Raw genomic sequence first — 123525 nt, 5'->3', positions numbered from 1 at the left:
CCTATGAGGAAAGTTCAGTGTTTACATGCAGAGAGTGGATACACTGCATGGCAGTGTGGCACAGTATGCAGCACTGCCCCAGGAAGCACCTTTAGCAGCCATCTGAGGAGTGGCCAGTAGAGTTATACCTAGGCTGTAATGTAAACATTGCATTTTTTCTGAAAAGACAGTGCTTACAGCAAAAAATGCCTGAAGGGAATGATTCTACTCACCAGAACAAATACAATAAGCTAAAGTTGTTCTGGTGACTATAGTGTCCCTTTAATGTAAATGGGAATCTATGAAAGGCTCTATTTCGCATGCACACTTTTTTTTTTAATCACTTGAATGATAATTTACTTAACATGATATCACAGCTACTTGTATAGATATCCGTTTTTTTCTTCTCATCCTGGAAGAACCAGGATGGACTGAGAGCTCTCTAGCCAATTCCTAGATTTATGATGGCTAAGCTTAGCATTGTAAAGATTTGACAAATACAAAGATCTGGGATAACATGTTTTTCATGAAATAAAGCCCATAGATTTGTTGCAACAGATGTAATTTCAGAGGTGAGTAATTTATATTTAAAAATGTTAATGTATTATCTTAATAATGCTTTAAAAAAAAAAAAAAGCTGCTGTTAAATCCACCTAGGTGTGTATCCTTTACTGAATATGTTTTGCAGGTTTTTAGTATGATAACATACTTAAGAAAGCTTTAGCTTACATTTAAAATAGTACACATCTATTCCTTTTTTATTTTACTAAAATAATTTTAAGAAACGGAAAATATTCTTTTGTAATTTGGCACACACAAGACTGCTGGCTTTTTGTCTAACTTATGGTTTCCGTGTATATTTATTTTATTTAAAAGGATTGTTTCAATAAAAGCTAGTATTTTTACTCTACTCTGTAGTAGCACTTTTCCCTGATTGGTGGATATACAGTTTCAATAGCAAGACAATTATAACTGATAACTTATAAATGATAACTTTCTATGGATTTGATTCTCTCATTCTCACATTTAAGCACTGGCAATATGGCAGTGGACACAAAGATTGTACGACTCATTCTTAAATTCTAAAAGTGACCATTTATCAAGTGTATTACCATATATAACAAAATGCATTGTACAACACCTTCATTAGACTCATCCCTGTGTCAGAGGTTTGTTCATTGCCCTGGAGAAGGTAATGCCCCTCCATTGGAAACATACCAATATAGTATGGGGGCCCACTGATATATGGTATATATCTTTTAGCTGTAGCGGTACTTACCCTTTCCAGGGGCCGGCCAGGGTCCTCTGTTCAAGCCGCACGACTCATCCGACAGCTGCAACAGGAAGGCAGGCAGTGACCGCGAGAAGCGGTCACGTGTCCCGCCAGACTCTAAGAGCATGCCGCAGGTCTCGGGCGCGCTCTTAAAGGGACAGTGGGAGCCTAAATTGGCAAAGGCCTCCCATTGGTCCCTGTCATGCCACACTCCCCATACACTTACCTTTTGGGGGCGTGGATGTGACAGGGACCAATCAAAATAGATGTTTAGGCATATATACTCACCTTTTTCCCTTAGTTCCTTGCCCTATTGTGGTTTCTGTTTCAGTTCCCTTTAGCGCTTGTTGTGTTCAGTTGTGTTCCTTTGTACTTGACCTTGGCTTTGTTTCTGACTACGTTTTCTCGTTATCCTTATCTGTTCTGTTTGCCGGCTTGCTGTTTACTGTGTACCAGACCCCGGCTAGTCCTAGTTTACGCTGTCTCTTTGTGCCCTTGACCTCGGATCGTTCCTGACTTTGTACTCCTCTCATATACGTCGAGTCCGGCCATTCTAAGGTCCAGTAGACATATCTTCCCTCTGTGTTGTGTTCTGTTGAGTTGAATCCTGCGTGTTGGGGTATATTTTCATTACATTAGCAGACTCTGGGTAACCTGACTGGTTACCTCCACTCTTTTCCCTCTCAGCCAGACTGGAAACTTTGCGTGATTAAGCTCCTTTTTCCCCACTAACTAGACAAGACATAGTTCTGGGAGTCATCTGGTTTATTCAGGCACAACATGCTCATTTTATACACAGACCCCCACATTTTATACACATAAATATAGCAAGCCACTCCCTGGCATCCCTGTGTCTGTGAGATAATTGGAAAACTCAATTATCTCAGTTACAGGGAGACATATACAATATAACTACAATCCTCCAAAAGTAACCCTAACATCGACAGGAACTCCACAAGTGTCCTATCCCCAGATAGCCCGGGTCTTAGCGCTCGAGTTTGCCAAATAGTGCTCAGATCCGTTTGGTAGAATAGAATCGCCACCGGGGTAAAGTTATTACCAGCCGGCCACGAGGTTGAAGCCCAAAACAGTTCCATAGAAATTGGTGTAACAGCCGGTCTCCGTTCGGGTGTTCCTGTATGAACAACGTCAAAAGTATTCCCTTGCTTTCAGGGAGCAAATGCTCCCCCTGGTTGATAGTCTTGTTCTCCTGAAGACCTGGGGGCGGGTTTGCCGTGTAGAGCATGGGCTTATATAAGAGGGACGGGCCTTAACATACTGAAGATGGTCCTGAGAAATTCTAAGCTGAGGACGCTGGATGACCTTTTGGGTGATGGTGCCCCATCACAAATGCAAATGTTCCACTACACCCAACTACAACACTTCTACCGCGACATCCATAACAACACTGCCTTTCACCATAACTTGTCCTGATTCGAGGATCTCTGCAATCACCAAAGTGAACTGCCCAAAGATATTTTAAAACTATATCAACACCTCCGAGTGGGGGGCCTGACTAACAAGATGACATTTAAACAGCAGTGGGAAGAATTAACAGAAAAATCTTTCTCGGAAGCCCAGTGGGAAAAGATCTTAAATCTGCACCAGCTCTATAAGCTCTCGATATCATGAGGTTAACTATAAATTATTACCCGTTTGGTACACGACACCTACTCTCCTGCACAGGATCTTTCCTGTGGTACCTGCACAGGATCTTTCCTATGCTGGAGATGCAATACGTCTGAAGGCACAGTGAAACATCTACATCTGTGGAGGAACTGCACTCGTATACAACTGTTCTGGGAAGAGGTTACAGCCAAGATCACAGAAATCTTGGGAGATGACACACCTCTTGGCATTGACCATATACTGCTACACTCTATGCCACTTCCAATCAGCAAATATAAGAAGTCAATACTTCAACACCTCCTCAATGCCGCAAAAGCTCTGATACCTACACTATGGAAGCAAACCACGTTCCGGTCATTAGAACAATTGATGGAGAGCGTAGAGGACACGAACGACAAACATGTTGAGCGGTGGCAGTCCTGGATAGTGTTTCTGGCAGAAAGAGACGGTCGGAGGGCGAGTTGAGCGGCAGTACATGGGGAGCAGGGGGGTCGTGCCCCAATAACCATGCTATGTACCACATCTCCCCAACCTCCTGTTGTGCCCATTCTACCTGTACTTTCTTTATACCTTATTCCTTATCTTCTGTCTAGGACTATACTGATTAACTATCACTGGATTTCTCACAATACCTGCTACTCATAACAAAGTGTAATGGTAGATTGACAGGAAGGAGGGACCCTAACTGACTGAGGTGATCACATCTCCAAGAAACATAGCTGGGAGAGGGTGGCGAGGGATGAGGTGGGGGAGAAGGACTGCTCTGCGGGGTATCACACTGTTTGACCCAGACACACTTTCGCACTGAATATGAGATGGCAGATGAGACTCTTTACACAGATGAGAATCTTGCATGAGATGGCACCCAGACTCTTTACTTATACTCGTATCTGTAGTGGACACTTAAATAGTTTGATTTCTCAATATTCCGGTCCTGCATGTTGCCTCAGCCTTACCACAATTCTCCCTGTCAATACTTTCCATGTAGTTGGGATGTAGGTCACACATTTGACATCAGATCAACTCTCTCGAACGTTCATATGGCATACACTAAACGGTTTAAAATTTTTACTATATTATTATTTCATGACGATTGTTATGCGATGAACATTAATGTTATTTAAGCGTCCCGCACTGGTTATACAATACCGATGTTTCTTGTGATTTTTGCGGGAGTGATGGGGACCTGCAAGTCCTCCTGAATATCCCTTTCTGTAACCTTTTTCTGACAAATACTTCAATTAAAAAAAAAAGTATATTTCCTTAAAACAAAAACAAATATGTGTTTTACACTGTGAATGCTTGCCTTCCCAAAATCATGGTATTATGGTTGATGTCCATTTCATTAAAACTTGATTGTTTAAAGGAACACTCCAAGCTTCTACAGTTTGCTGTTGTGGTTTTGGCGCCAAGAATGCCCTTTTGTAAGTCAAACAATTTTTTAATGGTTGTAGGGATAAGGTAAGGAGAGCTAACGGAAGTTCATGCATAGAAACTTCCATATTTTTGGCATTTGTAGTGAAGACCGCTCACAAGGCACTCAGAGCCTGGCAATGTTTACAGTGTGTGGAATGTTCCAAGTCTTGCAGCCAAACCCTTATGCAGAGTCTGTGTCACAAACAATAGCATACATAAGTTTGCACTCAGGACTCGGCTACCAAGTCTTGCAGACAAAGTCCTATGTAGATATAGCATTTCTGGAAGATCTACTCAATACTACCTGTCCTACTTATTTTATTAATCTATTTATTTTTTAATTGCTTTCCTATCTGCCTCCCTCACCTAGAGTATTACTGTTTCATTGAAAACTATTGTACCTTCCATACGAGCCAACTCTTGCTTTGTTAAATATTTATTTTTGTTAGTGTTAATATTGCTGTTTGATCAAATGCCAGACTCTCTCTTACAACCTGTGTCCCAAACCACCGCATACATAAGCTTGCACTTAGGACTCAGATACACCAAATCTTGCAGCCAAAGCCTTATGCAGAGGTAGCATTTCTGGAAGATCAATTCCTACCCACCCCCGGGGTATTCACTTTGCAGATAGTACTAATTACCTGTTCTTCCAAACATGCCCATTATGTCTATTAACCTTTCCTTACCTGCTCAATTCCCACACTGTATGTATTTTAACTCTTCACCCTTCCAGTCTCACCTATGGTTTTAATTGCCCATCTAATCTCCTTATCTATGATAGAAACTCCCTATTCTTTTTTTTATTATTATTTTTGCTGTACAGAGTAAAAATACAGACAGACTTGAGTTACCAAAACATAGGCATGTGGCATACAAAATATATGCACAAGTTTGTATTATGACATAAACATGCTGAGCATAACTGCCTAGGATTGTGTCAAACATTAACTAATGTATATGAGTAGACATGGTAGTAATTAGCAAACTTAGAATATACAGTCCTAAACAGCTCTATTGACATATGAGGGATGTCTTAAACAAATTGCAACAGACAGTAGTGTAGTGACCATTGGGTCTAGCTAATGTGAAGTATTTATAAAAAGAAAGGGAAATACCTATCTAATTCAAGCAGGTAACATTTTTAAATCCTATCACAATAAACTCAGCAGACTGTGGTGAGACTTGCATCAGGAGGCAGTCAGCCTATTTCCGCTATAGGGATTGGTGGGGAACCCTAACTCACAGACAGGACACAACAGACAGAATTGCAATACCGGTCCTTAGAATGGCCGGGTTGTGCAAAAGGATAGTCAAAGTACAAGCCAAGATCAAAGGGAAATAGAAAGACTGAATACGAGGAGACAAGCCGAGGTCAGGGAGCAGAGAAGACAGAGTAAACGTAAGACAAGACAAGAATCGGTAACCAGAATATCCAGACAAAGTACAATGCACTATGAGCTAAGTAAAGACCACAGCAGGGCACTGAGGCAAGGGGGAGGTTAGCTTATAAAAACACAGGGTTTATCTGATTGGCTAACCTCCAATTAGTGTTAATCACAACACGTGGGAGGTGTTTCTTCCCTCTCTTATGATCTCTGAGGTCATCACTGGGTCCGGCACACAGATAAGGAAATTGTCTTGGAGCGTGCAGCGTCAGAAACACTGTCAGTCTGGGGAGCAGCGGTAGGAATAGCCGCAAGCCGTAGACAGGTACCGGAAGATGCCGCTTGCGGTGATGGGGTAAGCAAGGATGCCACGAGCGGTGCGGGGGCAGGGGACCTGACAATACCACAGCCCCACATAGCAGTGATGTCCAGGCTTATGGCTGAAGACGTCAGCTGTATTTCCTGATTCTTCAGTTGCTTCCCCCTAGGCACTTCAACAGGTCCCTCATGCTTGCCCTGGGGTCAAGCAGCTTCAGTGTTTGCCAGGAAACAGCGTCCCTTATAGCACGCCAATGCTGCCTCCACTGTCTCAGGCGTGTTGGGCCTTAATAAAGGCTGCTGAATAATCCACTTTGCATCAGGACAATCCAGAAGGAGCTGCCACAATCTCAGGGACAGGTGAGGTGTGCTTGCTCCTCAACCTTTGCCAGAATGCGTCAAACATAACCCTTAATTCAGCAGGAACATGATTTCTCTTTTCCTCCAGCAACTCTCAGCCAACGTAAGTTCTCAACTCTCATCCATCCCTGCATTCTCCTGTCCCTCTCTGGCTATTTCCTAATATAACGTTACCCTCACCTCTGCCCTGGACACTACAGCCCCGCTCCAAACATAAACCTCAAGGAGGACATTCCTCCAACTGTGGCACACTAAGTCATTGCGCTACCTGCAGAGATGCTCTCGTTCAGCTGAATACTGCTGGAGGAAGTCTCGCACCTTGTCAGACTTTGTCCATTATAAATTCATCTTTACTTCATTCAGCGCTGCTTTCATCCTTACTAATCAATCATACTTTTTCTCCTCAGTTCATGCTTCCACAATCCAAGGTATCTTTTTGATACCTTTAGCTCTCTTCACCCTGCTCTGCCCACCCCCCAAAACTAACCTTTTAGCCGATAGCCGTGTGTGCTATTTTACAGACTAGAAAAAAACAGTTTAAAAAAGAATTCTCACCCCCTCACTCCTCTCTCTCTCTCAACTGCACTTGGACCATGTCTTTTCTACCGTTCATGCCTTTCCCCCTGCGACTGAACAGGAGGTGGCTGCGCTTCTCCTTTCCTCACGCCCCACCACTTGTCCGCTTGGCCCTATCCCATCTCACCCTATCGGATCTCTCCACTGGTGGCATCCTTAATGCATATATTCAACGCCTCTCTTTTTTTTTTTTTTGCATTGTCCCTGCTCTCTTTAAACATGCTACTGCTGTACCCATACTAAAAATGCCACCTCTTTACCCATCTTCCCTTTCTAACTATTAGCCCATATCCCTACTCCCTTTTTTCTCAAAGCTTCTAGAATAGTGATGTCGCGAACATAAAATTTTCCGTTCGCAAACGCGAACTTCCGCAAATGTTCACGAACGGGTGAACCGGGCGAACCGCCATAGACTTCAATAGGCAGGCAAATTTTAAAACCCACAGGGACTCTTTCTGGCCACAATAGTGATGGAAAAGTTGTTTCAAGGGGACTAACACATGGACTGTGGCATGCCGGAGGGGGATCCATGGCAAAACTCCCATGGAAAATTACATAGTTGATGCAGAGTCTGGTTTTAATCCATAAAGGGCATAAATCACCTAACATTCCTAAATTGTTTGTAATAACGTGCTTTAAAACATCAGGTACGATGTTGTATCGATCAGGTAGTGTAAGGGTTACGCCCGCTTCACAGTGACAGACCAAACTCCCCGTTTAACGCACCGCAAACAACCGCAAACAGTCCATTTGCACAACCGCAAACTCCCCATTTGCACAAGGTTGGATACTGATCGATGGTTCGATATTCTGAGCCCTCTCTGATTTACTGTACACGACTATTCGATATTCCCACAAATTATAAATAGCATTTTATGTTTGTTTGAGACCACCTTAAAAATATTGGATATCGCTAAAAATCATGATCACTATATACTTTCTCTACAAACCTCTAAAATGAACCAAACTACTCATCAATCCGCTATACCACTTTATCCCACCTAGAACTAGTGCCCAGTTAAAATACTTGACTCTTACTTACCCACACTCAGTCATGCCACACACATTTCACCACTACTCTCACTGAATCCCTCTGACTATGGCTAAATTCATCTTCTACATCAGAACACTACTCCTAAGATTGGGTTGCATCCATGTCTCGGGTCTTTCATTTAGAATAGGGGCAGCTTCGGTCTCCTTCAACAGTGACACTCCAGTGCATCTTATTAAAAGATTGGGCAGATGGAAATCCTCAGTCTACAACCGATATATTCCTCATCCCGAGAAAGAAATGAAGAAAGCTTTTAAAAGTTTGGCTTTGTAAATTTGATGCAATAAGTGTGTTTTTCTTTAATACCTTTTCACCCTCTTTGCATGAACCCGATTTACATATATTACTAATATGTTTCTGAACATATATATTATATTATTCACTCACTCACTCATTCTCTGGGCCGGCCTAAGACATCATGCTGCCTAGGTCCAACGATAAATGACTATGGGGGATAATGTATAATAAACACAGGTTACTGGCTATGGGAGGATAATGTATAATAAACACAGGTTACTGGCTATGGTGGGGGATAATGTATAATAAGCACAGGTTACTGGCTATGGGAGGATAATGTGTAATAAACACAGGTTACTGGCTATGGTAGGGATAATGTATAATAAACACAGGTTACTGGCTATGGGGGGGATAATGTATAATAAGCACAGGTTACTGGCTATGGGGGATAATGTATAATAAACACAGGTTACTGGCTATGGGAGGAATAATGTATAATAAACACAGGTTACTGGCTATGGGAGGAATAATGTATAATAAACACAGGTTACTGGCTATGGGAGGAATAATGTATAATAAACACAGGTTACTGGCTTTGGGAGGGATAATGTATAATAAACACAGGTTACTGGCTATGGGAGGAATAATGTATAATAAACACAGGTTACTGGCTATGGGAGGAATAATGTATAATAAACACAGGTTACTGGCTATGGGGGGATAATGTATAATAAGCACAGGTTACTGGCTATGGGAGGATAATGTGTAATAAACACAGGTTACTGGCTATGGTAGGGATAATGTATAATAAACACAGGTTACTGGCTATGGGGAGGATAATGTATAATAAGCACAGGTTACTGGCTATGGGAGGATAATGTATAATAAACACAGGTTACTGGCTATGGGGGGATAATGTATAATAAACACAGGTTACTGGCTATGGGAGGAATAATGTATAATAAACACAGGTTACTGGCAAAGGGAGGAATAATGTATAATAAACACAGGTTACTGGCTATGGGAGGAATAATGTATAATAAACACAGGTTACTGGCTATGGAGGGATAATGTATAATAAACACAGGTTACTGGCTATGGGGGGGATAATGTATAATAAACACAGGTTACTGGCTATGGGAGGATAATGTATAATAAACACAGGTTACTGGCTATGGGAGGATAATGTATAATAAACACAGGTTATTGGCTATGGAGGGATAATGTATAATAAACACAGGTTACTGGCTATGGGGGGGATAATGTTTAATAAACACAGGTTACTGGCTATGGGGGGATAATGTATAAAACACAGGTTATTGGCTATGGAGGGATAATGTATAATAAACACAGGTTACTGGCTATGGGGGGATAATGTATAATAAACACAGGTTACTGGCTATGGGGGGATAATTTATAATAAACACAGGTTACTGGCTATTGGGAGGATAATGTATAATAAACACGGGTTACTGGCTATGGGGGGATAATGTATAATAAGCACAGGTTACTGGCTATGGGGGGGATAATGTATAATAAGCACAGGTTACTGGCTATGGGAGGATAATGTATAATAAACACAGGTTACTGGCTATGGAGGGATAATGTATAATAAACACAGGTTACTGGCTATGGGAGGGATAATGTATAATAAACACAGGTTACTGGCTATGGGGGGGGATAATGTATAATAAACACAGGTTACTGGCTATGGGGGGATAATGTATAAAACACAGGTTATTGGCTATGGAGGGATAATGTATAATAAACACAGGTTACTGGCTATGGGGGGGATAATGTTTAATAAACACAGGTTACTGGCTATGGGGGGATAATGTATAAAACACAGGTTACTGGCTATGGGGGGATAATGTATAAAACACAGGTTATTGGCTATGGAGGGATAATGTATAATAAACACAGGTTACTGGCTACAAGTACAAGTGTACTTTCGAAGGGTCTCTCGTTTGTGCCAGTTCCGGCATTTAACAAATTCATGTGGGTCAAAGATCTACACTTGTTTGTTAGAAAACTAGCCTTGTGCAAATACCATCAAATTAGAACTGACAAAAGGATAAAAGATTTGGGCCTTCTTGATAAAGACTATGATTGCCTTATGACCTTAATATCTCTCCTAGATGAGAGTGATACAAATATCACCTCATATCAAACAAATATAAAACCCCAGAGCCGATTCACACCTAATCTAGGGAGCTTCAAAAATATTGAATTATTTCTGGAGTAAGTTAAATTTGCAATTGAGAACATCAATCATAAGGATTTGAACTTTTTTCCTAATATGAATTTGACAAAATCTGAGAACAAAGCCCTCCAATCTTTGAAATTGGATACTACAATCACGATTAAACCAGCTGACAAAGGAGGGAACATAGTCATCTTGGATTCATCTAACTATGTAAAAATGACCCTCAAATTTCTCGAGGATAGGGATACATATCACCTCCTTAAAACAGACCCTACCAATGTATTCCTAGATTATTACAAACTCATTTTGGATAGGGGCCGCAGTGAAGGGGTGCTATCCAGGGATGAATATGAGTTCATCCTCAATAAATATCCTAGGATAGCTACCTTCTACTGCCTGCCCAAAGTCCACAAAAGTCAGATTAACCCTCCTGGACGTCCCATAGTTTCTGGTGTTGATAATCTTACCCAAAATGGTAGTATCTACTTGGACAAGGTTCTCCGTCTCTTTGTGGAATCTCTACCCTCCTTTATTCAGGACACCAAGCAAACTTTAGTCCGTCTATCAAGCCTATTAGTACCTGAATCAGTGGCACTTTGCAGTCTTGATGTTGAAGCATTATATTCATCCATACCACATGAGGGGGGTATCCAACATGTTAAATTCTATTTGGACAAAAGGAGTTCCGATCTTAACGACCATTCCAAGTTTGTCTTGGAACTACTTGAGTTCATCCTTTGCCACAACTACTTCCTCTTCAATGAGAAATTTTACCATCAGGTACAAGGCACTGCGATGGGGACAGCTTGTGCCCCATCGTATGCCAACCTTCATTTAGGTTGGTGGGAGGAAGTAGTTGTGGCCTCTGATGATGTTTTTTCACCATACAGGCCCTTTATCTATCACTGGGCCCGTTATATTGATGATATTTTGATTCTTTGGACAGGCAGTAGAGAACTCTTTGATAAATTTGTATTTCTACTTAACATCATGAGTTTAATCTACATTTTACCTCGGAATTTGGGGGCAATACACTTAACTTCTTGGATCTTACAATCACTGTTAGTAACAATTCTATCACTACTACTTTGTACAAAAAGCCTACATCATCCAACAGTCTCCTTCGCTGGGAGAGCTTTCATCCTCAATCCCTTAAACGTGGCATTCCGACTGGACAATACCTTAGAGCCCGTAGGAACTGTAGTGATATTGAAGATTTTAAGCTTCAAGCTAACACACTTCGACAACAGTTTAGAATGAAGGGCTATCCCAACAAATGCCTCAAAAAAGCCTACAGGAGGGCTCTAGAGGCAGACAGAGGCACTTTACTATCTTCGAAACAACCTGAAACCTCCATCAAACCTCAAGCCCCATGTATGATAGCTACATACGATTCAGGCTGGGAGGCTGTCAAGGCTGAGATTCAAAAATTCTGGCCATTTCTGTTGGATGATATTCATCTTAAAAGGTTTTGGGGTCCAAGAGTGGATATGACCGCACGCAGAGGTAAAAACCTTAGAAACCTTTTAGTTCCAAGCCATTTTTATCGCCCACCTATACGTACCTGGTTACATACTCCCACGGTGGGTTCCTATCAATGTGGCCACTGTGTCGCGTGTAAATACATCAAACGTGATTCCAAGACCATCATGGTGTCACGGTAATATACCCCAACACGCAGGAATAGTTCAATAGTCAAGAGACAAGAAACCAGGGTTCGTCTTACCGGACCTTAGAATGGCCGGACTAGGACGAGAGAAAGACAGAGTCAGAACAAGCCGAGGTCAAGGGAACTGAGAGACAGCGTAACGTAGAACAAGCCGAGGACTGGTACACAGAGGACAAAACAGCGGATAAGCAAGCAAGGATAAGGAGAGAGCGGAGTCAGGAACAAAGCCAAGGTCAAGCACCAAAAAACCAACTGAACGATACAAGCACTAAAGGGAACTGGACAGAAACCACGATAGGGCAAGGAGCAAGGGAAACAGGTGAGTATAAATACCCTAAAGTTCACTTTGATTGGCCCCTGTCATATCCACGCCCCCAAAACGTTAGTGTATGGGGAACGTGGCATGACAGGGGCCAATGGGAGACTGATTCTAATTTAGTCTCCCACTGTCCCTTTAAGAGCGCGCCCGAGACGCGCGGCGCGCTCTTAGTGTCGGGCGGGACACGTGACCGCTTCTCGCGGTCACTGCCCGCCTGACTGATCTTATCGTTGGCTGAGCCGCGCGCGGCTCGTGCAGGAGCAGGGCCGCGCGCGGCGAGAAGAGAGGACCCCGGCCGGCCCCTGGAGAGGGTAAGTACCGCTACACATGGATAGTGATGGGAATAAGACCTTCAGGATCAAATCCTTTTTTAATTGCAATACAGCTGGCATTGTCTACCTTCTAACAGGCACCTGTAAGCTGCAATATGTAGGGAAAACTTTTAGACCCTTCAAGGAGCGCATTAAGGAGCATGTTAGATCTCCCAAACTGCCCACTGATACCCCTATAGGTCGTCATTTAAAAGAATACCATGCGGGTAATCCACAAGGACTTCGGTTCTGTGGACTTGAACTGGTGCGCAAGGACAAATGCAGGGGCAATTATGATAGATTCTTGAGACAAAGGGAAAGCCTTTGGATTTATCAACTTAGAACTCTTCAACCAAAAGGCCTCAATGAAGGCTTTTCCTTTGCTCCTTTTATTTAAAGTGTTTAAGTGTTTACTATAATTATTACCATCAGTTTATCTAGTACTCCTCCCTATTATTATCTCTTGCTCTCTTTTTGTGAATCTATGCATTCACTCTACAGGCTATGAAGCATTGTAGTACCATTTTTTCTGTCCTGCTTTATCCATCTATTAAGATTACCTTTTTTCACCACTAGTGGAGCATTCTCCAATTTGCTATCTAATCTGTTGTGTCAACACAGTTATTTCTAACTAAATAAACTCTTTATGAATTAATATTTACTCCCCCTCTTGTTATGTGGAGGTTACTTCAATTCTAACTTATCTATTGGGGCATATCTTTACATGTCCCCATTTTCATCCTATTCATGCATTTTAATTCCGAACCCCCTATATGTTCACCTCTTTGACCCAGGCTATCATACTCATTATCCCATGGAGTGGCACTGCTAGGGTTAATTTACCCTTATTTTTTGTTTGTTAGCTTGGAAACAGTTAAAGATATTATATGTGCCTCACTGCAAGATCGAACAGTGCGACAACTATATATCTCATATCACCGTTTATTCAGCCGACACTGTTTGGGCGTTTGTTACAATGTGTATTATACTTCTTTCTAATTATTTTTAGTGCCATGTCGTCTTTATTTCCACTCAACCGATATATCTATACTGTGTATATCGCAACTGTATTTTAACCAGGCTGTAATGTGTGCGGTTAACTTGCGAGGGTTAATTTTGCTCTAAATTATTTCGAGCCCCGCAGTTCCCCGCCCTCCATTTTACGAAGCCCAATGATCTGGTGATTATAACTGACATCAGGTCTAAGGGCGGAGTATGAAGCAGGTTTAAAAAGAGGCGCCATTCATTCCACAAATTGCTCTTGATAAAGGCGACTTGTTCTCGCCGAAACGCGTTGGGCATTTATTTAAGCGGTTGATTTTAACCTAGGATAATTTTTGGCTTTTTGACTGTCCTACCTTACTTTATGGAGGGATAAGATTCCAGCTATTTCTTCTATGCTAGGGACTCCTTCCCCCAAATCTCCTATAGTATCATAGGCTTTTGGTCACACTTATATTGCGGGCTAGCTGGATTGTTGTTTCAGTTCTTAACGTTACAGCTGTTTCTGCCATTCATATATTTGGTGCACTTACTCTCTTTCTTGCATTTAAGGGCTTTGAGTTTTACCCTTTTTTTGATCATAGAATTTAAAACTATTATTTGGCAACTTTGCTACATATGCACTCATAGTTATTTCTGTGTATCTCGGATTAGTCAATATCTTACTCCATTAGGTCCTATTTTATTTATTTATGTTTGTTTGTTTATTTTTTTGAGCTCCTCCCGCACGAGGGAATATTAAAGAGTTTTTTTGTTTTCACTGTCTGCGCTCCACTTGTACATTTATAATTGCAGAGTAGTTTCCTACTAAGATACCAGGTCTTTTTGGGAGGCATATTGTTTATATTTGCCACCCATTAGTCCACTTTTTCTTTATAATAAACACAGGTTACTGGCTATGAGAGGGATAATGTTTAATAAACACAGGTTACTGGCTATTGGGGGGGGGGGTTAATGTATAATAAACACAGGTTACTGGCTATGGGGGGATAATGTATAATAAACACAGGTTACTGGCTATGGGGGGATAATGTATAAAACACAGGTTACTGGCTATGGGGGATAATGTATAATAAACACAGGTTACTGGCTATGGAGGATAATGTATAATAAACACACACACACAAAAAAAAAATGCAGCTGCAGAATTAATCTAAATTGTATGCTGTCTGGGAGGGAAAGTCTGCTGCTGATTGGCTGGAATGTGTCTGCTGACTGTGAGGTACAGGGTCAAAGTTTACTCAATGATGACGAATAGGGGGCAGACGGAACATCGCATATGTTCGCCATCCGTGGCGAACGCGAACATGCGATGTTCGCCGGGAACTATTCGCCAGTGAACCGTTCGGAACATCACTATTCTAGAATGATTTGTCTTTTCTCGTTTGGCTTGCTTTCTCAATTCCAACTGCCTCCTTGACCTTCTTCAATCTGGCTTCGGCCCCCTCCACTCTATTGAGACTGCTCTGATTAAAGTAACAAATAATCTGATCACGGCTAAATCCAAAGGCCACTACTCTATACTAATTCTTCTTGACCTCTCTGCTGCCTTTGACACTGTTGATCATGTCCTCCTTTTCCAAACTCTTCAATCCCTTGATCTCTGTGTCCATCCGTGGTTCTCCTGCTATCCCTCCCAATGTTCATTCAGTGTCTCCTTTTCTAATGACACTTCTTACCCTGGTCCTGTCTGGGTTGGAGTCCGCCAAGGCTCTGTTCTTGGTCCCCTTATGTTTTCTTTTAATACTGCATCTTTTAGAAAACTTAATAATTCCTTTGGATTCCACTACCATCTGCATGCCGACGACACCCAGATATAGCTCTTCTCCCCTGATCTCTCCCCTGCTATCCTAGAACGCGACACTGGTTGTCTTTCTTCCGTATCTGGTTGGATGTCCTCCTGCTTTCTGAAATTCAATCTCTCTAAAATGGAGCTTCTTATTTTTCCTCCTCATAATCCTCTTTCGCTCTCTATGCAGGCTGACGGTACCCCATCCTGGCAAGTTCACTGTCTTGGTTTTATTTTGACCTCATTTTTGCGTCTCACGTACAGGCTGTTTCTAAAACCTGTCTATCCACCTTAAAATATTGCCCGCAACTGAAAATCATTGACTGATTACATCTCCTCTTATTCTATACCATGGACCATCCAACACAGCCCCAATACTGTGCTAGCCAATACAGACATACTCAAACTGAATAGATTGTGTATTAATTACAGACACTGTGCTAATGCTATCTTAATGACATACCAATGTTCAGTTATTGCATACTTGCCCCTTGATCTAAACTGATTTAGTTTTAATTATAGTTTGGTTTGTTTTATGTGGCAATGGATGTGATCCATTACCACAGCTTTACCTCTGTAACCTGAGCACAACACATGACCACCCCACTGGAAAGTTAATGCTCTACAACACTGTACAAATAAGCACTTGTTACTTGGCTATTACATGTAAAGACTTGATGCATTCTGTAACCTTAGCTTCATTGTTATACAATGTTACTTTATACTGACTGTATTTTAATGTATGCCTTTTGTACCGAGATATTAAAAACCTTATTTACTTAAAGAATTTTTAAAATTGCCATTTTCTTACGCGAGATACTGCTAAGATCTTGTTCATGCTCTAGGATTTTTTTCAATTTGGTTACTGTAATGCTCTCCTAATTTGTCTCAGCTACATCCGTATTCGCTAGAGTCTGTAATGAATGCTGCCACAAGGCTGATTTTTCTTTCCTGTCACGCTCTTCTCGTGCCTTGCCCCTCTGTCAACCCTTACATTGGCTTCCTGTGTCCTATAGGAGTCAATTAAAAATACTAACCCTTACATATACAGCTCTAAACAACTGTAGCCTATTATATTTCTTTACTAATTCATAGGTAAGCCCCTTCTCAGTCTCTCCACTCTTCAGTTGACTTTCTCCTGTCCGCTGCCAGTAACCCCACCTGCTAACTTGTGCATGCAGGACTTCTCTCGGGCGCCTCTATTCCTTTGGAACAGCCTGCCTACCCACATTAGATTTTCCCCTAGTCTTAAATAATTGAAGAAGTCCTTCAAAACCCATCTCTTCAGAAACGCATATGGCTTCCCAGAGTAATATTTCACAAACCTGTTTTTTGCTCTCTACTAAAGAGATTTATTATTGATTTCTACTATTTTCTTTTTCAGTATTGGCATTACTTTCTATTGTTTATAAAATGTTTCTTTTGATAATTTTTTACCTTATCAGTTTACCCCCCCTGGTCCCTTTAAATCCTTTAACCCCTTAAGGACACATGACATGTGTGACATATCATGATTCCCTTTTATTCCAGAAGTTTGGTCCTTAAGGGGTTAAGGGGCTCAGGGAGTTTTTTTTAGATATTCTGTTTCATTTTTTATTTCATTTTATTTATTTTCCCTGGTGGTTATTTTTCCACTCTGCGCTGCGTCTTGATTTCGCACCCTTTATATATTGCACTTATATAACATTTTGTATCTTATTTAGTGTTACATTTTCCCCTTTTATAATATTGTAAAGCGTTACGGAATAAGTAAATATACATATAAATGCCTAAAATGATAATAATATTAATAATCAATTATCAATTCACTCGTCCTCAATTACATTTAACCCCTTAAGGACACATGACATGTGTGACATGTCATGATTCCCTTTTATTCCAGACGTTTGGTGCTTAAGGGGTTCAAGTCTGGTAATCTAGGTAAATAAATACACCCACAGAGCAACATTAATTACTGCTTCATAAATGTGTATTGGAAAACTTCATTTTATTAAGACACAGAGGGCTCCTATTATGCTTCACACTTTCTTTATTTCCCTTAGCAGTAAAGAAATATAACAATTAAAATATCATAAATCATTGGTACTTTTAGCCGTTTGTTATTTTTCATTATGTTTTCTGTTTCCTGCGAATGGTCATTCAGTACTTTTAGACGTTGGGTTTCGCTTATACTCCGGTCAGTCACCGTGTTCAGCCCTGATTCACGAATTGCTCACATGCGCAATTCAGTACTTTTAGTAGTTTGTTTATTCTACCATTACAATAACAGATTTTGACTTATATTCGTTAATTTGCGTACAATCAAACTGATAAACACCAGCATTCTTCCAACAGATAGGCAGATTCTGGGTCGCTAGAGGCATTAGAGGAGCTCTTTCTGGATGATGACCCTATGGTAAGTGTCTACACTCCACTTTCTTCCCTTCTTGTAGTGGGGGAGGCAGACTTGTGCATTTTTCTCATGTGTGGTCACATTTGACGTGAGATGCTTGGGTTCTTCAAGCTGTGACAGGTTACTACATAGATTTTGTATCACACCCGGTCCAAAACTCCCCTCCCAGAGAGATTGTTTTTTTTCCCATCAAGATACCGTCCTTGTATCCAAGGAGATACAACGAGAACTGATACACAAACAAGCCATCATAGAGATTCTGATCCATACCCTGGGTTATGTCAGCAATCTCTTCCTAGTCCCCAAAAAAGGTTGAGGAGAGAAGTCATGAACTTAAAACAATTGAACTGTTATGTGTCCTATCACCATTTCAAGATAAAAGGCGTACATTGTCTACGTGACTTACTCCAACCAGCGGACTGGATGGCCAAACTAGGCTCAGAGGACGCTTACCTCACGGTCCCTATAGTAGATCAACATCAAAATGTTCTCCAGTTTATGTGGCAAGGACTGAAATGGAGACTCAGGTGCCTCCCGTTCAGCATTTTGTAGGCCCTGTGGTGTTTCACCAAGATCATGAAACCCATGGTTCCTCTGCTTAGTAGTCGAGGAGTTCGGCCTATCATCTATCTGTACAATATACTTATTCTAGCTCAGTCAACCAGCCTTCTCCACACACACCTGAAGTGGACTTTGATATTATTACAATCAATTGGGAAAAATTCATCATGACATATCAAATTTCAGGGATTAGTAGTTGATTCAACTCTTCAGACTCTACATGTACCGGCATCAAAGCTGCTAAATATCAAAAAGGAAATCAGGCACATATTGGCTGTTCCCCAGCTCTCCCTCAAGCACCTGACACAAGTCATTGGGCTCCTAGTGGCTTAAATACAAGCCATATTCCCAGGTCCTCTACATTACCAGGCACTTCGACGGCTACAAGCCTCTTACCTCAGAGGCGGGGCATCATACGAAGACATGGTGACATTAGATAAAGTAGCAAAAGATGTGCTTTTTTGGTGGCTTCTCCGCATGGTAGCCTGGAATGGACGCCCTATATTTGAAACATCCCCAGACTTGATCACCACAGGAGGCAGAGGATCAGACCTAGAATCGACACTACATATCCATTGCCTAGAACTTCTGCCCGGATCTTTTGCTGTGCACAGCCTATCTCCAACTCATTCTCAATGCACAGCTCTACTGAAGATGGACAATGTTTCAGCAGTCAGATACAGTTGCAAGAAAAAGTATGTGAACCATTTGGAATGATATGGATTTCTGCTCAAATTGGTCATAAAATGTGATCTGATCATCATCTAAGTCACAACAATAGACAATCACAAGAGAACAAAAGTGGAAACCACCCAGAGTATGTATAGTGAACAAAATACAAAAGGACAACCTGAGATAGGTCAAATATCCTCAAATGGAATCTGTGTAAAAATAGAAAGCACTTTCATAGCGTAAAAAAGTTAATCCAAGTAGTGTTTAAAGTGAGATAGAAATACACTCACAAACAAACGAATATTCAGGCCTTTCACCCTCTCAGGGGTAGTGTGATGAGTAAAGAAGTCCTCCAACACGATATATGTGGATGTAAAAAATGCAATATAGTGAAGTTTGTTATAAATATATAAATTCACATTTATTCATTGCACTTACAAATTAGCAGCATAAAACAGGCATCTCTCCATACATATATGGAACTCCTGGTGATGATAATCGAGTATCCACAGTCCAGAGACAGGGAGAAGATACAGCATTCAAATACAAATAAAAATAAATAAAAACAAATATAAGTTCGTAGAAGTAGAGTTATCCAACGCGTTTCGTCCTATTTGGATTTCGGACCAAAAAAGAAAAGCTAGCTCTAACCACACTTACAGAAAATCACAATTTGGTTATAAAAGAAGCTGACAAGGGAGGGGGGATTGTTATTATGAATAAAACTTATTATTTACAGGAAGCCTATAATATCTTACATGACGTTAACACTTATCAAATTTTAGACAAAAATCCTTCTTCTGAATTTTTGGCAGAATTACATACATTATTGACCACTGGTTTAAATAATAACATTATAAACCAGGATGAGTTCAAATACATCTTTAATCCAAATTGCAAAGTGGCAGTTTTTTATTTTTTGCCAAAAATTCACAAGAATACCCAAAAACCCCCAGGACGTCCCATCATAAGTGGAATCAATTCCTTGTCATGCAAATTATCAGAATATGTGGATTTATTTTTACAGCCGTATGTCCCATTACATGATACTTTTATTAAAGACACCAGGCATATTCTGCAAGATTTGCAATCTATGGAGTGGAAGTCCTCCTACATTCTAGCGACAGCAGACATCACAGCCCTATACTCTAACATACCCCACGTGAAAGGTATTACTTGCATTCAAGATGCCCTTAGATCTCCACAAGTTTTAGAGGATGCCCAGATTGAGTTTCTGGTGAGCTGTATTCAGTTCGTACTCGCCAAAAACTTCTTCTGGTTCAATGGTCAGTTTTTTCTTCAGCGGTGTGGCGTCGCCATGGGAACAAAATTCGCCCCCAGTTTTGCCAACTTGTATGTGTCCCATTGGGAGCACCAACACATCAAGTTGGCGGACCCTGGTGGGGGTGGTTTGGTCCTGTGGCGGCGCTTCATCGATGATGTCCTGATTATCTGGGATGGGTCCACAGAAGACCTTGATTTATTTTTGGGTCAAGTAAATGACAATGAATATAATTTAAAATTCACTTCGATATCCAGTAACTCCAGTATTAATTTCTTGGATTTAACTATATATGTAGAACACAATAAATTAAAAACCAAGACGTATTTTAAACCCACAGACTGTAATACAGCCATCGATAACTCCAGTACTCATTATCCTCCATGGCTCTCTAACATTCCTAAGAGCCAATTCACCCGACTCAGAAGGAACTGCACAGACGACCATATGTTCCTAGAACAGTCTAAGATTGTACAACAAAGATACACTGACAAAGGGTATAATGTGAAAAAAATGGAGACATCGAAATCTGAAATACTAAATTTTGACAGATCATTGTTACTGACTAACAAAAGTGAAGAGGGTCTGGAATTATTAACAGCTGAGCAAAAAATAAAAAATAGATTCAGATGGAAAAATAAAAATAAGGAGAAAAGTGATAATATAGATAAGGGAAAAAATAACAGCAATAAAATTAGCAAATTTGAATTTGCGTTTGTTACTCAATATAATTCCCAAGCTAGACAGGTAGAAAAAATCCTCAGGAAGCACTGGTACATCTTAAAGAGAGATGAGATCTTAAAAGATGTGTTACCAGACTTTCCCACAGTAATTTACAAAAAATCCAGCAATTTAAAAAACAAATTGGCACCCAGTCTATTACCTATCACTCCTTCTTACAATAACCTTTTCAAGACCCAAGTACAAGGGTTTTACAGCTGTGGCCATTGTTCTACTTGCACACACCTCAAAAGGAAAATCCAAGATTTCACTGGCACATACACGAAAAAAACATATAAAATAAAAAACTATATCCACTGTTCTTCTACTTTTTTAATCTATTTATTGCAATGTGGCTGTGGTGCCCAATATGTCGGACGTACATCCAGAAAGTTACACACCAGAACATTGGAACACCATAACAACATACGCAAAAATAAAATTGACCATAGTGTACCAAGACACTGCAATTCCTGCCCCTCATTCACCTGGAACACTCTGCAGGTTTATGGAATAGACTCGGTCCAACTAGGATGGAGAGGGGGTGATAAACTACAGGAATTAATTAGGAAGGAGGCCTGGTGGATTTTTAATCTAAATACCTTGAATATGGGGCTCAACCAAGAAATAGATCTACAGGGTCTCATCTAATCATCTTCTAAAAGGTTCTCTTTGCTGTCATAGTCTCTGTAATTGGATGCCTTGGTTTTTCTTTGTTTACACATGTATATATAACCTATATGTAAGTGTATAATAATAATTTTGTTATTATATTATTATATTTTTATATATATATTCTTTTTTATATATATATTCTTTTATATATATAATTTTTATATTTTAAAGGAATTTTTTTGACCCCTTACTATGGTTCAATTTATCAATTCATTTATAGGAAGCTCTTTAATCAATTCAATCGACACCTATAGTTCCATATAATATAATATATGATGGGTACACATGACCCTTCAACTAAGTTTAACTCCTTTCAACTTGTATAGTCTTTATTTTTATACTTAAATTTTAATTTTATTTTTATCCCTTATTACAGTTCTATTTCCCAACTCATTTGTAGGAAGTTCTTTAACTTACTAATTGACACTTACAGTTCCATACACATCAATAAAATAAAATATATTATGGGTATATATGACCCTTTAATTAAGTCTAACTCTCTATTTTCACGCATAATAAGTTTATAATTTAATATTTTATAATTTAATATTTCTGCACACCAATCTCTTATAAATGGGGCTACATGCCCTTAATTTGATCCATATTAATTGGATTTTAATCCCTTTCTTTTCTATAAATTTACACTTGCATATGGTTGTGTGTATATATATGTATAATTTACATTATGGAGTTAATTTTGTGCCTATGTACAGATATGTGTATTCATACTAGGATGTGGAGACATATCTAAAGTATTTGCTGTAATTTTATTGGGAATTCTCCCACTCTATAAAAATCTGTAGCAAAACATGATCGGTTTTGTTCTCAGGCGTTTTTCGCCTTTCTATGCCTTTTGTCCCCTGCAGGCAATGGTCTTTTCAGTTGACGCATGCGCGATTTTCACGCGCATGCGCACTACAACCCGGAACTGTTTTACAAGCTCTCTGCACTCCACGCTGGATTTCCGCGTTCCACAGTGAAACGCATGTTTGTTCACATGTGTATCGGATTAAGAAGAGGTTGCTGATGGGTATAAAAACCCGTAGAAGTGGATCCACAACTATCCCTGAAGAAGTCCGAAATCCAAATAGGACGAAACGCGTTGGATAACTCTACTTCTACGAACTTATATTTGTTTTTATTTATTTTTATTTGTATTTGAATGCTGTATCTTCTCCCTGTCTCTGGACTGTGGATACTCGATTATCATCACCAGGAGTTCCATATATGTATGGAGAGATGCCTGTTTTATGCTGCTAATTTGTAAGTGCAATGAATAAATGTGAATTTATATATTTATAACAAACTTCACTATATTGCATTTTTTACATCCACATATATCGTGTTGGAGGACTTCTTTACTCATCACACTACCCCTGAGAGGGTGAAAGGCCTGAATATTCGTTTGTTTGTGAGTGTATTTCTATCTCACTTTAAACACTACTTGGATTAACTTTTTTACGCTATGAAAGTGCTTTCTATTTTTACACAGATTCCATTTGAGGATATTTGACCTATCTCAGGTTGTCCTTTTGTATTTTGTTCACTATACATACTCTGGGTGGTTTCCACTTTTGTTCTCTTGTTACATATTTCCACAGGTGGTTGTGAAGTTCACCTGAAACCATCTCAGTATATGTGTATTTTCCTAGTGTATATACTTTATTTCTTTGTTTCAATAGACAATCACAGTCTGCTTAAACTAATAACATACAAAGAATGAAATGTTGCCACGTTTTTATTGAACACACCATGTAAACATTCACAGTGCAGATGGAAAAAGTATGTGAACCCTTGGATTTAATAACTGGTTGAACCTCCTTTGGCAGCAATAACTTCAACCAAATGTTTCCTGTAGTTGCAGATAAGACGTGCAAACGGTCAGGAGTAATTCTTGACCATTCCTCTTTACAGAACTGTTTCAGTTCAGCAATATTCTTGGGATGTCTGGTGTGAATCGCTTTCTTGAGGTCATGCCACAGCATCTCTATCGGGTTGAGGTCAGGACTCTGAATGGGCCACTTCAGAAGGCGTATTTTCTTCTGTTTAAGCCATACTGTTGTTGATTTACTTCTATGCTTTGGGTCATTGTCCTGTTGCAACACCCATCTTCTGTTGAGCTTCAGCTGGTAGACAGATGGCCTTAGGTTCTCCTGCAAAATGTCTTGATAAACGTGGGAATTCATTTTTCCTTCGATGATAGCAATCCGTCCAGGCCCTAACGCAGCAAAGCAACCCCAAACCATGATGCCCCCACCACCATACTTCACAGTTGTGATGAGGTTTTGATGTTGGTGTGCTGTGCCTCTTTTTCACCACACATAGTGTTGTGTGTTTCTTCCAAAAAACTCAACTTTGGTTTCATCTGTCCACATAATACTTTGCCAGTACTGCTGTGGAACATCCAGATGCTCTTGTGCAAACTGTAAACGTGCAGCAATGTTTTGTTTGGACAGCAGTGGCTTCTTCTGTGGTATTCTCCCATTAAATCCATTCTTGTTTAGTGTTTTACGTATTGTAGATTCGCTAACAGGGATGTTAGCATTTGGGAGTGACTTTTGTAAGTCTTTAGCTGACACTCTAGGATTCTTCTTCGCCTAATTGAGCAGTCTGCGCTGTGCTCTTGCAGTCATCTTTACAAGACGGCCACTCCTAGGGAGAGTAGCCGCAGTGCTGAACTTTCTCCATTTATAGACAATTTGTCTTACCGTGGACTGATGAACAGCAAGGCTTTTGGAGATACTTTTATAACCCTTTCCAGCTTTATGCAAGTCAACAATTCTTAATCGTAGGTCTTCTGAGAGCTCTTTTGTGCAAGGCATCATTCACATCAGGCAATGCTTCTTGTGAAAAGCAAACCCAGAACTGGTGTGTGTTTTTTATAGGGCAGCTGTAACCAACACCTCCAATCTCATCTCATTGATTGGACTCCAGTTGGCTGATATCTCACTCCAATTAGCTCTTGGAGATGTCATTAGTCTAGGGGTTCACATACTTTTTCCACCTGCAATGTGAATGTTTACATGGTGTGTTATTAGTTTAAGCAGACTGTGATTGTCTATTGTTGTGACTTAGATGATTATCAGATCACATTTTATGACCAATTTGTGCAGAAATCCATATCATTCCAAAGGGTTCACATACTTTTTCTTGCAACTGTACATCAACCATCTGGGAGGCACGAAATTCTGGCGATCGTGGCACATGACTTTTGGCAATGCACAACATCTCAGTAACAGATGAATATACTCCCGGCCATTCCAACACCATGACAGATTGGTATTCCCATCATCAGAAAGATTTCAGTGATTGGAGTCTGGACCCTTTGATATTCAAGAAAAATCACAGATCTTTGGGAATAGATTTATTTTTCTTTGCCTCTCGATTGAATACTCAAATCCCCTGCTTTTCCACGTGTAGACCAGATTTGACTGATCTGCCGATGAATGTCTTTTCCCAAGATTGGTCTACGGAAACAAACAATGCATTCTCCCCGTTTACACTTATTTATAATTGCCTACTTCAACTTTGTTGGTTGCTTGTGACCCCCCCTTATGGTCATTACAACCATGGTTCCCTCATCACTTGGAAATGGCAATGGATTTTCACCCGGCTTTTTCAGAGAAGCCTCTACTTTGGGAATACAGAATCCTCTGATGCCTCAACTGTTCATCTCTTTCCGCAAGCCACCCCTTCCAGTATCCTCTCCTTCCTTGTCCCGATGGGTCAAATGGATTATGACATCAGCCAACATCGATACTTCTGTATTCTCCCCTCATTCAGTGCATGGTGCTATGGCTTCTAAAGCTTCTGCAGTCGGTTGCGACTAGATGATATTTTACGAGATCCCGACTGGTCATCGAAATCTACGTTTAGAGATTTTTATTTTAAACTGATTCAACATTTTGCAGGATCGGTCATTTCCCAGCTTGAAACAAACATAATAGGATCCTCCGTGTAAAAGTACTATTTACATGACGTAAAGTTATGATTTTATGAATGACAGTGAGGCTCCTATTATTTTGTAAATGAGCTGACCCTGATAAGGTTATTTGCTTTCATGGGAATTGTGATGAATAATCAAGGGAATTACAATTTGTGGACCAAGATAGCTATTTGTGTGCTCTATGGTTTAATTAATGCATCTGTTTTTGACATTAAAAAATCTATTTCTGGTTTAGTGAATAATCAACCCCATGAGACAGTTCAAAGAACTAATGCAAATATTAACAATCTATGTAATGACTAATCAACTACTAGACTAGAGTAAATAAGTCACAGTGGGACACATCTTTCTTTGTAGAATATGTGTGAGCCACAGACGGTATGATCCTGAGAATCTCCGCATTTACTGTGAAATAGAAGTAAAACCGCTACGACAGACATGGTTATTCACTAGACAGGGGAAAATTAACAAGGGCATTACAACTTTTAGGCCAAAATATAAATGTTGAAAAATATCTGAACTGGGAGTTTAAATTTTTGCAGTTCATGAACTGAGGGGTGGCACCATAGCCACTATATTAACATGTAGAAGTTACAGTGCTTAGACTAACCTTTTAGTTATCTTAAAGGAACACTATAGGATCAGGAACACAAACATGTATTCCTGACCCTATAGTGTTTAACCCACCATTTAGGTGATTTGCCACCCCTTACTCCCCCTATAAAAGTTTAAAACATGTTTGTGACATCATCAAAATGGCAGATTTTTAGCCAATCGGCACAGGGGCAGGGCCAAATGCCGTTTTGTCCAATAAGGACTTCCTCATAGAGATGCATTGAATCAATGCATCTCGATGAGGAAAATTCAGCGTCTCCATGAAGAACATGGGGACGCTGAACGTCAGGGCTGCTTTTTTGGCAGCACTCACCCAAGAAGCACCTCCAGTGGCCATCTAAGAATTGGCCACTTGGAGGTGTCCCTAGAGGCAATTTAAACACTACCTTTTCTCTGAAAAAAGCCTGAAGGGAACTATTATACTCACCAGAACATCTACATTAACCCCTTAAGGACCAAACTTCTGGAATAAAAGGGAATCATGACATGTCACACACGTCATGTGTCCTTAACCCCTTAAGGACACATGACGTGTGTGACACGTCATGATTCCCTTTTATTCCAGAAGTTTGGTCCTTAAGGGGTTAAAGGGACACTATAGTCACCCACATCACATCAGTTCAATGAAGTGGTCTGGGTACCAGGTCCCTCAGGTTTTAACCCTTCACATGTAAACATAACAGTTTCAGAGAAACTGCAATGTTTACATTTAGGGTTAATCCAGCCTCTAGTGGCTGTCTTCCGGACAGACACTAGAGGCGCATCTGCGACGATGGAGGCGAATTTCGCCTCCATGGCGCAGAGCATCCACAGGAAAGCATTGAGAAATGCTTTCCTATGGACACTTTGAATGCGTGCGCGGCAGTTGCTGCGCATTCGGCTCCAGTGACGTCGGACGGGGAGAAGCCACCAGCGCCGAGGGAGCCCGGCACTGGATTAAGGTAAGCTGCTGAATGGGGTTTTAACCCCTTCAGCACCACAGGAGGGGGGCACTATAGTGTCAGGAAAACCGCTTTGTTTTCCTGACACTATAGTGATCCTTTAAGCTGTAGTTGTTCTGATGACTATAGTGTCCCTTTAATCAATTTTTCAACAGAAAATAAAAGCGTCAATATTCATTTCTTCCTGGCTCTCTTTTTTTGTAAATGTAAGTGTAATTAATACAGGTAAGGATAATTATCTGTGTATCTCTGTTTGGGCTAAAACATTTTCTTTCCAACAATTCTATGACGACCTTTTTATTTATTTATTTTAATTGTATTCTAAGGGTACTCTGGTAACTGAAATTCTTATTTATTTATTTTTGCACAGTCTTGCAAATGTTGGTTGTACCCACTGTTGTATCCTCGTACACTAATTTTCCATTACAGCAATTTTGGTTTAGTTTTGCAATTCCCTTGACAGTTTTCTTCTACCAGTCACAATTTAATAAATGTCTCTACTGACTAATAGTGAGATTTATCCCATAATATAACTATCTGCATGGGGTATGACTGGTTCCCATTTATCTTGCAATCAGCCCTGTGCTGCTCTCTGGGTGTAATGAATCCGCCCTGCTGAGCTGGATGCTATCAGGCAGTGCACAGGGTGACATTCACAAGCCACCCACAGTGAGCATTATTAACACCAATATGAAAATGCCTCTGGATCATGTGACCAGGAAGCCAAGGCCAAGGTAGAGAACTGCCGGAAATGACGTCATGCCATCGAGTCGCATGATGTGGCAGAATTATCAAAAAAAAAAAAAAAGGGAAGGGGGTAAATGGAAAAATAATCCCGGATGTTCTATATGAGCGTTGGAGCCTGGCTTGCTCTGCAACCTTCTCACTCTGTGTGTGTTCTGCTGGGTTTATTTCTCTGCTACACCGCCATTCACCCAGTCCCTGACCCATATTCCTAGGCAGATTGAGGAGTATCGCTCCCGGTGTATCCCTCCGCCGGGCGTTGAGAGGTCGGCCGCCATCCTGTCAGGGAGGAGGGGGGCGGTATCCTTGCGCGCGGAGTGGGCGGGGCGCTGGCTGAGGGTGAAGCTGTGTCTCCGGATTGCAGAAGCTCTTCACCCGTTTCCGCCATTGCGGCTCCTGACCGAGAGGCACCCAGTAAACAGCACCCCGGGGACACCATAGCAACCGACCGAGCGAGCGCAGCCGCCATCTTTATTCGAGCCTAGAGCGAGCGAGGCAGCCGGCCGGCAAGAGCTGACAGAGGGAGAGGCAGCAACAGCAGCGAGAGGCAGGAGACAGCAACCGCCATGGCTCAGATCCTTCCCATCCGCTTCCAGGAGCACCTGCAGGTAGGAGAGCCGCCCACCCACCCAACCACTCCGCCATCACCGGCCCGGCCCGGGGGGTATTATCAGCAGACCGGGGGGTATTATCAGCAGACCGGGGGGTATTATCAGCAGACCGGGGGGTATTATCAGCAGACCGGGGGGGTATTATCGGCAGTAGCCCGGCCCGGGGGGGTATTATCGGCAGTAGCCCGGCCCGGGGGGGTATTATCGGCTGGCAGTTATGGGGTCTGTCATGGCCGCTGGGCACGGCCTGGCAATGAATGAGCGGAGCCCGCCACCCGCCTGCCCTCCATTCATTGCCCAGCTCACCTTCACAGCACCGGCCTGGCCATCATCAACCAGCCATCACCGGCCGCACCGCACCTGCCCCATCACTTCCTGATTCCTCCTCTCCGTGGCCAGGAGCTGTTTAAATGAATCAGATCTTCTCCGGCACCATCCCCATACAGTCATTGCCTGGCCGTGTGTGGGGCTGCTGGTTTCATGTAGTGTCTGTTCAGTTTGGTGCTATTTATTTATGCAGGATATTACCCAGGGTGGACACATTGAACATTGTTTCATTCCTAGGTCGGTCTTGGGGAACACGTATAAATACAAAGTTACACAAAATAACAAGATGTGTTACAGATCCTGTCAACAGAGCATTTTTTTCTGTTTGTACTTGGTATTTTTTTTTTTTTTTTTTTTAAAGAGGGAAAACTCCAGTGTGTTTGGTGTTCTGTATTAGGCTGTCAAGGAGCTCGACATTCTGTTAATGCATTAGTTTACTGTGTGTGTGTGTGTGTGTGTGTGTGTGTATGTGTATATATATATATATATATATATATATATATATATATATATATATAGTACCATGCTAGTATTGCCTAATAAACTATGTATTCCCATTTATGCAATTCTATAATCCACTCTTGTCTTATGGTGGCTTCAGGCCTTTCCATTTGGTCTTTGCTTAGGTCATAAACTGAAGGCGGAAGGGATAAGTACCTGCTTCTGTGTAGGTGTATGACACTCAACTGAGATTTCAGGCAGGTGAATGAGATAATTCATGCATTGACAAAAGGGTGTGTCGTTGTTTCAGGAATTGTGTAATGTAGGTGAACTGACAGATGAATGAGCTAAGGCCTGCTAACAAAAAACAAGGAGATATTTGTAGCTATAAGATTACGCACAACTTTCGTGTTTGCTTTAATGTTTGAGAATTTTTTTTTACATTTTTGTCTTATCTGTGTGTATCTAATTTGGACTGGTCTGGTGCACTATTTTGTATTAAGTAGACACTAAATGTGGTTACATTATATTGTGCAAATCCATTCAAGGTTGTGAAGAGGACGCGATACTGCTTATTGATTCAAAAACTTTTGTCCTTATGGCCAATTTTCAAGCCGCATTATCTGTTTGCAACTGCAGAGGTGACCAGTGTAAATATGGCAAACTGTGTGGACTGCAATCTTTTAATCCTCTTAGTCTGCTCCTCAGCTGAAAAATAGTGGGAGTTGGAATTCAACTGAATGAAAGTGTGTTTATAAGCTTTTAATTACTTGGAGCCCCTGCTAAGCAGTATAACTGAACTTTTGTGAACTATATATATATATATATATATATATATATATATATTTTAACTCTGCATTCTTATTTGAGCACAAGGGGAATGACAGATGACTTGACATGGATGTCATGATATAAAGGGGCATGCCTAACCTATTACCACAAACAGGTTATTGGGCACAGGTGGGATTGTGAACCTGTATTGATTCTCCTGTATGTATTAAACTTGTTTTGTTATAGACTGTTTTGTGAACACTGTAATCTGTTATCCTATCAATCACTACATTCATTTTATTAATTTCATGCTTGGTATTAAGCATTGGTCAATATACGTTACTGTTGGAGTAACAAACAAAAAATTAGTTTGTTGCACAAAGTCGAAATAACAGTGGCAGTTGTTTATAGAATACCTGCAGATGTTTCACTTAGAATCATATCAAACATACGTAGGTTATTCACAAAGCTGGCAGTTGTGTATAATTGACAAGGGAATTGCTTATCTTAAATGGAACATAGACAAAAACAACCAAATTGTAAAAATATTCCAGATCATATTTATCACTAATTTACAATTTTCTTTGTTTTTAATTTTCCATGGTATTTACGTAAGAATTGTATTTTTATGTCCTTGTTGACATCACTTGCATATTATTGACTATCAAATCAAGTGTCAAAAAGGTGAAAGTGCACTTTTTTAAAAATATTTTTTGGTACATTTTTGTTTTTGCCACCACTTTCAAGAATTTAGCCCATTACAACTGTTGGCATTTAAGCCTGTTGTTTACCATACAGACACGTTTTATAGTTTGTAATATATATCCATACTTGTTAATGTCCCTGCCACTGATTAAAACATTCAAGTACCATTACCCCATCAATGGGCTGATGCATGTAATGCCCTGCCACCACCAAATTGTAAGTAGCCAAATTTTTTTTTTTTTTTTTTATGGTTGGACTTAATATATCGGGTAAGTCAGGTGCTACTCCCAGTCTCCACTTCTTCAGTAAGGTTCTCCTGAGCTATGCCTTGCAGTACAGGGATAGTTAATTGGTTGGTTGAAACTGTTAACAAATAACTCACAGCCAAAGCTAAGTCATTCATCATCAGGCAGAGAGCTGGAAGCAGTCTAGAGTAGTGGAGTCAAGAAATGTAGCATTTGGGATCCCATAAAGGGCAATTGCACTCCTGAAACCATAACCACTACATTGCGCTGCCTTGTGTATGGTGCTTGGACTGTTTATTTAAAGGATCATTCTAAGCACTAGTAACCACTTAGTTGTTATACTACTGGACTCCCCTGGCACCATCCTCTGGTTATTTGTCAGACTGATTTTGAATGATTTCACTCTAGGTTCGGGTGACCACCTGTGGTCTGGCCCTTCATTAGAGATATGTCCCTTTTTCATGTTGGCATTGTCAGTTCCTTTTGCGACACTCTCAGCCAGTGAATTCCATAGAAACCTGTCCGACTTTGATATTGCTAATAGGAATGATACACATTTGCAATAGCATTGCCTCTGAGGAACAAGACCAAATGTGCTTAGTGAATCCACAATTAGTATCCAGCCATTTTATAGTTATCGATGACACAAATGTGGGAAAATGCCAGGCTACTCAGGGTGCAAACATTACCACATTATGTTGCTACTTAAGTAATGTCTGTGTGCACATGTTCTTATATGGTATTGTATGCCTGAGCACCAAAGTGCAGTGGGGTTCAAGGGTTACTCTAAGAACCATGACTACTTCAGTGATTTGAAGTAAGTAAGAAGTTTTTGTTTTTTTGCAGCCCACATAAATTTACCGGTATTGTACCGGAGGATTGGAGGAAGGCAGATGTTGTCCCTATATTTAAAAAGGGTTAAAAATCCTTGCCTGAAAATTATAGACCTGTGAGCTTAACTTCTGTGACTGGGAAATTATTTGAACGGCTATTAAGGGATAATATTCAGGAATTCATTGGGAAGAACTGTTATTAGCAATAATCAGCATGGTTTTATGAAACAAAGGTAATGTCAAACTAACCTAATTGCATTTTACCAAGAAGTAAGTAGAAATATAGATCAGGGTGTTGCAGTGGATGTGATCTACTTGGATTTTGCCAAGGCATTTGATACGGTTCCTCACAATAGGTTAGTCTTCAAACTAAAAGAAATTGGTCTAGATGAATATTCTTGTTCTTGGGTAGAACATTGGCTTAAGGATAGAGTACAACGAGTTGTCATAAATGGTAAATTTTCAAGCTGGACAAAAGTGGTAACTGGTGTCCCTCAGGGTTCTGTTTTGGGACCGCTTCTATTTAACATATTTATAAATGATCTTGAAATGGGCATTGAAAGCCATGTATCAGTGTTTGCAGATGACACAAAACTTTGTAAAGTAATAAAATGTGAGCAGGATATTGCCTTGCTGCAGAGGGATTTGGATAGATTGGGGGACTGGGCACTAAAATGGCAGATGAAATTTAACGTAGAAAAATGCAAAGTTATGCACTTCGGGGTTAAGAATGCACAAGCAATTTACACCCTAAATGGTAGTGAACTAGGGATAACACACGAGAAGGATTTGGGAATTGTTATAGACAATAAATTAGGTAGCAATATGCAATGTCAATCTGCTGTTGCTAAGGCCAGTAAGGTTTTGTCATGTATAAATAGGGGCATAAGTTCTCGAGATGAAAATATAATTTTGCCTCTTTACAAATCGCTGGTAAGACCACACCTTGAATATGCTGTGCAATTTTGGGCACCTGTTCTAAAGAAGGATATCATGGCACTAGAAAAAGTGCAGAGACGAGCTACAAAATTGATAAAAGGAATGGAGCATTTTAGTTATGAAGAACTCTTTAGTTTGGAAAAACGGCGCCTGAGAGGGGATATGATAACATTATACAAATATTTTCTGGGCCAATACAAACCATTATCTGTAAATCTATTCATAAACAGGGCTATACATAGGACACGAGGTCACACATTTAGGCTTGAAGAAAGGAGATTTCATCTAAGGCAAAGAAAAGTTTTGGTTTTTTTACAGTAAGAGCAATAAGGATATGGAATTCTTTGGCTGAAGAGGTGGTTTTGTCAGAGTCTATACAGATGTTTAAACTGCAATTGGATAAATACTTGCAAAAACATAACATACAGGGATATAATTTCTAATTAGTGGGGTAATGGCTGCTTGATCCAAGGAGACATCTGACTGCTATTTTGGGGTCAAGAAGGATTTTTTTCCTAGTTTGTTGCAAAATTGGAAGCGCTTCAGACTGGGTTTTTTGCCTTCTTTTGGATCAACAGCATATGTGAGGAAGGCTGAACTTGATGGACGCAAGTCTCTTTTCAACTATGTAACTATGTAACTTTGTTTATTTGGCCCGTGTTAGCCTTTGCGTTTGACATGCTTGCCTTTAATAATTTATAATATATTATTTGTGCTCGGAATTTATCTAATACGTAATGGAATGTAGAAGGAGAAGCAAAGTTGGTTGAGGTGTGCCGAAACCAATGTACGAGTAGGCCTGTAAAAGAGGGCAAAAAGAGGATTCAAAGAAACACACTTTATTGCAAGTTTATACTTGAACGTATAGATACCACTAATACCGGTGCTGGTCAAGCAAAAAAGTACAAAAAGCCAAAGTATGACCGCAGTCCAAGGTCTGATTCAAAATTTCAAATATAACTTTGAACTCATAATATAAAAGGGTCAAATCAGGGTTTCAACTCCCACCTGGAGCTTTCATCAGGATGACAAGACTGCGAGGGTCAATTTATACAACATACAAGATCCAGCGCACTCGCTTTTATTAAACCGCAATTTGAAGTATTACAGAATGTAATAGTTTTTATTTAAAATCACCTCACCTAGGCAAAAAAAATGGGGGTTTAGTTACAGTATATGGTCATAAATTGCAAAAGCCTGCCACAACGTCAATGTACCCCATTATTGGCAAGTTTTACTATAGCATCCTAATGCCTGCTCTTATGAGATTAATCCACTTACTTAGGAAATATTTCCTCCTGGGAATGTCTGCAGGTCAATATTAAATAGGGCCCTTGAATGAGGCACCTGTGACAGGGAGTGGTGCAAAACTGGGGAGTTGGCCTAGACTCCCAAATAATTATATTTATTATATACCGTATATACTTTAAAATATATAGACACACTATTTTCATTCTACACATTCGTCCCCAAAAATCTGAAACTGCTCGTTTAAGAGGTTTATAGTAAACCGTTTACAAATTCAGCAATTTGTGTTTTTCGGGGAAGTACAGAATAAGGATTCTTTTAATGAGATTTGTGTCCTATGGCACTTTCTCTTGTATCTTAAACACCATAAAGTTAAAGAAAAATTCTTTGCTCCCTGCTAGCCACCCAGCTTTTGATAGAAATTCAGTTTTCAGAGAAAGATAAATGTTATTCTTACATAGTGAGGAATCCTGCACTGTAAACGGTATATGGCTGCTGCAAAAAGAGGACCTGCTATAATCCTTAGGTCTAAGAAATTTGACATTTTTCTTACCTTGTTTTCCGTATTTGTTCTTACTTCGCATCCAGTAACACTTCTACTTGGCCCTTCTCTTAACTCTGCAATGTTTAAATGTGAACTTATATCAGTTGTGTGTGAATTAGATTAAGCCTTTCCATAATACCACCTCTTGTAATGGACACCTGACAATCTAGTTTACTATTTAAACTGTCTTTATTTTTCTATGAAACATGACATGCCATATTTCTGATAATTTTAGTAATCGATGTAATACAATATAATTTAATTTTTTTTATATATATAAAGATCTAGAGTGTGAAAAAACTAAGTGTTTACAATTAGTTGGGTATTGCGTCTCGTCACTGAAGTCCTCAAATGGATTCATTTGTACATTTGTGTTGCAGTTCATGGATATATGGTGTCATACTATGATGCCACAAATGTGGTGAGGATTTAAAAATGTAAACACCACTGGAAATAATTAAAGGGTCACTCTGAGAGGGAAAGAAAACTTTATATATGTTTGTGGTGCTTGCAGTACAAGAAGTCTTTGCGTGTTGGATCCCTGGTTTGTGTAAAACATTTTCGGGGGCGGGGCCGAGTGGTCGCAGGGAAGCTCAGCTCCGGCACACAACGACCCTATAATATCCATAAACCACGACTTTGATCACATACCTCACCCATAAATGCGACCCTCGACGGATAAGGGCTGCCGGAACCGGGGAGAGGCTTGCTCACAGTTTTAGTCCCCCAGAGGGGAGATCTCTGCAGCAACTGGCGGTGAGTGGAGTGGAGTGGAGTGGACGGCCGCCACTCCACTATCCTGCCTACCGGAGCCCGACAGACAAGCTGCACCTGTGTGGAGTAAGCATTGTGGGGCCCCTAAAAGACATTTATACTCGGAGGCAGATGGGGGAAGGGGAGAGATGCAAAGCAAATGGCGACACCGCTACCGGCGCCAGACACCGAGCTACTTACCCTCTGACGGGGCCGAAGCCCAAGTCACAACACTGCGTCCCCTACCTACCAAACAGCACCCCCAGTCCACTCAAGGCCCGAAGACAAGGCCACTCTGCTCGAGAGCATGAACACACCACCCAAGATGGCGGATGCCACGTGTGTAGAGATCGGCGGAGGAGACTGCTTCAGCGACACTATCCACGATGCAGCAGAGAACCTATCCACCGTCAACCGGGGAAGTGGTACCGAGGAGGCACCTGTCCTGCCGTGCAAGCAAATTCATAATCACCTCACCAAGCGAGCGTGCTGCCCTCAGACAGGTCACCCCCATGCTGGACAGATCTGTACACCCGGTGGGCATAGGCTGAAAGAGTCAACTTGAAAAGCACGTGGTGCTGGGCTCCAGTCTCTACATTATGCACCTTATGGGACATTGTTACCGCTGGCAACAACATACAGCCCAGATACTCACCTTGCAGCATATGTCCTTACTGAACTGTGACCAACATAACTCCTCTAGCATTACTTGTATATTTGTTAGTAGCTTCACTCAGCATGTTTAGCCTGTGACCAGCTATCATTTACCCTCTTGCCTTATGCAACTATATATTTAAGTGCTTCACCAGAGATTGGCACTGTGCAGTCCCAATGGCGTTACCTACCTTAAACCCCACACAACATGTTAACACATATGCCATGGGACAGCCAAGCAGGACAAGACCTCACAGCCTATAACAAACAAGCTCAACACATACCATAACCCTGAAGCACATAAGCTTGTCAGTACACTATACCACACTAACATAGCTAATCTAGCATGTTAAGCATTAAATGTTTTTCACTCTTCACCTGTTTCATTTACTTTTACTCTGGCAATATAACCTATTAGTTAAGCTAGATAAAAATATAGAAAAATGTGCGAATTTTCATGCCACTGTCTAACGTGTGTCAATCTTGCAATACGCTGTTGTGGCGTCAGTTGATATCCTGTAAACACCTGCACAACAAAAATAAAGAATTTAAAAGAAAAAAAAACATTTTCATGCAGCTTTGAAATACAAAGTGGCTCCTAATGCTGCGGCTTGATTAATGTTGAAGTAACTTCCATGTATTGTAACCTGTCCAACTTTGGACTGCAATGATAAGCTGAAAATGTTGCTGCTGTCTTTGCCTAGTATGCCCATGGATCCTGCACTTACTTGTTTGTTAAATGGGGGGGGGGGGGGGGGGGGGGAGCGGGGGGGGGGGGGAGCAGGGGGTGGGGGCGGGGGGTTTGTTCTTGAATAAACACTTGACATGTGGCAATTCCTTTACTTTTCTGGCCTACAAGGGTCCTACACCTGCCTTTGGTTTCATAGCTGTCATTGAACAGTTGAATAGAGGGGTAGGTGGAATATCAGTACTTGCAATTGTAGTATGTGGCTGCTGAAACTTCCCACAAACCAGAGTCTCTTCTTTTCTGGTGGCACAATGGATGTAGGTAGTAGGATCAGGGAGCAGCGCCTGTAAAGGAATTCCCACGCTCAGAGCGATATGGAGGAGAGAAGGAAAAAGACACGGATATAGTGTAGTATATTGAGATTTTAAGTGATGGTAAATGAAGGGAAAGGAATTGCACTTACAATTTTCAGTGCAGTGCTAAGTACAATAAATGCATGGCTGTATCTTTGCAATCAAGAAGTACAGGTCTTTCATAGTCTATTTATAATGGGACACATGCCAAGAGCTTGATGGGGCTGAGGAGAGACCGAACACACTTAAGGTAAATGTCTTCCTTTTCCTTGGATGGCATTGCATTCCACATTAGTGCAGTGTGGAAACAGAACTCTGGCTTTTCTGTGCTAATAATTAAATCTGGGTGAATTTAAAGTCCCTTCCTGACTAACCGTATTCAGGCCAAAGTGTGTTTCTGACGCAGCTATCAGTTTGGCTTTTTAAGGTTATGCCTTATTCTGGCTAAGCTGTGTTTATATTATTTTACATGTAGTATGTATAGTTATATCCTCTTCTGTGAAGGAAAAATATACCGATAAAACTAAGCAGCTTGCTTGAGCTGTTGGTAGCTTTCTACTACCAGATGGTTATAAAAAGAAGCTGTGCTGCTCCTGTGCCAGATATTCATCTAACGTAAAGCATAAATAATTTTGTTATTTTGTTGTTTGGATTCATGATCGTCTAATTCTGAAGTCTTTAGGTCTGCAAATGTTCCACACTCACTTCTCAACAGACTCCTGTTCAAAACAGAAAAGGGGACGAGAACTTAAATGAAACACTTAATTTTGGAAACCGATTCAGTAACGTATTTCTTCACATTTGAAGAGCAAAAAATAACCAGACTATATAAATAAGTAGCTAAGGATATTAGTTCATCCGGTAAGGCTGAACAGTCTAAGGATACTTGTCCTCTGCAAGAAAAAGAAGGAACATAATTTAAAACACCTCCAATGTAGACTCTCACACTGCCCAGTTAATCCAGAAGAATTTTCTTCCTATAGGTTTTTACTATGTTGGTCTTAAAGGGATAATGTAGGCACCAGACCACTTCTGCCCATTGGAGTGGTCTGGTGCCAACTCCCACCACCCTTAACCCTGCAAGTGTAATTATTGCACTTTTTTTTTTTATATAAACTGCAATAATTACCTTGCAGGGTTAACTCCACCTCTAGTGGCTGTCTACTGGACAGCCACTAAAGGACACTTCCGTGTTCTGTGCTAGAGCGTCGTTGGACATCCTCACGCTGTGTGAGGACCTCCAGCGTCGCTCAATTCCCCAGAGGACCGCATTGAAAGCATTTTATATGCTTTCCTATTGAGAGCTCTAATGCTCATGCGTGGCATTGCAGCGCATGTGCATTAGGTCTCGGCGGGCGGGATCAGTCTCGCCCACTGGCTAACTTAAGGAAGAGGAGCGGCAGTGAGCAGAAACCACCGCCGAGGGACATCGGCGGGAGTCTCAGGTAAGTGACTGAAGGGGTTTTCACCCCTTCAGCAACCGGGGAGCAACAGATTGTTTTCCTGGCACTGGAGTGTCCCTTTAAGAATGCAATGGACAATAGAGCAGAGTTAGTCCCTAGAGCCCTTCAGCTAAGTTTTAGTTGCTGGAACTCTGGGTGCCAGGGCCAAAAATATTTGGATGGAATCTCTCATTCAGGCACCCTATGAGAGAGCGCAAAAGTATAAATGAAATTTCTGAAGAATAACTGCTGTTTATTTTCTGTGATCTCTCATTGGAATGATTAAATATTTCCTCTGTCTGTGGGGGTAGTTACAGTAGCCAGGAAGTTGATATGGATCAGGCACTGGACAGCTGACTATGACTCGATGGTAGACTAGTAAAATTCTTGTACAGGAAATTCAGTTTGATTCAATCGGAATCGTGTCATTTCATTGATTCTAAAAGATGCTTGTCTCCATGCTTCCATAGCAGAACATTTTCAAAGCTTTTTTTAATTTTCAATCAAGTCAGACTGGCCATAAAATGTTTCCAGCTCTGCACCTCACCAATTACTAAGCCTAATCACTTTATCATATAAATGAATACGTGGATATTACACTCAGAACTTTTTGTAATTTGGGAAAAATCCACTAAAGTTCCTTCAAGAATCCTGTTGCTTGATCTCATAATAGATTTGGAATTAATAAATTGTCTCTCAGCAGACACAAAGATGCATACTTGGATAGGTTGTTTGATAATGAACATTTCCATCCTGTTTCTCTGCATATTAACGGTGTCCATGCTAGCTGTTTATTGGGTCAAGGCTCACATGAAACCTCTTCAGCAGCATATTTCTCAACTGGAATTGCACATAGCTTTTTAAATCAGTGGTAGGCAACCTTCCGCACTCCAGATATTGTCGACTACTTCCCCCAATTGTTCTTGCAGTCATAATGCTGGCAAAACATCAGGGGAGATATAGTACACAACTTCTGGATTGCTGATCACTTTCTTTTTAACTAACACAACATTATGGTCGCTAAATTGGTTAAGAAATCTATGGGACCTGACCATAGGAAAAACCTTTATCTCCACAGTGAGAAATACTGACTCTGGACATCTCTGAATTCATTTGGGAAGTCCATTTAAAAAAATCCCATCTTTCACTTCTTTAAGATGAAGTGATTTTGTTGCTTAGAGCAGGGCTCGACAAATCCCAGGAGCCAGGTCACCATGGCAAACAGGAAATTTGTCCTGGTGTCTGGAATTTATGAGCCTGTTCAGCCCCTGAGGTGACCGGCTGCCTGAGATTGTTGGCGGGCAGGCAGACTATCAGTTGTATGAAGGAGGCGGGCGGCTGAATGAGCGCTGTTGTGGCGATGGAGCTGTCATCTCCCAGATCTGCTCCCTCGCGCACCTTCCAGTGATGCCAGGAGCCGTACTTTGGCGTCATTCCGGCCTGCATCACTAAACAGCGCTCTAGGGAGCAGAGCATGGAGATAACGGCAGCCCCACAGGACTCCAGGGAAAGCTGATCCACCCCAGTTCTCCCAAAGGTAGGGAGGCTGGGTGGATTACATTTATTTTATTTTTTTTAAACTTGAGTGTTGCAGTGACTGTGTTTCTCAGGGAGTATGTTTAGGTGACCTGACCCCCTCCAATCACATTGAAAGAGTTTTTTTTTTTTTAACTCATTTTTCCCACGCTGTACTGGTGACGCCAGGGCTGACCCACCTCCATGGCTGAGATAATCAATCTTGACGATCTCAACCAATCCAATGCTTCCCCAGTAGAAAAACATTGGGAGACTATTGCGCGTGCATGACAAAATGCCATGCTGTGAATCAATGCATCCCTTTGGGGAGCGTTAAAGTAGCTGCTGCACACCATGTTGCACTGACCCAGGAAGCACTTATGGAGGTCGTTGAGTAACTGACACTAGAGGAGATACCAGACAGCAATGTAAACCCTGCCTTTAGTCTAAAAAGTGTGCAGGGACAGTATATTGACTTCAGAACAACTACATTAGGCTGTAGTGGTTCAGGTGACTATAGTGTCCCTTTAAGAATTTTATTTTTGATGTAGAAAAATATGGCTCACTAAATTTTGTGAAGGGTAGAGGAGATCTTTAAGAGATGTGCTACACAAAGATCCTGGTTTAATTCTGATTTCCTGATGTCAAAATAACATGAATGTTTAGGTCATTTTGAAACCAGTTGTAAAGTAAAATTTGTGTGCCTGGTGTACTGGATCAAACTTAGTTCTCCTCACTGAAAATTAATGAACACGTTAATAATCTGTAACATTTCAATTGTTGCTTTTTCTTTCCATTTCTTTGTTTTATTCTCATTCTACACAAAATGTCTGTCTCAGAACTTTCTGGTTTGCTGTCAGTTTATGAAGCCACACCCTGTGTACATCTGTTATGAAGCTTGCATTTGCATGCTTTGCTCATTTTTTTATATGTAAACTTTATTACTGCTATAAATCTTCATGTTACTTTATTAAAGCTTGTGAAGTCCACAGAGGCATCATTCATAAGAAAAGTGCTGTTACTGCCTGGATGTTTTATAGTGAATGTAGAGATATACATTCTCTAAGTTTGAGTCCAAACTATATTGCCTTGGTAGATTTTAAATTGGAGAAGGGAATGTAAATTAAGAAATGCCCAAAATATGTACATGGCACCAACTCTGTGATTTCGGATGTAAATCGGTGACCCTTTCTTCAGTTATATATGCAAAACACTCTGGGGTTTATTTGAACAATGCTATTTTTTTTTATTTTTTTTTTAAATTCTTTATTTTTGTAGTGCAGGTGATTACATACAGCTTGCCATGCCACAATAGCATTTAACAAGAAAGTCAGGACACATAGCTTACATGGTATAAGGCATTGAGGTAGTCTTGCACTATTTTTACAAGGGTATAATAACAGGTTGATAAACAATGTTTTTATATATGAGAATAAACAAGCTTGGTGCATACGTCTAGCTGTAAGTCGCCAGGGTGACACACAGCCACATCAGCATGCATAACGTGGCAGGTCTTATATGAGTAACTTAAAGTGGTGTGTAAGTAGTATTTATGCTATAACATGGAGTCATCAGTAGTTTATAGTGAGTAGAAAACATGCAGCAAAATCAACCCCATACTATTAGGACTTTTAGGTATTCTGGACATGCTTGTAAGGTAGCAGGGTAGCATGGTCCAGCACAACAGCCGTGTCTAAACTCCAGGCACAAACTTGATTAATATGCATGAGACATTCCAGACATGGAAACTCTTATATAGGGAGAAAGCAGGCTATCAGCTAAATAATGCGCTATGTTCCCCCTGAGCCTGGCAACCCCCTGCCCCACATAAATCATAAAATTAGCCAAAATATAACCAACTAATAAAAATATACAGGACATTGAGTCTCATCTGAGAGGGTCAGTTGTTTTGTAGCAGCTATTTAGTGGAGGTTGCGGTATAGTCCAGTGTCTGTCCCAGGCGGGAGCTGGTTCCTCGCTGCCGTGCCGTGTCACCTTTATGATTGCGGGCTGTCTCTGCATGTTCCCGATACTGTAAGAGGGTTGTTGTGCAGGTTTTCGTCACTGGGGTTCTGTTTCTCCCTTAGAGGACACTTTTAGTAGCTGCACGTGGGTGTAGTAAGTCGCTGGTGTCGTCCTCACTTGCTGGCTTGTACCTGTGCCCCAAACGGCCCAGCGCGGTCCCGGCCTCTCTGCCGCCGTCTGGCGTGACCCGAGTTGAATCTGAACAGATACTTGCCGGTTTCTTCTTGGCCCCTGTCAGCTTCCCTTCAGTGTGAGGTATGTGCCTACTTAGGTGCCTCGGCATGTGGTCTCCGCCATCTTGTTTGCGGCCTCTGGGTTTTAGAGCTCTGTCACAGCCCGCCGTGCCGGTGATGCTGCACCCTTGAGGGCCCAGGGTGAGGACCGGGATCACCCCCCCGGCCCAGAGGGGGGGGGGACGGACGGGGCCAGTCCCTCCCAAGCTCGTGTGTCTCCTGCACCGCTGGTGAGCAGGATAGCAGGGCAGCGGCCGTCCACTCCACTCACTGCCTGAGCACTCCCCATCGCGGGAGACGGTTAGCACTCCTCCGAGGGACTAAAACTGAGCAGCAAGCCTCTCCTCGGGACCAGGGTGGCTGCATACACAGGGTCGCCGTTGCTTATCGTCAGGTAGGTAGTAAATCGATTTTTAGGCGTTAAAATTCAGGGAAGTTGCAGGAGCTGCTCTGTAGGGCGACCTGCTTGCATGGCGGTCCGGCCCCGCCCCCGAACAATGCTATTTTTGTGTGAATTTAAACTGAATGGAAACAATAAGGTTGAAATAGCTGATTTGCTGAAAATACCTAACTAGTAATAGCTTCACTAATTTACCCTCGATATTGGCTTTTGCACTTAATTCTCTTCAATTTAGAGATAATCCTGTTGGTTTTTTTTGTTTTTCTTTTTACTCTAATGAATGCTAAATTAGTTTTTTTGTTTAATTATCATTGAAGACTTTTGTACATAATATAGCATTGTGGAAACACATAATAAAGACCGAAAAACCTAATGCCCTGAGGTTGAGCTTGCATGTCAGTTAATGTTATATAACAGTTAATGTTATGTCAGATCTCCAGATCTATCTGGAGTGAACATTACATTGTGAGCTTTTTTGATAACCAAAATACATATATTTGTTTCTAGGACAGTATGCAACATCATGTAAAGATGTGTCTGGTTATTTCTCTGGGTCCTAATATGATCATTGGGCTCTGATGGGAAGTTTAGGCCCATCTTTGGGGGCTACATGTGTATAGGATTTTTTTAAGAGGTAATAAAAATGCAGGGATTTGGATAGAGTTTGTCTCTGTATGCTTGTTCTTATCCACATCTCGCTAGTATGTTAAGTGCTTTGTCGACTTTGTCAACTGTATCTAATGTTAGGAAGGATATCCAGACATATCTCTCGATTGTTTATGTTCTATATGGGCTGGTAGTTCATCCTGTTTTAAGTCGCTGGTGTTGACATTGGTGTAATTACCCCTCCCACAAAAATTTTCTAGATTACCTATCAATTTATGAGACATCTCTTCATACTGGTACATTAGGTTTGATTTAGCAATGACCTGTTGTGTAGAGGGGCATCTGTGGATTCCCATTTCTGTGCTACACATGTTCTAGCCGCTATTAAAATATGTAGTATCAATCAACGTGGCGTGTGTTCCTGGTAATCAGTCCGGAAGCATGCTGAGGAGGAGGAATGTTTGTCATGTGAATAGTATGCTATATGATGTGTATTGGCATAGCCCCCTTATAATTAAGTATTGTCAACATTTATGGTGTTTGAAACCCTAAATGTGTGTGAAGAATTTACTGGAGGTATGCCACTCAACAAATAATTTTATATAACTAAGATATAGTTAAAGCTCTTTGTCACTTTCTGGGGTCTTTGTATTTTTTGAAAAGGTTCCCAATGACTGACTGACTGCAGGAAAGGCTGCGGGATCCTTCATAGACAGAGCCTTTTACTTCAGTCGTCACTACTGTTGGCTCACGGAATTGACAACTTGATGGCAGTAACTCCTACTTTTGTAAAGTTTTGCCAAGCGGATGGAAAACCTATAAGACAAAGTAGCCATTGAGGGGGCTGACAGCAGCTTTAACAAAAACACCATCACCAAGACGCTGATTACATAAGTTATGGTGCATGTGTTCTCCTGCCCCTTTTGACAAAGCTGCTTACCGTATATACTAGAGTATAAGTCGAGTTTTTCACCAAGGCTCTGCAACACATAAGCACGCGCGCACTGCACTCAAGCACGCGCGCACTGCACTCAAGCACGCGCGCACTGCACTCAAGCACGCGCGCACTGCACTCAAGCACGCCCGCACTGCACTCAAGCACGCCCGCACTGCACTCAAGCACGCCCGCACTGCACTCATGCACGCCCGCACTGCACTCATGCACGCCCGCACTGCACTCATGCACGCCCGCACTGCACTCATGCACGCCCGCACTGCACTCATGCGCACACGCACGCACTGCACTCATGCGCACACGCCCGCACTGCACTCATGCGCACACGCCCGCACTGCACTCATGCGCACACGCCCGCACTGCACTCATGCGCACACGCCCGCACTGCACTCATGCGCACACGCACACACTGCACTCATGCGCACACGCACACACTGCACTCATGCGCACACGCACTCATGCACACACTGCACTCATGCGCACACGCACACACTGCACTCATGCGCACACGCACACACTGCACTCATGCGCACACGCACACACTGCACTCATGCGCACACGCACACACTGCACTCATGCGCACACGCACACACTGCACTCATGCGCACACGCACACACTGCACTCATGCGCACACGCACACACTGCACTCATGCGCACACGCACACACTGCACTCATGCGCACACGCACACACTGCACTCATGCGCACACTGCGCACACGCACACACTGCACTCATGCGCACACGCACACACTGCACTCATGCGCACACGCACACACTGCACTCATGCGCACACGCACACACTGCACTCATGCGCACACGCACACACTGCACTCATGCGCACACGCACACACTGCACTCATGCGCACACGCACACACTGCACTCATGCGCACACGCACACACTGCACTCATGCGCACACGCACACACTGCACTCATGCGCACACGCACACACTGCACTCATGCGCACACGCACACACTGCACTCATGCGCACACGCACACACTGCACTCATGCGCACACGCACACACTGCACTCATGCGCACACTGCACTCATGCGCACACGCACACACTGCACTCATGCGCACACGCACACACTGCACTCATGCGCACACGCACACACTGCACTCATGCGCACACGCACACACTGCACTCATGCGCACACGCACACACTGCACGCACACGCACACACACACTGCACGCACACGCACACACACACTGCACACACTGCACTCATGCGCACACACACACACACACACACACACTGCACACACTGCACTCATGCGCACACACACACACACACACACACACTGCACTCATGCGCACACACACTGCACTCATGCGCACACACACTGCACTCATGCGCACACACACTGCACTCATGCGCACACACACTGCACTCATGCGCACACACACTGCACTCATGCGCACACACACTGCACTCATGCGCACACACTGCACTCATGCGCACACACTGCACTCATGCACACACACTGCACTCATGCACACACACTGCACTCATGCACACACACTGCACTCATGCACACACACTGCACTCATGCACACACACTGCACTCATGCACACACACTGCACTCATGCACACACACTGCACTCATGCACACACACTGCACTCATGCACACACACTGCACTCATGCACACACACTGCACTCATACTCGCGCGCACACACACACACTGCACTCATGCACACACACTGCACTCATACTCGCGCGCACACACACACACTGCACTCATGCACACACACTGCACTCATACTCGCGCGCACACACACACACTGCACTCATACTCGCGCGCGCGCACACACACACTGCACTCATACTCGCGCGCACACACACTGCACTCATACTCGCGCGCGCGCACACACACTGCACTCATACTCGCGCGCGCGCACACACACTGCACTCATACTCGCGCGCGCGCACACACACTGCACTCATACTCGCGCGCGCGCACACACACACTGCACTCATACTCGCGCGCGCGCACACACACACTGCACTCATACTCGCGCGCGCACACACACACACTGCACTCATACTCGCGCGCGCACACACACACACTGCACTCATACTCGCGCGCGCGCACACACACTGCACTCATACTCGCGAGCGCACACACACTGCACTCATACTCGCGCGCGCGCACACACACACTGCACTCATACTCGCGCGCGCGCACACACACTGCACTCATACTCGCGCGCGCGCACACACACTGCACTCATACTCGCGCGCGCACACACACTGCACTCATACTCGCGCGCGCACACACACTGCACTCATACTCGCGCGCGCACACACACTGCACTCATACTCGCGCGCGCACACACACACTGCACTCATACTCGCGCGCGCACACACACACACACACACACAATAAATATTCAAATAATATATTTTTTTTAGGATCTAACTTTATTTAGAAATTTACCAGTAGCTGCTGCATTTCCCACCCTAGTCTTATACTCGAGTCAATACGTTTTCCGGGGTAAAATTAGGGGCCTTGGCTTATATTCGGGTCGGCTTATACTCGAGTATATACGGTATTTTATTCTTTTTTATACAATTATTTTTACAGTGTGTGCATGCATGTGTGGTGTAGCTATAAGGCCTTCACTGAAGAGCTCTGTACACAAAAGTAAATGGAACTGTTAATAGTCTGTTAGAAAATATATTCTGATTCAAAGAGGAAATTTTGCTGCATGGGGGTGAACTCCATGTCCATCAAACTCACACTGGACAGTAGGTGTGGGATGTTTATATCCCATAGACCTGTGTGCGATTGGCAGGTGTGCTAAGCTAGATCGTGCCTCCCCCCTTCTCGGTGAGCTGTATTACAGTCCAGTGAGAGAAAATATTTTGGAAGCCTCCAGCTCAGAAGCTTCTCAAAGTTAGCGCAGGGGAAAGAGGAGAAGGCTTGCAAAAGAGCTTTTGCAAGGTTCTTTTTATTTTATTTTTTCTTATACCCCTCCAAAGACGAAAAAGCATGTTTTCTTTGGAGGTGTATCTACTAATTTTTTGAAAAATTTTTTTTACGGGTTTTTTTTTAATGCAATCAGTTGAACTGTGTGTGTTGTTTGCAAATATAGGTTTCTATAATACTCTGATATTCTTCAAAGATTTGGTGTGATAAAGTGATTCATAGCATCATCAAGGCAGGAATTTTAGAGGGGCTTAAATATAAATAGAAGGGACCATAAGTCTTTTTGCCACCTAGCAACGCCTTTGCCCGTGGCCCTAATTGCCAGGTTAGGCTGAACGCTGTCAGGTTTTCTAGACCTCTATTAATAAAAATGAGATCTAAAATGTATCCTAAAAAGATTGTTTTGAAAATAAATAAATATATATATATTCTTTTACAGAATTGTTCAGTATGTTTGCGAATCTACTACTAATCTTCCCAATGAGATCTTGTATTGAGGCTGATACTTCCTTTTTTGCTTTGTACTGATGGTGTGTATTATTCATAAGGTGTACAGATGACTTTAGTATTGATTGCCAGTTCAGGGCAAGTAGACTTAAATTACCCCACAGATAAATGTCATGTGCATATGTAGTGTCTGTTTGAAAAGTGTGTCTGTATAATTCTCTATTTACAAATGTAGACGATAATACTGGCTCTCAGAAATGTTTTATTTATATTTTTTGTGTAGCCTTTATTAGGAACTACGGGCTTAAAAATGGCATTTCCGCCGAACAAGTTATAAATTCAAGTGAGCAAATCATGTATGTACCCCATACCATATACTTTCAATACATAATTACATCCCACCTGTTAATCCTACAACTTACTTTTGAAACAATGAATAAGCTGAGCCAATGAGTAACAGGGAAAAAAATAACCATGCCAACCAGAGCTGGATTATATCACATCTCGGTTCCAAGCCTGTTTCTTATTCTTATTAGATGTGGAGTCTAATCTAAAGAATGGAAATAAATATTCTTACAATTGCATAAGGCTGGCCGGGTGGTGAAACACCATTTATAGGTAATGCTAACAGGTTGGTCTACCTGCCAATGTCATATGGAACTCCAGACCGATTACTTCATTGGGTCGTGTGTGGCTTTCCCGATCATGTGATATAATCACCCTTGTGCGTTTTGGTTTTTTTTTTTCTTCGATTTTTCCTTCCCTTTGCTTTTCAGACGCATGAGCCAATGGCTACATATTCAAATATATTTTGGAACATCCCAGCCCATTCTGACGAAGATGTTATGGGGTTTTGAGTGTTCCTTTAAATTAATTTATTCTGCAGGCACCAAGGTAAAATTGATGCATAAACATGTACATTTTTAGGATTCTTTATATAAGAGCACTTTACACACACAAACAAACCTAAAACATGCCTTTGGAAACACATAATTTATTAGGCAATTGTAGAACTGACTGCCGACCACTTGCTAATCTTATTTTTCTTGACTGCCGACTACTATTACCGTTTAATTGCCACAGTTGATATTTCATGATCAAAAACTTTCTCATGCGCATAAATTCACAGGATAACTTTTGTTTGGCAGTTGCACTGTTAACTTTTTTTTTCTGATATAGTTTTAGCATTCTTTAAATTTTTCTGCAGAACGGCCTTCCTCCTCCATCACTGTATAAAATGTGCTGTAGACTATTTCTGTACATTAAAAATTAAAATAGTGTTAAATTTGCACAAATTGAATTTCTCACGTATCAAATGAATAGCTTAAAGGGACATTCCACTGCCAAAAAAATAAAATATTATTTATATATATATATATATATATATATATATATATATATATGTATAAAAAAGTAACATTTTAAGGTGCAGTGGCGCTAAAACCAAGTGCCGCTATATCACCCAAGTGTGATGTTACTCCCACACTTAATACGCTTGTTAATATTAAAAGGAGCAAGGTGCCATGTGCAGCAATTAGAACACTCTCAAATTTAAGAACCACTTAAAAGCTGGCTCTGACTGTGCAGGCATTTTCACAACACTGAGTGGATGTCTCCGGAGTTGGGTCCTACCAGATATGTCAGTTTCCTTTAACAGGTACTCAGGAACTGATTTAACAATTAAATAACTTTTATTTGCACATTAAGTAAAAGTAAATTTCAAAGTAGATATGAATAAACAAATAGCACAACTCGTTTCGACCTCTAGCTAGGTCTTCCTCAGACTCATATAATAGAACTGTGTTTACATATCAATATATACATGATAACAAAGTAACTAAATAGTTTTGGTGTGTTAATAGCTTCAAATCCCTGTCCCTTACCATATTTCGTAATTGCGCCCCTCCCAATATGGAGGAATTACTGCATTTATTCAGCATATTTTAATATACTACATTATGATGGTTTTTATATTTTGTATTGTATAGGCTTTTTATTGTGATCTGGAATGAAGAGGTTTTACCACTTTGAGATGTCACATTGATCCTTTTAATATTTAGTTGATATACCCCCAATGAAAACATGCATAGTGGGGTTCTGTTTAAAAAACGTCTTGTAAAAACTGTAAATCCCTTGTCTGCAGCTTTTGCAAGTCATCCCCTTCTAACCCCCCCCCCCCCCCCCCCCTCCAGACTTTATGTGGCTGTCCAAACACAGACTTCCGAATGCAGCTCAATGGGAAGTCTTTGCAAGGCAGGTGCTCTGGACAAATGCTGCCTCTTGAGTTTAGCTCTACTTAGCTAACCTAACCAGGAAGAGCTGGACATTCTATAGATATCAGTACCATTGCTAACTGCTTTCAAGTTATTATAAAATGTAATTTCTATGATGATCAATGTTAATATGTAATGTACCTTGAAGGGTCCAAACGACTCCTAGATTCACTACTAACTGCATTGAAGTGACAGAAGAGGTTATCCTTGACTAGGTAACAACCTAGCATATAAAGTTGCAAACCTTCATAAACTACAAACAGATCAGCTATTAAAAGTGGATACCTCTTAATGATGACGTCTGGTACCACGATTTTTGTCACCATGCATGCAAGCAATAACACCTACCAGATTTAAAGTTCGTATGCAAGAAGTGACAATTCAGGAGTCAAAATCTCTGGAGATTCTTTATAGGACAGACAGTCTATCTAGACTGAAGCTTAAGAAGTCTTAAATCTGCAGTGCACCCATGTCCTCCCCAGCTGATGTGTCAGCACTAAAACCCTCCAAATCCAATTTTTTTAAAAAATGTATTTTTATGAATCCGTGCTACAAAGCTTAAAAAGGGAAATACATGTCTCCATATGAACAAAAAACATTTACCCTTTGCAATATGCTGACAAGCAATCAACAATTTTCCTGAAGAGAGTCAGCAGATTCAGGTACTGAAATATGCTCACAAGGAAGGACACTGAACTGCTGAGCAGGCTGCATTCTTCAACATAAATGCTCAACAACAGGATGTGAACCATTGTTCTCCACGGATATCCCACGGCAATTTTTTTATTTTATTTTTTTAAACCAAGAAATAAACCCTGTAATTGGTCAATGCAGGCCACTATTAGAACTAGTTGCACTTTTTACAATTCTACCATTAAAATAGTTTAACATTGCATGAAAAGATGGCCCGGGGGGGTCCATAGACTATAACTACGTCAATGAAATGAAGCAGTTACAGTGCTTGCAGTTTCCCTTTAACCCTTTTTAACCCCTTAAGGACACATGACGTGTCTGACACGTCATGATTCCCTTTTATTCCAGAAGTTTGGTCCTTAAGGGGTTAAAGCATTGGTTTACAAGCTTTGCTGTTTTACTAAAGGGAAGCCATTAGTTTTAATACAGTCTCTCCTGTGGCTTAGCCAAGTATTAGATGCCTTGTCACATCAAGCACATCTGCAGTTGTGTATATGTGGAATTTGTGACTAGTAGAATGATTAAGCTGAATTTAATAAAAGGGTTGCAAACAAGTGGGAGGGGGGAAGGCGGCACTTCTCTATTGCAATGGCATTTTAAGACAAAAGAGAGCTATTACAGTTTTAAAGAAAATAATAAAAAAAATGCTGCTCTAACCTTGATTGTAGTTCCATTCCCCTGATTTAATATGGGATAACTTGAGTTTAAGGTACAGTTAGGTTCCGGAAATCAATAGAAAGACTTGGGCATCTCAAGCACATTGTGGTCAAGGTTCACGGAGGAATAAATCTTCTACTATTGGGGGAAAAAACTAATTTTCAGACCAGGGAATACTTCAGAGTGATTATTAATTTAAAAAATATATACAATTTTTATCTAAAAATACTTTTCCTAAAGAGGAAGAGGTATTTTGATTCACCTCAAACCAAACTAGGTTAAAGGAAGAAGGGAATTAATGTAGTCTGGTAAATATATTAAATGGATATAAATTGCTAAGGAGAAAGAAATATCTACATTAGTAAATGATGGGACAATGAGGATATGGAATTTATTAAAAAGCATAAAATTATCAATATCGGTTAAGAAAAGTCTTTGCATACAAGATACTAAATATCCTTTAAAATCTTTATTGAAAATTAAGGTTACAGAACGTGTCTTGGAAGATGACTCTGAATTTACTCTTTGAGGTGCTGGGATTTTTCAGTTATCTTCAAAATAAATAGCCATCTAGGGTGCAGAGAAGAGTGTGAGCCTTAAACGTGTTAGATATCCCATGTGTTGCAATGGTTCAGTGTGCCTGTCACCTTGCATTCATTTTTGTACACTGCAGAGCTATATTAATGTTAGGGCTTAAAGGGACACTATAGTCACTAGAACAGCTAAAACATATTGTTTTGTTCTGGTAAGTATAAAAATTCACTTCAGGCTTTTTACAGTAAACACTGAACTTTCAGAGAAAAGGCTGTGTTTACATTTCAGTCTAGGGATACCTCCACTGCCCACTCCTCGTGGGTAACATGCACATCTCCAAACATTCTCTAATTACTGGGATAACCAATAAAATCAGAAATTCCATGTAATAATGCTTAGATACAAATGTAGTTTTCTTTCTCCAAGTGTCTCTTCAAACTTTCTTTAGTTGGATAACATTTATATGCTGTAAATTAAGGGTCCTGTCTGATTTACCTTGCCATGTATTACAATACTGTTTAAATATGACTTGGTATTTGTGGTACCACTGTTACATGGCTGTTAACGATTGGCGTCTGTGTATTGTTACCACGTGTATCACACTTGGCAGATGGCGCTATTTGAAAGGCGATGATTATTTAAGGTAAATCTGTTTGAGTACAAGATGCTTAGATACATTAGTGTTTAAGTTTGTGCAGCACAAAGATCATGGAATACCATCTGCTGTGTGTGTGTGTGTGTGTGTGTGTATATATATATATATATAATTTAAGATTCTGTTTGTGAATCTCTATCTCTCCCGCTATTTTCTAGGGACTAGGTTTTAAAAATTATTTAAAAAAATTAACCGTTTTATTTTCAACGACAAATACAACTAGTTACTACTACAGGTTAATGTAGTGGTTCTGGTGGCTATAACCTGTTCCTGCAGGCTCTTCAATGTAAACATTGTTTTCAGTAAAACAGGCGCACGCTGACTGGCAAATGCAGGTACACTCACAATTATTTAAAAAAATTTTTTGTAATATTTTTAATTCAATTTAAATACACCCAGCCTCCCTACCTTTGGAAGAGTTGCAATGGATTGGCTTTCCTTGGAGTCCAGTGGGGGGTCCTGTGTGACTCCCTCTCACGCTGGCAATGATGCTGTTGTGATGTCATATCCCAGCATCATTGCAGGGTGCAAGTAGATTACAGCTCCCTCGCAGCCTCCATTCCTTACAGCCGCAGCCTGCCTTGGCGAGAACAGGCTGACAAATGCCCAGACGTCAGGACAAAATACTACGTAATAGTTGACTAATACAGTCACACGTTCGGTTATATATGTATAGGTTCAGAGATTATTGTACCTGAATTTAGCAGCTAGATATATTCCTATGACTGTGAGCAGTCTATTGTATGCTTCAGTTTTTGTAAATACTGTAAATTATTGTCCTATGTCCTTTCTACCTATCTTTTATCATTATTTCTTTGGTGGCCTTTTCTGCTTTAGATGGTGATTCATTCCTTATAGGATAAGTTTGCTGTGGTCCGGGATGTGAAACTATTCTATTGACCGTTATCTCTCTTTTCACTAGTTTTTAATAGTTCTGACCCCAACCTATGGTAATATGATCTGGTGTACTGCAACATTGTGTGTGTGTGTGTGTATTATAGTATAAATAAAAAGTAGTAAATACAAATAAAATAGTGTGTTTTGTATCCTTGTGTGGGTTTGCACCGTGGCTTTATTATTTTGGTTTACATTCTGGGAGAGTGCCAAGGATACATATAATATATATTGCATAAGGCTACATGTATTGTCAGATGAGTATGCTGTAACTATCCTTTTCCTTTTTGGTAAATAGCTGAATAGTGCCACAATCCTCTTAAGCTTAGTATGATTAACTTTTAGTCGGTGGGCAGGATTAACGTCACAGAGTTTCTCATCACAATCACCTTCTGGTTCATTAACCACTCCTACTTAAATTGTAATTTGGTGAGGTTTTATTTGACTTGAAAAAGGTCTGGGGACGAACTGAAACATAGTCATTCTTAACCCCTTCAGGATGGGTGATGGACCTCGTCCGTCACGCGGTAAAATTAACCCCAGATCGCCGCTATTGCGGCGATCCCGGGCTTAATGGTGCTCCGGTCTGCCTCTGTATTAGAGGCAGACCGGGAGCACCGGATCGGGCTGTCCCAGCACATGTGCCCGTTCTGACAGCATGTCAGAGCGAGCACATGTGCTGTGTATACTCCCCTTCCGCCTCCCTGCACTTCCAGGTTCACTGTGAAGTGCAGGGAGATGGATCGGTGCTGATCCTGCCCCCTGTTAAAAAAATAAAAAATAAAGTTTAATTAAAATTCCACCCCCCCTTTACCCATTTTAATAAAAAATTAACCCCTTCCCTGCCAATTGATCACGGACTACAGTGATCAATTGGCAGGGATTACATTTTACTGTAATCTGATATATATTTTTTTTTAACCCCTGAGGGTTTATTTTTTTAACCCTCAGGGGTTAAATTTATTTTATTAATTTAAATATTTTAAAATCATATATTTAGCTAACTGGGGTGGGTGGAAGTTAGTGGGGAATTTGGGGATTTGGTGTTAGGCTAACTAGGGGTTAAGTTTAAAAAAAGTTTTAAAATAAGCTTTAAAAAGTTAAAAATTACTTTTTAAAAAAGTTTTAATAACGTTTAAGTAAAAAATAAAGACACCCCCCCCTTTACCCAGTCCAAATAAAAATGAACCCCTTCCCTGCCAGTCGATCACTGCCTACAGTGATCAAAATACAGTATCACAGTATCAGATCACAGTATTATACTGTGATCTAATTTGTTTTAACCCCTGAGGATTAACTTTTATTTATTTAACAACTCTCAGGGGTTCAATTTAATTAATTAAAATATTTTATAATTATATATTTTGCTAGCTGGGGTGGGTGGGAGTTATGGGAAAATGGGGAATTTACGGTTAGTGCTGCTTACTGCTAGGGGTTAACGGTAAAAAAAGCTTAGAAAAATTTTAAATCTGTAAAAAAAAGTTTTAAGAAAGTTTAGGAAAGTTTAAAAAAAGAAAATAAGCAAAATAAAAGTTTAAAAAGTTAAAGTATAAAAAGTAAAAAAAATACTCGTTACCACTATACCTGGAACAAACGAGAAAAAAATGATCCCACGCTAAAGTTCAAAATATGCCCTTTGAATTACCCCAGAGTGTATTCTTTAATAAATAGTATGTGTTTGGGGGGAAGTTTCAATAACCAACCATCTAAACTACTCCAAAATGGAACATGGCCACAGCGTACAACTTCAAAGTTAGAAAAAAAACTGAATGGCTGCGTCTCAAATGTGCCCCTTCAACATCCACATATACCTGGCATAAGGTCGGACAGCAATTTGGATCGGGATCCTCCCAACCGATTCACATAACGCACTGCAGAGACACTGTCCATGCGTAGTACCAGTGAACAATTGAAGTCTTTTGCAAAACTGCGGATTGCAAAGGATTCTGCGATTAATTCCAGGCAGTAGACGTGTAGAGCCCGTTCCGAGGGGGACCAAAGTCCCTCGGTGGACTTTTCCGCACACGTTGCGCCCCACCCGAGGAGGCTGGCATCAGATTCCAGGACTAAGTCTGGCTGCGATCCGAATATGGCTTTGCCATTCCAGGCTTGCATGTTGTGAAGCCACCAGTGGAGTTCTATACAGACTTCGTCTGTTGGAGAAATAAACTGGTCGTAGGAAGTGGACCGGTGTTTGTAATTGGTTTTGAGTTGCTGCATGGCTCGGTAGTGTAAGGCTCCCGGATATATAGCCTGGATAGAGGCCGGCAGCAGACCTGTAGTATGTGCCAAATCACGCAATCGAATCTGTTGGGCTGACAGCAATTTCAGAATGTCTCTCTTTATGGATTTGGTCTTTGTGGAAGGTAATTGTAAAATCGCCTCTATCAAATCTATTAGAAATCCGATCAGAGCAGAGCCATCACTGGTTTCATTAATTTTATGAAAAACCATGGTGCTGAGCAAAGACCGAAAGGATGGCATGTGAATTGCCAAATCTCCCCTTGCCAGAGGAATTAAAGGATAGCCCGATGGCTGCGAGCAATAGAGACTGTGAGGTATGCGTCCTTGAGATCGAATCTGGAAAACCAGTCTCTCACGCAAATGAATGCCCTCCATCTTGAAATGGCGATATCTGACCTGCCGAATCAGATTGAAAATTGGGAGAAGATCTCCTGTCTTCTTGCGAACCAGGAATATGTTGCTGAGAAAGGTATGTGGGAAAGGCGATCTTTCAATTGCTCTTTTTCCCACTAGTTTGTGTAACTCGGTTTGTAATGTGAGGTAGTCTGTTATAGACATTCATAACGGTGGTGTGTCCTGGAAGGGAGTGGAAAGAAATCTATCCTGAAACCATTGACTGTGTTTCGGATCCATAGATCCTGCGAAAGTGATTACCACTGTTGGAAAAATGGGTTAGTCGGCCCACTATAGGTATATTAAAAGATGGAAGGTTTATTACCTGGAGCCAAATGCAGAAAGATAAGTCCTGCGCTCACTCCCATCACTGGGCGACAGCAAAGACTACAGTACACATCAGCCCCAATATATAGTAGAAAAGAAAGTTACCTGGCAGATGGGCTTATCCTCTCATGGCCATTGGAGGTAACTAAAAAAACTCCATTTGTTTAAAAATACATAGGGATTAAGGAGAGAGCGCAGGTAAATTGTTTTTCTTTAGTTTTTATTACCTGGAGCAGTGCGTCCGCGTAGGGAAGCTGATCCACGTCCCCAGATGGATCCCCTGTTTGTGAACAACTGTCGGTATGGTTGGGTGGTTCCCGTATTCCAGTAATTGTCTGTGGGACGTAGCCTGTGAAGGCAGCTCTGCTGGTCGTTCGGTGTGACTGTGAACGAAATACGCTGCTTAGGAAGGATTTGGCTTTATTTAAGGTCGTGAAGACCTACACATGCTTAGATAAATCTCTTATAAAAGAGTCTCCAAATAATAAGCCGTTGGCTTCCGGTCCCAATTCCTGGGAACTTAAATCTGCTAGTTTAGCGTCAATTTTGTATAGTGCCGCCTTACTTCTTTCTGTGGACATGGCCTCATTGGCATTGCCTAAGAAATATAAAGCCCTCTGGGTCCATTCTCGCACAGTGCGCGGGTCAAATTCTCCACTGCTAATGGCTTCGTCAGCCAAAATAAGCATTTGGATAATAGGACCAGCAATATCTAGGAGCTTGTCCTGAGTTGCTTTAAGACCTTGCTCGATACCCTAGCGGGGGGGTCTTTGCTTGATGAGAAATGTCACCAACATAGGGTCAAATTCTGGCGTAAGTGCCACTTTATTTGGGATAGTTGACAGGGGGCATTCGGCTCCAAGTTACAGAAGTTGGAAATGTGCGCAGGCAGGGCCCATTTGGCAGAGCGTGGGTGTTTAATGACCATAGGGTCAAAGAAGGGAACGCTCAAGGCATCCCGAAGGGTGTCTGACTCGGGTTCCATGGGTTTAGTGTGAATTAAATCTGGAGTATCAATATAAGTTTCTTTGACAAATTCCAACGGAGGGGTCTTGTAGCGCATTCGCTGAAAACTCCCCATCAGAATAGCCAAGATAATAATAGTCTACCACAGATGTAGAACCTTCTAAGGGGTCTGTAGTAGCCTGAGCGGGGCGAGTGAAGGACTACTTAAGGGACTTGGCATGAGCCTTGCCTGCAGATATACTATCTTTCCAGGGGCGTTTGCGCCTTACCTCCTCATCCGAAAGCTGGGAGTCTTCGGAATCAGAGGGCAGGCGCATAGGGTTAAGAGGGCAGGGGTTAACCTAGGTAGAAGTCTTGTCGTGAAAGGCTGCTAGCGCCTTGGGAATAGATTCCGCAATAGTGGAAATGAGCCATGTTCGGAGTTCCTGTGAAACTGCAGGCTCAGATTGGTCAGACATGTTGGATCTTATTCGTGGTAGAACTGACAATAGTCAAAGCAATACAACTTTGCAATAAATGGGGTTCACCCACTGTATAAAAAGATAATTGTAAGTGCGGCAGTTCAATATTTAGTGGGTTTTGCCACTAATTTATAGTAATAAGATTAAACCACTATAATAGGCAGTGAGGTTTCACTTGTAAGGGTCAAACCAGGTGTGTGTGTGTGTGTGTGTATATATATATATATATATATATTATTTAGAAAAATATATGTGGGGTTACCACTATTAATTCAAAGGTGAGTTCACCTTGGTATTGGTAATTGACTTGGAGTTGTGTTGTTTAAGTGTTCCCTTAATTCTTTTGAGCTATGTATGTATGTGTGTATATTTTTTTTCCTTTTTTTTTTTTTTTGAATACCTTTTTAGACCGCATCTCTTACATGCCTTAATTTTAATTTACTATACTGTGATGCACTGCAATACATGTAGCTGTGTACATGTTTATTGGGAACTTTTGCTTTTTCAAGGAAACTGGGTGGAGTGGAGAAATTTGTTTGCACAATTCAGCAGTGGATTACAAAATATCTGCTCATGTGCATATATAAACATCTGTTCATGTTGGAATTTTTTTTATTCCATGTGTACATTAGGATTTATGGGATACGTAGTTCAATCCCTCAGCTGCATATTCACCAATCACATAAAAATAATGACAACCTTGGTTGGTCTCTGTTAATACACAGCTCAGTTCACATTTTTGTGAACAGATCCAGAGACGTGGAAATCCATGCATGTTTACCTGGGACATGCAGGTTTTTTTTTAAATTATATTATCCCTGCTGTGGACAAGTGGCAGGCTGCCTTGGTGAAGTGGGAATCAGAGCTGGTACACATACCTGTAATGGCTCCCTCAGTCTGGCGCTCTTTAGGGCATCAGAGTGCAGCCACAGGTTGTTCCCAGCTTGCACTGTGACTCACTAAGTGCTGAACTGTGAGGGCGCCATTACTTGAAGTGCAATCCTCATGAGTTAAGCACTGCTTTACCTCCAGGGAGTATCACCCCACTTCTGCCCGTTCGACCTCCTGGAAACATCGCCCACCTTCCTTAAAAATAATTCCAAGCAGGATCAGGAACTAAACAGCACCACACATACATTACATACAGCCAGAAAAACTCCATACACATCACACAAAGCCATCAGACAGTACACACACACATCACATAAAGCCAGCACACGCATATTACATACAGCCAGCATGCATACAAATTACATAGCCTCCACACTTATTACATGCAACTAGTACACCCCCACACACATCACATACAGCCAGCACAGATGAAACACACACTGCTCATAGCCAACACAGTCCAGCACACTATGCACACGAAATACACAGCCAGCATACATAATGGGAGGACACAGGTTAAGACACTCAAGGTAATTAATAAAACTCAGAATTTTTAAAAAATATGGCAAAACCGCAGCATTTATAGTCATGTTGTGACTATAACGGAGTTGGAGAATTTTTCCACATCAGCTCTTTTTGTTTATTGTTTTTCATGTCGATGTCCAGGGCTCTCGGCAGGGGCTCCAATTTCAGTATCTGAAATTATTTTGTCAGGAGAAGGTTGGGCTACATCTTTATTTGCTTGGTAAATTTTATTTTTACATTTTTATTTTTTTAATTCCATACCTTGAGGACTGTGTTCTACAATCTCCCAGGTTGTTTGTGTTTCCAGCTTAAACCTTGTCCAGTGCCAGAAAGAGGAGGTGGGAGGTGTCATTCTAGATTGTCTTCCAAATGGTCATGGATGGAAGGCAAAAGTAAATTTCCTCCTTTGGCATGTAAAGCCTTGTACTCTGCCCTGTAACCTTTCAAATGTTGCAAAGTTACAGTACTTGGAGTGACTCTGTAATATTTTATAGATTATATTAAAAAGAGAAAAAAAAGGGGTTATAGGCAGATTTGTTTTACTCCTGTAATGGCAACCTTCAAATTACATTATTTGTTTCTCCATGAAGTACCATGTGTGTGACTTATGTTGAAAGTACAGGTTATTCAGCATATGAAAGATTAGATGGGTCTATTTTTATTATGTTATCAGAATAATCAAATTTATTGTTTAAGCATCATATGTGGTGTGATTTTTAAAGAATGGGAATGTTTAAAACGTCATTGTGTTTTGTAAAGTGTATTGCCAGTATATGTTTCCAGTATATTTGCTTATTTTAACAAATACTATTTCCTTATTTTCACAGCTCCAAAATCTGGGTATTAATCCAGCCAACATTGGATTCAGCACTCTGACCATGGAGTCTGACAAATTCATTTGTATCAGGGAGAAAGTAGGAGAACAGGCCCAGGTGGTGATCATTGACATGAATGACCCTACCAACCCTATCCGCAGGCCCATTTCAGCTGACAATGCTATCATGAATCCAGCCAGCAAGGTCATTGCTCTGAAAGGTATGCTATTCTCTATTTTCCTGCTATTACATGTAACATTGGCTATTTATTATACTCCTTATTTTACCGATTTGTTTTTGGTCACTGACCTTGATCAAGATCCCATGTACATGAACACAACCTACCTCTGACTTGTTCCATTTTAACTTGCATTGGCATGACATTTAATCTCCAGTATATGAGAGATATAGTATCAAAACCTTCTACCAAATAGATTGCTAACTCTGCTTAAAGGCACACCTCCCACAAACACATTCTGTACAGCCAGCACACCTTCCCCACACACATTCCATCCAGTAAAGAACCCCCACACCCACCCAAACTAACTTTAAAGTCCTGACTGTCACTGTGTGTAGCTGCTGAATGTTAAACCTATGGAGGTTTCTCCATCACTCGCTGGGCTTTTGTAGTTTCCATTTCATTTGCCAAAAACACAGCTAATTCTTCAGGGCTGTATTCAGTACATCTGGAGTCTTGATTTTGAATTCCACAACTGAGAGAGTCATTTTGCTACCAGTATAAATATATATTGATGTAGTCCTCTACAAAACTGCACTACAGCCCTGGAACGACGACTGCCTTTTGTAGTTATGGTACAAGAACTCTGTACTATCAATACTTAGATGGATATTATAAGCACCAAAACAACTTTAGCTTAATGAAGCAATTTCGGTGTATAGATCATGCCCCTGCAGTCTCGATGCTCAATTCTCAAGGAGTTAAATTGCTTTTTTTTTTGGTTTTGTTTATGCAGCCTTAGTCATACCTCCCTGCATGTGACTTACACCGCCTTCCTAAACACTTCCTGTAAAGAGAGATCTAATTTTCACTTCCTTTATTGCAGTCTGTTTTATTTAGAATTGCATATTTCCTGCTCTGTTAAAGCGGATCGTCACTGCCTGGAGTCGTTGCATAACTTGCAAAGACTCTGACATCTCAGCAGGGGGTCAGGGGTAGGGATGCAGGCAAGGGTAAGTTTTACTCACCTGAACCAGTCTCTCATGGGAGCTGCCATCCTCTTCTGTCTGAGCCGATGTCAGAGCTGTGCGCATGTGCAAGAAAACAGCATTGAGGTCTATAGATGATCCCACGAGACTGCGGGATCCTTCATAGAAAGAGCTTAAAGAACCACTATAGTGCCAAGAAAACAAGTCTTTTCCAGGCACTATAGTGTTAATAGGTCCCCCTCCCACCGGGTTCAAGACGGGTTAATCACTTGCCTTTCTCCAGCGCCGGGGACTCTCCTCCCTTTTCCGACGTCATCCACCAAATGCGCATGCGCGTCAAGAGCCGCGCGCGCAGTCAATCAGTCCATAGGAAAGCATTTCTCAATGCTTTCCTATGGATGGCAGCGTCTTCTCACTGAAAATCACAGTGAGAAGCGCCTGTAGCGGCTGTCAAAAAGACAGCCACTAGAGGCTGGATTAACCCTATTGTAAATATTGCAGTTTCTCTGAAACTAAGTTTACAGCAGGCAGGGTTATCCCTAGATGGACCTAGCACCCAGACCACTTCATTGAGCTGAAGTGGTCAGGTTGCCTTTAGGGTTCCTTTAAATTCCCTGCCTGATGGCGGTACCTCCATTCAATTGTTAAACTTTGTCAGACTGAGGAAAAATTTGGAGGTAAAATAGTATTTTCTCTCCGTATATCTTTTGACTGGTTTGGAATTTCAGTGAATTGCAATACAGTCAATCTGAATAATTCGTAAAGATTCTGTCTTTTTATTTTTGATGTGTGGGGTGTGACAGTTCTACTTTAATAGCCTTTTAGACCATGATTAAAGTTTAATTTACAGAGCAAGGCGATACAAAGTTGAACATATGATTGAAAATAAAACCATTTTTTATGCAGACTTTGTGTCCGTCAAAAGAGGTGAGTACAGCATCAATGTTCTATGGAGGATCCCGCGAGGCAGGTCAATAGTGACAGTTTAGGGATTGACACTTCTTCGCGGCAGTAGCTCCACCCAGTGTCGATTTGACAAATGGCTTGGGTTGCTTTTATATAGTAGCTTTCACTTTTTTTTTTTTCCTCATCTCAAAATATATGTATTTTTAAACAAGAATTTTTAGCACTGAATCACTGTCAGCTATTTTGTCCCTGCCAAATTAACACAAGACACTTGTGTCAGTTTTATGAAGAACATATTAACAGCTGTTTGGCATGGCTCTGAAGGTTCCCCTCTGCACTCTCTTACTACTTGTAAACTGCACTTTTTTCACAAAGGTGAAGCTTAATATCTACAAACCTCAAGTACAGCATAGAGCCTAATGCTCTTTAAACACTCTTGCTTTTGGTAAAAAGACTGCATGTAACCTGGAAAGTCTAAACTCCCACCAAGATTGGAAAACACTTCCTGCCTAGAAAGTGCTTAAGATAAGATTGCTCCCAGTGAACATATACAATCACATACTTTGTATCTTTTACGTTTTAAACAATCCTTCATAGACACAGTATAAGTATAGTATGTGTTTTAAATGGGCACACAGTGGAATAATAACTTTAATGAAGGTAACCGTTTTGGAGGGTGGATTAGGTATCCAATAAACCCCTTCTGGGAAATGCACTATAAAAAGGCTGGTACCTCCTGCACTGATGGATAAATGTTGGGGTAACTTTATAATTGTTTAATTCCTGTTATTCCAAACTCCTGTTATTCCAAACCAGCATGTTTAGACTATAGTTAATTAAGCATTTGTTATAATTTAACCGATCTACTACTTTCCTATCTGTATTGTGTGATGCCATTTGAGTATAAGTGACACCTACATAACATGAATGTTATAATGTATTTACATGTGTACTAAATAAATTAAGCTTAATGAAGCAGTTTTGGTGTATATATCATGCCTCTGATGTTTCACTGTTCAATCAACTGCCATTTAGGAGTTAAATCACTTTTGTTTGTTTATGCAGACCTTGTCACACCTCCTCTGGATGTGTCTGACACAGCCTTCATGAAAACAAAATGGTTTCATTTTCAATCAGATGTAATTTACTTTAAAGGTTTTTATCTCCTTCTCTGTAAATTGAACTCTAACTGCATACAGGAGGCTCCTTTAGGGTCTAGCAAGCTATTAACAGAGCAGGAAATAAAACATTCGATTTGAAACAGAATTTACAATAAAGGAAGTTTAAACATTAGATGACTTTGTAGGAAATGCTGAGCAACTCATATGCAGGGAGGTGTGCCTATGGTTGCATAAACAAAGTGATTTATTTCCTAAATGGCCAATAACTGAGCAGTAAGACTGCAGGGGCATGATCTATAAACCAAAACTGCTTAATTAAGCTAAAGTTGTCTTGGTGACTAGAGTGTCCCTTTAACATTAATATTGTTTGTAATTGTGATAAAATGACCGGTTATGAAAAGAAAAGAATCTAGATATTGACCCATTTTTACTATTATGAATGTATAATTCAGATGATAGAGGTGCTTTTTATATGAGTGACAATAAAGGGAAGTTTAATTTATAGGTACTTCTTGTAGAACGTGTTTGATTTACCATATGATCCTCTTGTGGGAGTGCAAGAAATCCTTTCATATGCTTTGCAGCAACTCTTTTTATATGCAGTTTAGCCTGTTAGAAACCAAATATCAGTGTATCTGAGATGTACTTTGAAATAGCTGGTTAATAAAGTATTTTGTAAAATATTTGAAGACTATTTCAACACAGTCATATTAAAGTGAGATAAATGTTTATAGATATTCCAATTTTATTTTTCTTGAATTTCTTTTACTGCAATGCATTTTGAAATTAAAATTTTGTTATTGAACGTTTTGTTTTTTTAATGTTGCATTACTCTTTTGTTTTGTCACATTTTTTTAATGCTTCTTGTGTGTATGCAGATGGTGAGTTATTTCAATTTGGATTGTAAAAGTCATTGTCCTGTTTTTATGAAAAGCACTACTGTGGTTTATGTAGATTAATTTTAAGGGTTTTTTTTTTATCAAAAGCATTCTTGTAATGGTTAATTACGGTACATGGGGGAAAAAAACCCTTTATTTTACAAAATTTTTAATTTATTTTTTCCCGCTTTAATTTGATAGTACCAGTCCTCCCTTTTATCCTGCTCTCAGTCTAACATTTTCCAGCAGGCATTATTCTGGGTTATCTACCAAGTGAGAATTGTTGGGAATTCACAGTGAATTTCGAATTAAAGGCCATCATAGCCAAGCTGGAAATATTTTCTTCTATGTTGGCCATGAAGGAAAACTGTAATGAAATCATCACTTTTCGTGTTATAATAAAAAAAATAAGTTTTATTGATTTGTTTTCTTAGAAAATTTGACTTTTTTACAGGTTGGATTTTATTTAAATCCAGGCAGTTAACCTTTTACCTCTAAGTATTTTAAATAAGAGATTTAAATAAACAGATTTATTTATTTTAATCCATTATAGATCCTGTTTGTTTTCTTTTTAAATCTGGTTGAACAGCCATATTAAGGTCAGCAAGTTAGGTTGAGTAGCAGTTTGCCAGATAACCAGAGTTGAACACAGCATGCCTGCTCAGCCAAATTTTAAAATGTTGTTAAATAGAATAAACTTTAAAAAATGAAAATAAGAGAAGTGAAAAGTTGATGACATTTTAAATTTGAGAATACCTTTAAATTCACTTTGATTTCTCAAGAATTCTCGCTGTTGGTAATAACACGGTTTTAAAGCTATTATTCTGACATTTCGCCATGTCATACTTACACACTATTCTTACTTGCAGATGACCACATTGTTCATTAAGTACACTATAACGGTTTGCTTAAAACAAGTGTTTTAAAAAAAAAAAAAAATGTACAGGGCCATAACACTACCTAAAATGTTTACCTTGTTACGTTGGTGGCTCCTGTCATAGGTAAAAGTTTTGCAATTGTGGAAAAACTAGTAAAACACAGTAGGCTGTATTCTGTAGGAGACCACTATCCCCATGTCATTAAAAGGGAAGTTAGACATGGGTGAGTAAATGTTATTTATTACCCTGAGAGCAGAATACAAGATGAAGACTAATATCAAAGATGGCTGATGGTCTGTTATTTTACCCTTAACAACAAAGTGGAAAAGGGAACATTTTATTTTGGGAGGGGGTGGGAACACCATTTTTTTTATTTTTTGCCTCGTAAATATGTTAAGAAGCATTTTGACTTTTTGTAAACAGGACTGTGGCTTGTATGATCTGATTCTTAATGTGAACCCTTTTAGTGTGCTTTACATAATCCCCCCTAATGTGCTTTTCATATCGTTTGGGGAAATAATGGGCATTGTTCAGGCAATATTTGCTTGATCTGAATCGAAGAAATAAAAACTTGCTACTACTAGTGTTTGCACTAGAACTTGTTCCTGTTCGTAACCTTATCATATAGAAACATAGATTGTAGTAGTGGAAATTCACCTTTCTAATCTGCTAATTTTATCAATTTTGTCATTACGTGTCTCTAGATAAAGTGCAGTCTAACCTTTACATCACTATATTGTACTGTTTATCCATTACTTAACATTGTAGACAATAGAAGAATAGATAAGCTGTGAATAAAGCGGAGTTGGAGAATTTTTGTGGATCTGCTACAAATTTATTACTTGAATTTAAATGGCTAATTTTGCTAAATTACATAAAAAGCCACCAGAGTCCTGTTATATATGTTAATGGAGCTTTATTTCACATGCCCTTTAAAGAATGGATCTTCTAAAGCTCTGGAACGAAGTTTAGTCCTCTTAGGCCATGCTATCAAGCAGACACATTATATAGACTGTGACAGCTACACATTGGCTCATGCTTTTTGTGCTCAGGCAGCAATAGTTTACAGATACACTAAAATGACCATGATAATTTTTTTTTTTTTTTAAATACAATACAGAAATATAGTAGGCATTATGTAGAAATATAAGGGGAAATGTGGAAAAAGTCCAGCAACAAGGTGGATTGCTTCCCAGGCATCCTAGTCCATCATAATAATAATAATAATAAGGCTATGTCACTTGTCTAATATATTCAACTCAATTGAAAATGATGGTAAAAGAGCATGTTGCCTCCAATTGGCAGCTGTCAGACTGGTGGCGATCAGAATTTTGCCATTAGCTAGTGTTGTAGGATAAACATTCTATATTTTGGAGGGCTCAAGAAAAGACATAGAATGTCAGCAAATTGTATTAGATGGTTAGTGTCTGTTATTTGGTAGATGTGTTTAAGAGCAAGCTTACAATTAGCTTGGCTAATAGAGCTTGGTTGCTTCATCTAAGTGTTGCTTCTAAGTGTGTGTGTGGTTGGAGATATTCTGGAGAGTTTTACAGAAGCTTCAACTGTCTAAGAGCTGTGCTAAGAGTTCTTTTTTACTGTTACAGGTAAGATTCATCTGTAGGAAAAGGTTACTGACTGCACAAGGTTTGATTTCCTGTTGGTAATTATAAGGCATTTGATTGGATTAGGTAGCTACTTGCTATTGATTGCTATTTAAATTAGCTATTGTTTGCTAATAAGCAGAGGCCTACCCAGGTGTTAAACATTCCTAGTGGGAGGTGATTTTAGGAGTATATAAGGGTAGTTGTCATTAGCTTGGCTAATAGAGCTTGGTTGCTTCATCTAAGTGTTGCTTCTAAGTGTGTGTGTGTGTGGTTGGAGATATTCTGGAGAGTTTTACAGAAGCTTCAACTGTCTAAGAGCTGTGCTAAGAGTTCTTTTTTACTGTTACAGGTAAGATTCATCTGTAGGAAAAGGTTACTGACTGCACAAGGTTTGATTTCCTGTTGGTAATTATAAGGCATTTGATTGGATTAGGTAGCTACTTGCTATTGATTGCTATTTAAATTAGCTATTGTTTGCTAATAAGCAGAGGCCTACCCAGGTGTTAAACATTCCTAGTGGGAGGTGATTTTAGGAGTATATAAGGGTAGTTGTCATTAGCTTGGCTAATAGAGCTTGGTTGCTTCATCTAAGTGTTGCTTCTAAGTGTCTGTGGTTGGAGATATTCTGGAGAGTGTTGCTTCTAAGTGTGTGTGTGGTTGGAGATATTCTGGAGAGTGTTGCTTCTAAGTGTGTGTGTGGTTGGAGATATTCTGGAGATAAGCTGGAGGTAATCCGAGGTATTCAGGAGGATAAATAAAAAGTTAAGGTTTGTTTGATTTCAATTATTCACCTCATTGGAATGGCAGACTTAGTTCAGTGTAATAGTTGCTTTGCATTTGTTTCACGTTCCACTTTTTGGAGGTTTGGTTGTTGTCTAATCTGTAGACAGTTCTCTATTTTGCGGCAGGAGATTGTATTTTTGAAGTCTGAGATTTGTAAATTATCTGGTAAACAAACTCAGGCTGGAACTGCTGCAAAGCCACTGCCGCAGAGACATACTAGGAATGGCAGATGGATTACTGTAGGATCTGGTAGACTTGGAGTTGTGGATAAAAGGCATATTGCACAGTCTGTTGCTCTACATAATTCATTTTCTGCACTTTCAGAGTGTAGTGGTGTCGTGGAGAGAGGCACTGAGGCTAGTGGTGTTGTGCAGAGAGGCACTGAGGCTAGTGGTGTTGTGCAGAGAGGCACTGAGGCTAGTGGTGTTGTGCAGAGAGGCACTGAGGCTAGTGGTGTTGTGCAGAGAGGCACTGAGGCTAGTGGTGTTGTGCAGAGAGGCACTGAGGCTAGTGGTGTTGTGAAGAGAGGCACTGAGGCTAGTGGTGTTGTGCAGAGAGGCACTGAGGCTAGTGGTGTTGTGCAGAGAGGCACTGAGGCTAGTGGTGTTGTGCAGAGAGGCACTGAGGCTAGTGGTGTTGTGCAGAGAGGCACTGAGGCTAGTGGTGTTGTGCAGAGAGGCACTGAGGCTAGTGGTGTTGTGCAGAGAGGCACTGAGGCTAGTGGTGTTGTGCAGAGAGGCACTGAGGCTAGTGGTGTTGTGCAGAGAGGCACTGAGGCTAGTGGTGTTGTGCAGAGAGGCACTGAGGCTAGTGGTGTTGTGCAGAGAGGCACTGAGGCTAGTGGTGTTGTGCAGAGAGGCACTGAGGCTAGTGGTGTTGTGCAGAGAGGCACTGAGGCTAGTGGTGTTGTGCAGAGAGGCACTGAGGCTAGTGGTGTTGTGCAGAGAGGCACTGAGGCTAGTGGTGTTGTGCAGAGAGGCACTGAGGCTAGTGGTGTTGTGCAGAGAGGCACTGAGGCTAGTGGTGTTGTGCAGAGAGGCACTGAGGCTAGTGGTGTTGTGCAAAGAGGCACTGAGGCTAGTGGTGTTGTGCAGAGAGGCACTGAGGCTAGTGGTGTTGTGCAGAGAGGCACTGAGGCTAGTGGTGTTGTGCAGAGAGGCACTGAGGCTAGTGGTGTTGTGCAGAGAGGCACTGAGGCTAGTGGTGTTGTGCAGAGAGGCACTGAGGCTAGTGGTGTTGTGCAGAGAGGCACTGAGGCTAGTGGTGTTGTGCAGAGAGGCACTGAGGCTAGTGGTGTTGTGCAGAGAGGCACTGAGGCTAGTGGTGTTGTGCAGAGAGGCACTGAGGCTAGTGGTGTTGTGAAGAGAGGCACTGAGGCTAGTGGTGTTGTGAAGAGAGGCACTGAGGCTAGTGGTGTTGTGAAGAGAGGCACTGAGGCTAGTGGTGTTGTGAAGAGAGGCACTGAGGCTAGTGGTGTTGTGCAGAGAGGCACTGAGGCTAGTGGTGTTGTGCAGAGAGGCACTGAGGCTAGTGGTGTTGTGCAGAGAGGCACTGAGGCTAGTGGTGTTGTGCAGAGAGGCTTGGTGAGGCCTAATAGAAAGCAGTTGTTGGTGGGGGATTCCATCATAAGAGGTGTGGAGATGGACAATGGTGGTCTTGTGAGGTGTCTTCCCGGAGCTACTGCTCACAGAGACAGGAGACGTATCGGTAATATTGTTAAGCAAGCAAAGCAGGAAGGGGAATTGGATGTACTTGTCCATTTAGGGACAAATGACTTGGCTTGCAATGAGGTTTCAGAGGTTAAGGAAGTTTTTAGTGTTTTTGCCAATGATATACGGCAGGTTGCTTCCACACTGTCATTCTCTGAAGTCCTGCCTGTGCATAACACTCAGAATGACAGGCGGATGCGTATTAGGGACTTTAACTTGTGGCTTGGTGAATGGTGTCGGGAGCAAGGATTTGGCTTTATTGCTCATGGTAGCTCTGTTTGGAATGGAAATAAACTGTACAAAAAAGATGGTTTGCATCTTTCTCAAAAGGGAACAAATGTTCTCAGTGAGCAGTTCAGAGGTTTTGCTAGGATGTATTTAAACTAGGAGGGGGGGGCAAAAGGGTGATAAAACATCAATCCAATTGTCCCCCAAAACAAGGACAGAAGGTGCCTGTAGCAAGTGTGTTAAAAAATGATAAGCTTAGAGTCATGTCTACAAATGCTCGCAGTTTAGGGAATAAGATCCATGAACTTGTGGCAATAATGGCAACTGATAGTGTAGATTTAGTCGCTGTTACTGAGACATGGTATAATGAGAAAAATGACTGGGACATAGCAATACCAGGGTACTCTTTATATAGAAAAGACAGGGAAGGCAAGAAAGGGGGAGGGGTGGCCCTGTATGTAAAGAATAGCATAAAATCTAGCCTAATAAAGGTTAGTGAGGCGAACATAGAGTCAGTTTGGGCTACGTTAGAATTTGGTAATCACACAGTAACTCGTGTAGGTGTGATTTATAGGCCCCCAGGACAAATTGAAGAGTTAGATAATCTACTAGTTGAAGAAATAGCTAAAATGACAATGAAGGGGGAAGTTATCATCATGGGTGACTTTAATCTTCCTGATATAATCTGGAAAACAAAAAAAGCTACTTGTGCCAGGAGCACACATATTCTAAACTCCCTACTGGGATTGTCTCTAAAACAAGTCGTTGAGGAGCCAACTCGTAAAGAGGCCATACTAGATTTAGTGTTAACAAATGGAGATTTGGTATCAGATATTACTGTAGGTGAAAGTTTAGGATCCAGTGATCATCAGTCAGTGTGGTTTAATATAAGAACAGTGACTGAGTCACACCACACAAAAACAAAAGTTTTAGACTTTAGAAAAACAGACTTTTCCAAAATTAGAATATGTGTAAAGGAGTCATTATCAGACTGGAGCAATTTAAATGGAGTCCAAAAGAAATGGGATTATTTAAAAGTTGCACTACTGAAGGCAACAGAAAATTGCATTAGGCTTGTCAGTAAAAGCAAAAAATTCAAGAAACCACTGTGGTACTCCACAGATGTAGCCAAAATAGTAAAAAACAAAAAGTTAGCATTTAGTAATTATAAAAAAAACCAGAGTGAGGAAGACAGAATGACCTATAAGATTAGGCAGAAAGAGGCTAAGCAAGTTATAAGAGCTTCCAAATCACACACAGAAGAGAAAATAGCACAGTCAGTAAAAAAGGGGGACAAAACCTTTTTTAGATACATAAATGAGAAAAGAAAAGTAAAACAAGGATTAGTTAGATTAAAAACAAAAGAAGGAAGGTATGTAGATGAGGATAAAGGTCTAGCTGACTGCCTCAATGAATATTTTTGTTCGGTATTTACAGATGAAAATGAAGGAAAGGGACCTCAGTTAAGAAAAAGGATAAATGAGTCATTTATTACACGTGAGTTTACAGAGGAAGAGGTTCTATTTCAACTGTCAAAAGTAAAGACAAATAAGTCAATGGGACCTGATGGAATACACCCAAAGCTATTAAAAGAGCTTAGTGGTGTACTAGCAAAACCATTAACAGATTTATTTAACCAATCATTGATAACAGGAGTAGTCCCAGAAGATTGGAAGTTAGCGAATGTTGTGCCCATTCACAAGAAAGGTAATAGGGAGGAGTCGGGCAACTATAGGCCAGTAAGCCTAACTTCAGTAGTGGGGAAAGTGATGGAAACCATGTTAAAGGATAGGATTGTTGAACATCTAAAAACACACGGATTTCAAGATCAGAGACAACATGGGTTTACTTCAGGGAGATCATGCCAAACTAATCTTATTGATTTTTTTGATTGGGTAACTAAAATTATAGATCAGGGTGGTGCAGTAGACATTGCTTACCTCGATTTCAGTAAGGCTTTTGACACTGTTGCACATAGAAGGCTTATCAACAAACTACAATCTTTGAGTTTGGATTCCAATATTGTTGAATGGGTAAGGCAGTGGCTGAGTGACAGGCAACAGAGGGTTGTAGTCAATGGAGTATATTCGAAGCTTGGGCTTGTCACCAGTGGGGTACCTCAGGGATCTGTACTTGGACCCATTCTCTTTAATATTTTTATTAGTGATATTGCAGAAGGTCTTGATGGTAAGGTGTGTCTTTTTGCGGATGATACTAAGATATGTAACAGGGTTGATGTTCCAGGAGGGATAAGCCAAATGGAAAATGATTTAGGTAGACTAGAAAAATGGTCAGAGTTGTGGCAACTGACATTTAATGTGGATAAGTGCAAGATAATGCATCTTGGACGTAAAAACCCAAGGGCAGAGTACAGAATATTTGATAGAGTCCTAACCTCAACATCTGAGGAAAGGGATTTAGGGGTGATTATTTCTGATGACTTAAAGGTAGGCAGACAATGTAATAGAGCAGCAGGAAATGCTAGCAGAATGCTGGGTTGTATAGGGAGAGGTATTAGCAGTAGAAAGAAGGAAGTGCTCATGCCATTGTACAGAACACTGGTGAGACCTCACTTGGAGTACTGTACACAGTACTGGAGACCGTATCTTCAGAAGGATATTGATACCTTAGAGAGAGTTCAAAGAAGGGCTACTAAACTGGTTCATGGATTGCAGGATAAAACTTACCAGGAAAGGTTAAAGGATCTTAACATGTATAGCTTGGAGGAAAGACGAGACAGGGGGGATATGATAGAAACATTTAAATACATAAAGGGAATCAACACAGTAAAGGAGGAGACTATATTTAAAAGAAGAAAAACTACCACAACAAGAGGACATAGTCTTAAATTAGAGGGACAAAGGTTTAAAAATAATATCAGGAAGTATTACTTTACTGAGAGGGTAGTGGATGCATGGAATAGCCTTCCAGCTGAAGTGGTAGAGGTTAACACAGTAAAGGAGTTTAAGCATGCGTGGGATAGGCATAAGGCTATCCTAACTATAAGATAAGGCCAGGGACTAATGAAAGTATTTAGAAAACTGGGCAGACTAGATGGGCCGAATGGTTCTTATCTGCCGTCACATTCTATGTTTCTATGTTTCTATGTTTCAATAAAGCACAACTTTAGGGCATTTCTACCATATATGGTGCAACAGGCATCTGGTATGAAGTGGTCAGTGTCATGCTATCTGCTGGGGTGTATTACCAGCATACAAAAAGTTTGCACCTTGCCTCTTTAAGATAGGTTTTGGAACAAATGCCATTGTATAATAAGATATGCACCCCTGGTTTAATTATATCTCAAAAGAAGGACCCCCGATAGCATAGTGCCAAAAACTTATTGATTAGTTCGATCCATTCTGCTCTTATACCCCAAAATGCAAGTTAGTTTGTATTTTTTGTGTAGTTACGAATGAGGTTGATTGTTGATTTTTACAACAATGTAATGAATAACGTAATGTTTTATTTCATGTGACTGTTATTACCTTGTTAGTATTGTTGGTGTATTTGTACGTGTGTATAATTTGAAAAAAAAAAATAAAATATATTGTGGGGGGGGAAAAAGTTATTGATGGGACAGCTATACTTGTACTCAAGTAATGTGAGACATTGGTGGTTGGTTAGTTGGAAGTGATTTTATGAATTTTTTAGTTTTTATTTTATTACTCCCAACATTCAAGTCTTGACCTGCCTAGCAGTTATTACATCTATTTCTTAATGAACTCCTGGATCGACTTCAGTCTCCTAGCCTGTAAATCGCTAGCCATTGTATTGGTTATGGTGGTAGCATGCTACTGCTGACATCCCCTGGTTTGATGCCCTTAGCTTGGCCCCTCACCTGCACTATTGCTAATGTAAAAGTTATTTCACAACAAGTTTGGCTATATAAAGATGCCATTGATGGGCTAATGGCATCAGCTGATACTCTTAGCCAATAGATGTCATCCACATTTATGTTAAACCGCTCAAATGGTTTGAGCCAGTGGACAGTGGAGCCAAGCACCATAACTACCAAAGACCGTAGTGGTATTGGTGCTTAGAGTACTCCTTTAAGCATTATATCTGTGAAGTGAATGAAACCAGGATCTTTAATTCTGTCAAATCTTTGAGACTGAAGCTGAATAGCAAATGACTAAATTTGCTTTCGATACATTTGTCTGGCATACCTATGTTAGAAGCATCTTTAGTAAAGGTTGCATATTGAGTCTATACATTGGAACTCCAATTAGTCTTCTTTGGAGTCGGTGGGCAAATCCCTCGTTGCAGAGCTTGCAGTTTTCTATATCCCTGATTTCTTATTAAACTCAAACACATCTGCATTCACACTTTACATGTTATAAGACATTTTGGGACTTGAATGTATTTTCTTCCCCTAAATTCCTAGATATTCTGGCATTAGGCAAGAATTCAATGTTTTATATGAAGCAATGTTGCTTAGCCTTTTGGATATTTACATCCATTTATTGGGCTTAATTTAATACTTGTATAAATTAAAGCTGGGTTGCCATGGGGCTGAAGAACACAAACCAAAGTAAAGTGCTTTCACCTGGTGATTCTAGCAATATTGCATTATTAAAGTAATTCTACTCTAGTATGTCTTCTCTGTTATTAGCTAGATGGTAGGGCCTGGTCACATAGAGTAGTTTCCCAAAAGGCAGTCTGTATTAGGTATCTATAGAATATAGAATGCACACTATAACAATCTCAAAAAACGTAGCTTTATTATGTACAAAAAGTACCAAAGTGAAAACATACAAGAAAAATAAACACAATGACAGAAGCAAGGGCAAATACAATAAAGTAATGGTAAAATACCAAAAAGGTGCCCTTGATAAAGGCAGCCAGTTGGTGCCGAAATTTGGGGGGTTTGGTGACTGTTGACTCGTGTTTCTGTCTTGTGGCTTGTAAGAAAGAATCTTTTTGGTATTTTACCATTACTTTATTGTATTTGCCCTTGTTTCTGTCATTGTGTTTATATTTCTTGTATGTTTTCACTTTGGTACTTTTAGTACACAATAAAGCTAAGTTTTTTGAGATTGTTATAGTGTGCATTCTATATTCTATAGATATTTGGATATTTAAAACATTTGAGGGAGTGTTTATATGGTTTGCACCTGGCTATTTTAATACAACTTTGTCACTCCATGTGCTGTTGTTTTGAGAGTCTTTATTAGGTAGCCATAACATGTCTGCTCATGTATTTAGCCTTTATGAAAGCTAAATAAAGGCTCAATTCTTTAGCCGACACGTTTCTGCACCTTATTCCCTTATAATGCCTGCGTTTTGGAAAACTACTCGATGTGCCCAGGTTCTCTTCAATTTAACAGTTTGGGGATTCACCTTCCCTTCATATGCATTCTAGTCTGGATTTCTTAAACTCTCTCTCCCCCCCCCCCCCCCCCAATGTTAGCATCTGGGAAACCATAAGCCTACTTATCACATTTCAGCACCTCCATAAGACTAAGAAAAAGTAGCAGTGATTTTTAACTGGGTTTTTTTTTTGTTTGTTTTTTTTATATCCTACTTTTAAACGTAGTTTTTAAATGGATAGAACAGTAAGACGTTTAACAGGAAGCTAAAAATAATTTAAATAATTGCATGTTTTTAATTTTCTCTGAAGCAGTCAGTATGGAGAATGTCCCATCACATTGTAAGTATGAGATCTTTAGGTGCTGCAGAGCCTCTTTCTCAATAGGAACCAGAATAGATTCCAATCCCTTTGATAGCAGCTTCCAGTTTTCAGAACTGTTACGGCAAAATGTACTGAAAAATCACTAGGTGTATGGTTGTCTCCCTTTAAATTCCGCTATGGCAGAAGTAGAGCAGAGTGCTATGTGTATGCACTTTCCAATATAAATTTTTCATGTAGTATTTGAGACATGTTTTGTTTTATTTCAATCTTCCTTTAGAAATTCAAACATATGGTGTTAGCTATGAGTGTATGTTCCAGGACAACCAAATTTATGATATTCCTCTTGTCATATTTTACAATATCACAAAGCAAATCTACAGTCAGAAATAAATATGCAAACCTACAAGTAAGATAAATGTTTTGTATGTCTGTAAATATTACATATTTGCATATTTATTTCTTGCTTGAATTGCCATTTTTAATTATGCTAAACTAGTGTTTTGTTTTTGTAAGTAAAAACGTGGTGATTTTTTTTTTCTTTTTAATAACTTAAAGGACCTCTACAGTGCCAGTAAAACAAACTTGTTTTTCTGGCACTATATGGTCTTTGGGTCCCCCCTTATATGACTTTCATATGACTTTTTTATCTGAATATTTTATTATCCGGACGGATCAACTCCTGAGGATCTCCTCCTCCCCCCCCCCCCCCCCCCCCTTTATTTATTTTTTTTAATTTTTTTGATCTGTTGACATTTCACCTTTTTACCTGGGCCTACTTGTTGATTTTATCTTCATTTAGACCATTTGGTCTGGTTTTCTTTGTTATAGACTACTGTTACTAACTCTGTGTGCAGCCCTTTACCCCCTTCACATCCTTCACCTTGTTTTTATTAGGCTCTTGAGGGATTCCCTTTTTTGGGTTGCTGCCCCTTATTCTGTTTAGCACTCACTCTTCCCCCCTGTTCTTAATGTTTTATATTGCATGGCTAAAAGGGACAGGGCCCCTAGACAAAGACCACTTAATTGACATGAAGTGGTCTGGATGACTTTAGTGGTCCTTTAAAGTATCACTGCAATGTGTTTTAGTTGTCCTGTGCTTCCCTTGTGTTTATGTAATTATATTACCTTTATTTATGTCTAGTTTTTTTTCTTCCCTGTGCAATATCTTGTGTACCTCCTTTGTCCATGATGTCTATAGCTTTCCCTTCTGTGGAAATCTTTTGACTGCTAGATTGTTGGTAAAGTAGCTAAACAACTGAAATAGTACCTTGAATAAGCTCTGCCGATTAACGCAGATTTTCAAAGATCACGCCCCCATATTAAAGAATTGTCCCTAAATTCTCTTATGTAGAACAAAAAAAGATTTTTGGGGGGAAATTATGAAACATTGGGCAAAAGTGATTGATCAGAACTACAAAATTACAGAATTTTGCAGAACAATGCTCGAAAGGCTATCTGCAACACAAGTTGCCTTGGTTTCCAATTGGGGATTTCCCCACTAGTGATTACTACATCACTTTACAATTTTGGTATTTTATGGCCAGTTGCTATGGTAATCATAACATTGCTTTCACCTTATTGAAATAAGTGGTGATTTTTCAACGCAGATCACAGTAGTAGGAATAGGCAATTGGAGCAATATGTGTGGTTGTCATTTTTGTAGATAAAGTGCACATCTCAAAAGTTGTAAACTACTGTATATTTTATGTATTCAAAGCCTAGTTATAGTTTAATATACATATAAATACATTCTAATCGCAGGGCCAAACGGAATAATACATACATTGAAGGTGTCAGTCTAGTATATTGTAGAATGAGCATTCGCTACATTCATGAGGTGTTCCAAACTCATAAAGTGCTGTTTTTAAAGTGTCTGCTTTCTGTCAAATGACAAAGCAGTTTAAAAACCAATACCTAAATGGAGTTTTATACATATTTTTCTAGTTTAAAAAAAAAAAAAAATGTCTCCATTGAGTTGCAGTCTTGCTGTACACTGTGATCATTTCTGCAACTTAAAGATATAAATGGTGAACATCAATACAGATTGCCAACAGTAAATTATTTGTATGCAATATCAGTCATGGTAAATATTGGACTTGTGCAAAACTTTGTTTTGGGTATTTCATCAGACGGTCCGAAACACATTGATTTCACGAGTCTGTTGAATATTATTTTTTATTTTAGTATGGACTGTTAAAAGTGGTGAAAAGTTTTTGTAGCACTACATTTCAATTTTATTGCACTAGAAAACTGCATGACCGGAGAGGTCACACATATCTAAGTATATCTCTACATGTCTCTATCTCTTTGTTTTCATGTGCTTATCTATTAAACATTGCTTTCAATGCTTCCAGTGTTGTGCATGCAGCAGGCTACGAAAGCACTGTTTAATAGACAGATTTATGCTTTATAACTAGTTTATTAGTTGCAATAGCAAACTGAAATGCCATTTATAATCCGATTGGCTATCTCGTGCCCTGAAGTTTAGAAAATGCAGAGAGTCAGTCGTCAACTTCTTAATTCTCACACCAGTGGGAATCAGGCATCTTCTTATGGATCGTGAGACTTGGTACATGGAGAATCATGCTCTCATGCTCTCTCCTTCATAGACATTATAGTTGTACAACAGCGCATGAACTTAATTACAGTTCTGACATGGCTCTTGGTGTATGAAGCATGCTGAGCTGTAGAAAGAAGATGACAGCAGGGGACAGATTAAGGTAAGTATCTACACACTGCACCCTAAACTGGGATGTCACTTTCAGACAGTCTTGCAAAATAGGTAAAGTCCCCTATATTTGTTAGAGCCACTTTTAAAAATAAATACGTACATTTGGAAATTTAATAGACTATTAATTGTATTTATTTTAAGTTGTATGTGTTCAAGCATGAAATAAATGCTTTATTTCAGCTTGGAGTGTTCCTTTAAATTTTCTGATGTCTGCTTGTAATATTTCTTTGTTGATCCAAGTCTGTGTGTAAAGAGTAGATACTGCTTTGCATACTTATTTAAATTGGTTTCATGAGCCCAGATGTTGTGGCCCTGAAGGAGAGGGGCCATGCAAAAATGACAACTCTTGCTTGGCCACTGTGGCAGTGAGCTCTAGGTATGCCTGCTGCAGCCAGGAAAATTGCAGCATTGACATTCCAATCCCACACACGCATAAAGCGCAGAGACGCCTGGATCTACATACCGCAGGCAAGAAGAAATCAACATCCCTTCACAGTGTAGTTAACAAACTATAATAAAATGGGCTATGTTAAGAGCCAGAATGCCATCTCATTTATGTGCAGTATATTGATGTTGCACACTTCACTCCTGTTCCATAAAATAAATGCTGCTCACATTGGTTGGAACCATGTGCATGTTCTACCTCACCTCCTGCATTTAATTGAATGTTCCTCCAGATCATTGTCCTCCATTGTCCTCTTTAAAGGCTGGAAATGGAGACATGCTATATCTGCTGGCGTGGATTATAAATGTTGTAATCACCATATTTTGTCTGCAAATTGGTTAACATATGTGAAAGCCAATTTTGCCCCTGCATTTTATTTTTTTTCCGCTGCACAAAATTTTAAAGCCTACTCTGTAGATGTGTGTGTGTGTGTGTGTGGTTCAAAATCCTGTTATACATAATATATATATATATTTTTTTATATATATTTTTTTTATCCTCTGCATTTATAAAACAAGGCAATTTAGTGCATGGTTAAAACTGTAACATCTGTCTGTTTTTATAAATGCCTCATTTGTATGTAATTCCCTATTTTATTTAATATAGAACATTTTAAATAGTATTTTAAGTTTATAGAGAGAACTTTAAACCGTGTACTTCCTATTTATCTTACAGCTGGGAAAACCCTTCAGATTTTTAACATCGAAATGAAAAGTAAAATGAAAGCGCACACCATGACGGAAGATGTCACTTTTTGGAAATGGATATCTTTGAACACTGTTGCCCTGGTTACTGACAACGCTGTTTATCACTGGAGCATGGAGGGAGAGTCTCAACCTGTTAAGATGTTTGACCGCCATTCCAGCTTAGCTGGCTGCCAGATTATTAATTATCGAACAGATGCAAAGCAGAAATGGCTGCTTCTGACTGGAATATCTGCCCAGGTAGCAGACATGTACAAAATGAGAATTCTTTTAAGCTCACCTGAAGAGATTTAAGCCAGTGTTTTGTTTTTGTTTTGTTTTTACCCAGGAGTTGTCAGAAATGCTTGTTAGTTAGAAGTATATCCATGGTTTCCCTTAAGAGCGAAACACAATGCTGTGAATTCACACTTAAAATCAATATTTGATGTGTGAAGTTCTTGATGCTGTAGAGTGGAATAAGCGCACAATCAATATTTAAGAGATTCTAGCTCCTTCTCTAGTACAGAAATAAACAGTGCTGATTAGGTAAAATACAATAAGTAGATTTAAAAAAATAAAATCTTGGTTTTGCAACCTGCAACACGTTGTAGGTGTTTATTAAAAATCTCTAAAACAGTTGTAGTTGCGAGGATTCAGTCACAGTCATATTATCCGTATTTGAGACCATAACTAATTGTTTCTATCCAATACTGTCAAGGGTTCTGTGCATCTGTGATACACAGTTTTGCTCAATTACAAAACAAGTCAACATAGTAAAAAGTGAAAGGATTTTTTTTTTCTCTCCTCTATCAGCAAAATCGGGTGGTTGGAGCTATGCAGCTGTATTCTGTGGACAGGAAGGTTTCACAGCCTATTGAGGGACATGCGGCCAGCTTTGCTCAATTTAAAATGGAAGGGAATGCAGAGGAATCCACTCTGTTTTGTTTTGCAGTGAGAGGACAAGCTGGTGGAAAGGTAAGACTGTTGAAATAAAGGAAAAAAAGAATCTGTTTTGCAGGATTTAGTATATATAGCTTCTGTGAGCTACTGTTTGGATTCTTGAAAAGTAAATAAAATGCTTCTTAAGAGATGATGATGATAATAATAACAACACAGTATTTAACCAGGAAAGGTACATGCCGATTGCTCTGGTTTCAAAGTACATCCTGGGCATGTTACTTTTGCCCAACATCCAGGGAATGTTACTATTACCCAAGTTATTGGTACTCATTTAATCTTTATCTGAAGGATAACGATTGCTGGGAAATGAACCTGCGGACCCCAAGGGTTGAACAGATTGAACTGTTGATGCATTAGCCCACTGAGCTCTCTCACCGGCCTTTTAAGTAAAAAATAAATAAAAAAAAGTCTTCATACAATCTAGAAACAGGATTACATTTCCAGTTTTCTCTGATTGGTAAGTGGTGGTATTTTGCTGTTAAATATAAAATCCTGTCTTTGTTGCAGTCATAGTATAATGAAAGCATGGTGTGTTTTTGTTCTCTGCTTTGTGCAGAGCTGGTTAGCAGGGTCATGTCATGTGCACAGGGCTCAAAATTCCCACTTGCCAAATATTTCTGTTTTCAGTTCCTGCTGCACACTTTTTATTTTGACCACACCAAAGTACATTAACCTCTTCATAATATATTAGGATGTGCCATGCCACACTGAAAATCCTTGCATTTTGAAGTAAACTGGTTTAAATCTTCCACTCTTGCTGCAGTCTCCTAGTACAAAGTGTTCTGTGCAATTTGAGCCGGGAAAATTCCTATGCTGGTGTCAACCAGTAGGTTGATATGGTTGCTTTTGGTAAGGGTAAATGTTGGGTTAGGGATTAGACCTATTAGGCATTTAACAATCAGGGCTGAATCCTGAATCCATTTTGATGTTTTACTTTTAGTTGCACTTAAAGGGAATCTCCAGTGCCAGGAAAACTATCAGTTTTCCTGGCACTGGAGGGTCCCTCTCCCTCCCACCCACCAATCCCCAGGTACTGAAGGGGTGATGTCCCTCGCCGCTGTCTCCTCCTCCGCGACGCTCCTCCTCTCCATTGCGTCGGCCGGTGGGCGAGACTGATCCCACCCACCGGCCGAGGAGACCTAATGCGCATGCGCGGCATTAGCGCTCCCCATAGGAAAGCATTGAAAAATCATTTCCTGTGCTATAGAGCAAGAAGTGACCTCTAGTGGCTGTCTAGTAGACAGGTCAAGGCACTCGGGAAGAATTATTAACATTTTACAAAAAATAATAAATACATTTAAAAATAAAAATTATCCCCCTTCGTTCCCTCCATTCCCATTCACTTACCCGATCGCCGCCGTTTCCCCACCGGCGATCGCTTTTCTTTTCCACTGGGGGGACTGTCTGACAGCTCCCCTCTGCAAAATAGGACCCCAAGGGCCATGTGATTGCTCTGAAAGAGCGATCACATGGCCGCAATAGGCGTCCATAGTGTTGCCTTCAGGGGACTGCATATAGTGTGTGTGTGTATGTAATATGTTTGTATGTGTATATATGTATGTCTATGTATATTGTTATACTAAGTGTATTTTTTTTATAAATAATAAAAATATATGTAATTTTACACTAACTGTATTTTGATATTAATATATATCAAAAGACACTTAGAATGAAATTTTATATATAGATCTGTGTATAAATAAAAATACGATATATCCATATACATAATTACATAAATATACACATATATAAATGTATATATATTTTTAAATTCTACGTGCATATTCACGTAATATTTTATGTAATATTTTTACATAATTAGGTAATTTTATTGATTGCAATATGTGGGACCTGCCTGACAACCCAGGCCAAAAGTCCAGAGAATTTTTATTTGCTGGCACTACATTTAACCCTGTAACCTTCCAAGACACCCTAAAACCTGTACATGGGGGGGTACTGTTTTACTCGGTAGACTTTGCTGAACACAAATACTAGTGTTTCAAAACAGTAAAACCTATCACAGCGATGATATTGTCCGTGAAAGTGAAATTTTTCGAATTTTTCACACACAAATGGCAGTTTCACTGTTTTGATGCGTTTTTTACTGTTTTGAAACACTAATATTTGTGTTCAGCAAAGTCTCCAGAGTATAACAGTTCACCCCATGCACAGGTTTGTTTGTTTTTTAGTGTTTTTGAAAGTTACAGGGTCAAATATAAGGCTTGATTTTCCGTTTTCAACATTGAAATTTGCCAGATTGGTTACATTTCCTTTGAGAGCGTATGGTAGCCTAGGAATGAGAATTACCCCCATGATGGCATACCATTTGCAAAAAAAATTGCCACGGTATTGCAAATGGGGTATGTCCAGTCTTTTTTAGTAGCCACTTAGTCACAAACACTGGCCAAAGTTAGCATTCATAATAGTTTTTTTGCATTTTTAACACACAAACAAATATAAATGCTAACTTTGGCCAGTGTTTGTGACTTAATGGCTACTAAAAAAGACTGGACATACCCCATATTGAATACCCTGGGTTGTCTACTTTTAAAAAAATTATATGGGGATAAATTACATTGTCCGGCTTCAAAAATGTCCCAAATAGGACATGGGTGCATGATGACCAGCTGTGAAAATTCCAAGTTGGAAAAATGGAATGCGCACCCTCCAAATAAGGTCTTTTAGCCCCCATAGAACCCAACACACCTATACATGGGGGGTATCACTGTACTCAGATGTTGCTGAACACATATTGGGGTGTTTATTGGCAGTAACCCTTAAAGTTCTCAGTACATTTATTCTTAAATAGCTATGTTTAAAAAAAACTTTTTTTTTTTTTTTTTTTATTTGGCATAGATTGGTGGTAAAATGGTTGCATGAAAAGTAAAAAAAAAAAACAAGTTTATTACCTTGGGTTGTCTTCTTTTCAAAAATATATACATGTGGTGAAGGGTTATTTAGGGGTTTCTGACATCAGTTCCAACAATGTGACTTGCGTTAATGTGCTACTTGTACTTATTGCTCTCTAACTTGCACACACACAAAAAGCCAAGAACATGTTAACATTGGGTATTTCTAAACTCAGGACAAAAGTTAGAAACTATTTAGCATGGGTGGTTTTTGGCAGTTGTAGATGCGGAACAGATTTTGGGGGTCAACTTTAGAAAAAAATGTGTTGGTTTTTTAAAAAATTATTTTTTTTTACACATTTTATCATATTTTATAAAAAAAATTATTGTAAATTATGAAATGATGAAAATAATGGTATCGTTAGAAAGACCATTTAATGGCGAGAAAAACTGTATATAATATGTGTGGGTATAGTAAATGAGTAAGAGGAAAATTACAGCTAAACACAAACACCGCAGACATTTAAAAACAACCCTGGTCCCAAACGGTAAGAAAATTTAAAAGCTGTCTGGTCACTAAGGGGTTAAAGAAAACTCCTTAAATTACAGTGGCAAAAACACATCACACAAATTCTAGGTTTTGGTTCAGAAATTGAACTCTTGCCTCCGTCATTAAAGGCATAATCCGCAGTCAATCCGATGAATCTATTCGTTGGTGTGGCCTCTAAGTGGACCTCTCTAGTCGGGAAAACATCCATGTGCAAGCAGCAGGCATTGAGGGTCATCACACTTTACACACAAAGATTCTCCAGATTTATGCAGAAAGCTGGGATTTATTTATACAATGAGCTACTGCTGTTTTTACACTGTTTTGCCAAATTTGATCAAGTTCTTCTGTATACATGTGGAGCCTCTTGGTTTGCGTAGTGTAGCAAGACGATATGTCTACATTCTTGCTGTTACCATTTGGTTGGTGTCATCTCTGCAAAAGTACCCAAAGTCGGATTTATGTCGGGTGCAATGAATTCTAAGGCTCCCACTACCCTCTCCCTTGAAAAACAAAAATTCTGATAGTGATTTTTTTTTTAATGCATTTTTTGAGAGTCATACAAATAGAAATATAAAACATACATTTGAAACAATAAATATCTGATAAAGTGACTTAAAGGACCACTATAGGCACCCAGACCACTTCAGCTCCCTGAAGTGGTCTGGGTGCCAGGTCCCTTTAGTTTTAACCCTGCAGCTGAAAATATAGCAGTTTCAGAGAAACTGCTATGTTTACACTGAGGGTTAATCCAGCCTCTAGTGGCTGTCTTTGCGATTCTCATTGTGAAAATCAATGAGAAGACGCTGACATTGAGTAATGCTTTCCTATAGGCTGTTTGAATGCGTTCGCGGCTCTTGCCGCACATGTGCATTCGGCACTGACGTCGGCAGGAGGAGAGGTCAGCAGCGCAGAGGGAGCCCGGGGCTGGAGAAGGGCAAGTGGCTGAAAAGGCTTTAACCCCTTCAGCCCAGCGGCAGGGGTTCCATGAGTGTGGGGGGACTTAAGGACTACATAGTGCCAGGAAAAAGAGTTTGTTTTCCTGGCACTATAGTGGTCCTTTAATGAATTTATTAACTGGACGTGGTAGGTTCAAAAAAGTCTTAAAATATTCATACTTGATAATTGGATATGTATGCACATATTTCTGTTTGTAAGGTATTGCTTGAATATGTGAGTATAGTGTCGTGTGCATCACTCAATGTTGTCATTGCTCCTTTGCCAGTCTCCCTTTTGTAATTTAATTTGAACATGCTCACTTAGCATGTTCCTATTGCCATTTCGTTACTGTAATGAGTAGATTAAAATGTACTGCAATAATGGCATTTGGCAATTAACTAAATAGTGCATTTTTATATATTTTGTTTGCAGTGATAGTATGAGCAATGGTATGTGAGCAACCTCAAGTTAATTATATATTATATTTGCTTTAGAAGTATAGTATCAAACGATAATTTATCTTAAATTGAACATGTCAGGTTTACTTTTATGCCACCTACCCCCATTCCCCTCCACCCCCCCACCCCCCCATGTATTCATTGTAAAATTGTGAAATATAAACTCATCTCATTTTATCCTCAGTGACCCTGACACATTGGTTTTGTTGCCAGCATGCACGTCTTTCATTTAATTCATAGAATTTGAAATGTACGATTGCCTTAATGATTATTTTTGGTATTTTTTTTTCTTATCTGCTAAACAGTTGCATATCATAGAAGTTGGGACACCACCAACAGGGAATCAGCCGTTTCCAAAGAAAGCTGTAGATGTCTTCTTTCCTCCAGAAGCTCAGAATGATTTCCCTGTAGCAATGCAGGTATGATATGCCCTAAGAGTTGATGAGCTGCATAGCACATTACTTTATGAGCATGTGTCTGGATATGTAGTATATTTTGGGTTTTTGGCCACTGTCTGCATTTGAAAGTATCCTTTGCTAGTTCAAGAGACTTTAAAAAAAAGAAAATGCTGTGTTTTTGGTGTAAAAACTCTGTGCCATCAGAAAAATATAAGCATTGCCATTTGTGCGAAAAAACAATATTTACATTTGCCAGTCAGAATTCCTCAAGAGGCTGACAAATAGCCACAGGATGCAATTCTATTTGAAGGTAACATCTTCACCTTTTGGCATCCTCACACACAACATGTGAGAAAGCATGTATCTGCTTGTCCAAGCGCGGCTATCCCAATAGAGCAGCATCAAATCATCCTAGGTCCAGTCCAATAGAAACAGCGGCTACCCAATGCTGGAGTAACACATATCTCGATCTATATATGTGACTCTTGTATTGCCCATCATTTGTATTTTCATTAATGTTTGTTCTTCTGTCACAATGGCTTTCTTTATACCACAAATACCTCCAGACTTAACTATACTAGAAAAAGCAATCTCACTTGTTGTGAGGTTGTGAAGTATTCTGAAATTCTATAAAATCACTGGTTGGTGGTAATGGGCTTGGTATGGTATTTAAATTATTTTGCTAGGACTTATATGATACATCTTTATTTCAACCTGTGAAACTGTGTATATGTATTACTAAAATGAAAATGTGTCTTGCAGATAAGTGGAAAGCATGATGTAGTATTCTTGATAACAAAATATGGGTACATTCATCTCTATGACCTTGAAACTGGCACTTGCATCTACATGAATCGGATCAGTGGGGAGACCATCTTTGTTACTGCCCCCCATGAAGCCACTGCTGGAATTATTGGTGTGAATAGAAAGGGTCAGGTAAGCATAGCAAGACATATTATAAACCTCTAGGGCAGGGTCTGAGAAAATATTTTAGAGGTTGATTTGCTACCTGAATAAAAAGAATTTTGTACCTTATATGGTACTCTGAGATACACATTCTATTGCTATTAGTTTTGCTATTTTTTTATTTAATATTTTTGCAGTGCAAAACCGTACAACATTCATAACATAACATTTGGGCACGAGAGAACGTGCACAATGTTATTAACTTGTCAGGCTTTCATGTCCTTGCTGTAGGCATGTATGTGTGTAAGTACAGTGGTAGGCTAGCTAAACATGGAAAACAGGAGTAAATTATAAAGATTTGAGTTAGGGCAGTTTGCCATAAGGTGTGGGATTAGGATCTCAGAAGAGAACTGCATACTGCCATGATGTGTGTCCCACTGAGTTGCGTTAGCATGATAAACCACTGGAAACCCACTAATACTGGGAGCAGGAGATTTAAGCTTAAAATAAACATTTGTGGTTAGAGCGCAGGAACACCTATATCATTTCTCGCCAGCCCCAGGCCTGCCACAGAGCTATCAACACGCCCCTGGGAAAAGTGAGTATTTATTGCAAAATAGCAAGATTCCTCGAGAGCCATAGTGACTTGCAGCCTGCTGGCATTACCGCCTGGCCCCACCCCCACTTATTGCTTTTCGTTTTTATGTAAATACCACAGTAACAAAAGGAGGGAGAAACAAACTACAAGGTTTAAACATTAATTTAATTTATTGGGTATTAGGGAAAGTTATGTTCCACAAACCGGTATTTTCCAGTAAGGTTTTGCTAAAGCCTTTTATTTTATTTTTTATTTCTCTTTTCAGGTTCTCTCTGTGTGCGTTGAAGAAGAGAACATCATACCATATATTACAAATGTTCTTCAAAACCCTGATTTGGCTCTTCGTATGGCTGTTCGTAACAACCTTGCTGGAGCTGAAGAGCTCTTTGCTCGCAAATTCAACACACTCTTTGCACAAGGAAATTTCTCAGAGGCAGCAAAGGTAGCTGCAAATGCACCAAAGGTAAATATTTTAACTTTCTTTCTTTGTGTAACCCATGTGATAGTTTCATATGTGAACTAAAGTTGACTTGCATTGACGCAAATACAAATGCTAAATGCTGTACAAACGTTTATTTATTTTTGGTTTTGCCAGGGAATTTTGCGTACACCAGACACCATAAGGCGATTTCAAAGTGTTCCTGCACAACCAGGTCAAACATCTCCACTACTGCAGTATTTTGGCATCCTCTTAGACCAGGGTCAGCTGAATAAATATGAATCTCTGGAGCTCTGCAGGCCTGTGCTTCAGCAGGGTCGCAAGCAACTTCTAGAAAAATGGCTAAAGGAAGATAAGGTAAGGCACAAAACAGAACGATTAGATTTGCTGTATATGGTATACATAGTCTATCTAGTTTCTTTTTTTTATTCCCTCCATTTATATTCATCTGCCATTATTTTACTTTTTACTTAGTTTAGCGTTGGTGTTTTGAAATGTATATTTTCCCAGTTTAATTTTGTGGTTTTCCTCTCACTTGACAAACAGCTGGAGTGCTCTGAAGAATTGGGAGATCTTGTCAAGTCGGTGGACCCTACACTGGCCTTAAGTGTTTATTTGAGGGCTAATGTTCCCAACAAGGTTATTCAGTGCTTTGCTGAAACTGGACAGGTTCAGAAGATTGTACTGTATGCTAAGAAGGTAATTACTTTGAGATATATTTTTATTTTAATTTAAGAACACAGGGAAAGATTACTTGTGTTTTAAGTCCTGCCATCCTCGGTAGCACTCAGTAAAAGCAAGTCTTCAATGTGTGCTTTCCTGAGTATGTAGCTGCAGCTCCCAAAACACATGAGGTGCTTTACAAAGAGTCTCATGGGTGTTCATATGGCCGAATGCCCTTTGTTTTAATACCCTTGCAGATGTTAAAGATAAAAATTTATATATTTTGTGTATTTGTTTTTGTAGATGTGTGAGACTATAAAGATGACTTTTCATATTTGTTTAAAGGGTATGCTGGAAGAAGTTACAGTAGAACTTGTTTCAGTATCTCTAGCTGAGAGAATGCTTGTTTGTTTGGAATGGTAACGTGGTAATAACATTGGTACAATAATCATTTATAAATTACATCTGCTTATTTGAAGGTTGGTTACACACCTGATTGGATTTTCCTGCTGAGAAATGTTATGAGACTTAGTCCAGACCAAGGGCAGCAGTTTGCTCAGATGTTGGTCCAGGACGAGGAGCCTCTTGCAGATATTACTCAGGTAATTTCTGGGCTATCAGTTGCCCATCATTAAAGATTTTGACTATGATTATTCATCTATTGCCCATTCTTATTGTTCCATGTCAAACTTTTTTAGATTGTTGATGTCTTTATGGAATACAACCTTATTCAGCAATGTACAGCTTTCTTACTTGATGCCTTGAAAAACAACCGTCCAACTGAGGGACCTTTGCAGACACGTCTGCTTGAGATGAACCTTATGCATGCACCTCAGGTAGGAATCCCTACAATAAGCTCACTTACGTTTTTGTTTTGCAAATATTTATTCCACACTACAGTGTCCTAGTCCCTGTCTGCAAAAACAATACTTCACATACACTTAAGGGAGTGTGTATTAAAATATTATTTTGGGGGTAAAAAAAAGTGCCAGATTCTATCAATTTTTATACAGCCTGGTTTATTTTGTAATCTGTGCTGTGCTGTTTGACTTAATACACCACTGACCATACACATGGGCTTGGGTTCTCTCCAAGGGACACGATTTTTTTTTTTTTTTCATATTGCTGCAGTTGTTACCAGTCCTTAGATGAAAGACAGGGTGGAGTGCATTATTTGCACCATAACCCTTTAATCATTAGTTTCTTTAGTAACACACTGTACATGCTGTTCTATGTGGTAGACATTTTGTTTCTGTTTCTATGGACTCCCATTTTTCTGAGCAGGAAAAATAGTGGCTCTTAATAGGCTGCCTTATGTGAGGCGTATTTTACTTCAATACAGTTAATTGTATTTTATGTTTTTGGTAGGTTGCAGATGCTATTTTGGGCAATCAGATGTTTACACATTATGATCGTGCTCACATTGCCCAACTTTGTGAAAAGGCTGGCCTTCTTCAGAGAGCTCTGGAACATTTTACAGATCTGTATGATATTAAACGTGCAGTTGTCCACACTCATCTCCTCAATCCAGAGGTAAGAAGGTTGTTTGTTTTTTTGTCATCCCCGCTCCTCCATCTCTGGCTGGTACTATGACTGCTCTAAAAAGCACATTAAAGATGACTGCTTACCTAATTGCAGGGTGTGTAAATGTATTATTTAGGGCACATTTGTGGGAGGCACAGCTGCACTCTCAATCATTAGTCTTTATTATTGTTAGCCCTGTGTTTTTGTTTTTATTGTATGTAACATGTTTTGTATTATTACAATAGATATAGATATTTTTTATTATTATTGCAGCACAATAATTGCCAGGGACAGTCTAAGAGCATCAAACCACTTTGCTCCATTCAATAGCAAATTTGTGGTTAAAAACATGAGTAAAATTTATCTTCATTTTATCATTTACATTTTGCCACACACCGCTGATTTGGTGTACAACGAAGTTCTCATAAATCAAAGTGAGCTATAAAAATCTGGTGCCGAATTCACCTTATCTTTTGTATCTTTCAGTGGCTTGTCAATTATTTTGGTTCATTATCAGTTGAGGACTCTCTTGAATGTCTTCGTGCAATGCTTTCTGCAAACATCCGGCAGAACCTGCAGATATGTGTCCAAGTTGCCTCCAAATACCATGAACAACTCTCCACACAGTCTCTCATTGAATTGTTTGAATCTTTCAAAAGTTTTGAAGGTAAACAAATCATGTTTGTAAAAAGCTTGTATACTCCTTTTTCAGTAACATTGAGTAAGTCACACCAATGGTGGAACTGAGTGGACAAAGAGTGGCTAGTAATATAAAAAAAATAGTGGCCCGAAATTTGAGGGTAAGGACAATTTTCAAAATAGGGTGGCTGTTAGAATTTTCATATATTTTATCTGGATAAACTGGAGCTTTCCTTTGTAAGACACCCTGGATTGGAAACAATCAGCTTTCATTGCTCTGCCACATTCTCTTTGCGGTCACTAACCGTGATTTACCACGTCTACTTCAGAGCTGTCTTAGATCCCACACAGATCATAGGCTTTGAGTACCCAATCTCTGCATACTGTACAATTTTATAGCTGGGTTTCTGCTATGAGTAATAGCACGTTATTTCTTTATGGAGTAGTCTAAAGGATGGGCAGTTCCTATTGCTTGATGCCCGAAATAGGTAGTTCTGAGCATGTAGGTTTTTGGTTTCTTTTGGCTTTTTTTTTTTCTTTTTCCACCCCTGTTTCTGACTTTCAGGTAGGTTTTAACCCCTTAAGGACACATGACATGTCATGATTCCCTTTTATTCCAGAAGTTTGGTCCTTAAGGGGTTAAACACTTTGTTTGGCCAGTAAATGCATAGCTTACATGGAATTTGCATTTTTATGTGTTGTGGGCTCCCCCCTCCAATGTTGAAATTTTTGTAAATTTATCCATATATACATGTCTTGTGCATGTTAATTAAATGATTTTTCTTCATATATTTCCCTTAATTTACAATAGTTTCTCGTGATATATTGGGATGGAGTACTTGGTGTTTAAAGTACCATTTTAACAGGAAGTAGGCACGTGTGGGGATTTGCTACAATCGCACAACTAAGTTATCGGTGGGTTGTGCTGTTATTTAAAATAACATATTTTGAGTATATTATGTAAATTAACCTCCATGGTGGTATGTATGAATGCAGTGATTTTCCTCTGTGTAATCTCACAAGTACGTAGGGGTATTGTGGAATGTCATCCTATCCACGTTAATACCTGGTTAATTAAGTGGGCACTCTAAGCACCAGAACAACTACTGATTAATGTAGTGGTTCTGGTGCAAAGAGACTACCCCTGCAGTCTCTCAAACGTAAACACTGCCTTGATGAGAGGGCATTCTTTAAATTGAGCTGCAAGAACATATCTAATGTTTGTCAATCAGCCACTATAGACTCTTCCTGTTGCAGACCTGAAATCTTTGCAGGACTGGCGTTTGGCATCTTTTGCTCTAAGCTAATGCATCTCTTTGAGGACATGCTGAATGGTACAGCATTGTGATTGCCATGCATGAACAGTAGCACCCCAGGGCTTCCCTTTCAGAAAGCACTGGATTTCCTGAGATTGTCACTAGTGATGATCTCAGCCAGGGTAGGAGCGGCAACCACGGTGAGGTAATCGTGTTTAACTTACCTGCTATCCAATGCTATGGTAAGTTAAAAAGATTATACTATTTTAGGGGACTTTATGCTGTGTCTATAGGTGCATGATAAAACCACATGAGTTTTTCAGCAGTTATACTGGTCCTTTTTTGCATATGGCATATTGCCATTGTAAGTTATTTCCTTCAGTTATATAAAAGTAATATTTAAAAAATTAAAAAGTAATGTACTACAAAACCTAAATGTATAATTAAAATGGAATAGCCTGTGCATTATTTTGTGTTGACTCCTGGTCTCCAATTGTTCCAAGCATAAAAATTCACATGAGATATAGATATAGATATATACATATATATATATATAATATATATATATATATATAAATAAAAAAAATATATTATTGTCTTGTATTATACTCCTATAGATGTGTTTCCATCGCATTGTTTTAAATTTGGAATTTCCTTACAAAATACTGTTCTCTTAAGCTGTCCTTCTGTTTTCCTAGGTCTGTTTTACTTCCTGGGATCAATTGTAAACTTCAGTCAGGATCCAGATGTACATTTCAAGTATATCCAAGCAGCCTGCAAAACTGGCCAGATCAAGGAAGTGGAAAGAATCTGCAGGGAAAGTAACTGTTATGACCCAGAGAGGGTGAAAAACTTCCTGAAGGTAATGTGATATCTCTAGTCTACTGTAAAAGTTTTGTAAAAATCTATATAGACAGTACAGGCTGAGACCAAAAAACATATGACTGTTTAAAAGCAAAATACACACACTACACCACTAAGGTGAATGAAAGTTTACATTTCATTGATGCCTTGCTAATTGATATGTTGCACAATGGCTGCTGTCTTTTTTTTTTTTTTTTTTTCTTCTCGGCCAATGCATCTGGTAAATGCTTGTTATGTTAGTAAGAAAATATAAATTATGTTTTAATAATACATTTTTATTTGGAAACCAAACTTAAAGGAACACTATAGTCACCTAAATTACTTTAGCTAAATAAAGCAGTTTTAGTGTATAGATCATTCCCCTGCAATTTCACTGCTCAATTCACTGTCATTTAGGAGTTAAATCATTTTGTTTCTGTTTATGCAGCCCTAGCCACACCTCCCCTGGCTGTGATTGACAGAGCCTGCATGGAAAAAAAAACTGGTTTCACTTTCAAACAGATGTAATTTACCTTAAATAATTGTACCTCGATCTCTAAATTGAACTTTAATCACATACAGGAGGCTCTTGCAGGGGATAAGAAAATCTTAATTAAACAGAACTTGCAATAAAGAGAGCCTAAATAGGGCTCTCTTTACAGGAAGTGTTTATGGAAGGCTGTGCAAGTCACATGCAGGGAGGTGTGACTAGTGTTCATAAACAAAGGAATTTAACTCCTAAATGGCAGAGGATTGAGCAGTGAGGCTGCAGGGGCATGTTCTATACACCAAAACTGCTTCATTAAGCTAAAGTTGTTCAGGTGACTATAGTGTCCCTTTAAAATACGTCATGGTTGAAGATATTGTAAAAAACTGAATAAGGGCTGCACTCAACCAAAAATAGGGTGCTCACTGAGTTAGGTCAGCACCCCCCACATACATATAATGTAAAAAAAAAATGCTCAGGCAGTCACTGTTTACGTTTTCAAGCTTGATGGACCTGGGTACAGGTTGAAATGTTGCTGTGCACCTGGATGTTCTGTTCAAATCTGCCTTAAACAGTGAGTGCCTGAGCATTTTTTCTTTACATAGTTGAAGATATTGTCTAATAATATAACTGTCACTTCTCTTCACTGGTGCTTTACCTGATCTATTGTAAACCAGATAAACTAAAAACAAATTAAAGTTTGTGCCAGGGACATTGATTTAGCTGTGTACTTTTGTGCCCTTTTTTTAAGGGGAGGGGGAGGGGGAAGAGCAGGGATAAATTTGCAGGACAAGTTACTCTGTACAGTCTAGTATTTTCAGTTAATGGTCAACCTCCAACACAGTAGGTTTTCCAGTTTCCCATAACCTGTAAACATACCCAGATACATAACAAACTGTAATTGGGGCTTTGTTTTGCCCCTTATTCCACCAAAGTAAGTTTTTCCTAATTTGCATTTTTTTCTTCACTTCTACTGATGCTACCAAATCAGCTTTCACAATCAAGGTCCTGTTTAGCCCCTTTTTGAATTTACTCCTTGAAATTCCTAGTTCAGTCTGTGCCTACACATCAGATCAAAGAAAACCAGACTGAAAACCTCACAAGCATTTATTTTCCGTCCGTTACATGCACACTTTACATGCTTTTCAATAACGGTCTTCGTAATATGTCACGTTCTTCTTAACAAACACTATACATTAAAATAAAACCATTTCCTGATGGAAGTTATTATTTCTTATGCTTTTCCTTTTTGTCTGTGGATTGAGCAGGACATGTACAAGGTAAATCTTGCATAGGTTTCCCCATCCAACTCCCTATATATTTGGTGTAACTGTGTTTTGTAGGATTGTCCTGTCAAAAATTCTACATTATTTGGGTTGTTTTCCAATAATTTAATATTTTTTTGTTGAGGGTATGTTTTTAAAGTATTTATAAAGTGTAATATAGGCCAATACTTTATAGCTAGAATTACAGAAAGCATTTTCAGAGTAAGTCATATCTAATAGATTCTCCTTTGAATATTTAGGGTATTCAAAACTAATTTACTAGGCTTTCAAAGTGTGTACCACAGGGCTGCGTCAAAATAATCTTTGCTCTCTGAGATGCAGTGTCACATACCAAAGGGAAAGTATGATTCCCCAATTTATAGATATGCGTTTAGAATCTGAAGATTTCCTATAAATAAGCATTTAAACATAGTAATATGGCAACTTCAGATACAGGGTGCCTCTGGAGGTCTGTTGATGGAATAACAATCATCTTGGTCTGGTATTCCATATTTAGTTGTAGCATAGAAATATATTAGCGGCATGATATTTGTTTAGTTGTAGGTTATTTTATTTGCATTTCCTTTTTTAAGTTGCAAGTAATTCTTAATGACCTGGGATGTCATTTTTCCATTTTGATCTTTAGTTTGCAATAGCTTTATGTAAATGTGTAAATTCCACACTGGATTTGTTTTTTTGTTTTATTAACAATTCACCAGTTCTTTTCATGCTTTTTACAGGAAGCTAAGCTCACGGACCAGCTACCACTGATAATCGTATGTGATCGCTTTGACTTTGTCCATGATCTTGTGCTCTATCTGTACAGAAACAATCTTCAGAAATACATTGAGATTTATGTACAAAAGGTAAGTGTAATTTTGTCTGTAACCAAAAATATCTTTGGATGTCCTATGTTATGTTGGAATTTAAAATGTTATTCTTTTTAAAGCTACTAAAAAGTTTACTTGATTATATTGGCCATATACAGTCCAAATGCAGATCATAAACTATAAACTCCTCTATACAGTCAGAAGTAAAAAGTTGCATTTTGAAATTGGTTAATCTTGAACTGCTGATGTAAGAGTGCTTGGAAGAGCATCTGATCGATATGTGATTTAACATTGTTAATGCTCTGATTTCCAAGGGACAATGTAAGGTTTCCTTCATGCTTTATTTATAAATATCATCATTTTGTCAAAGCTGCTGACTTTTTGGATTTCCGATCGTTTGCAGGTCAACGTAACACTATAGTGATTTTACATTTGTGTGCTTCTTTTTCTGCCAATTTAAACAAGGTAAATCCAAGTCGTTTGCCTGTGGTTATCGGTGGCTTACTTGATGTTGATTGCTCTGAAGATGTTATCAAGAGCTTGATTCTTGTTGTTAGAGGTCAATTCTCCACTGATGAACTTGTTGCCGAAGTTGAGAAAAGAAACAGGTACATGGCCTACTGACTACTTCATATGTAATTTTTAGTGTAGAAAAATAGCCGTACAATTTGTTTCTAAACATCGAGGGGGAAACAGTGGGCGGTTCAAGCAATGGCATTCCTATTTTTGGCAGGGTTAATTTACTGGTTTTCTGCAAACTAGGTTAAAATTGCTTCTGCCATGGCTGGAGTCAAGAATCCATGAGGGCTGTGAAGAGCCTGCAACCCACAATGCATTGGCTAAAATCTACATCGACAGCAACAATAACCCAGAGCGCTTTCTTCGAGAGAACCCTTATTATGACAGTCGTGTGGTTGGAAAGTATTGTGAGAAGAGAGATCCCCATCTTGCATGTGTGGCATATGAAAGAGGGCAATGTGACCTGGAACTGATCAATGTAGGTATTTTAGTGAAACAAAAATAAATATGTAATGCCTACAAACAATCCAATGTATTTTTTTTGTGAACAGTTGAAAATCTATAAGTGACATTTGACCCATAGGTGTTGACATTCTATATGCAGCGCGCTCCATTTTTTGCTTGGTCCTAAAAACAAGCATAAACTTTTTTTGGTTCTTATCTTGCTAACAAGATTAAATTCTGATATGCAACACCAAAAAAAATACAAATATTGGTTATTCCCTGTATTGTGTATTGCTACTAAACCATTGTAATCTTGCTACAGTAACATTTTAATAAGAAAATGTGAATCCTTTTAATTTTTTTCTTTCAGGTTTGCAATGAAAATTCGCTTTTTAAAAGTCTTTCACGCTACCTTGTACGTCGCAAAGATCCTGAATTGTGGGCTAGTGTCTTGTTAGAAAGCAATCCCTACCGAAGGCCCTTGATTGATCAGGTATATTTCTCTGTAAATTTTTTATTTATTTTTTTCTTCACGCAGTGTTTAGGATTACTTTCTTATAGAAATTTATTTACGCTAAGGGAAACTAGACATGGTGCTACGTTACTTCCGCTATTATGTACAATTGATATGGAGTATGAACATAGAACATAGTAAGGTGTTCTCAAATACAGGTTACATAATTTTCAACCACTTCCAATGAAAGATCATATAGATACATTTCGGTAGACCTATTCATCAACGCTGTGTATAGTACTACTTCCATGATACTTTACAGCATATGTCATTTGTATTTAAAGATATAAAATAAATATGTATCTGTGTGTGTATATATATATGTGTGTGTGTGTGTGTGTATATGTATATATATAATTTATTTCTCCTTTTGTGTTGCCATGTTTTGTTTTGTTATTCGCCCTGAAAATTAAATTAACCCTTTCCCCCCCCCCCCTCCGCTGAGGTCATTTGACACTTTACTCAAAGCGAATGATTTTTTTTTTATTAAAAAGCACTGTGGACTAAAATGTGTATGCTCGGGTATCTCCACAATGCGCCGATCAAATGCTTCGAATAGAGAAGCATCAGAGGCCATTTGACATTCTTACTAAATGCATGAGGACATCAAAATCACAATCTAGTGACATGGTGACGGCCACTGGAGGTGTGTTTAACCCTGCAATAAAAACATTGCGTATCTCTAAAATGGCAAGGCCACTGTGCAGTCCACTTCATTGAGCTGATTTATAGTGTTCTTTTTAATCATTCAAAACATTTATTATCCAGTATTTGAGTATGGCTTTTTTTTCTGCAGGTTGTACAGACTGCATTATCTGAAACCCAGGATCCAGAAGAAGTGTCTGTAACTGTAAAAGCCTTCATGACTGCAGACCTTCCCAATGAGCTGATTGAACTGCTGGAGAAGATAGTTTTGGATAACTCTGTATTCAGTGAGCATAGGTAAGTAGAATTTTAAGCATAGGAACTCAATATATCTGGCATTAATGTAAGTACATTAAATTAATGTATAGCCAATTCCACACTAGGACAACATTTAAAATCAGAAAATTGCCTAATCTAGATCTAGTGAGCAGTTCTGCATAATTTAACTGGTAAATTAAAATTTTTATTCTGTGCATAAATACTCATCTGTAGTTAGAAAAAGGCACTCTTACCCACTGATATACAGGATGAGTCAAGTTTGACAGCATACATATACTATGGTCTCCCCTAGTCATAAAATAAATAACATTATTTTATGCAGTGTACGTGTTTGCTTTTGATAGCTCTTACTTTATATAGTGCATTTTATACTCGGATGTCTTGGCTTTTCTTTAGAAACCTGCAGAACCTCCTGATTTTGACTGCAATTAAAGCTGACCGTACCAGAGTCATGGAGTACATCAACCGTCTGGATAACTATGATGCCCCAGATATTGCAAACATTGCCATCAGTAACGAGTTATATGAGGAAGCTTTTGCCATATTCCGAAAATTTGATGTTAACACCTCTGCGGTGCAGGTATTATGCACCCCTAAGCCTTTGGTTGATCTAATATTATACTTGTTTCAATTACTAATGTCTGCAAATATGTATATCTGTCATTTAGGTTCTAATTGAACACATTGGTAACTTGGATCGTGCATATGAATTTGCTGAACGCTGCAATGAACCAGCTGTCTGGAGCCAACTTGCTAAGGCCCAGCTCCAGAAAGGGATGGTGAAAGAAGCCATCGATTCCTACATTAAAGCAGATGATCCTTCTTCTTACATGGAAGTTGTACAGGCTGCCAATGCTAGCGGTACAGTACCATATTTTAATTTCGAATTTATTTTTACAAGTATAAAGGAATACTCTAGGCTCCTGCATGACTTTAGTTTATATTGAAGCTAATTGGTAAATTAGGACTTTATATAATTTATTTAAAATCGTCCAAAGCCATTACCAATTCATTGTTATAGCTTACAGTGGGACATGTGTGACCATGTCTTCTAATATTGCCATTTCCCTATTTCCAGAGCTACATCTTGTAGCTTTTAAGGAAATGTAGCTCATTGTTGATTTAACTTTAATTTACATTTCATGTAAAGAGTGAATAAAAAATCTCCTATGAAGGTAAATGGAGTGGAGCTAAACTCTGAGGCAGGCAATTGTCCAAAGCACCTGCCTTGCAAAGACTTCGCTTTGAGCTGTATTGGGAAATCTGTAATTGGACAGCTACAGAAAGGTAGATGGGGAGGGCTTGCAAAGAGATCTACAGCCTTTGCAAGCTATTCTTCTGTACACAAGCAATGTGAAAAATATGCATAATTAACTACTGTAAAATGTTGCATGTTTTCATTGGAATTAGGTCTGGCTGGTGAAGCTGTGTTTTTGTTTTTTCTTCTATTTGGACAGCAGAGTGTCCCTTTAAGTGATTGTTTTGGGGATTTTGAGTTTTTTTTTTCTTACAGTGAATTTGTCAGGCACTGGTTAAATTGTGCATGTTATATCCTTTAAATTGACTCCTGGTGGAAATGTATGTTTGTGGCATGTTACGGTTTCTCAGAGAGAAAATGGTAGAGATCATAGTGTGTGCTCAGTAATAGGCACTTTAAAACATTCTTTGTTTTACCCTCATTTATCTGTAAAGTAAAGTTTTTACTCCTTTGTCAGCTAAATCCATAACTGTCAATGTATATATATATATATATATATATATATATATTTATTATTTTATTTTTTTTTAAATACATGGATTGAATGCATAGTTTTTGCTACATTTTTTTCTATCTGCATTGCTGAGTTGTATCCATAATTTAACTTTCTACAGGTAATTGGGAAGAATTGGTTAAGTACCTACAGATGGCGAGAAAGAAGGCACGAGAATCCTATGTGGAAACTGAGCTAATTTTTGCTCTTGCTAAAACCAACCGTCTCACAGAACTTGAGGAGTTTATAAACGGACCAAACAATGCTCACATTCAACAAGTAAGTAGCACTAGTTTAATCTATAGAGAAAGACAGATGCAGTAGCATAAATATTTCCAGGGGGTGCATCTATTTGTGTGGTTAGGAGATGTCCACTTCTCTTTCTCTTGGTTTTCTAGAAGTCTGTAATCTGTAAAGCTGTTCCCTCTGATAGCATGCTTGTAGAACGTTTAATGTACACCCTAAAAATCTACCTTTTGAAATATTTATTGAATTTACTCCACAGTCTTTGAAAAAGAAAAAGGTGAAAAACTTAAAACTTAAAAATTCCATATTTCCTTAAGGTTGGTGACCGCTGCTATGATGAAAAAATGTACGATGCTGCTAAGCTTCTGTATAACAACGTTTCAAATTTTGGTCGTTTGGCATCCACACTGGTTCACCTGGGAGAGTATCAAGCTGCTGTTGATGGTGCACGCAAGGCAAACAGTACACGCACTTGGAAAGAGGTGATAAACAATAGCCCTGGTTGTCTAGAATTTCTTAAACAAAAATCACAGATAATAACAAGTTTTCTATGTTTTTAAGGTTTGTTTTGCTTGTGTTGATGGCAAAGAGTTCCGTCTGGCTCAGATGTGCGGCCTCCACATTGTGGTACATGCAGATGAACTGGAGGAGTTAATAAATTATTACCAGGTAAGCTTGCGGTGCAGGTTTGTCATATAGATCTATTTTTCCATAGCAAAATAGTATTAAACATGTTCCTCAAGTAATTAGTTATGGTTCTGTAAATTTACTGTATGTACTATACTCTTCTTGCTGTATTATTGAACATTGTGAATAAAAGACTTGATGACTTATACATGCAGGAATATATTGAATACATTGTTTAGTCATTTACTTGGCTCATTTGAAATCTTTGTTTTAGAGTAGCCTTTTATCTAAAGGTTGCTGAGCTCAAAGTTGTTGTTTTTTTATTGCTCATAGTTTCATAGTCCTGAAATGTTACATTCTTGACTTGGAACTCAAATTTTAATTCAATTCACCTTTTTTCTTCCTGATCTTTTCATATTCTTTTTTTAATTTAAATTCGTTTTAGGATCGTGGGTATTTTGAAGAACTTATCACAATGCTGGAAGCAGCTTTGGGTCTGGAACGTGCACATATGGGAATGTTCACAGAATTAGCAATTCTTTATTCCAAATTCAAGCCACAAAAAATGAGAGAGCATTTGGAGCTGTTCTGGTCGCGAGTCAATATTCCTAAGGTAATGTAAGCTTATCTACAAGCTTGGTGCTTCAGTAACTTTCATCAGTGAAATAAAGGGGCTTTCTAGTTCAATGCATTATTCTTTAAATTGGATAATGATTCACTGAATTTTAAAATTCAGTTCAATGGCAGTACACTGACTTTGCATGCTAAACTTACACTAATGTTCAACAGCCTTTCAGAGTGGACATTTGCCCCTGCCCCCTCCCCCTTCCCCGAAAAAGTTCTGCATTCACCAGATTTTCTTCCCTGATTGCAGAGTTGAATAATAATACTTGCACTGTTAAACCATTAGGAAGGAGCTTTGTCATTGCAATGCTAATTTACGTTTGTGGGAAAGTCAGTATCTAATACTTTATGGAGTTTTCCAATTTTCTCTTTAGAAGCATTAATTTGTTATGTATTTATCATGTATTTATCATGCAATTGACATCCGTTAACCTTATTATGTGCATGTGTGCATTATGTGCATGCTGACCTTTAAAGTACAACAGTATGCTGTTCATTTAAAGGAACAATTCTGTGACTTTTGTTTTAAAAAATTTAGTAGATATACCTCCAAAGAAAGCATCCACATGTGTTTGCTCTGGCATGTGTTCTTTGGCGTTTAGGAAAAACTAATTGAAAGGGGGGGGTGGAGGGGGGAAACAGGAGCTCTCTACCACAGCATGCCTGCCACTTCTATTAGCTTTGTGGAGCTAACCGAAGAGGAAGAAAGCCTCCCTGTCTGTTTGATAGTCAGGGAGGTGTTTCTGTACCTGATTATAAAAGTATAAATTTTTATTGAAATTGGCACCTTCATAAACTGTCAAGTAAATACATCTTTAAACACAAAGCACTTCAGCAAGCTAAAGTGCTGTGTGTGGACGGTTCTTTTAACATTCTTGGTCATGAGATTTTATATATTTATACAATATCCCTATATCCCTTCCATTTTCACAGGTGCTGAGAGCAGCAGAACAAGCTCATCTATGGGCAGAGTTGGTGTTCCTGTATGATAAATATGAAGAATATGATAATGCTATTATCACTATGATGAGTCACCCCACAGATGCATGGAAAGAAGGGCAATTTAAAGATATCATAACAAAGGTAAATTCAATTTTGAATTCTAATTTGTTATAGGAAATGCTCTTTATAAAAATAATGTTGCTTGTCAATTTTATAGTTGTGTAATGTTTTATACCTGTGCAACACTCTAGTGCTTGATAAAGTAAGTGGTATTCTGATTATATTCTATATTTAATGACCATTTTATAAAAGCACTAAGTTTGTCATGTGGAGGAACTATATGATTCATAAGTTTGTGGTAAACTACTTCAGTTTATTATTTTGTTTTGTTAAAGGGACACTCTAGGCACCCAGACCACTTCTGCTCATTGGAGTGGTCTGGGTGCCAACTCCCACTACCCTTAACCCTGCAGCTGTAATTATTGCAGTTTTTTATAAACTGCAATAATTACATTGCAGGGTTAACTCCACCTCTAGTGGCTGTCTACTAGACAGCCACTAGAGGTCACTTCCTGGGTTCTAGCACAGGAAACCTGTGCTAGAGCGTCGCTGGACGTCCTCACGCTGTGTGAGGACCTCCAGCGTCGCTCAAAACCCCATAGGAAAGCATTGAAATGATTTTTCAATGCTTTCCTATGGGGAGACGTAATGCGCATGCGCGGCATTTCCGCGCATGCGCATTACGTCTCCTCGGCCGGTGGGCGAGATCAGTCTCGCCCACCGGCCGACGCAATCACTGGGAGGAGCGTCGCGGAGGCGGAGACAGCGGAGAGGGACATCGCCGCTGTCCCAGGTAAGTGACTGAAGGGATTTTCACCCCTTCAGTAACCGGGGATTGGGGGGTGGGAGGGAGAGGGACCCTCCAGTGCCAGAAAAACGGATTGTTTTTCTGGCACTGGAGTTTCCCTTTAATTTACAAAGCTTTATATTGTTTGTTTTTTCATTTTCTCGTGAATTTTATTTTAACTTGTACATTTATATTTTTTTCAGGTGGCCAATGTAGAGCTGTATTACAGAGCAATTCAGTTTTACTTGGAATTTAAACCGCTGCTGCTGAATGATCTCCTGATGGTGCTGTCTCCAAGGCTAGACCATACCCGTGCTGTCAACTTTTTCAGCAAGGTGAATTCTAATACTCCCCTCTGAAGAATTTCTCATGACCTAGTTACTTACCTCCATTCCAGACTTTTGTATTATTTTGTTTATTTTAGCATTTTACAACCTTAAATTTTGTAACCTTTGTCTAAATAGTACTAGTTTCCCTTAGGTTTCCAAATTATTGTTTGCAAGCAATATTAATGTTCATATTTCCACGCGCATTTCATTTTTTTCAAGTGTTTATTGTATATGAAGTTATTCATCCTGCAGTTAGTTGGAAATTCCTGATTTCCAAATGATACTGGAAACAAGAGAGGTGAACTTTATATATCATAATAGGGATTTCAAAATTAATTAACATCCTTGTATATATACCTTATTATCATTATTTAAAAACATCCATTCAAAGAGTAATTTGATTGCCAAACTTTTGTTATAAATTATACTGAAACATTTTATTTCCATTTTTTTTAAGGTGAAACAGTTGCCTCTTGTTAAACCATATCTGCGTTCCGTTCAAAACCATAACAACAAATCTGTTAACGAGTCTCTAAATAATCTGTTCATTACAGAAGAGGATTACCAGGTACAACTCCTAAATTTAGTTTTATCATACAAAAAAAACTTGCTTATTTTAAAGCAATACTAATTTTCCGTTTTAATTTCAAGGCACTTCGCACATCCATAGATGCATATGACAACTTTGATAATATTTCCCTTGCTCAACGTTTGGAGAAGCATGAACTGATTGAGTTTCGAAGAATTGCTGCATACCTTTTCAAGGGTAATAATCGCTGGAAACAAAGTGTGGAACTTTGCAAGAAAGACAGACTCTACAAGGTACTGTTTTAATTTTGTGTTAGGAAAACAAATTGAAAGTGTTGGCTCTTGCCTACGGGAAGACTTTTGACTTTAGAAAATGCTCTCTCCTTGTGCTTTCTGCTGCTGAAGTCCAAGTCTTTAACCCCTTAAGGACCAAAATTCTGGAATAAAAGGGAATCATGACATGTCACACATGTCATGTGTCCTTAAGGGGTTAAAAAGCAGAATACAGCAGCTAGAAGGCTTTACTTACAGCATTTTCCCTACACATATGCCTCCTTTATCATGCAATACTAAGCCACTTAATATATCTTTAATATAATATTTATTCTTAAACCAACTTGTCTAAAATACAATAATTTGTCATGCTCAATTCCTAATGCAATTTATGACATATAGTGTGAAATGTTACATAAATGGTTTCTATTGTGTAAGAGCAGTAAAAACCTTAGGAATGGGCAGTAATTCTCATTTGCTTAATGTTTTGTTCAACACAAATACTTTTGTTAACCCCTGAACGCCGTTCTATGCGGTCCCCATTTAAATGGGCTTTAAAGCCGTTGCGGCGGCATAGAACGCCGTAACTGCTTGCCACCCTGGAGTCTCTGGGATACTTACCTTCCCGGCGATCCGCTTCAGGAGGACTGCCTGACAGCCCAGGCAGCCCTCCCACAGCAAATCAGGCACCCAGGGGCCATGTGATCGCTCTAAAAGAGCGATCACACCTCTCAAAGAGCGATCACATGGCCCCCTATAGCTGGCTGTGGATCTGCCAGCAAGGAGATTGTCTGGGCTGTCACAGTCCCCCTGCTGGTGGGAGGTGTTAAAAAAATAAATTATTAAACATGTTTAAATTAAATATACATATATATTATATATACATCTTATATATGTAACGTCATACGTAGTGTATTTTAATATTAATATAAGTACATATATTAGTATTAAAATACACTTAGTATGAAGTTGCATATACATAAGATATATATATTAAATAATACATATATATTATATATGTATAATTACAATAATAAATAAAATATTTGTTTTTAAATGAAAATAAATTGTATATACATATGTAATTTCATTCTAACTGTATTTTGTTTATATATATATCTATCTATATATATATATATATTTATTAATGATTACATAAGTATATGTGTAGAATTTAAATACATATGTGTATTAAAATTCTACTTTAATATTTAAGTAATCTTTTTGCATAATTATGTGATTTTATAAAAATTTGACTGACATGCCTGACAACCAAGGCAGAAACTGCAGAGCATTTGATTCACAAGCTCTATATTTAACCCTGTAACTTTCCAACACCCCATAAAACTTGTACATGGGGGGATGGGGGTACTGTTTTACTCGGAAGACCTCGCTGAACACAAATAGTGTTTCAAAATAGTAAAATGTATTACAACGATGATATAGTCAGTGAAAGTGAAATTTTTTGCATTTTTCACACACGTCACTTACACGAACGATATTGTTGTGATACGTTTTACTGTTTTAAAACACTAATATTTGTGTTCACCAAAGTCTCCCGAGTATAACCGTATCCCTCATGTACAGGTTTTATGGTGTTTTCAAAAGTTAGTCAAATGCAAGGCTTGCATTTCAGTTTTGTGACATTGAAATTCGCCACCTTGGTTACGTTGCCTTTGAGACCGTATGGTAGCCCAGGAATGAAAATCACCCCAATGATGGCATACCATTTGCAATAGTAGACAACCCAAGGTATTGCAAATAGGGTATGTCCAGTCTTTTTCAGTAGCCACTTAGTCACAAACACTTGCCAAAATTGGCGTTCAAATTAGTTTTTTGCATTTTTCACTCAAACAAATGTTAACACTAACTTTGGCCAGTGTTAGTGACCAAGTGGCTACTAAAAAAGACTGGACATACTCCATTTGCAATACCTTGGGCTGTCTACTTTTGCAAATGGAATGCTTCATGGGGGTAATTCTCATTCCTGGGCTACCATACGGTCTCAAAGGCAATGTAACTAATCTGGCGAATTTCAATGTGAAAAAACTGAAAAATTTAACATGCTATATTTGACTCTGTAACTTCCCAAAACACCATAAAACCTGTACATAGGGGGGTACTGTTGTATTTTATTGCAGTAAAAGCAAACCGTATTCTCCCATTTTTTTTATATTTTATTCATATTAAATTATGTTTCATACCTAAATATTTGATTTTAAATGAAAACCCTGTTTCCCCTGAATAAAATTATATATAAGTGTGGGTGCACTTAATATGAAAGTCGAATTACGGTTGAACAGACATATAGTCAAATTCCAGATTTTGTTTACGTTTTGTTTTGATCACGTGTACATTTGACTCAGTCCTTAAGGGGTTAATCCCTTAAGACCGGAGGGCGTACAATTACGTCCTTTTAAAAGCGGCTCTAAACGCCGCAGGGCGTAATTGTACGCCCTCCGTTTTTTTGGTAACTACCCGGTCGCCGGCGATCCCACGCCGGCGATCGCGGTTGGGGGGACTCCCAGGGAGCCCCCCGCGGCACCTTCCGTCCTCTTCAGCCCCCCCGGGCCATGTGAGAGTGAGGTCCTTGTGAGGACCTCACAATCACATGGTCGGGATAGCTGGCTGCAGCAATGCCAGCAGGGGGACTGCCTGTAATGACAGTTGGTCCCCCTGCTGGCTGGAAATCAAATAAAAATAAGTGTAAAATTATAATAAGTGTAAAAAAAAAAATATATATGTATAGTCTTGTACTGCAGAGAGCCTCAGATGGAATTTTTTCCCAAGTAAGTGGTTAATCTCATAAGAGCAGACATTAGACTGTGAGAGTAGGACCTGCCAAAGATGGGGTACATTGACGTTGTGGCAGGCTTATGCAATGTATGATCATATAATGTATCTAAATCCCCACTTTTTTGCCTAGATTAGGTGTTTTTAAAAAAAACTTTTACAAACTAATCTGTCAACATTGAAGTTGCTGTTTAGTAGATAGGAGAGTGCGCTGGATCTTGTGTATTTATTATATATATATATATATATATATATATATATATATATATATATATATATATGATCTAAGTATATATATACACATATACATACACACACACACACACTGTCTAGGTGTATTTTAATATTAATATATATATAATTATATATATTAATATCAAATTACACGTAGACTGATACTGATTAAATATATATATAATTATTGTGTTATATATATATATATATTTATATATATAATATAAAAAAATGTAAATACGTAAAAAAATAAAATTAAAAAATTAATTAAAAATAAAATATATAGATGTTTTATTTCGTTCTAACTGTATTGTGATATTAATATATATTTATATCAAAATACACGTAGAACAAAATAATATATATATCTATATACATAAATATATACGTATATATCACTATATATACCTATATATAAATAAAAATATTTTTTACAAAATTATATATATACACGTGTATATTCACATATGTATGTATGTATATATATATACATATATTTATGTAATATTTTTACATAATTAGGTATCCTAATTAATTACAATTAGCGGGACCTGCCTGACAACCCATTCCGAAAGTATAGGTAATTTAATTTGCTAGCACTATATTTAACCCTATAACTTTCCAAGACACCATAAAACCTGTACATGGGGGGTACTGTTTTACTCGGGAGACTTCGCTGAACACAAATATTAGTGTTTCAAAACGGTAAAATGTATTACAACGATGAGATCGCCAGTAAAAGTGACGTTTTTTGCATTTTTCACGCACAAACAGCACTTACACGGACGATATTATTGCTGCAATACTTTTTACTGTTTTGAAACACAAATATTTGTGTTCAGCGAAGTCTCTCGAGTACAACAGTACCCCTCATGTACAGGTTTTATGGTGTTTTCAAAAATTACAGCGTCAAATATAAGGCTTGTGTTTCATTTTTTTCACATTAAAATTCGACAGATTGCTTACGTTGCCTTTATTACCCTATGGTAGCCCAAGAATGAAAATTACCCCTATGATGGCATACTATTTGCAATAGTAGACAACCCAAGGTATTGCAAATGGGGTATGTCCAGTCTTTTTTAGTAGCCACTTAACACTGTAACAAACACTGTCCAAAATTGGCGTTTTTTGCATTTTTCACACACAAACAAATACTAACGCTAACTTTGGCCAGTGTTTGTGACCAAATGGCTACTAAAAAAGACTGGACATACCCCATTTGCAATACCTTGGGGTGTCTACTATTGCAAATGGTATGCCATTATGGGTGTAAATGTATTTCCTAGGCTACTATACAGTCTCAAAGGCAACGTAACCAATCTGGCGAATTTCAATTTCAAATGTAACACGCTATATTTGACCCTGTAACTTCCCAAAACACCATAAAACCTGTACATAGGGGGTACTGTTTTACACGTGAGACTTTGCTGAATACAAATGTGTATTTTATTGCAGTAAAAGCAAACAGTATTATGACATTGACAGTTAAAATGTCATGTAGAACTAAAAAAATCTTATTTTCTCCCATTTTTTTTTTATATTTTTTTCATATGAAATTATGTTTCATAGCTAAATATTTGATATTAAATGAAAGCTCTGTTTCCCCTGAAAAAAATGATATATTATAAGGGGGGGGGGTGCATTTAATATGAAAGAGGTGAATTACGGTTGGACAGACATATAGCGCAAATGGTTTTGTTTACATTTTGTTTCGTTCACAACGTGTACATTTGGCTCCGTCCTTAAGGGGTTAAAGTAGTAACTTTTTCATTATCCTTGAAGATATCTCATTTTGCTTTTATTCTATTACAAACCAACCTTATGTATATGTCACTTTCCTTGTCTGATGAATGTATCCATTTAGATGAAAACAAATTTTATTTTGGGGTATGTTGCCTTTGTCTCTGATTAATAGTAGGGCTATGAAGGATCTTATTCCCACTTGTTTCAAATTATGGTGATGTAGTGGATGTATTTTGCTTAATCAAAACAAACTACTGCTGTTACATTACTTTTATTCTTTGGAAATTCTAATTGCAAAGTGACTTTATATATTTTAATTCTTATGGTCTCATCATCTCACAGGATGCTATGCAGTATGCCTCTGAATCCAAAGATACAGAGCTGGCAGAAGAACTTCTGCAATGGTTTTTGGTGGAAGGGAAGAAGGAATGTTTCGCTGCTTGTCTCTTTACCTGTTATGACCTTCTCCGGCCAGACGTAGTATTGGAAACTGCATGGAGGCACAACATCATGGACTTCGCCATGCCGTACTTCATTCAGGTTATGAGAGAGTATCTAAGCAAGGTAAAGGAAGACCACAAATCCCTCTTAAATGGGCTATTTTCCCTCCTTGATAATGTTGAGTGAGGACCTTGTGTGTTGACATATCCCATAAGTATCTCAAACATCTGTCAAAAGCACTATTGGTACTTGTTCGATTGGCATTACAAAAAATGGATGTCATGAAAAATGTTTAAGACTTTGATATGTAAAGTAGTACAATTAAGAGTCCTACTTGTCTGCCAACAAGAATTTTAAGGCTAAATATAATTCTGCCAAGTGCCCTATTATTTGTGGTGTTCTATCCAAATATTCTATAAAGAGCTATGAACAGGAATTCCTTACATTTTGTAAAATAAACTTTTTTTTACTTTTGTCCAAGTAATTATTTCGTACTCTACATGAATTTAGTTTGGAATACACCTGCATATTGTTTTGTGGGTGTTTTTTGTGACATTTTGTACTTACGAGTATCTGTACTAGAGTGGGTGGCGTGAATGTGTATATTCTCAACCTCTCATTACTTTTGTGAATTACAAATGAACAATAGCTGTCCACTCCTGAGTGAAAGTCATTCTAAGACTATAAATACTAGGGATTATTTGTAGTAATTATAGTACAAGGAGGATTATAGGCACAATCCCTCAAAGCTATGCCTGTTTTCAAGCAGTTTGATAAAAACTGGGGGGGATACCCTTGCACAACAAGCAATCTCCCTTTGTCTCCAACGCCAGAATGAGGAATTTCAATTCCATACAATATTTGCATTGACCCAAAAGGGTTAACGGTGAATGTGGTGCTGAAAGATCTGCAACAATCCACTGTGCATGAATTCTGCTATAGCCAGGCCCTCTGTCTTTTGTTTGAACATGGGCATGCAATTAGTGACTTACATCATCCAAATTTTGTAGGGAATAGAGTTAAAATGATAGATATAGAGAGAGATCTGTGTATATATATATTGCCTCCAAACACCACTGCCACCTGATTTACTCACTTTTTAAAAAAAAAAAAAAGTTTGTTTGGTTCTCTAAGAATGTTTTTAATGTCTTTTAGAAGTGTTTGGTAAAATTGAAGACACATTCTAAAAGTTATAACCATTACAGCTCATTGTCTAGTCTATCTGTGCTATCAAAGTTTTTGGGGGTGTTTTAGGGGGGTGGGGGTGGGTGTATGTTTTTGGGTTTTTTTTTTTAGTGGGTATGTTTCTATGAATGTTGTCTCTGAAAAAGCGAATATGAGCTGTGATAGTCATTCTGCTTAGAATACTCCTTTAAATAACTAGATATTGATTTAATGGATCAATGAGGAGATGCTGATGCCCACCTTCATGGCTGAGAACATCAGAATTGACTATTTCTATGGGAATTGTGATTAGATGAGAATTGATTCTGATTTTAGCCCTGGGGGCAAAGCCAGCAGACCTGCACAGCACTGAAAATAAGATGAGTTAGCCAGAGGGCTAAGTAGCGTTTTTAACACTAACACTATAGGGTCAGGGATACATGTTTATGTTCCTGACCCTATAGTGTTCCTTTTGATAGGATACAATAAAATAGAAGTCATACCTGTAACAGAGGCTGAGGACATTACTCTGTAATGTGGCATTTCTTTTTAATTTCCTTAAGTTCACCCCTCGCATTCTTCCAGTTGCTGTATAGACAAAGGTATTCTCCCCTTGTATAACAGATTTAGGGATATAAATTAATTACATTAAAGGGGTAGGGAGGGACAGGGAGATAAACTAAAACTTTTTTTTTTCTCTTCTTCTTCTTCTTCAGAAGCAGTATTTGATGGCTCTCTCAGTAATTTTATAATGGGATAAGTTAGACTCTAGCAGTTTTACTCCATACTTGGAAACAGTGGAATTGCTCTGTTAACCAGTAGCAGCCATAACACAGCTGCTATCATTTTGCACACAGCCTGGCTCACATGTCCGCAGTTATGTGTTTTTTTTTTGTTTTTTTTTGTTTTGTTTTTTTTTCCTATGAAAAGATTGTTCAGTCCAACTTGTGTATGTACTAACTTTTTGTATAAATAGGTAGCTACAGCTCTAAGCCAATCAGTGGCAATGGTGCTTGAACAATCCGCACTGAGAATTTGGCGTTAAGCCGTTTGTAAATGGTTTAACTTCTAAAGGTGTGCCAGTGCTCTTGGCACCATAAATTAATTTTGTTGAAGTTGTTATAGTGCTCAGTGGTTGTTTTTTTTTTTGAGATACAAAATGTATCATACATATATGTGCTTGGTGCATTAAAGTAAGCATGAAGAAACAGAATATTTGTCGAATACCATAAAGTTACATTCTGTTCAGTTTTTCCTGTTTGCAGTGTTAAATTCTGAAATGCTGGAAGTTGAGGCTTACTGTTGCATTAAGCTGGATACAGGAAGTATTTGCTATTTTAATTAGAATGTATTGAATTGTATTGCATATTTTATAATTTTTACCTTTGGGTTTTTCCCCCCATTGTTACAGAAACTTGCTAGCCTGATGTTTCTTACTGCAGCCATGCTGATGATGTTGCACTACAACTACCTTTTTTCTCAGTCGGCATCTCCTGACCGAGAACTATGGGATTTGAAGTTCAACATTTGAGAGGCCACATTTAGACTCAACAATTTAGCTGACTTTGTTTTACTCTAAATACATGATAGGCACTTAAAAAAAAAAACTTCTGCAGATAACACATGTTCTGGACCGTTCTGTTGTATTGATAAGTAAAGCTAAATAACTTCATCTGTGTTCCAGATTTTGATGAATTCAGGCTTGGGATGGTATTATGATATTTCTGCTCATCTGGCATAGAAAAAGTAAATCAATACACATGCCTCTTGTGTACCCTGTTATTTTTCCTTATGTATTTTTATATAATTTTTTAATTCCCAATTGCTTTTTATTTTATTTTATTTTTGCTTATTCTTCCTTTTTTATGCTTACTATTGAAATTGATTTTCTAAGCTGCACCCTCTGAATTCCTTTGCAGGTTGATGCAATAAAGGAAAAGGTGAAAGTTGATTCTTGTTTTCCATCTTTAAACCTGGAAGACTAAGTCTAAAGAATCTGCATGAGTTTCTCACTCCTCTCCCTTTCCTTCTTTTTTCTTTCTTTTTTTTTTTTTTATAATATTACGTATTGCTGCTGCTTTTTTCTTTTCCAAACCTAAACTCACCAAGCCTCTGCCAACCGTTTAAAACAGAACTAAAATAGTTAGAATTAGGAGATTTTTCTAGTAGTTTTGTTGCTACTAATTGCCTAATATCTACTTATATAGGTTCTGCAGAATTGGTTCACAGTTACTAATGTAAATTTATCAAGACATAGTCAATATAAACATTAATTTGAAGGATGGTACAGTTTAAACTGTATCTTTGCAACAGATTTACATTTTCCTTTTGGCTAGTTAGGCAAACTTCAATCCTTATTCCAAAATGTATGTAACAATTTCAGTAAAAAAAACCCGTTTATAACATTGGCCAGGAGCTTTCATCAATGGTGTATAGAACCTTAGGGCTGTATGCTGATGTTCAAATGCCACAAATTAAGAGATTTACCTTTTTCTAAAGCCATGGTTAATTTAAGCATTCACATGAATCTCGAGTATGTTCAGATATGTCTAGTTGTTTGCATTCTTGAACTGTGATCCATTTCCAAATCTCTTGTTTTTACTAATAAGTTGCTGACCGTAGGCAAAGTACTAATTAGTCATTTACAGAAGTGTCCTTTCCTACTTTACTCCAGTGCTCGGTTCTTATGGTGTCAATGTTCATTTTTGACGTTTAATGGTAAGGCTTTGTATCATAAATCAAAGTTTGCAAGTATTCATGTTGAGATTGGGACATTAAGAGCCTTACGATTTCAAATATGCAGGGTTAAACCATTTGAGATTAACAAAACGCTTATTTTTGTCTCAAATGATGAATTCACCTCAAAGCAGATTATTAGCATTAAGTGGAAAATTATATTTTGTCTGTTCAAAAAAAATAAGTGCCCAAATCATTGTTGGCACAGTGTACCCACCCTACTCCCTCCTTCCCCATGGCTCCGTTCTGAGAAAATTGTATCGGGATAGGTTATATTTTTCAGTTTTGTTTCCCAAAATTAAACTTTCTCAAATGATCTCTTTGAAAGCAGCAGCTCCCATACAATCAAAATGACCAGGAAAAGCCCCTTTGTTTTTGTAAAGCAAACTTCATCCTGCCAGTTTTTAGAATAACTGTATAAACTGAAGCAATTGCTGGTAAAATTGCTTGTTTAAAAGTCCTGATTAAATTGAGCAGTGTAATAATTACCACAGGATTATTAAAAAGAATTCTACTAATATACAGTTAGTGTTGGGTAGCATTAGAAGCTTAGAAGTAACTATGTTACAAACATAGTTGACAGTATGTTAAAGGAAAGTGCCACCCAATTCGATCTCCCATGAGGCCAAGCCTAGCTGAAAGTGGTAGGAGTTATTGTCATTCATATGTTGAAAGCAGGTTCGCTCTAAACCTAAAACATGGGGGTACATTACACATATTCTTTTTTGTAAGCCTTTGCTTTTTTTAGGTGGTTCAATGGCCTGCAGTTAAAAGTGCAGGATCATTATGGTGTTGCCCTTTTTATTGGCAACTCTCTTAACGTGCCATTTTTTTAAATAGGTTGTTAAAGTGAATCTGGAATATCCAGATTTCAGGAGGTTTTCTATTTGTGTTTTATTTTTACTTTTTAATTTTTTTTTTAAATCAATCCTCCTTTCTAGCACAATATGTTCTTCCCAAAGTGGGGAGCTACACACAAGACCCCAATTTCAACATGACATTATTATTATTATTATTATTATTGAAAAGGTTATAAGTGCCTATTAACCCTTTTGTTACTACGGTAATATTTAGCAGACATGTTTGATTGGCTACATCAATTCCAGGCATTTTAAGATGCCAATCCTACTGGAGTCACCTTCATGTTAACATGCATTTATGTATAGAAAGCTATGCACCTTTTGGACACCATAGGATTGGGTGCACTGCTTTACTTTTTAATTATTAGGAAAAATGCCTTCTGTAGCTGACAAAGTGTGTGTTTTGTGTGAAAACAGAAAAGGTAAATTTTAAACCTCCAGTAAATGATAGCATGTATAAAGCAGCCATTGCAAGTACATCTTCATGTTCTTAGTGCTTAGACTGATGCATTTCTGTGGGATTTGTCTTAGGATTTTGCATTTTTAGGTTTCACGTCTTGCTTCAGTTCTTTAGCCTATACTTTTCATGCACATATAAAATGCTAACTGGAAAATGACGCAACCCCCAAAATGCATGTTTCCTAGGGAGTTTTAGCTCTGCATCTTATTGCAGCCTCTGTGGAAAAGCCTTTTTAAGGGTTTTAAAATCTTACTAACCATGTTAGGATAGTGATTGGAATGGCCAAACCTATGTTAATTGTGTACATTTTAGCTATATCAATTTTCAGTGGTATGAAAATAGGTTTGTCAGGATGAGTGTTAGGAATTAGTCTTTAAAGCATCATGAACCCATGTAAGCCATTTTGACACTAATGGTGATGCAATGGAAGCATGGCTGAGAGTGAGTAGCAGTCCACGGCCTCCTGCGTGCATTTATACTCAAGTAATTTGGCTAGACTAGTAAACCTAATCATGGACACTAGTCTTAGGAGATACCCTAACAACTCCAGTAACCATTTTGATATACCTCTCAACAATCCTGGGTATGATTGGACAGTACAGATTGGGGACCCTTGCTCAGCCATCCCACATTTTTGTTATAACATGAATACTAGCGAAGAGCCTACACAAAGTGCAGGGATAGCTAGGCCATTGCGGAACATTCCTGCCCATGCTAGCACACTTCCATGTTGCATGTGAACAGCCTTGGCTGGCAGAGCTTCTAGTGCACTAAGCATGCATGCTTTTTGGGAGTGGCTGCATGTTTCAGGCACACTTTCTTTTTGGCTCTGAACACTTAACTCTTCCCATCCTGGTTTCATACTTCCCAGTATTGTGAGTTAATGCTAACAGTGGTTATATATAGAAAAGTGGAACCCACCCAGAATACGTGAAATATAAAACAGAATAACCTGTTAAGTAGATATTCCGGTATATGTTTCTGTATAAATAAATCAAAAAGCTAACATAGCGTAAAAATATATTAAATATTAGGTCTCAATATATGTGATATAGGTACACTCACAAACGAATGAGAAAAACGAGCCTTTCACCCACTCAGGGGTACTCTGACGAAAATGAGCGGTAGTCTTCCAACCAGATATGTGAATAAAGAATAAGAATATAGTGAAGCACGTATGTAAAAAAGTATAACAAATTTATTGGTCGCACTTACACTTCAGTAGTAAAAAAGAGGCATATCTCCAAATAATTATGGACCTCCTGATGTGCTAATGCTAACAGTGCACTGTAAAAATTCAAGTGCTTTCATGAATGCCACTCCATTATGGTGTTGCTGTTTTGACCCAACATTTTTTTTAATTATTATTATTTGGAAGTATTGGTTTTATTTTAAATTGATACCTCTTTAAGAAAATATTTTGATTTGGACAAAGACTTCAGTATTCTACAACAATTAAATACCAGTGTAAACATTGGAACTATGCAAATTCTTTGCAGTAGATTAGACTTGCCATATTTTCTTAGAGGATAGGAGAGTTGGACACACCCATACTCTCATACATATCTTAGAAAGGAACTGTTGTTTCCAAGGATTTTTAATATTCTGTTTACATTTCCACTATATCAGGGATCAAAATATCATCTAGCCGTTGGAGAGTGAACATTTAGCCCTGACAAGTCATTTTTAAAGTCTGGCTAGAAACATAGGATTTAACATTTTAAGCCCTTCTCTAGATTTAGCAAATATGTTTAAAAAAAATACATGTCAAAATCCACATATTAATCATGGAACCATATTGGCCTATGGCCTCTCCATCACTGGTGGAGAAAGGAGATGACTTTTGATCTCTCCTGTATGACAAATTTCAGCAGGTGATTTTTTTCGTGTTGCCATGGTGACCTGATGCCCTTGCTATGCGAAGGATTGCTTTGGGTTATAAGATGGATTTTATTTAATTACAGTAGATTCTGGAAACCTGCCCTGCATTATTTTTTGCAATGCTTTATTTATTTATTTATTTATTTTTTGGTCAGAATGTATCCTCAAGCAATTATAGTCAACTGTTTTTATTTCCTCAGGGTAGAATGTGTGGCTAAAATGCATAAAAAAAGTTTTTGAAGTGAGATGGCATGCATTTGCCAGCTTAAACTTGTGGTTTTTGTTTGGCTGTTTTAATTTTGTATAAATATATATATATATATATAATTTTATTTTTATTTTGGCATGAGAAAAAAAATGATCCAAACAATCTTGCGTTCCTTGAATTTGTGAACCATTGCTTTGCTTGAGTATGGAGTGGGAACCTGCATTAGGCATTGTTTAGGTGGTGTCTTCCAGCCCTTTCTGCTCATAGTCCTTCAGTACTGGAATATGAATTGACTCATACATAGTCTGCTAAGAAGATACGTTATTTCAGATTCCCACATCTACACCTGCCCATTCCTCCTCTTCTGAAAACCTATCGAGGTTGGCCATTATGGATTCTCAATATGCTAGCTGTATAATGAATCTGTGTCTGAGGCACTTTGCTACGATTGCTGATATAGGGTCATATCGAGCGTCACAATGAAGCACATGTGAGACATGGTCAGAATGAGGCCCAGAGCATCAGTTCTGAAGGAAATGCCTTTGAAATGAGGTCAGGGAAAATTTCATAGAAATTCTGATTTGCATGTTTTTTTTGTGTTTTTGTATTTTTTTCATTTTTTTTTTTTTTTTTTGCTTTAACAAGCATCAAAACTTGTATTTTAACACCTTACTTTTATTGTGTATCTGGAATTATAAACCATATTGTCCAGTATTTGGGAGCAACGTGTATGTCTATCTGCAAGATGTTTATTTTACTGTATTCATGTAAAGCAGTAGTACACCTAGATAGATATTGGATTATGGGCCTGGCTTGTGTGCGGTTACTGAAAAAAGGACTTCTACTAGGTACAGATATGCCGACAGCATCTTCATACCATTTTTAAAAAAAAAGGAGCATTTTCCCCATTAAAAACGTCTGTCCTTTCATTCTGTGAACTGCAAATATATAGGATAGTGACTGTTAATCTAAAAACACTTCTGAAGCCCAGGTACTCTGTTTTCTGTACATCAACCTTTTCTTTTATTCCTGATCACATATCAAATCCCAGAACAAACTCGTGTTAGTTTTTAATAGCAATATTTTATATTTTGTTGCATATTGAAACAAAGCTACCAAGAGAAAAATATACGATATAAAAACATTAAATATTTCCCATATCTTTATACCATTACAATGCCCACCGTACCACTGCTTTAACACAGATATAAGTAAGAAGTGCACTGGAAAAAATCTCAAATGTTGTATTTATGTAAATAAGCATATTAAGGGATAGTTCTTTACTGCATCACAAGGCTACAATTGGTTGTAAGCGTATAACTGTTTCAAGAGAAAGTTTGTCTTAAGAATTATTAAGGCTTTTCCACCACATGCCATCAAATAGGCATTATTGCCCATGTTGTGCATTTCTAAATATGTTTTATTTTCCTGTTTTCAAGGTTGATAAGCTAGATGCATCAGAATCGCTAAGGAAAGAAGAAGAACAAGCAACAGAGACACAGCCCATAGTTTATGGTAATTGTCTCTTCGTATAATGCCCATGCAACTTATAACTTATTGATGCACTACAGTCCCTATAAAAACTACACGTGAAATATTATAAGATGTTTACTTGATGCTCAATTGATACAGTCCATAAGAACCAAATGCCTTTTAATCCATACCCGAACAAATAGATCTATCCAGAACCAAGGATTGGTTCTGCAGATTTTAAAGTACAACATCTGCAGTACAAGTACTTTGCCAGCCGTAAGCATGTAGTTTTAGAACATCTGTCTTTAACCATCCCTTATACAGAGCATTTTTTGTGCTTTTCTTTAGGTATTTTGGTTTACGTAGGCACTATGAATTTAATATAAGTTAAAAAAAAAAGTGTCTCTTTAGTTCTGAATAGCACTTAGGTACCTCTTTAAATAGATGTAAAGAAAATGTCTTAGGTTTGACACAGCATGATTTGCATGGTTTAACACTTTTTGTTCTGTTATAGGCCAGCCACAGCTGATGTTGACAGCAGGACCCAGTGTTCCAGTAGTACCTCCTCAAGCACCATACGGCTACGGTTATGCTGCACCTGCCTACGGACAGCCCCAACCTAGTTTTGGTTATACCATGTAAGATAATAGGGCTGCAACCTCTGAACCTGAGCTATTTTCTTACTGAATACCACCGTCCCTCTTCTGCCTCTCAACTCATAACAGGGAAAGCTGCAGAGTTTGGCTCCGTGTTCTCAAACCTTTTCTTTCATGAAGGACAATTTTTTTTTTTTCTTCTACATCATTTTTGGATCACACCTCCATTCATTTTATTTTATTTTTTTGTTTCACATTCCATATTCTCTAGAATTAAACTGTTTATTTTGATGGGATTAGTTTTTGAATGCTTGTGTAAGTGGGCTTTCTTTTAATTTCATTTTATTTGGGGTTTTTGTTTTTGTTTTCCAAAGGACTGCTTTTTAAAAACCTCTTCAATACCAGGGGCATTGCAGAGCAATGTGTGTCTGGCCCCCTGCTATAGAAAAGGCTTGCGCTAACCACTGCACCCCCTACAGGATCTGCAATGCATTACAAATAAGTTTGGTAGACTCTGGCAGGAAAGGGGGTTTTCAATGCTAGCAGTCTGTGAAGAATCTGATTTGCACTCTGTAGTGTTAGGAAAAAAACGTAATATTGACTCAGAAATTGATGTATGTAAGCAGCTTATGTACTGTCTTATCTAAATGCATATAAATCTAATTGTATATTCAGAAAAGAAAAAAAGTTTCTATTCCACATGCAAGACTGCCAATGAGAAAAGAACACTAATCTACATATTCTACACCACACTTGCTGTGCAGCTCTATTTTAGCAACAGCCAAGACATTCTTGCGTAAACGAAAATCAAAAACGCCAGTCGTGTAAGGGAATCTTCATTTACGCATATAAAATATGCTAGTGTGTGTAGCTCACTCCATAATGAACAGATGGCCCTATATTGTGCTGTACCCTGTGCTTTTATTTTTTTGTGGGACCATTTCATTCAGGAACAAAGAAGGCACCATGATTCCAGTCTATGTACTCTCCCCCCTTCTATTCCCTGAGGTTTGTGTATGTTGGATATTGTGGTGTTCTTAGGTCACTGTTTTGAGTGTACAGAGGAGAGAATTTAAACAACAAAGAAAAAAAAATGCTGTTCAGTTTTGTTTGTGCAATTTGAAATGACAGATTTAAAAAGAAAACAATGAAATAAAATTACTGGACTGTGGACATATTATACATTTTAGAGTTTTTATGATTATTTTGTTCCCATAATTAGAGAATATTTTATTTTATATATTTTCTATTGAGAATAACCCTTCAGATACTTGCAGTATTGTGCAATTCTATTAATCTTAAATGTTGTCAATATTGGTGTTCCATTGGTGTATTTATTTCTAGCAGTCTCTCACAATTAACCTCTTGGGTAGAGCTCACAGTCTAAATTATAACAATCTAGTCCTTGATTCTGTGCTAACAAGTAATTGCCAGAGCTCAATGTCACTAACAATCCAAAAATGTGCATATTGCTTGCTATTATAGGGTTAGGTCAACAAGATTGTTACTGTATCTTAATGTGATGAATCAGCCAGTACTCGTATTTTAAAATTAACTTTTTTTTTTTTATTATTATTATTAAAGTGGTAAGATAAGCTATTCCTGTGTACAGATGAAGGTAACCTCTGCTCCCTGCTCTACAGGGAGATATATAGCATGGAATAAGTGCAAGAGAGGAAGAAGAAAAGCAGTCTTAGGAAAAATAAAGTACACCCTCTTTGAAAGCTATGGTTTTACACATCAGGACATAATTATCTGTTCCTTAGCAGGTTTTAAAATTGGGTAAATAAAACTTCAGATGAACGACACATGGCCTATTACATGGCATCATAATTTAACAAAAATAAAGCCAAAATGGAGATGTTTTCTCTATTTTTACTTTATTTTTGTTAAATCATGACACTGTGGAATATGTCTTGTGTTGTTAATCTGAGGTTGTATTTTCCGAATTCTAATTTTAAAACCTGCTAAGGAACAGATTATGTCCTGATGTGTAAAACCATAACATTTGAAGAGTGTTCTTTTTCCCATGACTGTATATGCAAAACATTATGGGATATGGATTCACATAGGCAAAGTAGATGCAGAGCTCAATGACACTCCTAAAAAAGCTTAGATATTTGGTATGTGATATTTTATAAAAGGTATCCTAAATTCACTAACTATATGGGCATGAACAGGGTAGGCAACATAGGGCATCTGTCAAAGTCAGGTACATTCAGAACACTTGCTGTAGATGCACTGGCACGAAAAGTGAACAGTGTTGGGAATAAAGAAAATCCACATTTTGCTTACCCTAAATGTATTTTTTCTTGGGATTCGAGGCAGGGCACATACATTCGGAATATCCACTGTGTCCTTAAGGAAAGGCAGGAAATAAGGATAAATTAAGCCCCTCCTAATCCCCCTTCCTTATTAAGAGCATACAGAGCATTAAACTGGAAGAAAAAAAATTCAATAGGGGGAAACGTGCATTGCCTCTAATTATAAGGGAATACACATTTACGGTAAGTACAATTATGATTCCTCCTCCCAAATTAGTCAGTGCATTGACATTGGGGACTATCCAGCAATTCCAGAGGGTGGACATGTCTTCACCACACCTTGTGACACCTTACGGCTAAAAATAGTATTCCCAGAGGCCTCTGTTACAAATCGGATACCTATACTTTTACTGGCATTATTAATTAGACATAAACAGTCACAAAACCTTCTGATGCCTACGATACCACATTGAGACTATGGACTTCATTATTGTGCATGCCTACTTTTGTGTTTAAAAATAAAATAAAAGTATGCAGGCACCCTTTCTGCCATATGAGCTGGCAGAAAGGGTGTCTTCAATCGCCTTTTGAAGTGTAGTCTCTCTGATCTCTGTAGTCTAATTTGGGCATCAAGAAGATAATGCCAACAGGAGGTGATATGTATATAGCACTTTATCCACACGTCATAATAAATCAATTAAAGGCCAATAGCATGATGATACCACATGGATAGAGCACAGACACGGAGGAAATAATATAGCTGTGCCTAATGTTTACATGGAGACGTTGAATCTCTATGTCTACCTAGTATTAACTCCCTAATATCTGAGATGTTTCACAGCAAAATGTTACTTCAAGATAATTGAAACCTATAGAAAAAAAAATCCAAATCTCTCAAAAGAGCTATATCTCTTCATACAACGTCCACAAATGCAGTCTACCTATATATGTGCATAAATGGTACACATCAGTGTGTAGCGAAAGGGGGGGGGGAGGGAGAGGGAGAGGGAAGGGTTGGATCCCTTTAACTTTGGCTGCAATAACACATCAATGTCCTAAGTAAATAGGAATTAAACATACTACATCCATAAACTTTTTTTTATTTATTTAATTCTTGCCAAAAATACCTAAACACTCCAATTGCCCTCCTGGATGTTTCTTTTCAGGAATTGGTTCAGTTAGATCACACCACAAGAAGAGATTGAGGAAGCTCTGATTTGGTTAAGTCCTTAAATAGAGAATTGTATTTAGAATATAAGTCTCATAATCAGGACATAATAGATGATTCACCCTTAATTTTAAATCATTCATGAAATAATGGAGCTATCAAACCCATAATTAAAAGGCATTGGCATATTCTAAAGATGACTCTTTAGAAAATATTATTGTTCCATGATGAAAAATCACTTTTTGGGGAAATAGGAGTCTAAAACAATATTTTTAACAGTACTTCTAAAGCACCAACTAATAGACTTTTTTCTTTTTTTTTTTTTTTTTTTAATGTTCAGGTAGCCTTTTTCAATATGGCTACTGCGTACCCTGTAGGAGTCTTAAATCAGAAAAACGTAAGTTTGCCCAGTTAACAGTCAACGGAAAGTTACTTAAGATCAAACAACTTATCACTTGCCATTCAACTACAGGGAGTGCAGAATTATTAGGCAAGTTGTATTTTTGAGGATTCATTTTATTATTGAACAACAACCATGTTCTCAATGAACCCAAAAAACTCATTAATATCAAAGCTGAATATTTTTGGAAGTAGTTTTTAGTTTGTTTTTAGTTTTAGCTATTTTAGGGGGATATCTGTGTGTGCAGGTGACTATTACTGTGCATAATTATTAGGCAACTTAACAAAAAACAAATATATACCCATTTCAATTATTTATTTTTACCAGTGAAACCAATATAACATCTCAACATTCACAAATATACATTTCTGACATACAAAAACAAATCAGTGGCCAATATAGCCACCTTTCTTTGCAAGGACACTCAAAAGCCTGCCATCCATGGATTCTGTCAGTGTTTTGATCTGTTCACCATCAACATTGCGTGCAGAAGCAACCACAGCCTCCCAGACACTGTTCAGAGAGGTGTACTGTTTTCCCTCCTTGTAAATCTCACATTTGATGATGGACCAGAGGTTCTCAATGGGGTTCAGATCAGGTGAACAAGGAGGCCATGTCATTAGATTTTCTTCTTTTATACCCTTTCTTGACAGCCACGCTGTGGAGTACTTGGACGCGTGTGATGGAGCATTGTCCTGCATGAAAATCATGTTTTTCTTGAAGGATGCAGACTTCTTCCTGTACCACTGCTTGAAGAAGGTGTCTTCCAGAAACTGGCAGTAGGACTGGGAGTTGAGCTTTACTCCATCTTCAACCCGAAAAGGCCCCACAAGCTCATCTTTGATGATACCAGCCCAAACCAGTACTCCACCTCCACCTTGCTGGCGTCTGAGTCGGACTGGAGCTCTATGCCCTTTACCAATCCAGCCACGGGCCCATCCATCTGGCCCATCAAGACTCACTCTCATTTCATCAGTCCATAAAACCTTAGAAAAATCAGTCTTGAGATATTTCTTGGCCCAGTCTTGACGTTTCAGCTTGTGTGTCTTGTTCAGTGGTGGTCGTCTTTCAGCCTTTCTTACCTTGGCCATGTCTCTGAGTATTGCACACCTTGTGCTTTTGGGCACTCCAGTGATGTTGCAGCTCTGAAATATGGCCAAACTGGTGGCAAGTGGCATCTTGGCAGCTGCACGCTTGACTTTTCTCAGTTCATGGGCAGTTATTTTGCGCCTTGGTTTTTCCACAGGCTTCTTGCGACCCTGTTGACTATTTTGAATGAAACGCTTGATTGTTCGATGATCACGCTTCAGAAGCTTTGAAATTTTAAGAGTGCTGCATCCCTCTGCAAGATATCTCACTATTTTTGACTTTTCTGAGCCTGTCAAGTCCTTCTTTTGACCCATTTTGCCAAAGGAAAGGAAGTTGCCTAATAATTATGCACACCTGATATAGGGTGTTGATGTCATTAGATCACACCCCTTCTCATTACAGAGATGCACATCACCTAATATGCTTAATTGGTAGTAGGCTTTCGAGCCTATACAGCTTGGAGTAAGACAACATGCATAAAGAGGATGATGTGGTCAAAATACTCATTTGCCTAATAATTCTGCACTCCCTGTAATGTAGTATATACCCTGTCGTGTCCCTGTAATAAAATACATGTGGGCTGGACTATTAGGCCACTACATGTTCAAACAGAGGAGCATGTTGGGAATATTGGTAATCCGCTCTCCTATCCTAGTGTTCCAGCACATTTCTAGTGCCATCATGATCGTGACCTTAGTCACTTTACATTTATAAGGTATTAAAAGAATTACCAAACAATGGAGAGATAGGGATCTAGATAATTATGTTTTTGTTTCTATTCTACCGTTCCACTGTCCCTGGTTGTTGGTATGGGACGGAACGTACGTAATGAGTAAGTCAGGAAACCCAGGTGTCTTGTATTGAGAACTGCACGAATGTTGGTTAAGGAGCGCCTCAAAGGAATCCTATAGGGGTAATGTGTAGGTTGTATAGGAACCTGAAATGAAAACTGCCCTTGGTAGGATGGGTCTGGCCAACTAAGCATTGCCGAATGCTGAAAAACTG

The 123525-nt window shown here is 39.0% G+C and overlaps 1 protein-coding gene across 2 annotated transcripts; it reads left to right on the top strand.

Annotated features, from left to right (window-relative positions):
- Window positions 1-28373: 28373 nt before the first annotated feature.
- Window positions 28374-118781, top strand: CLTC (clathrin heavy chain). 2 transcript variants are annotated; one of them, XM_063455272.1, is made up of 32 exons: window positions 28374-28679; window positions 60086-60293; window positions 78834-79102; window positions 79655-79816; window positions 84900-85013; window positions 85755-85928; window positions 86762-86959; window positions 87092-87292; window positions 87482-87634; window positions 88078-88200; window positions 88297-88434; window positions 88967-89131; window positions 89609-89789; window positions 91716-91879; window positions 94353-94478; window positions 94908-95050; window positions 95205-95439; window positions 95776-95898; window positions 96716-96861; window positions 97240-97423; window positions 97512-97704; window positions 98716-98873; window positions 99158-99322; window positions 99402-99509; window positions 99913-100080; window positions 101025-101174; window positions 102084-102215; window positions 102667-102777; window positions 102861-103031; window positions 108123-108344; window positions 116970-117045; window positions 117518-118781. In XM_063455272.1, the coding sequence occupies exons 1-32, from the start codon at window positions 28638-28640 to the stop codon at window positions 117643-117645; spliced, it is 5031 nt and encodes a 1676-aa protein (XP_063311342.1). In that variant the 5' UTR covers window positions 28374-28637; the 3' UTR covers window positions 117646-118781. The 2 variants fall into 2 exon arrangements, with proteins under 2 accessions (XP_063311342.1, XP_063311351.1); XM_063455281.1 differs by lacking the exons at window positions 28374-28679; window positions 60086-60293 and adding an exon at window positions 74973-75000.
- The last annotated feature ends 4744 nt before the right edge of the window (window positions 118782-123525 follow it).

Source organism: Pelobates fuscus, chromosome 1 (genome assembly GCF_036172605.1).
Source record: "Pelobates fuscus isolate aPelFus1 chromosome 1, aPelFus1.pri, whole genome shotgun sequence".
Taxonomy (NCBI): Eukaryota; Metazoa; Chordata; class Amphibia; order Anura; family Pelobatidae; genus Pelobates; species Pelobates fuscus.
Note: the sequence above shows the minus strand (reverse complement) of the source record. Positions and strands in the feature narration are given on the sequence as shown.

Excerpts from the sequence above, each read along its gene's own strand:
- CLTC (XM_063455272.1), top strand. The coding sequence starts at position 28,638 with ATGGCTCAGATCCTTCCCATCCGCTTCCAGGAGCACCTGCAG. Across the intron at positions 86,960-87,091 it reads TAGCTGCAAATGCACCAAAG|GGAATTTTGCGTACACCAGA; the intron begins GTAAATATTTTA and ends TGGTTTTGCCAG. Across the intron at positions 89,790-91,715 it reads ATCTTTCAAAAGTTTTGAAG|GTCTGTTTTACTTCCTGGGA; the intron begins GTAAACAAATCA and ends CTGTTTTCCTAG.